We start from the raw sequence: 144,179 nt of genomic DNA, 5'->3' as shown, positions 1-144,179 counted from the left end.
ATGCTCGGGGCCAGCCAGGGTGTGAGGACATGACACCCTTGCCTGTGGTTGGTGGAGTGGAAACATGACACACTTTGTGGAAGGCCATTTTCTGGCATGAGTCAGCAACTCGGGTGTGTGTGGTGTGCCCCGGGCCTATTACTGCATGGCTCTTCTGTGAGTGTGTGGTCACATTGAGTGGCTGTATTGGCAGAATGAGTTTTCCCTTCTCTTCCATCAGAAGGGAAGCATCAGTAACTTGTGGCACTCCCGACACTGGGAGTCTGGGTGAGGACCCTGAGGGAGGATTGTGGGGATGCTGGACCCCACTATTGAGTGGGCTCTGGGAGGACTTGGACTAAATGAATACATACCATATTTCCTGACATCTCGGCATCAGGGAGACTGGGGATCTGGTATGGGGGAGCAGCCTCAGGTGGGCAGAGGGAAGAATTCCAGCACCAGCAGGTTGTCAAAGTTGAGGATCTTGAGGGAGGACTGAAAGGATGCTGGAACCCAATCAGAGGAGACCTCAGAGAAGCCTTTTGCTGCTGTCGGTCCTTGGTGGCCCTGGGGTAGGATGAACCCAACATGTGTGGTCTCACTTCCCTATATCTGGGTCTTAGTCTGGGGTCCTGAAACAGGGGGCAGGCTTCCTGATATCCAGGTCTCAGACTGGGAACTTTGCATGGGGCGGGGACTCAGGTGGGCTGATTCCCAGGTCCTGTGGTGTGTCAAGTTGAGGACCCTGAGGGAGGACTAGGGTACCGTGGACCGCAATCAGAGGAGGCCTCAGAGTAGCCCATCTCTGTTATCAGTCCAGGGCGACCGTGGGGTAGAATGAGCAAAACAGGCATGGTCTGACTTCCTGACACTTGGGTCTTGGAGAGACTGGGGCTCTGGTATAAGGGGCGGGGCTTCAGCTCAGGAGAGGCAAGAATCCCAGGTCCGGACTGGAGGCAAGTTGAGGTGACTGAAGGAAGACTGAGAGGTCCCTGCGGGAGGACCGACAGAACCCCACAGATCCCCGCCCCTGTAGTTGGCCCTGGAAGCCCTTGGGGTGAGAAGAGCACTCTAGGCCTGTCTGACTTCCTGACATGTGGGTCTCAGAGAGACCAGGGACCTGGTGTGAGGAGTCAGGTCTCAGGCAGAGAGAGGACAGAGCCCGGGTCCTACCAGGAGTCAAGGTGAGGACACTGAGGGAGGCGGGCAGCTTGACCCCAGAATAGAGGGGACTCTGGTAATCCCCGGGAAGGACAACCATGAGCAAGATTTCCTGACATCTAGATCTCAGAGACTCTGGGGACCTGGTGAAAGTGGCGGGATTTCAACATGGCGGACGGGACAATCGCGGGTCCTGCCTGGAATCTAGGCTCCATGAGAGGAAAGACTGAGGGTGTTAGACTCCAAGGCAGGGAGGGATCCTTGCTCTTGTGGGGGGTCATGGAGGCCCCAGAGCAGGGTGAGCAGTTTATTCACCTCTGTCTTAGGGGCCTTAGGATGAGGTGTTTGGGTGGAGGGCGGAGGCTTCAGTTCTGCAGAGGGTGGACTCCCTGGATCCCGAGGAAGGACTGAGCAGATGCTCGCCCCTGTGTTCAGTGCTTGGAGGCCAATTAGGACGTGAGGAGAGGTGAGGACCGAGCATCTCCCCAGCCTAGGACCTGCGGGATGCCCTAGGCAGGTGCGGCCACATGTGGGGCCCCTCAGCACTTTCTATCCAGATTTGGGTCTTGTTCTGAATTTCCCTGCAGGTCCCCAAAGGGGAAGGTCCAGGACATGCTGGTGGAAAAGTGAGCACTACACGTGAGCCCCAATGGGACTACCCACTCCAGATCTGTGGGGACCTCACAGAGTCAACCCCTCCTACCAGCACAGAAGGCCTAAGTCTGTGCCACAGTCTCCCCCTGAGGTGCCCCCTCCATTTTTCTCACAGGGGCTCCAGGAAATAGGAGGCAAATGCGGAGGTCTGAGGCCCATGTCCTGAGGTCAGGGAGCAGAGGACATCCATGCAGTGCTGGGAGACAAGGTGAGGTGGGTGCCCTGATGGTGCACAGGGGCTCCCCATCCCAGAACAGAGGGGACCTCAAAATGCCTTAAGCCCCCTACCTTGTCAGCCCCAGAAACTTGGGCTGTACTGGCTGCACCCTGGGCCAAAATTTCTCTTCCTCAGTTGACAGGGGACTGCCAACCAAGGGGAAGCACCCCTGTAATGCCCAAGAGCAGCCCTCAAGGAAGACCAGTAAAGTGGCCTCAGTCAGAGCCACCCATGACGTGTTTCACAACTAGGACCATTTACACTCTTTCTTTCCCAGGTCAGTGGTCTCCATTTCCCCCATGCCACACTCCCACTGGGCACAAGACCCCATCTGTTACACCTGTGGTCCCAATGAATGAGTTTTGCACTCCTGAGGAACACCTTCAGGGCCAAATCCAGGCCCAGGGCCCAGTGGAGGTGCAGCTCCTGGGGGTGGAGGCGGAGGATACCTCAACCCCTATGGCCACCTCCCCTCCAATCTCATCTTCCTCTGCTACCGTGGATGCAGAGATCTTTCTCAAGCAGACTCTGAATGTGATGGTGGCTGATCTAGTCGAGATCGTGTTCCTCAAGTATGGCAACAAGGAGCCGATTTTCCAGACTGAAATGCTGAATACAGTCCTCAGGGATAACCAGGCCCACTTCCCTGTGGTCTTTCATAAAGCCACACAGTGCCTGCAGTTGGTCTTTGGCCTGGATATGGAAGAGGTGGACCATAGAGAGCACATCTATGTCATGATCCCCACCCTGGGCCGCCTCACGCTCAATGACATGCAGAGGGATAGGCAGAGTATGCCAAAGGCTGGCTTACTGGTTTCCGCCCTGACCCTGATTCTCCTAGCAGGGGCCCGGGTCTGTGAGGAGAAAGTCTGGGGAGAACTCAGCAGAATGGGGGCATTTGCTGGGATGCAGCACTACGTCTATGGGGAGCCCAAGGAGCTGCTGACCCAAATATGGGTGCAGGCGGGGTACCTGCAGTACTGTCAGGTGCCTCACAGCCACCCTGCTCACTAGGAGTTCGTGTGGGGTACCAGGGCCTATGCAGAGGCCAGCAAGCAGCAAGTCAAGGACTATCTGCACAGGGTCAATGGAAGGGGTCCCGGGTTCTTCCCATCACAGTGTGCAGAGGTGTGAGGGAGGAGGAAGAGGGGCTCTGAGCCAGAGCAGCAGCCAGACCCACATCCAGCAGCTTGTCCTGGAGGAAGGAAGGGAGGCTGATCCTTCTGCCTTCTCTGTCGTGAGGGCCTGGGCCAGTTGGGGGAAATGCTGTGCTGCATCTTTGGGATCATGTTCTTTACAATGACATGGAGATTGACTTCTGTTTTCTTTAGGAATTTTTCAAATGTTATTTGTTTTAATAGAAGGCTTAATAAGCTTCAGTGTCTAACTATGTCAATAACATTGATCACAGTGTGTTTGTGCTCACCCAGTTCAAGAAAAAAAGTTTGCTGTTTTGTAAAAGTGATTGTGAACTCTTTGATTTTATTTTGTAACCTTGGTCAAGATTCCATGGAATGGGAATATAACTCTTTTGGAAATATGATATTACTTAGTAAGAATTGAGAAATTAAATATATTTGAGGTAAGTTCCTCTATGTTCCTTGTATGTCATTTCATACAGCTAAACTATCTCTGTTCAATTGGATTTTTTCAAGTTATTATTTAAGAAAATACAAAACACCTGATCTGACTTAATAAGTGCCCTGCTCTGGCTCATTTATTCCACAGACCTTCATGGATCCTGTGCTCTGTGGAAGGCCCTGTGTTAGCAGTTGGGACACTAGGAAAAGCAGGACTCCCCAACACCTAGAGCAATGATTTAAGAGCTGCAGTCACATGAAGAAGGTAGAGAAATGTCCCCTAGTTTCACAGAACAAGGCAACTGGGGAAGGGCGGTGAGGGTCCAGGAGGAGCACTCGAGTGTTGTGCCCGAGCCAGGGTGTTTTGGGACTTTGGGAAGCTGGGTTCATTCTGTGAGAGGTGATGGTAATGAACCTGGGCGGTGGCAGCAGCCAGAGCTATACACAGTATCTTATGGGTGAGAAGAAAATCTGAAATGGGACATACACATTAGAAGATCCTCTTCTGTCCTAGATAAATTTCTTGGGGCAGGAAGGGAAGTTACACTATGGTCAGGAACAGTTAGACACTTCTTTATGCTGCTTGATCTAAGTACCCCAAAAGTTTTCAAAATGGGGAGGGGTGAGTGGACTTTGATTTGCTGCACAATCTACTCAAATCTTGGAGAATACAGTTGAAGAAATATTGGTAAGCACCCCCAAACTCTTGGTAGGATTTTAATGGACTGTCTTTTTTGAAACTGGTGGCTGTGTACTTAAACTAATGGATTAGCTTTTCTAGGTGGGCAGACCCTAAAGCCATAGATGAGGAGGGGTTATGGAAACCACAGTGGCAAAATCTGTACTGAATTTGAATTCACACACCTCAGAATCCTCCTTGGAGGTGAAGGGTGGTGCATTGTGCATATCCTAACTGGATTTTATCAAGAAAACTCCCACTGTCCTTGTCCCCTCACTGTCGCTTTTCTGATGCCTGCCCCTCATGAAGGCCATGGCTGTCGGGGAGCCTACGGGCACCTGTGCAGGTGCTCAGGCAAGTTCCATTGTGTGGAGGCAGCCGGGACTCCCGGGGGAGACTGTAATGGCATCAGGAAGAAGGGGCACATCCTCAGCCCACTGAGACTGTGGGGCACTGGCATCACTGCAGAGGGAAGGGCAGAAAGAACACTGGAGGGAGTCGGGGGACCCATCCCTGACATTTACAAGAGCCTTGGAAACTAAATCAGATCTTGCATTTGAAAGTGCCAATACAGAGTAGTGACTAGAAACAGTTGGAGATTCAATGCTCATCTGGCTTTCTCAGAAACTCCTCAACATACGAAGGGAATTGTCTTCATCACAAGCTATTCCTACCTACTGCTGTCTCTTGAGCACCGAGTACGTTTCAGGGGAAGGGAGAGATACCAAGTCCTTGTTCACATCTCTTCTCCTTCTGCTTCCTGGAAGCTGCCTGCAGGGAACATGGGATCCTAGGTATACCTACAACAGTTTGGTAATAAATTACATGATCAATGCACCAATTTAAATAGAATGACAGAAAAAAAAAATGTTTCCTATAAATAACAGTAGCATGTTGTTTGGGAAAAAATCATTCCATTTGTCCTGATATCTGGGGTGGAGTGGAAAGATATTCTGGATGCAGGTGGTGCCACATCCATGGGACTGAGCTCCCAAGAAGCAGAAAAAGCTCCTGCCTGACTGACTGATGGAAGCTCTGTCCATGCCTGTCCATTCAGGGCCAAGGTGAGGACCTGGGCTCCTTCCAGTGGCACTGATGTCATGAGGCAACAGTGAGCGGTTGTGTGAAGTGAGATTTTAATCCCCTGCCCAGGAATTAAACCTGAGTAACCTGGATGAGAGCCAGGAATCCTAGCCACCATACTAGCAAAGGCTAGAGGCTGAAAGCTATTTTTTACATGGATCATTGCCTCCAGTGACAAATTCATTAATGACAGAGACAGAAATTGTAAATGTGGGTACAATATTATTAAAGACAGAGCCCAGCAAGTGGGAGAGCACACAAAGAAATGGTTTGTTAGTTGAGATAGAAGCAAGGCAGAGATCCAATCTTGGAGAGAAAGAGTGTGGATGTCACACCTGGTGAACAGGAGCACAGTCAAGAATCAGAAAAGTCATTTATATAAGGCAGTCCTTCTGGATTTTTGTCTTCCTTCAGGCCAATTATCTGGTTTCTTTTTCCACACCTGACCTACCTTGGGATACTCCCCTGCATTCATACACACACCCCTCAGCCAAGATGGATCTCGAAGTGAAGGTTTCTGGGAAGAGCAAGACTCATTATGGTCTGGCATTATCCCTTGACTTTTGACCCACAAGAAGCCTTTTTTCACATGTCGCATGTCTCCTTTGTCCCAAAAGATGGGGGAGTGGAGATCCCTTTATCCTTTACTCGAACAGAGTCTTGCCCCTCTTTGTCCTTGCCATGACTGTTACCTTTAGGTATTTATAAGAGACAAACACTGGCTATTTATGCTGTTTCTACTGTTTCATTCATTTCAGAGAGCAAATAGGAGGCTGACTGTAAGTGCCTTAACTGTAGCCAACCTATCCCTTGTCACAGGGAATACTAACATTTGTAGGTATCCAACCTGAAGCCTACTTCTTTGTGCCCCATGAAATGCAAACAGGAAGCCAGTCGAAAATGTCTAACTTGCAGCCCATCCATCCATACTCCTCTACTTTCACCATAATAGTAGTGGTAAATGCTTACTAGTTCTGTTCTGTTTATTCACTGGGCCAAGAAGATGATCTGACTTGACAAAATAACCATCAGGACACAGAAGCCTTGAGATATGGCTTTGTGGCAGTCCAACACAAATACTTGGGGGTCGTACTCCTGGAATTTCTGACAGGGCACAGGGATCACCCCTGCCCATGAGTTCAACTTCCAAAGGCTAAATCTCTGTGTCTACCTTGCATTTCATTCTGTTGTTCACTTCTGGTGCCATTTCAGAGCACGGAGGTCATAGTCATTTTCAGGAAGCAGACATCAAAAGGAGAGACCTTGCAGAGATCAACATAATCAAGGTGAGGGGGTCAGGCCACTGTATCCTCCTCAAATTGATCCCATGAGTAGTCTGTCACAACATGCTGCCCTCAGGGAGGCAGTTCCCTTCAGTGGAGGGCAATTCTGGAGAAGACTTTTGCTCTCAGTCCTCATCTACCAATACCGGTGGCCCTGGGCAAATGAGTGGGCTAGTCACAAGGAGGAGATCTGGGTGGTACCACGGCATCCACTGTAATCCACCCCTCCCAGCACTGACATACACTCCCTTCATCTGGAGAGTTCACCTCGTCTGAGGACAGTTCTTTGAAGATTCTGCTTGGTCTCCTGTCCTGAAGAAGCTCAGAGAGAAAGACTGAACAAATGCTGGGCCCTCACAGTTGCAGCAGCGGCTGCACCACAACTGATGGTCACTCTCTCTTGCCCGAGATCCGTTCTAAATCCCCTGTTCTCTCAGCCAGGACCTCAGCCATTTCCAGTGCCTTCCCTGGTGAGGTAATACAGACTTTGTCCTCTCAGGGTTCTGAAGCACTGGGCCCGATGCCCTTCTCAGACCCTTGCTCTTGGACTTGTCAATTCACCACTGAAATGGGGCAGGAACCCAAGACACATCACCTGGCTGTTAGAGATGTTTCCTCGCTGTTCCTCCTGTGCCAGGGTAGCCCGCACACTCCTTAGGATCAAGGTCATCTCTGTCTGCCAGGTTGGGGACAGTTCTCTGTGTGTGCTGGTCCCCTAGCAGGAGGAGCCCAAAGTGCCCAGGTTGGAACCATGGCTCATAGGTCAGTAGGACTGCTATCATGTCTCCTGGGGGACACTTCTTGCTTTGGGAACAGTCTGTCATGTGTCAGCATCGTCACTAGGACTTAACCAGTAGCCACATGAGCCTGGGAATTGTGAACTCAAATGTTCTTAGTTTGTCCCAGGACCTGGCCTTCTACCTTAACGTAATATGAAGTCAAAGGTAAATAGCTAGACGTGGCTAATGTAAGTATAGAACCTACTCTTGGGAGACCGGAAGTACAAGTTCCCTGAGGGTCCGTGGGTGATGGTAGGTAGGGTCATGGATCAGTGGGAGTGGTGATCAATGAGGTCACTCTACCCCCTAGTTCAAGGACCATGTATCTTACTTCGTGGGGGAACTAAACATGACAGATATGGAGCATGTCTGGTCCCTGGAGGGTGACACCCCAGTTCCACTGGCTCTCATATCCCAGTGTGTATATCACATGTGGTTTGTAGAGGTCATCCCACTGCTTCAAGAAGACCAGAAGCTTCTGGAAGGTGGGTGCTGGGATAGCGACTTTGGATCTCATGGCCACTTGCCCTCTAAGCCTCTGGCATGCTATTAGAGGGCTTCTTGGTCCTGGATGGTTTCGTGAAATATTCTGTGTCACTCAGTCCTGCATTCTGTGAACCCTCAAATAGTGGCACCAGAAAAGGCATTGCAAGCAGGAAAGTGAAACCCACATCTAGAATGTGTACGTATCTATTTCAACAAAGATAGACCTCTCCTCCTTCAAGAATGGAAGTGTGATAGTGTGATCAACCCACCATTAGGAGTTCAATGGTCTTCTTGAGGAACAGTATGACACTGAAGATTCAGTAGTAGTCTGTGATGAAAACAATATAATTTTATATATAAAAATATAGAGAGAATTTAATATGTATAGAATTATATATTCATAGACACACACACACTTACATATATATATATATATATATATATATATATATATATATATATATATATATATATATATATATATATAGTATGGAAAGACAACCACACCAGGATGGGTAAGCTGGGCAGACTCATGGTATAATCAAGAGCTGTACCCTGGGTGGGCAATGCACAAACGTTAGGATAATCACCACTGCAGATGTTCTTCTCAGGAAGTGAGGGGTCTGAGCCCCACACTGGGCACCTAGCCTGTAGGTCCTGCACCGCAACAACATGCCCACAAAACATTTGGCTTGAAGGAAAGTGGGGCTTACTCTCAGGAGAGCCAGACTGTTTTAGCAGCTAAAGACTCCGCTTCAAGTACATACAGACAATCTCACCCACTCCAAGATTCTGTGTGGATGCAATAATTTGAAAGACCCTACATGAGACCCACCTGTTCATCTCAGAGAGCTCCTGGAAAGGCAGTACGTAAATGGAGCTCACCCTGGAGCAGAGCTACTGGTGACAGCCACTTGAGGGTGCTCATTCTACCAAAGGACATGGGTGCTGGCAAGTGCCAGTTTGAAATCCTCCCTCTCACTTATTAGCAAGACATCTCACCTCCACCAGACAGATTGTTGGCATTAGTACTGGGAAGACTCAGACCAAACAGATAGGTGAGCATGGCCACAGCCCCACCCACCAGCAGGCCATTTGCATTAGGACCCTCAGAGTCCCCCACCTGTGCAGGACCCGGCCCTGACACCAGGGTGCCCAGGATGGTGCTCCACCCACCAGTGTGCCCGCACAAGCCCGGGGACCCTCAGCTCTGCAGCCAGAGGTCCAAGCCCTGCCCCATCCACCAGTGGGCTGACACCAACTTAAGCAAACCCAAGGCTGGCAGTCAGAAACCCTGGGACCAGCTCTGCTTACCAGATGACTGGCGTCCATTCCAGGAACACACGCTCTGTAGCTAGGGTTGGCAGGATTGGGCTGCACCCAACAGTGAGAAGGAAGCAGCTCCAGGTCCACTGTAGCCCTACAGCCTGCTATGTCAGGTCCTAGCCCAACCACTAGCAGGCCACCAGCAGACCTGTAACCCCATAGGAGCTGGATTTCCAGACAAGAAGTAGGAGTCTTGATTCAGGACACCCTGGACCCTGAAACCAGCCATGTCAGGAGTGAGCCCCACACAGCAGCAGGCTAGCACTAGATCTGAGAACTCTTGACTGTGTAACCATCCACCCCAGAACACTGCTCCACACACCAGTGGGCCGGGACTAGACCTGGGACCACCCAGGTCTCAGTAGCCAGACACCTCCTGACCCAACCACACCCACTGATGATCATCAGCCTCTGCACAAGACAAGGCCTGGCAACCAAGCAGACCAGGGGTCAGCCATGCCTACCAGGCTGCCCACACCAGTCAGCCTGCCTCAAGAGAGAGGACCACGCAGTTTCCACAGTGGCAACACTAGAGCATATATCTCTGGTGACAAGAGAGCAGGGGACTGCTGGGATACATAGATTGTCTCCTTCCAAAGACCACTACTCCAAGATCAAGTAATAAAACCAATCTGCCAAAGATATAGAAATAAAAATAGCTAATTAGGAAAAATGAGGGGACAGAAGAATATGTTCCTAATGAATGAATGAGATAAAACCCCAGGACAAAAACTAACTGAATGGAGAAAACAAATTACCAAATAAAGAGTTCAAGGTAATGACCACAAAGATGATGAAAGAATTTGAGAGAGAAATAGATGTACATAGTGAGAAGTTACATAGTGAAAGCAGGGAAAACCACCAGACCATTCAGGTATGACCTAAACCAAACCCCTTACGATTATACAGTGGAAGTGACAAATAGATTCAAGGGATTAGATCTGACAGACAAAGTGCCTGAAGAACTATGGACAGAGATTTGTGACATTGCAAAGGAGGCAGTAATCAAGACCATCCCCAAGAAAAAGAAATGCAAAAAGACCAAATGGTTGTCTGAGGAGGCCTCACAAATAGCTGAGAAAAGAAGCAAAAGGCAAAGGAGAAAAGAAAAGATATACCCATTTGAATGCAAAGTTCCAAAGAATAACAAGGAGAGACAGGAAAGCCTTCCTCAGGGATCAATGCCAAGAAATAGAGGAAAACAATAGAATGGGAAAGACTAGAGATCTCTTCAAGTTAAGTAGAGATACCAGGGGAACATTTCATGCAAAGATGGGCACAACAAAGGACAGAAACAGTATGGACCTAACAGAAGTAGAAGAGATTAAGAAGAGGTGGCAAGAATACACAGAAGAACTATACAAAAAAGATCTTAATGACCCAGATAACTACGATGGTGTGATCACGCACCTAGAGCCAGACATTCTGGAATGCAAAATGAAGTGGGCCTTAAGAAGCATCACTATGAACAAAGGTAGTGAAGGAGATGGAATTCCAGTTGAGCTATTTCAAATCCTAAAAGATGATGCTGTGAAAGTGCTGCACTCCATATGCCAGCAAATTTGGAAATCTCAGCAGTGGCCACAGGACTTGAAAATGTCAGTTTTCATTCCAACCCCAAAGAAAGGCAATGCCAAAGAATGTTCAAACAATTGCAGTCATCTCACACACTAGCAAAGTAATGCTCAAAATTCTCCAAACCAGCCTCCAACAGTACGTGAACCATGAACTTCCGGATGTTGAATCTGGATTTAGAAAAGGCAGAGAACCAAAGATCAAATTGCCAGCATCTGGTGGAGCATCAGAAAAGCAGGAGAATTCCAGAAGAACATCTATTTCTGCTTTATTGACTATACTAAAGCATTTGACTGTGTGGATCACAACAAACTGTGGAAAATTCTTCAAGAGATGGGATTACCAGACCGCCTTACTGCCTCCTGAGAAATCTGTATGCATGCCAAGAAGCAACAGTTAGAGCTGGACATGGAACAACAAACTGGTTGCAAATAGGAAAAGGAGTACATCAAGGCTGTGTATTGTAACCCTGCTTATTTAAATTCTATGCAGAGCACATCATCGGAAATTCCGGGCTGAATGAAGCACAATCTAAAATCAAGATTGCTGGGACAACCACAGATATACAGTTGACACAGACCTTATGGCAGAAAGCAAAGAAGAAATAAAGAGCCTCTTGATGAAAGTGAAAGAGGAGAATGACAAATTCGACTTAAAACTCAACATTCAGAAAACTAAGATCATGGCTGTCGGTCCAAGCACTTCATGGTAAATAGATGAGGAAACAATGGAAACTGTGACAGACGTGTTTTTCTGGGCTCCAAAATGACTGCACATGGTGACTGCAGCCATGAAATTAAAAGAGGCTTGCCCCTTGAAAGGAAAGCTGTGATCAACCTAGAGAGCATATTAAAAAGCAGAGACATTACTTTGCCAACAAAGATCTAGTCAAAGCTAAGGTTTCTCCTATAGTCATGTATGGATGTGAGAATTGGACTATAAAGAAAGCTGAGCGCTGAAGAATTGATGCTTTTGTACTGTGGTGTTGGAGAAGACACTTGAGAGTCCCTTGAACTGCAAGGAGATCCAACCAGTCTATCCTAAAGGAAATCTGTCCTGAATATTCATTGGAAGGACTGATGATAAGCTGAAATTCCAAACCTTTGGCCACCTGATGCAAAGGACTGACTCACTTGAAAAGACCTTGATGCTGGGAAAGATTGAAGGTGGGAGGAGAAGGGTACAAGATGGTTGGATGGTATCACTGAATCAATAGACATGAGTTTGAGAAAGCTCCAGAAGTTGGTGATGGACAGAGAAGCCTGGCGTGCTGCAGTGCCCCGGGTCGCAACGAGTCAGACACAACTGAACGACTGACCTGAACTGAAGTGAGAAGTCTAACGAAACTGAGAAAACAAAGCAAAGAACCAAACAGAGCTGAAGAATGCCACAGCTGAAATGAAAGGTACACTAATAATATCAAGAGTATATCAGGTGATACGGAGGAACAGGTCAGAAATCTTGAAGAGTGAGTAGGGGAAATCACTGAAGTTGAACAGATAAAAGAAGTTTTCAAGATGAGGACAGTTTAAGAGACCTCTGAGACAGCAACATTAAACACTCTCACCTTTGCATTATATGGGTCCTAGAAAGAGAAGAGAGAGAGAGAAATGATTAGATAATATAGTGGAAGATACAATACCTTAAAAGTTACATATCCTGGGAAAAGAAACAGAACTCCAGTTTCAGGAACCATCTAGAAAGCCAAGCAGGACCAACCCCCATAGACCACATCAGCACACATTGTAATTAAAATGCCCAAAATAAAAGATAAAGAGGGAATAGTTCAGCAGCAAGAGAAATGCAGTAAGTTACCTACAAGAGAAATTCAATTAGGCTATCAGCTGACTTCTCAGAAGACATGCTGCAGGCCACAGGGAGAGCACCTTGCTTTTAAAATGCTGAAAGGAAAAAAACAGTTTTACAAGAAATTTTAACAGGATTTCTCAAAGTTGAAAAGAACAGGCGACAACTATGATTATGAAAATTGAAGGGAAATCTTATTGGAAAAAGCAAATAAACAGTGAAAGCAATAGTCAACCACATATAAGCATGGAGGAAAGACAAATGATAAATGGAAAATCATCTATCTCCACAAAAAGTAGATGAGGGATAGACAAAGCAAAAGGAAATGTCCAAACCCTTAAACATGGGGCAAAGAGTACAAGGCAGTATTGGTAAAATACATTTGATTTTAATAAACTAGCATCTTAAAATAACTATAAATTCATAGCCGTATATATACATATATGTGTGTGCACACACATATACAAACATACAGCATACATAAATCATGTATATGTGTATATATATATATATATATATATATATATATACACACACACACATGTATAAACATACAACAATGTGAAATGTTAGAAGCGTTCTGGCTAGGGACAAGTCCTAGAAGTATGTTATCTATCCCTTTTAAATTTTGAAGCTGCCCTGAAACAGAAAGGCAGAGCTATATAAATATAATATCTTTATATTATACAATATAAATGCATACTGAAAAATTAATATTCCATATTACAAAATGATCATCTATCTAGCAAATTCAAAGAAATGAGCCCTTGGAATAGTCAAATGAATGAGAGTTCAGAAAAACAGGGGGTGGAATATTACCATAGCCAAAGCAAGTGCTTTGCCCTGCCACAGCAATAGATATGTAGAACAGGAAATAGAAAATGCCTAATTTTAAAACCAATAAATTGCAAAAGTTATCTTAAAAAAATCCTAACAAATATGTAGACAAGATCTTTATGGAGGCATTACACAAGCTTACTGGTAGACTCAGGTTCAAGAGTTCCCAAATAAATAGATCAGTAGAACATATCCAACGATGGGAAACAGAATTCTGTGACAATATTAATTCTCTTTTTTTATAGACTTACAGGATTAGTGCTATAAATTTATCTACCAAAAGGACAATCGCACTTCTGTCTTCTGTTCTCAAAAGAAATCCTGAGAAACTAAGAAGGGAGAGTGAAAGAAATAAATTATATTTATATCTATACAGCTGTAGCCTGCATAGAAGCAGGTGACAGGATGGGTAACAGGAAAGTTGAAGCTTCTGCCCATATTTCATTGTGTAAATTGAGAGACTGTGTCTCAGGCCACAGATGCCAGAAACTACAGGGTAAGATCAGGACAGCACGAAGAATGGAATGATTGAGCCAGTAGGGCTGCAGTGTCTGTGCTAATAACCACTTGAAATCACCTCACCTTAGGGTGAGAACTGGTCTTTTCAAAATTTATGCTTTAAATAGCAGATAAAGTTCGGACTAGAAATAAGAGAATAGCATTGAGCATCAGAGTGAATCAGGCAGCATAAGAGTGAATGGTTTTTCCTGAAGTTTGGCAAGATATAAATACATATTTCTGACTCTCACTATGGCTTGAGAGAATGAAAATCAGTGCTCTGAACTATAAAAAGTTAGAAAAGTTGATTCAAAAGATCTCCGCAGACCCCACTGCTCAACCTCTTCCCTGCAGAGAAGGAATCTTAGAACAAACTAAGTCTGGTTGCCGGCAGAGAGGCAACACTGTGCTTCCTCTGGGACCCTCCTCCGCAGTCAGGGGTGCTGAGCCCCCCACCCAGCTTCCAGTCTGGGATGCAGAGTCACTCTGTGCTCAGGGTGTAGCTGAACAGAGGCGCAGACCTGACCCAGAGGGAGCCCATTGCAGCAGCATTTCCTCAAGGACTCCCAAGTGAGGACCCTCAGGAGTGGGATCCGGGGAGGGGGCATCTTCCCAGGGGGTCCAGAGAATCCAGCTGCACTCCCAGCTCAGCCCTGGGAGTCCCTAAGCCACGGGTACCCATGTGATGTCACCCGACTTCTATCTGCCTCAGAGGTCTGAGAATGTGCAGGCCTGGGTCTGGGAGGAGGGTCCAGTCCAGCAGAGAGGAAGCAGGTCCTATGGGGGGTCAGGGGAGGAGCCTGAGGGAGGATTAAGAACCCACAGGACCTGTGTCCTTCCTGGGAGATCCCGAGTGGGCTCCTTGGAATGAGGACCGGAGGGGAAGGGCCTGGGTCTCAGGGCAGAAAATTCAAGTGGGCAGAGGGAGGAGCCCAGGTCCTGAAGGGAGCCAACATGAGGAGCAGAGGGAGGAGTGTAGGGCTCTTGGGGCCCAAAAAAGTGGGGCAGTAGGAAAGTGGGGCATCCCAGAGGAAGCTCACCCCTGCCGTCAGGCCTGGGAGCCCCCAGGAAGAGGAGCACGTGGCAGGGTGTCCTGACTTTCTCATTAGGTCTCAGCCAGACTGGGACTTGGTGCAATGGGGGTGGGAGTGGGGGCTCAGGTGGGCAGATGAGAAGCCTAGGGACTACTGGGACTGAAAGTGAGGACCCTGAGGGTGCACTGAGGGGACCTTGGGCTCCAGAATGTGGGTGAGGGTGGAGTGTCCCAGTGAAACTGGCCCTGCCCTCACCCGTGGGAGTTCATGGGGCGAGATAAGCACATGGCAGGCTGTGCTGTCTTCCTCATCTGTATCCCAGAGAGACTGGGAGCCTGGGATAGGGGTGGACACTCATGTGGGCAGAGGGGAGGGTTACATGGGACCAAAGTGAAAGTGAGGATGCTGAGGGAGGACTTGGGGGACCCGGACCTCAGGACAGAAGTGACTCCAGAGAAACCCGCCCCTGCCTCCAGGTCTGGGACACCTCCAAGTGAGAGGAGCAAATGTGCTGTGTCCCAACTTAGAGAGGCTGGGGTCCTGGTGTGTGGGGTGGCCTATCTGAATGAAGACAGGCCACCCAGGCTCTGCAGGGACATTAGGTGGAGACCCTGAGGGAGAGTCGGCCCCCGCACCCCAGAATCCATTGGCAACTTCTCTGCCCCTGCTGTTACCCTGGAGCCTGATTTTGTGGCTCCAGGTGCCGCCCCCCTGAGGGCAGCCTCTCCATTTGGACCAGCTAAAGGTCTGGATTGAGGGGTCAGGAGGCTTTAGGTGGGCAGAGGGAGAGGCCCAGACTCCATCAGACAGTGAAGGAGGACCAGGAAAAGCCTGAGCCTGCCCTTGTGGAGGACTGCTAGGTCCTTTGCTCAGAGAGAAGGGAACCCACCTTCAGGGCTGTGAGAGCTGAGCACGGAGGCCGGGGTGATGCACTCTTCCCGCCAAGAAGCTTGGGGGGTCTCTGGGGGGCTCTGGAGGGTTCGGGCTTTGGGGATAATCAGTCAGGATTGGGTAAGGACAGGCTGCATGGCTGTCAAAGTGAAGGTCCTGAGGATGGACTGAGGAGGCAGCCTCCCACAGGACAGTTGGGACCCTGCATAGTGGGGGTGGGGGAGCACCTGCTGCAGAGGTGACCTGGAGGGGGAGGATGGCTCCAGGGCAGCCATCTGGGGAGCATGTCTGCTCAGCAGCAGGAGGAGCCCTGGAGTTGCCAGGAGTCAAGATGAAGACCCTGTGGAGGAGTGTGGAACCACAATCCCCACCACAAACAGGGGGCCACAGAAATCTCTCCTGCCAGCCCTAGAAACCATCAGAGCCTTGAGGTCCACCTCCTCAGCCAGATGGTTGGTCAAGGTCAGGGGGCCTTCCTCTGAGGGTCTGGCCTCAGGCCCTCTCAGAGGTCAGGGTGACTAATTCCAAAACCAGACAAAGATGCCACAAAAAGAGAAAACTACAGGCCAATATCACTGATGAACATAGATGCAAAAATCCTTAACAAAATTCTAGCAAACAGAATCCAAAAACATATTAAAAAAATAATACACCATGACCAAGTGGGCTTTATCCCAGGAATGCAAGGATTCTTTAATATCCTCAAATCAATCAACGTAATACACCACATTAACAAATTGGAAGATAAAAACCATATGATTATCTGAATAGATGCAGAGAAAGCCTTTGACAAAATTCAACACTCATTTATGATTAAAACTCTCCAGAAAGTAGGAATAGAAGGAAAATACCTCAACATAATAAAAGCTATATATGACAAACCCACAGCAAGCATCACCCTCAATAGTGAAAAATTGAAAGCATTTCCTCTGAAATCAGGAACAAGACAAGGATGCCGACTCTCACCACTACTACTCATCATATTGTTGGAAGTTTTGGCCACAGCAATCAGAGCAGAAAAAGACGTAAAAGGAATCCAGGTAGGAAAAGAAGAAGTGAAACTCTCGCTGTTTGCAGATGACATGATCCTCTACATAGAAAACCCTAAAGACTCTTCCAGAAAATTACTAGAGTTAATCAAAGAATATAGTAAAGTTGCAGGATATAAAATTAACACACAGAAATCCCTTGCATTCCTGTATACTAACAATGAAAAAACAGAAAGAGAAATTAAGGAAAAAATACCATTCACCATTGCAACAAAAAGTATAAAATATATAGGAGTGTATCTACCTAAAGAAACAAAAGAACTATACATAGAAAACTATAAAACACCGACGAAAGAAATCAAAGAGGACACAAACAGATGGAGAAATATACCGTGTTCATGGATTGGAAGAATCAATATTGTCAAAATGGCTATTCTACCCAAAGAAATCTATAGATTCAATGCAATCCCTATCAAGTTACCAACGGTATTTTTCACAGAACTAAAACAAATACTTTCACAATTTGTATGGAAATACAAAAAACCTCGAATAGCCAAAGTAATCTTGAGAAAGAAGAATGAAACTGGAGGGATCAACCTGCCTGACTTCAGACTCTACTACAAAGCCACAGTCATCAAGACAGTATGGTACTGGCACAAAGACAGAAATATAGATCAATGGAACAGAATAGAAAGCCCAGAGATAAATCCACGAATCTATGGACACCTTATCTTTGACAAAGGAGGCAAGGATATACAATGGAAAAAAGACAACCTCTTTAACAAGTGGTGCTGGGAAAACTGGTCAACCACTTGTAAAAGAATGAAACTAGAACACTTTCTAACACCATACACAAAAATAAACCCAAAATGGATTAAAGATCTAAATGTAAGACCAGAAACTATAAAACTCCTAGAGGAGAACATAGGCAAAACACTCTCCGACATAAATCACAGCAAGATCCTCTATGACCCACCTCCCAGAATATTGGAAATAAAAGCAAAATTAAAAAAATGGGACCTAATGAAACTTAAAAGCTTTTGCACAACAAAGGAAACTATAAGTAAGGTGAAAAGACAGCCCTCAGATTGGGAGAAAATAATAGCAAATGAGGAAACAGACAAAGGATTAATCTCAAAAATATACAAGCAACTCCTGAAGCTCAATTCCAGAAAAATAAATGACCCAATCAAAAAATGGCCCAAAGAACTAAACAGACATTTCTCCAAAGAAGACATACAGATGGCTAACAAACACATGAAAAGATGCTCAACATCACTGATTATTAGAGAAATGCAAGTCAAAACCACAATGAGGTACCATCTCACACTGGTCAAAAGGCTGCTATCTAAAAGTCTACAATCTTAAATGCTGGTGAGGGTGTGGAGAAAAGGGAACCCTCTTACACTGTTGGTGGGAATTCAATCTAGTACAGCCGCTATGGAGAACAGTGTGGAGATTCCTTAATATCTGGAACTAGAACTGCCATATGACCCAGCAATACCACTGCTGGGCATACACGCTGAGGAATCCATATCTGAAAGAGACACGTGCACCCCAATGTTCATCGCAGCACTGTTTATAATAGCCAGGACATGGAAGCAACCTAGATGCCCATCAGCAGATGAATGGATAAGGAAGCTGTGGTACATATACACCATGGAATATTACTCAGCCGTTAAAAAGAATTCATTTGAATCAGTTCTAATGAGATGGATGAAACTGGAACCCATTATACAGAGTGAAGTAAGCCAGAAAGATAAAGAACATTGCAGTATACTAACACATATATACGGAAATTAGGAAGATGGTTACGATGGCCCTATATGAAGGGCAGAAGAAGAGACGCAGAAGTACAGAACAGACTTTTGAACTTTGTGGGAGAAGGTGAGGGTGGGATATTTCGAAAGAACTGCATGTATATTATCTGTGGTGAAACAGACCACAAGCCCAGGTGGGAGGCAGGAGTCAAGTGCTCGGGCCTGGTGGGCTGGGAAGACCCAGAGGAATCGGGTGGAGAGGGAGGTGGGATGGGGGACCGGGATGGGGAATACGTGTAACACTATGGCTGATTCATATCAATGTATGACAAAACCCACTGAAAAAAAAAAAAAATGGGTCAAAGATCTAAACAGACATTTCTCCAAAGAAGGCATACAGATGGCTAACAAACACATGAAAAGATGCTCAACATCACTCATTATCAGAGAAATGCAAATCCAAATCACAATGAGGTACCATTACACGGCAGTCAGAATGACTGCTATCCAAAAGTCTACAAGCAATAAATGCTGGAGAAGGTGTGGAGAAAAGGGAGCCCACGTAAACCGTTGGTGGGAATGCAAACTAGTACAGCCACTATGGAGAACAATGTGAAGATTCCTTTAAAAACTGGAAATACAACTGCCATGTGACCCAGCAATCCCACTGCTGGGCATACACACTGAGGAAACCAGATCTGAAAGAGACATGTGCACCCCAATGTTCATCACAGCACTGTTTATAATAGCCAGGGCATGGAAGCAACCTAGATGCCCATCAGCAGATGAGTGGATAAGGAAGCTGTGGTACAAATACACCATGGAATATTACTCATCCATTAAAAAGAATTCATTTGAATCAGTTCTAATGAGATGGATGAAACTGGAACCCATTATACAGAGTGAAGTAAGACAGAAAGATAAAGACCAATGCAGTATACTAATGCATATATATGGAATTTAGAAAGATGGTAACGATAACCCTATATGCAATACAGCCCTGTGGGTCTCAGGACAGTAAGGGCTCTTTTGGGGCCCCCAAGAAAGGGAGGCCTAATTTCTCCTCATCTGTCAAGTGAGTAGCCTGCTGAACACTGTCCCTGTGCCCATGAAGTCACTCTGCCAGGCTCTTGTCAAACTCTTAATGTGTCTTGTAAATGAGTGGGTCCAGAACATCTGAAGGGCTTGCCCAGCTGTATATGAGGTGCTCACATTGTCCCATGGGTGGGTGGCCATCTATCTTGCTTTCATGAGCAAGGAGCTGCCTGAGGGGACTCAAATGCTCAGCCAGTCCTAGGATGGAGGCACTGAAGACGTGGGCTGGATGGGAAACCCCTCGTGTTTTCAGGTTCTTTATTGCTGCATCAGTATTCTGATCACAGGGCTGCCTCTACCTGTCTGAATAGGATGCATATTTGGGTTCCTCTAGGAATGCACCTGAAGGAGGTGGGGATGATGGGAAAGAATGGATGGAGATTATGAGAAAGAGGGGCTACCTGAGCAGTAGTAGAAAGCATTCTGGGGATGAGGCACAATATGCATTGAGGTAGTGCACAGAAGCACCAGCGTGGCCACTGGGAGCTGCTAGGGGACAGGCTGAAGATCTGGGTGGGAACAGTGGTGGGGCCCACCACCATCACAGAAGGAGCCATCTGGAAAGGAGGCCAGGTGAAGCAGAGCCACAGGCTCTCGATGGACAAGGCCACCTCCTCAGGACAGGGACTAGTGAGACTGGAGTCTGCGTCCCCTAGGGCTGCCAGGTATCAGGACCCATCAAGAGGTGTGTGACTGCTGTCCCCAGACCAGCAGCAGGGACGGCATAGGTCCTGGCCATGGCGGTGGTGGGGGCAAGTTTCAGGTGGCTTGCAGTCCCCTGGGCAGCCTCAGGCCAAGGGGACAGGCTGCCCTGTGTCTGTGTGGTGTTTGGTGCAGGAACGATGCCCAGGGCGGCCCTCCTGCCCTCCACCTGCCGAGATGCAGACTTATGCCCCCTCTCCTCTTCATCTGCCCCAGGAGGTGTGAGCTGTCTCTCTTAATCAGAAAATTGCAGCAGAACTGTAACTGGGGTTTACTGAGAGAGAGAGAGAGAGAGAAAATAGCAAAGTCCGAGTCTCACAAGACTTACTGAATCCAGCACCCTCCCAGCTAGGCCCCTGGATACTCCCACCCAGCCATCCCCAGGCCTCATGGAGAAAGTGGGACCCTGTCCCACAGGAGGCAGTGTCCCAGCTTGCACATCCTCAACACTCACTAACTCACCATTGCCTCTTGCACTTGGAAAATGACTCAGAGTGGCCCGAGAGTATTGATACAAGACCCAGAGAGGGGACTCAACATTTGCAACGGGCAGACTGCAGAAGCTTCTCTGCTTTCTCTGCAGGTGTTGATCCCTGGCCTGCACTTCCTCGGCTGACCAGGATACTTCCCAGGAAAGGACCTGTGTTCCCTGCACTAGACTTCTGTTCCACAGCTATGTGCGTCATGTGCTTAGTCTCTCCGTCATGTGTGAATCTTTGTGACCCCGTGGACAAGAGATCGCCAGGCTCCTCTGTCCATGGGGATTCTCCCAGCAAGAATATTAGAGTGGGCTGCTGTGCCCTGCTCCAGGAGATCTTCTCAACCCAGTGATAGATCTCAGATCTTCCTCCTTACAGGTGGCTTATTTCAGTTCTGAGACATGAGGGAGTCATAGAGGCACACAAACCCCTCTCCCCACCTGCTTCCACCCAGGGACCATACGCTGGTCCCCAGTCCTATCTTTACACACAGCTTTCCCGGCAGACTTGCCACCGTCCCTGGCGGCTCTGAGGTTGACACCCACCCTGCCCCCAGGGCCCAGCAGGTACTTCCCTGCCTTTACCTTGCTCAGGAGATAGACAGGCGGGCTCCTCTGTGAGCAGGTTGGTCAGACAGAGCGAGGTGAGCAATCCCTGGCACGCTTTGCTGAATCCATACAGGCTAAACTGGTGGATGAAGCTCTTCATACAGTCTGTCTCAAACACCTTGTTTGAGCCCACCCTTTCCAAAAGGTTCTCTAAGAGCCCCTCACTGATGCCTATGCAAGTGCTGTCCTCCCAGAAGATGGACACAAAGCAGTGACTGTTGACGATGGTCCACCTCTTCCTGGGAAAGGGGAGGGAGGGGAGGCTGCCCTCTCCCCCCAGGCAGGGCACCACACTCTGTGTGTGGTCTCTTCAACAAAGGCTCTCTAATCAAAGCCAGGAAAGCGCTCTCTTCCAGCAGCAGCTTGACGCTGCGGTGGCCCGTGGGCACGGGCTAGGCCAGGGCAACTGAAAGGTCCACAGCGAGGAGTGCAGCTCCCTAAGCTGAGGGCTGGAGGCCCTGTGTTTGGAAGAAAGCGAAGCCTCCTGAATTTGGGCACCCTGTGCATCACGCGGCCCTCCTTGTTCACAGCCATGTGGACTGTGGTGCATCCCTCTTTCCTGGAAAAGGGACAGTACAGTGGCCAGGAGGAGTCCAGGCTCACAAGTGTGTTCGGCTCCTCACCAAAGGCCTCTGCTTGCTCGGGGCTGATATCACAAGACAGTCATTAAGTGACCTAATAAAGGGCCGACTGCACCCAGGCTAGTCAGCGTGCCAGCCAGCTGGTCCACGGTCATCATGGCAGTGGGCACCATGACACTAGTGCACAGGTGGGACGTTTCAGGGCCAGCCCTTGTGTAAACCATGCACGGCATTCTGGTCCTGGAGCCCTGGGGCCAGGCAGACACATACAGACAGATGTGTGACCCTCAATGTCAGCCCCTCCTCTGTGTTCACGGTTGACTTGAGGGTTGTGCATAGCAAACTTGGGCTCAAACACAGCCACGTCCAGGGTGGGGGGTCCATGGTCAAGGGTACAGCCACCTGGCCCTCTGTGCACTGTTGCTGGCCAAGCAGCCAGCCCCCACACAGACCCTCTCTGGGTCCTGCTATTGGTCTGCAGGAGCCCCAGGGTGGGGGCTGTAGAGAAACTGGCTAAAGTCCCAGGGACACAGGAGGAGGACAAGCCATCATTTTCTGGGCTCCACAGCCTGCCCATGTCCACCCCTGGCCGCCCTTGCTCTGCACACCGCGGTCCCAGGCATGTGGGAGGGGGCAGTCACCTGAGCCTTCACACACAGTGTGGCTCCCTTTCTTGAGACCGCCATCCATGGGACCTCCATCCAGCTCTGCGTCCAGGCTGTGACAGTTGCTGTCCTGCTCTGGGGCCTGGCGCTCTAGCATCAAAGAGCAGGCATGCAGGCAACTCCGCTCCTGGGGTTGAGGATTTTCCTGAGATTTCCAGAATCAGAAATGCCTCTGACTTTGAAGCATCAGCCAGCTGGGGCCCAGGAGCCCAGCCCAGTGGATGAGAGAGAGGGCTCAGGTGAGGAGATGCCAAGGCAGGCACCTCGGTGCTGTGGATCCCCAGATGCCTGGCTCACCCACTGTGACCTCTGCTTCCCCACATGGGTAATCCTAGTGGCACTTGTCTCACGGGGTCCTGAGGACTCAGGGGAGGTACAGGAGGTGGCGAGGTTCCTGACACTTAAGCCTGCCATGTGATTATGGGGAAGCGGGCTGTATCTCACAGCAAGTCTGCGTCTCAGGTGCATAAGGACTGATCTCCCAGTGGACCTTGGCTCCATGCTGGAAGCCTCCCACCATCAGCGACGGGTTGGCTTCCTTGTCGATTCTTGCAAACTTGGGGCTGAAACACCTCCTGAATTAAATGTCTCTAGAGACTGCTCAGGCGAGCTAGATAGAATTGCCCAGTGCTTCCCATAGACAGAAGTCCTACTCAGTGCCTCCTATGTTGTGACCCAGGGATGCCTCAGATCCCTGAAAAGCCGAGTTCCATTTGAGATTGTCTGGGACCCTGCAAACACTCACGGCTGCCTCCTCAGCTATAGGGATTGTGGCAGGGCACGCCCTGCCAATGGCTGATTCCCCAGGCCCTGCTTCCCTCTCTGTATGTTCTGGCTGTCCCTGCATACTCCTAAGAGATGCTCAACCACCCCTGTGTCCCTTGGCTGCCCATGGCAGCTTCAGATTCCCTTTTGTTCTGGCCGAGAGACCTCCCATCTTCTTCATCCAGAAACTACTAGAGCTGACCAATGAATTCAGTGAAGTGACAGTATATAAAATCAATATGTAGTGGTTGATTCATATTTCAGTACACTAACAGTGACAAGCAGAAAGATAACTTCAGGATATTATCCCATTTACCATTAAATAATCCCATTTAACTGCATCCAAAAGAATAAACTACTCAGAAATAAACCTACCTAAGGAAGTAAAGCTTCCCTGGTGGGTCAGATGGTAAAGCATCTGCCTGCAATGAGGGAGACCTGGGTTCAATCCCTGGGTTGGGACGATCCCCTGGAGAAGGAAATGACAATCCACTCCAGTACTCTTGCCTGGAAAATTCCATGGACCGAGGAGTCTGGTAGGCTTCAGTCCATGGGGTTGCAAAGAGTCAGACACGAGTGATCAGGTTCACTTCAAGGAGGTAAAAGACCTGTACTTGGAAAACTGTAAGATATTGAGAGAAATATATCAGCACAAGATGGAAAATTATACCCTGTTCTTGGATTGGAAGAATCAGTTTTGTAAGATAACTATACTACCCAAGGCAACCTACAGATCCAATGTAATCCCTACCTAATTACCAATGGCATTTTTCACATAACTACAAATTTATATGGACACAAAAGACCCCAAAGAGCCAAAACCATCTCTAGAAAAAAGAACAGACTTGGAGGGATTTCCCTGGTGGTCCAGTGGATCAGGCTCCATTCTCTCAAAGAAGGGGGCCCAGGTTTGATCCCTGATCAGAGAACTAGATTCCACATGCAGCAACTAAGAGTTAGCATGCTTCAACTGAGATTCACAGGCCACAACTTAAAGTTCACATGCTGCAGGTAAAGACCCTGCATGCCACATCTAGAAAGATCCCAAGTGCTGAAACTGAGGGTTCTGAATGCTACACCTGAGGATCCCACATGCCTGCCTCAATGAATATCAAAGATCCCATGTGCCGTACCAAAGACCAGGCTCTGTCAAACAAAGTAAAAAGAAAAAAAGAACACAGCTGGAGGAATCAAGCGTCTTGACCTTAGTCTATACTACAAAGCTATAGGAATCATAACAGTATGGTACTGGCATAAAAACAGACAGACAAATCAATGAAATAGGATAGAAATAATAGAAACAAGCTTATGCACCTATGGTCAATTAATCTACAACAAAGGAGGCAAGAATACAGTATACAGTGGGGAAAAGATAGTCTCTCATAGTAAGTGGTGCTGGGAAAACTGGACAGCTGCATGTAAAAGAAAGAAATCAGAATATTGTCTAACACTATATACAAAAACAAACTCAAAATGGATTTAAGACCGATGTGTAAGGTTGAACATGTAAAACTTCTGGATGAAATCATGGGCAGAACACTCTTTGACATAAAACACAACAGCCTTGTTTTGGGATCCATCTCCTATAGTAACTGAAATAACAGCAAAAATAAACAAATGGGCTTCCCAGGTGGCACTACTGGTAAAGAACTTGCCCGCCGAGGCAGAAGACATAAGAGAAGGAGGTTCAACCCCTGAGTTGGGAAGATCCCCTGGAGAAGGGCATGGCAACCCACTCCAGTATTCTTGCCTGGAGAATTCCATGGACAGAGGAGCCTGGCGGGTTACAGTCCATAGGGTGCCAAAGAGTCAGACACGACTGAAGCTACTTAACATAGCACAGGGACCTAATTAAACCTAAGAGCTCTTGCACAGCAAAAGAAACCTTTGAAAAATGAAAAGAACCTACCGAATGAGAGAAAATATTGCAAATGACTGATCTGGGGTTAATATCCTACATATATAAATAGCTCAGAAACACAGTGTCAGGAAAAAAAAAAAAAAACTTTAAAAATGGGCAGTAAAACTGAATAGAAACTTTTCCAAAATAGATATACAAATGGCTCACAGGCACATGAAAAGGTTCTCAACATCACAAACCCATCAGGAAAATGCAAGTCAAAATCAAAATGAAATGTCACCTCATACCTATGAGAATGGCTATCATCAAAAAAAAAAAAAAAACACAAATAACAAATGGTACCAATGAAGTGGCAAAAAGGGAATCTTTGTGCACAGTTGGTGGGAATGTAAATTGGTTCAGTCACTGTGGAAAATAGTAGGGATGTTTCTCTTAAAAATAAATTGAGCTAGGTGACCCAGCAATTCCAGTCCTGGGTATATATCTGAAAAACACACACACACACACACACACACATACACTAATTTGAAAAGATACATGCACCCGTGTGTTCACAATAGAATTATTTGCAATTGTCCAGATATAGAAGCAATCTAAGCGCCCATCAATGGATGAATGGATAAATAAGGCATGGCGCGCACACACACATAAACTTAATGCAATAGTACACAGTCATAATAATGAATGGCATTTTGCTATTTGCAGCAACATGGATGAACTTGCAGGGAAATATACTAAGTGAAATGAGTCAGACAGAGAATGACAAATACTGTATGATCTCACTTAGGTGTTGACTTTTAAAAAATAACACAGACTAATAACCTCAGAGAGGCAGATGACATTATCCTTATGCCAGAAAGCGAAGAGGAACTCTTGATGAAGGTGAAAGAGGACAGTGAAAAAGCTGGTTTAAAACTCAACATTCAGAAAACAAAGATCATAGCATCCAGTCCCATCACTTCATGGCAAATAGATGGGGAAACAATGGAAACTGTGACAGACTTTATTTTCTTGGGCTGCAAAACCACTGAAGATGGTGACTGCAGCAATGAAATTAAAATATGCTTGCTCCTCAGAAGAAAAGCTATGACAAAATTAGTCAGTGTATTAAAAATCAGAGGCATCGCTTTTCTGACAAATGTCCATCTAGTTAAAGCTGTGGTTTTTCCAGTAGTCATGCATGGATGTGTGATTTGGACCATATAGAAAGCTGAGCACTGAAAAATTAATGCTTTTGAACTGTGGTATTGGAGAAGACTCTTGAGAGTCCCTTGGATTGCAAGGAGATCCAACCAGTCCATCCTAAAGGAAATCAGCCCTGAATTTTCATTGAAAAGACTGATGCGGAAGCTGAAACTCCAATATTTTGGCCACGTGGTGCAAAGAACTAACTCATTAGAAAAGACCCTGATGATGGGAAATAATGAATGCAGGAGAGGAAGGACAGGACAGAGGGTGAGATGGTTGGATGGCATCACCAACTCAATGGACATGAGTTTGAGCAAGTTCTGGGAGATTGTGAATACTGGGAAGCCTATAGTGCTGCAGTCCATGGGTTCTCAAAGAGTCAGACATGACTGAGCAACTGAATAACAACTGAATATTAAAATAAAAGAAGCTGACTCAGAGACACAGAGAACAAACTAGTGCTTACCAGTTGGGAGAGGTAAGGAGGAAGGGGTAAGATAGGAATAGGGGAGTAAGAGGTACAAACTGTTATGTATAAAATAAGCTACAAGGGTATATTGCAAAACATGGGGAATATAGACAATATTTTGAAATAGCTATAAATGGAGTATAACTTTTAAAATTGTAAATCAGTATAGTGTACATCTGTAACAAATACTTCTCCATAGCCACTGTACTACAATTTAAAAAGTGAGTTTTCTCAAATGGTTCTGGGTTTTATAGAATTAGCTATCTAATTTAATTAGGTTTAAAGCTGCTAATGACTCTGTGCTAAAGACAGCATCGATAGTCTATGGCAACAGATATATGGAAAATATCTCCTTTGGATATGCCTGATGAACTACTTAAAGCAAGTGCTGGGTGCAAGGTGTTCTGTGACTGTGTATATGATACTTTTGAACATTTTGGGAACATTTATAGATATGATGAGCTTTCTGGTTGCCTCCAACATAGTTGGAAAGAGTGGTGAAAGAAAAGGATTAGCTCAGTTTACAGTAAAAGACCCAAATGTGTACCCTTATGGGTACCCATAAGGAGACATGAATCGCCTGTAGATACAGTGTTGAGATTGCTAATGATCACAGGCAAACACTGATCATTCAAGTCGTTGAATTAGACTTGAAGTTGAATTCTGCCACTAGAGTTTCCCGTTAAAATGAGGGCACTGACTTGGATAGAATGGGATTCTGTACATTGTGATAGAACTGTGTGGGGAGACCCTGATGAAGTTGGGGACACTGGGCCCATCAAGTATGGTGAGTCACCCTTTCCAGTAGAAGAATCCTCCCCACCCTCAGTGGGAAGCAGCCTCCTGACACCCAGTGGGATCAGACACCCCATATAAAGCTAGATCAGGTCAAAATGATTCACTAAGCATAAATTCTGTATTTAATATTGCAACTCCAGGAGTTAGAAAGGACTCTTATCAGTTTGTCTGGTTGGTTGAACTATGCACCCAAAGTTGGTCCACGGTGAGTGGAAATGTCAGACCTGCCTTGGTTTAATACAGAAGAAGGCATTCAGAGGTTTACAGAGATTTGACTGTTGGTGTGGATTTGTCATTTAACAACTACTTATCCATACTGGCAGAATTCCAAAGACATACCTTTCACCAAGACTGTGAGGGGAGCCCCAGAACCCTTGAAGAACTATGTGATTGTTCTTCTCTGCGGGCCAGAACTCACAGTAGGAACTTCAGTCACTGAACTCAGAAACCTAAATGCAGTGGGAGTATTTAGATCCCCAGATGGCCAGAGCAAAGTGGCAGCATACAACCACCAAAGACATGGCCGGCCTGTTTACAGTAATGGAGAGCAGTCAAAGCACCAATCAGAACAGGCTGACTTGGGCAGCTCTATGGTTTTATCTAGTTGCTCATGATCTTCCTAGAAGTAAAAGAGTTAGGAAGCCCAGTAAGTTCTTACTTGATATGTACAAGCAGAGATGTCACCAGTCAAATGAACAAAAGTCTATTCTGAATCACAAAAACAGAAAGTCACAGTCCTTTGATCAATCCCCAGACTTGAGCCATTAAAACTCTCAGAAGACAATGCAGAGGTACATTTTTATGACGTTGGATTTCAGAAGTAGATTCTTAAATGTGACACCAAATGCATTAAAAACAAAATGAAAAAAGACAATGTGGGTGAACCTTGAAAACATCATGCTAGGTGAAGGAAGCCAGCCACCAAAGACCACACATTATGATTCCACTTATATGAAATATCCAGAATAGGGAAATCTACAGATAAGGAAAGAAGATTAATGGTTACATCAGGCTGCGGGCTTCCCAGGTGTTGTAGAGGTATAGAATCCACCTGCCAATACAGGAGACACAGGTTCAATACCTGGCTTGAGAAGATCCCCTGGTAAGGAAATGGCTACCCACTCCAGTATTCTTGCCTTGGAAATCCTATGCACAGAAGGGCCTAGCAGACTGCAGCCCATGGGGTTGCAGAGTCAGACATGACTGAGCTACTGAACAGATAAACACACATGGATGGGGAGGGGGTGGCTGGAGGAGGTGGTGTTGGATACAGTGTCTGTAAATTTTCATCCACTTTGGTTCTTACTGGTGTGCTGAACATTTTCTAAAATTGATTGTGGTTATGCTTGTCTGACTCTTCAAACACACTAAAAATAATTGTATTTTACACTTTAAATTGGTGAATTGTGTGCTATATGAATTTGTATCAATAGACGTATTTCAAGCAATATTTAAAAAGAAGAAATAGAATATTTAAATGAATCTATTAAAAGTCAGGATTTTGGAGACTTCTCTGGCCATCCAATGTTTAGGAATCTGCCTGCCACAGCAGGGAACACGTGTTTGATCTCTGATATGGGAAGATTCTGTGTGCCATGGAGCAACTGGTCCCATGTGCCACAAGTACAGAAGCCCGTGGACCCTAGAGCCCATGCTCCACAACAAGAGAGTGGTCACCATTAGCTGCAACTAAAGCAAGTCTGCATGCAGCAAAAAAAGTCCCAGCACAGCCAAAAATAAAAGAAATAATTTTTTTAAATAGTAAGAATTTTGAATTAGTATGTAAAAATTCTTTCCACAAAGCAAAGCCTTTGTTCAGATGGCTTTACTGGTGAATTCTAACAAGGATTAAAAGAATGAAGACTGATTCTCTTTGACTGTACCAAAGTGTTAAAGAGAGGGAAAAAACTTCCCAACTCATTCTACACAGCCAGTGTTATATACCAAACCAAATAAAGTCAGCACAAGGAAAGACAATGGTACACCATGACAAATGTAAAAAATGTTCATCGATACGCTGACCAACTGGATCCAGCACCACATAAGAGGGATGATAGAGCATAGTCAAGTTGGGTTTATCCCAGATATGCAGTTGTTTTAACATGTGCAAATCAATTAATGTCATGTATTTGTTAATGGAAGAAAGGACAAAAACCTCAGGATTACCTCAATATATATAGGAAAAACATTTGGCAAAATCCAACAGCCTTTTATAATAAAAACTATTCAATGAGTTAAGAATAGAAGAATAACTCCTCAACCTGATAAGGGTATCTATAAAGAAAAACTTACAGCAAACCGTACTCAATACTGAGATGCATTGAATGATACACTGAAAATGAGGGAAGAGTAAATTTCCTGGTATGTAAAATGTATGTCAATAAAACTGGTAGAACAGTTGTTCGTCTTGGTCTCCTGGGTGCTATTTCTGACTGGTAGGGAGAATGAGCACCTACCAGGAACTTGTTCCTTGCCTCTCTGGAGAGTAACTGAGCTTGGTAGTTTCAATCACCATGGCACTTTCTCTACACTTCACCCTTTCCCACCCACCACCTCTTACCCACAGGTACCACCTTGGCTGGGCGCTGTGGTACCCTGGGAAAGGAGAGAAGAGAAAAGCAGAGGGAGTCATATGTGGGGGAACAGTACTGGGAGACAAGTCAGTATGAGAGAAAGGATGCTTTTAGCATTTGCACAACGGTTGTGGTGCCCACTCTCACCACTACTATTCAACGTAGTGTTGGAAGTTTTGGCCACAGCAATCAGAGCAGAAAAAGACATAAAAGGAATCCAGATAGGAAAAGAAGAAGTGAAACTCTCGCTGTTTGCAGATGACATGATCCTCTACATAGAAAACCCTAGAGACTCTTCCAGAAAATTACTGGAGCTAATCAGTGAATATAGTAAAGTTGCAGGATATAAAATTAACACACAGAAATCCCTTGCATTCCTGTATACTAACAATGAAAAAACAGAAAGAGAAATTAAGGAAAAAATACCATTCACAATTGCAACAAAAAGAATAAAATGCTTAGGAGTATATCTACCTAAAGAAACAAAAGACCTATACATAGAAAACTATAAAACATCGATGAAAGAAATCAAATAGGACACAAACAGATGGAGAAACATACCGTGTTCATGGATTGGAAGAATCAATATTGTCAAAATGGCTATTCTACCCAAAGAAATCTATAGATTCAATGCAATGGTATTTATCACAGAACTAGAACAAATACTTTCACAATTTGTATGGAAATACAAAAAACCTCGAATAGCCAAAGTAATCTTGAGAAAGAAGAATGGAACTGGCTGAATCAACCTGCCTGACTTCAGACTCTACTACAAAGCCACAGTCATCAAGACAGTATGGTACTGGCACAAAGATAGAAATATAGATCAATGGAACAGAATAGAAAGCCCAGAGATAAATCCACGAACCTATGGACACCTTATCTTTGACAAAGGAGGCAAGGATATACAATGGAAAAAAGACAACCTCTTTAACAAGTGGTGCTGGGAAAACTGGTCAACCACTTGTAAAAGAATGAAATTAGAACACTTTCTAACACCATACACAAAAATAAACCCCAAATGGATTAAAGATCTAAATGTAAGACCAGAAACTATAAAACTCCTAGAGGAGAACATAGGCAAAACACTCTCCGACATAAATCACAGCAAGATCCTCTATGACCCACCTCCCAGAATATTGGAAATAAAAGCAAAATTAAAAAAATGGGACCTAATGAAACTTAAAAGCTTTTGCACAACAAAGCAAACTATAAGTAAGGTGAAAAGACAGCCCTCAGATTGGGAGAAAATAATAGCAAATGAGGAAACAGACAAAGGATTAATCTCAAAAATATACAAGCAACCCTTGAAGCTCAATTCCAGAAAAATAAATGACCCAATCAAAAAATGAACCAAAGAACTAAACAGACTTTTCTCCAAAGAAGACATACAGATGGCTAACAAGCACATAAAAAGATGCTCAACATCACTCATTATCAGAGAAATGCAAATCAAAACCACAATGAGGTACCATTACACGCCAGTCAGGATGGCTGCTATCCAAAAGTCTACAAGCAATAAATGCTGGAGACGGTGTGGAGAAAAGGGAACCCTCTTACACTGTTGGTGGGAATGCAAACTAATACAGCCACTATGGAGAACAGTGTGGAGATTTCTTAAAAAACTGGAACTAGAACTGCCATATGACCCAGCAATACCACTGCTGGGCATACACACTGAGGAATCCATATCTGAAAGAGGCACGTGCGCCCCAATGTTCATCACAGCACTGTTTATAATAGCCAGGACATGGAAGCAACCTAGATGCCCATCAGCAGATGAATGGATAAGGAAGCTGTGGTACATATACACCATGGAATATTACTCAGCCATTAAAAAGAATTCATTTGAATCAGTTTTAATGAGATGGATGAAACTGGAACCCATTATACAGAGTGAAGTAAGCCAGAAAGATAAAGAACATTGCAGTATACTAACACATATATATGGAATTTAGAAAGATGGTAACGATAACCCTATATGGAAAACAGAAGAAGAGACGCAGAAGTACAGAACAGACTTTTGAACTCTGTGGGAGAAGGTGAGGATGGGATGTTTTGAAAGAACAGCCTGTATATTATCTATGGTGAAACAGATCACCAGCCTAGGTGGGATGCATGAGTCAAGTGCTCGGGCCTGGTGCACTGGGAAGACCCAGAGGAATCGGGTGGAGAGGGAGGTGGGAGGGGGGATTGGGATGGGGAATACGTGTAACTCTATGGCTGATTCATATCAATGTATGACAAAACCCACTGAAAAAATAAATAAATAAAATTCGGAGAGGCCACATCAAAATCCGGATTTACAGCTCAATTAAAAACAAATGGTGGGGGTGGAGCACTGACAGCACTTGGCCTCTGTGCTGGGCCAGTGTTTCTCCTGCACTGGGCAGCTTCATGCATTTTTATCAGCCATCGAGCCCCCACCAGCACCTGCATTTCTGTGTTCTATTTGTCTTGCCCTGCACCACAGCCTTCTGTTCTAGCCACAGAATGACCCTATTGGGACTTCTCACATAGGATTGCACTTCACCCTTCTGGGTTAGCGGTACATGCAGTGACCTTCGCCTCTCTCTCCTATAAGTAGCTCTCCCTCAAAGCCTCCTCCCATTCCGCCACATCTGACCTCACTCTTCAGTCTCTCTTCTAAACTTTGCTCAGATCTGAGTAGGCAAACCCCACAACTGCCTCTTCCCTAGGTATTTGCCTGCCTCCACTAGACTCCCATCCTGGTTTCTCTCTTACTGATTGCCACCTTGACTGCCATATCCCCTAGACACCCTTCACATAATCAATTCAGTTCAGTCCCTCAATCGTTTCCAAATCCTTACAACCCATAGGACTGAAGCATGCCAGGCCTACCTGTCCATTGCCAACTCCCAGAATTTACTCAAACTTGTATTCATTGAGTCAGTGATGCCATCCAACCATCTCATCAGTTCAGTTCATTTCAGTCATTCAGTCATGTCCAACTCTTTGTGACCCCATGAATCACAGCACGCCAGGCCTTCCTGTCCATCACCAACTCCTGGAGTTTATTCAAGCTCATGTCCATCGAATCTGTGATGCCATCCAGCCATCTCATCCTCTCTCATCCCCTTCTCCTCCTGCCCCCAATCCCTCCCAGCATCAGGGTCATTTCCAATGAGTCAGCTCTTTGCATGAGATGGCCAAAGTATTGGAGTTTCAGCTTCAGCATCAGTCCTTCCAATGAACACCCAAGACTTATCTCATTTAGGATGGACTGATTGGATCTGCTTGCAGTCCAAGGGACTCTCAAGAGTCTTCTCCAATACCACAGTTCAAAAGCAACAATTCATCAGTAGGTACCTAATATTTGACACACTGGATGGTCCTGCTCGCCTGGCCTGATGCTGAGGAAGGTAAGTTGCTATCACAATAGGAAAACATTCAGCAGAGAAACTCATGGTGCACTAACTCAGAGGAGCAGTGACAAGTGAAGGAATTTAGCAGCAAAGACAATGGGAAAACACTCCTTGCTTGAACTGAGCTAAGTTTGTTCAGCAATATGCCAATTCAGAGATATTTCACAATGTGGCTCAGCAGTAAATAGTTTGCCTGCAATGCAGGAGATTAGTGTTCGATCCCTGGGTTGGGAAGAGCCCCTGGAGGAGGAAATAAAAGAGACACAGATGTACAGAACAGCCTTTTGGACTCTGTGGAAGAAAGCGAGGGTGGGATGTTTCGAGAGAACAGCAACTATATTATCTATGGTGAAACAGATCACCAGCCCAAGTGCGATGCATGAGACAGGTCCACGCGCCAGGTGCACTGGGAGGACCCAGGGGAATCGGGTATGGGGAGAGGTGGGAAGGGGGATCGGGATGGGGAATACATGTAACTCCATGGCTGATTCATGTCAATGTATGATAAAAACCCACTGCAATATTGCGAAGTAATTAGCCTCCAACTCATAAAAATAATTGAGAAAAAAAAAAGAGAGACTATCTGACAATGTACTGAAACCATAAAGCACAAAACAACTACTTAGAAATTCTAAGATCTATTTCTATAATTATGATTTCTTTAACTATTAAAACTTTTAGTTCTTTATTATTCCCTGAACTTTTATTTCTATTGGTTATTATTACCTTTCTAAAAAATAAACATAAATCTATTTTTCAAACATTTATATATATATGAGAATGATTTTGGCCTTTTTTTTTTTTTACACTACTTAAATGAGTCTAAATTTTATTCTTGGTTGTTTATTTCTGCTTTTTTAAAATGGTTATCAACTTTGTAATTTAGGAACAAAATCTTTAGGATCTGCTTTCACTTAGGGATTTGTTTCCTGAGTTGATTGCTCTCTCCCCTTTTGACTCTCCCTTTTCTCCCCTTGGCACCTCTATCTTCCTCCTCCTTTTTCTCTGCTCTATGTAACTCTGTGAATCCCTTTGACTGTTTCTGGATGAGGTGAGTTGTGTCACCATTAACCTAGGGATTTTAACTCCTGTATTGTGTGGATGTGGATTTCTGATGCTACTCTAACCTGGGGACAGAAACCAGAGGCCAGGACGTTGATTCCAGAACTTTAGATCACCATAGAACACTTGACCTCAGGGAACATTAAAGGACAGGCACACACCCCAGAGTTTCCATGCCTACATGGAAAGCAAGATCCAGGCTTGAGGCAGCAAGTCCAGTACAAGAAACCCCACACCTATTCTTCAGCAAAACAGAAACACGACAGTGAATATGATAAAAAGGGCTGCCTGAAACCATGCCAAACCCACAAACACCCCAAAGCACAATCCTGGAAAATTCATTGCACTCCAGCGAGAAGAGATCCAGATCCACCTGGCAGTGCACACACACAAATTCCCCAAAGCCTTAAACCTTGACAAGTCACTGGTCCAATCCCACTCACAAAGGTCAGGTTCCACAATGAAGTGGAACCATAACCCTTTATAAGCCTTCAGAAAGGGGACCCAAACCACGCAATCTAAAGAAAATGAAAAGGGAGAGAGACATTCAGCTGGTGAAGGTACATGATAAAAACTCACCAAAACAAACAAAACAAGAGGAGATAGGAAGTCTTCCTGAAAAAAATTCAGAATAATGAAAATAAAGATGACCAAAATCTTCAAAGCTAAGGGAGTCACCAGTAAATACACTAGAGGCCCGGATTGAGAAGAAATAAACATGTTTACCATGGATCTAGAAGAAATAAAGAAGAGTCAAGCAGTAATAATCAATACAGTAACTGAGATTAACAACACTCTGGAAGGAACCAACCATAGAGTAAATGAGACAGAGAAAGAATTAATTAGCTGGAGGTAGAAATGAGGAAATAGATGAAACACAGTGGAGTGTGCAAAAAGAAAGAAAGAAAGAAAGAAAGACACACATAAAGCTCTGAGACATCCGGGGCAATGATCAATGCCCCACGATGAGAAACCAGATGGAGAAAACCAAATGGAGAAACCAGATGGAGAAACCAGACGTCCAGAAGGAGAAAACTGAAAAAAAAGGGGGGTATATGGAAAATTCTTAAGGAGGTAAAAGTTGAAACCACTCTTACATGAGGCAAGATACAAGAAATGGAACCAGACATGGAACAATTAACCATTTCCTAACTGGGAAAGGAGAGTGACAAACCAGTTCATAACTCTGCTTATGTGAATCATATGTGGAGAATACTATGAAAATACCAGGTGAATGAATCACAAGCTGACATCAAGGTTGTTGGGAGAAACAACAACAACCTCAGATATACAGATGTTAAGACAGAAAAAAAAATAGAAAGTGGAGAGGAAATAAAGAGCCTCATGATGAGGGTGAAAGAGAAGAGTGAAAAATCTTGCTGAAAATTCAACATTCATAAAAAGAGAGATCAGGGCATCTGGTAACATCATCACTCAGGAAATAGAAGTGGTAAATGTGTGGAAACAGTGACAAGCTTAATTTTCTTTGGCTCCAAAATCACTAAGAATGATGACTGCAGTCATCAAATTAAATGACACTTGCTTCTTGATGTGTGTGATCTATGACACACATAGACATTGCATTAACAAGAAGAGACATCACCTTACTAAATTCTCAGTAAATAAGAAAGCTCAATTATGGTAATAGTGGAGGCTATGTGATGTTGTTGAGTAATGCATATAGCTTTTGATTGGTTATTACATCTCTTTATTGCTAATTCAGTAAGTATGTAAAATATACCATTTGGCAGGCACTAAGTCTTAACTGATGTGCAAGATACATAAGGAAACTTGGGTAGACACGAAACATAGAAGAATCTGATACATGTGAATAACTTGGTAGGTAGGCAAACAGGTTCTTTCCAATTCCATACGAGAGTTTAGGAAACATTGTGAAATGTGGCTTAGCATGACTGAAAATATTTAGCCTGATTGTAGCTCTAGAAGTTCAGTGAAACATAGATAATGAAGCTACTAAGGGAAATAGATGTCATGTCTTCCAAGAACTGGTTAACCATGATGAGATGCAGCATTCACCAAAAGGATTTAAGTCTTTCTTTTAGGAACAGGAAAGCAACATCAAAATATACATTAGGAAATATAGGGTGGTGCCTTGGTGGGATGAAATGAAGACATTATATAAGGAGAGCAGTACAAAAATGACACTTTATAATCTCGCTTGTAAATTACCTTTCTTCTGCTGACTGTGGTGCAATCTTTGACTATGTCATGTTATTGTTGGTATTCCAGTGATGGTATGATGGTGATCATGGTTATTGAGTGCATCTCAGTATTTTCAAGTACGAAACAAATTTTTGTTTAATGAAGATAACCTGCTGTCTAACTTCTTAGCTTTCTTCCTGATAACTGACATGATATAATAAAACTGAGGAAGCAGCAAGGTACATACTCTTCATTTGCCTTTTCTAAATTTGATTTGTGTCTGTTCCTTCTCCCTTATCATCCTAACTTAGACACCCAGTCAATTCAGCCTGGATGATTTCAAAATCATTTTATTTACATTTCATCTTTTCACTTTGTTCTAATTTTATATTTTTTAAACAATTCATTAGGTGTAATTTACATAGGATGCATACTGAATGATTCCTTGAATAGATGAGCTTATATTAAACCACATTAAAATAGCCAGGTGCTGAAATAATACTCTCATTTTACTCTCTATTATTTCAAAATAGAAATTGACACTATGAAGATGAACATGTAACTTTATTCTTCAAATAAGAGAATTGTAGGAATTTGTTGATCTCTCCCAACATTAATTCTAATCACCATTATCCTGCATAATCTGACATCTGTTTTGTAGATCAGTTGTATTAGGATGATTTTCAAATAATGAAGATGGTTGTTGAGTTGACCTTGAAAGAGAGGCAGCAGATGTATCAGAGATCTTTGGCCCCGGGAAACATGAATTGCCTGCGTGTTATAGTTTGGGAAAAGCACTGTCATGGGCTGCCATATTACCGTACAAATCTGGAAAGTGAGAAGTCTCCACCCTCAGTCCAAAATAACAGTTCTGTAATGGAGATAAGATGTGGTACTGAGAAATAGATGTAGACATAGCTGCAAAATTCTCATTCGGGCCACTTGATTTCGTGTAGCTGCTATGTGAAGTCCCATGAAAAATGCTCAACCTAGAGTGTGGGATAGGGAGGGAGAAGGGAGGGAGTTTCAAAAGGGAAGAAATATATGTATATCTATGGTTGATTCATTTTGAGGTCTGACAGAATAGAGCAAAATTCTGTAAAGCAATCATCCTTCAATTAAAAGCAACAACGACAACAGTTGCAGGTTGATGTATCACAATATGCTTCTGTGGTCTAACTGATTTTGATGATGGAGAAGAGAAAACATTTTGAGTTGGAGCAATTGTATCAGCAACTATCTGAATGGTAGAAGGCTTTTGTAGGAATGGCATACTTAAACTTGTGCAGGCTGAATACACGTCCTCTCCTCTAGTTTCAAGATGAAATCAGAGTTATGATCATCCACATTACCTCTTGCTTAAAATGCTTCTTATAATCTCAGACTAATGAAGATAGTGTAGAGACATTTTTATTCCCAACTCTTCTTTCATTTTTACCAAATTTGGGGATAACCGCATTCAAAATTTGGATTATCATAGGGCTGCAACTGAAACCAAAGGAGAAAATTATTTAGTAACTTTTAAAACCCAGATAAATCAGAAAAACAAAGCTCAACTATAAACAAATTGGTTCCTTTAATCATACAATGGTAATAGCATCAAATAAGCCCCTTCCATTCATAGTTTTGAAAACTTACATATTAGTAGAAATTATGCTCCTCAAATAAAATATTTTAAATATCTACAGTAAATACCACTTTTCATGGCTTCAGGACTTGCATCTTGTTCCAAATTTTTGTTTTTGTTTTGTCAAAATAATATTTACAGCATCTTCATTAAAATGGCCAAACAATGGGCACTCCCAAGAGAGTAAATGAACTATTTGGGTAAACCAAGATTTGATAATCACTTTCTGGCTGAACAATTACGTCCTCTTGCTGAAAGTTTATGCCATAATCTGGCTCATCTTATGCTATTCTTTCTGTAATAAGAGATGGGCTTCATACAACTGATGAGACCTTGAAACTATAAAATTGCAACTCTCAGGTGCTTAAAGATATTGTTCTAAGAAAGCAACTGCTATTCTTACATTGAAAAAAATTTTAAAGATTCAAGTTCCAGTAACACCGGAGCATATCTGAACAATATTCCCAGTGGTCAACTAGTTGCATTTGGGACAAGAGATATCCCAATTTTTAAAAATGTATTTCCCTTTAATGGGTAAAACAGATGTAGACTGCACAGTTCATAGGTCATAATCAGGCTATTCTGGGTAGCCTAACATTGAAATTAAATGGTGTATAAATCAGAATTTCTTTTCCATATCTCAGTAGGTAAAAGTTCCATTCACCACTAACTTTTTGTTCCAAATATTACAATAGAAAGCACTGATGAACCAAACTTCTGTCCCTTCATGCCACGGTGGTTCAGCTGCCTGCCCCCTCTCCATATCATATCTTCTTGGTACTGGCATCCTTTGTATTTGCCTAGTTTCCATATTAGGGAAAAACTAACTAGTTACCTTTAACAGGTTCAAGACATTATGTTAATGTGGAAATGTTTTATAGGCTGGGTATTTCATCAACATTTCACCCAGTTGTCACAGAGGCATAGCACACATGCTTTCAGCAAGAAAATTAAAGCCATCAGTATTATATAAAATGAGTAGCTATAGTCTTAGAAAACACTTCGAGAAGAGTTTCTTATCCTAAAAGCTGAGGTAAAACAAAGTTACAAGAAAACAATAATTGTCACTGTTTATAGGGAAACATTTGCTAAACAGTACATTTGAATACTCAATATTACAAAAGGTAAGATCATGGCATCTGTTCCCACCAGTTCAAGGCAAATACAAGGGGGAAAGGCAGAAAGAGTGACAGATTTCATGTTTTGTGACTCTAAAATCATTCATTAGAAAAGACCATGATCTTTAGGAAATGTTGAAAGCAGAAGGAGCAGTGAGTGAGAGAGGATGAAACATTTGGATAGCATCAGCAATCCAAAGGATATGATCTCAGGGAAAATATGGGAGATGGTGAGGGTCAGAGAGGCCTGATGTGCTACAGTCCAAGGGGGCACAAACAGCCAAATATAGCTTAGTGACTGAAGAACAACAACATTTCAGTTGATAAAATGTGTCTTGTAGGTTGATGGTTGGTCCCAAGATGTCAGAGGAATAGGAGGCAAAGACCACTCTCTCCCACACAAATTCATCTAACGATCGGCTGCACATGGAAGAACAACCAGAAAACAAATTGTGAACACTGTTGACTGGCCCTATTTACCCGGAAAGTCAAACAAGTCCCTTCAAATGGAGTTAGGACAAAATAAAAGAGACATAAAGAGAGGTAAAGTATTTAGGGGTTGAGACCTGTCTTGAAGAAGAAGTTGTAAAGGAGGAGAAGATTGCAAACAATAGTAAACCCTCTCAGATCGGTGACAGTAGGGAAACCTGGGACTGCATAGAGCAACATACGCAGGGGGAAGAAAAACAAAAACACATGTCCCTAACTGCCATTACAAGCAGAGAATAAGCTCAGATGATCCCATGCACCATCATTGAGGTAGCCCAGGGAGGGTTGCCTGGACTGTATCATCTGCCCTGTGGTAAGGATCCCAGTTTTAATGCTCTGAGGACAATCTGACAGAGCTATGGTTATGTACCATCCTAAATTTTGGGAATACCAAAGACAAAAATGCAAAAAAGGACCTTTCTTGAGAGAAATCTCTAAGACCACATCGTGAAAACTGGCACACTCACAGAACAAAAGAATGCACATTACAAAATATCAAAGCTGTGCAAGCGAGCTGCCACTTCTGGTCCTTTCCTCCATGAAGGCAGAAAGGAATGTTTGCATCATCCAGAGGCAGAAGGCAAGAAGCTGCCGTTGTATCAGCCCCAGAGAGGACATCGTCCACCAAACTCTGAGCAGGCTGCCAGTTGCTAATCATATCTTCCTGGGTTCATGGACAGTTCGCATAGGCCATGAAGGTCAAAGCCTGAGTTCAGCACCCCTCCAGACACAGCACTCTTGCAAATTGCCCTTCTAGCAAAGCCAACAAACCGAGTGGCTGGGACCTGCCTGGTACATAAGATCCACAGCCTACCTGGGACAGTGCCTTGCCTGCCACCCAGTCGCCTGAGCAGCTTGGACCTGGGAATGGACCAAAGCAGCCTGGGTGGTTTAGACTTGGGAAGTGCGTGAAACACAGGGCCCATTTTGGACAGTTCCCTCGTGGATCAGCCGGGAACCTGAGCCAGGTGGATTGAGAAAGTACATGTCACCTACGGCAGTGGCAAGTCCACTGTGGTCCATCCACCTCAAACACCCCCACATATCCCAGTGGTATTGGTTTTCAGTGTTCCCCCCCTCACCACTGCACCACTCAGGAAGTGAGGTCGAATAAGGTACCGCTGCCCCCTCTTGTTATGGTGCGAACTAGTCAGGTGTGAACTAGTCACGGAAGAAAATTGCAACCTGAGGAAGTAAAAATAAGCAAAGAAGGGCGAACTGACCCAGAAGTGACAGGTGCAACAAAGTGAAACTGAAGTTAATGCAGAAACTGTGCAATTCAGGGACAAAAATAGCCTTGGACAAAAGAGACTATCTGACACTGATCTGACACCACTAAGCTCACAGCAACTCTAGAGAAATTGTTAGATTATTCTTTATTATTTTCATGTTTAAAAAAAATCAAACGTTTTCTTGCTTATCATTCCGTTTACTTTCATATCTATATCTACATTATAAGTTTGAGAGTTATTTTGGCTTCTGTCTTCTTTCCAGTATTTATAGTAGTTTAAATTCTATTCTAGCTTCTTAATCTTTGCTTTTGGAAACTCATTTTACCAATGTATCTTTCTTTAAGGATTCAATGTTTAGGAACTATTGTCACTTACGGATTTATTTCCTGAGTTAACTGTGCTCTCCCCTTTTGACTCTCCCTTTTTTCCTCCTAGAAACCTCTATCTCCCTCCTCACTTTTCTCTTCTCTGTATAACTCTGTGAGCCCTTTGGCTGTTTCTGGCCATGGAGAATTGCTTCACCATTAACCTTGGGTTTTATCTTCTGTTCTGTGGGTGCAGAATTCTTGATGCTACTGTCACTCGGGGACCGAAACCCAGAGGCCACGAGGTCAATTCCAGATCTTTAGATCATTGTTGAACTCCTGGCACCAGTGAACATTAAAAGAGAAACACAAAAGTTTCCATGCCTACATGGAAATCAAGCCACAAGCTGAAGCCAGCAATTTCAGTGCAAGACAACCAACACTTATTCTCCAGCAAAGAAGGAACTCAAAAATGAATACTACAAAAGGCGCTGCCCAAAGCCATACCAAACCCACAGAAACCACAAAGTGCATTACAGGACAATTCATTACACTTCATAAAGAAGTGATCCAGCTCCACCCCACAGAGTACAAACACAAGATACCCCAAGAATTAAACATTGACAGCTTACCTGTCCAGTGCCACACACAAAGATCAGGTTCCACAGCTGATGGATCCACAACCCTCCAGCCTACAGAAAGCAGACCCAGACCACAGCAATCTAAACAAAATGAAAAGGGAGAGAAATATGCATCTGGTGAAGGTACATGAAAAAAACAATCCACCAAAACAAACAATAGAAGAGGAGATGGGAAGTCTTCCTGAAAATGAATTCAGAATAATTAGAGTAAAGATGACCACAATCTTGAAAGCTAGGAGGAGTCACCAGTAAATACACTGGAGCCCCAGACTGAGAAGAAATAAACATGTTTACCATGGATCTAGAAGAAATAAAGAAGAGTCAAGCAGTAATAATCAATTCAATAACTGAGATTAACAACACTCTGGAAGGAACCAACAGTAGAATTACTGAGACAGAGAAAGAACTACTTAAGTGGAGGTGGAAAGGAGGAAATAAATGAAACACAGAGGGGTACGCAAAAAAAAAAAAAAAAAAAAAAGGAAAACAGTTAAGAAAATCTCTGAGAATTCTGGGATAATATTAAATTCCTTGCCATAAGAATCATAGGTGTCCAAATGGAGAAGTCTAAAAATGAAAAAAAAAAAAAAAAATAGGACGGGTCATGAGTAAATTCTTGAAGAAATAAAAGTTGAGAAACTCCATTAAATGGAGAAGGAAATAGCTCCCTGAATCCCAACACATTAGAGAGTCCCAAACAGGATGAACCCAAAATGAAATGCCCCTAAAACACATATTAATCAAACACTGAAAATTTAAGCACCAAAATCAAACATTAAATGCAGCAAGAGGAAAGACATAAGTAACATACATTTGGATCCCCATAAGGATAGCAGCTGGTTTTTCAATAGAAACTCTTCAGGCCAGTAGAGATGGTAAAACATTCACAAAATGATGAATGAGCCAGACCTAAAACCAAAAAGGATCTCATTCAGATATGAAAGAGAAAGTAAGTTGTTTAAGCAAAAACTGTGAGTATTCATTAAGATGAAACTGCTAAACTGTTAATGATGCTGTTAAACTGGGGCACTGACTTCATATGTCATCAGATTTGGAAAACTCATCAGCAGCTATGAGATTGGAAAAGGTCAGTTTTCATTCCAACACCAAAGGTGGGTAATGCCAAAGAATGTACAAACAAGCATGCACTTTGACTCCTTTCACATGCTAGCTAGGAAATACTCAAAATTCTTCAGGAGTACATAAACCAAGAATTTCCAGATGTGAAAGCTAGACTTGGAAACAACAGAGGAACCAGAGAACAATTTGGAAATATTCATTGGATCGTAGAGGAAGCAAGGGAATTCCAGAAAAGAATTTACTTCTGCTTCAGTGACTCCACTAAAGACATTGGCTATTTGTATCACAGTAAACCATGGACAGCTTGATAGAGACAAGAGTAACAGAACTTCTTACCTGTCACCTGAGAAATGCGTATGCAGGTCAAGATGCAAGAGTTTAAAAGAAGGACACTACATAATGATCAAAGGATCAATCCAAGAAGAAGATATAACAATTATAAACATATATGCACCCAACATAGGAGCACCGCAATATGTACGGCAAACGCTAATGAGTATGAAAGAGGAAATTAATAGCAACACAATAATAGTGGGAGACTTTAATACCCCACTCACAACTATGGATAGATCAACTAAACAGAAAATCAACAAGGAAACACAAACCTTAAATGATACAATGGACCAGCTAGACCTAATTGATATCTATAGGACATTTCACCCCAAAACAATCAATTTCACCTTTTTCTCAAGTGCACACGGAACCTTCTCCAGAATAGATCACATCCTGGGCCATAAATCTGGTCTTGGAAAATTCAGAAAAATTGAAATCATTCCAGTCATCTTTTCTGATCACAGTGCAGTAAGATTAGATCTCAATTCCAGGAAAAAAATTGTTAAAAATTCAAACATATGGAGGCTAAATAACACGCTTCTGAATAACCAACAAATCATAGAAGAAATCAAAAAAGAAATCAAAATATGTATAGAAATGAATGAAAATGAAAACACAACAACCCAAAACCTATGGGACACAGTAAAAGCAGTGCTAAGGGGAAGGTTCATAGCATTACAGGCTTACATCAAGAAACAAGAAAAAAGCCAAATAAATAACCTAACTCTACACCTAAAGCAGTTAGAGAAGGAAGAAATGAAGAACCCCAGGGTCAGCAGAAGGAAAGAAATCTTAAAAATTAGGGCAGAAATAAATGCAAAAGAAACTAAAGAGACCATAGCAAAAATCAACAAAGCTAAAAGCTGGTTTTTTGAAAAAATAAACAAAATTGACAAACCATTAGCAAGACTCATTAAGAAACAAAGAGAGAAGAACCAAATTAACAAAATAAGAAATGAAAAGGGTGAGATCACAACAGACAACACTGAAATACAAAGGATCATAAGAGACTACTACCAGCAGCTCTATGCCAATAAAATGGACAACTTGGATGAAATGGACAAATTCTTAGAAAAGTATAACTTTCCAAAACTGAACCAGGAAGAAATAGAAGATCTTAACAGAACCATCACAAGCAAGGAAATCGAAACTGTAATCAAAAATCTTCCAGGAAACAAAAGCCCAGGACCAGACGGCTTCACAGCTGAATTCTACCAAAAATTTAGAGAAGAGCTAACACCTATCTTACTCAAACTCTTCCAGAAAATTGCAGATGAAGGTAAACTTCCAAACTCATTCTATGAGGCCACCATCACCCTAATTCCAAAACCAGACAAAGATGCCACAAAAAAAGAAAACTACAGGCCAATATCACTGATGAACATAGATGCAAAAATCCTTAACAAAATTCTAGCAAACAGAATCCAACAACATATTAAAAAAATCATACACCATGACCAAGTGGGCTTTATCCCAGGAATGCAAGGATTCTTTAATATCCGCAAGTCAATCAATGTAATACACCACATTAACAAATTGAAAGATAAAAACCATATGATTATCTCAATAGATGCAGAGAAAGCCTTTGACAAAATTCAATACCCATTTATGATAAAAACTCTCCAGAAAGCAGGAATAGAGGGAACATACCTCAACATAATAAAAGCTATATATGACAAACCCACAGCAAGCATCACCCTCAATGGTGAAAAATTGAAAGCATTTCCCCTGAAATCAGGAACAAGACAGGGGTGCCCACTCTCACCACTACTATTCAACATAGTCTTGGAAGTTTTGGCCACAGCAATCAGAGCAGAAAAAGAAGTAAAAGGAATCCAGATAGGAAAAGAAGAAGTGAAACTCTCGCTGTTTGCAGATGACATGATCCTCTACATAGCAAACCCTAAAGATTCTACCAGAAAATTACTAGAGCTAATCAACGAATATAGTAAAGTTGCAGGATATAAAATTAATACACAGAAATCCCTTGCATTTCTATACACTAACAATGAGAAAACAGAAAGAGAAATTAAGGAAACAATACCATTCACCATTGCAACAAAAAGAATAAAATACTTAGGAGTATATCTACCTAAAGAAACAAAAGACCTGTACATAGAAAACTATAAAACACTGATAAAAGAAATCAAAGAGGACACAAACAGATGGAGAAACATACCGTGTTCATGGATTGGAAGAATCAATATTGTCAAAATGGCTATTCTACCCAAAGCAATCTATAGATTCAATGCAATCCCTATCAAGCTACCAACGGTATTTTTCACAGAACTAGAACAAATAATTTCACAATTTGTATGGAAATACAGAAAACCACGAATAGCCAAAGTAATCTTGAGAAAGAAGAATGGAACTGGAGGAATCACCCTCCCTGACTTCAGACTCTACTACAAAGCCACAGTCATCAAGACAGTATGGTACTGGCACAAAGATAGAAATATAGATCAATGGAACAGAATAGAAAGCCCAGAGATAAATCCACGAACCTATGGACACCTTATCTTTGACAAAGGAGGCAAGGATATACAATGGAAAAAAGACAACCTCTTTAACAAGTGGTGCTGGGAAAACTGGTTAACCACTTGTAAAAGAATGAAACTAGAACACTTTCTAACACCATACACAAAAATAAACCCCAAATGGATTAAAGATCTAAATGTAAGACCAGAAACTATAAAACTCCTAGAGGAGAACATAGGCAAAACACTCTCTGACATAAATCTCAGCAGGATCCATGGAAGCAGCCTAGATGCCCATCCGCAGATGAATGGATAAGGAAGCTGTGGTACATATACACCATGGAATATTACTCAGCCGTTAAAAAGAATTCATTTGAATCAGTTCTAATGAGATGGACGAAACTGGAGCCCATTATACAGAGTGAAGTAAGCCAGAAAGATAAAGAACATTACAGCATACTAACACATATATACGGAATTTAGAAAGATGGTAACGATAACCCTATATGCAAAACAGAAAAAGAAACACAGAAGTACTGAACAGACTTTTGAACTCCGTGGGAGAAGGTGAGGGTGGGATGTTTCAAAAGAACAGCATGTATATTATCTATGGTGAATCAGATCACTAGTCCAGGTGGGATGCATGAGACGAGTGCTCGGGCCTGGTGCACTGGGAGGACCCAGAGGAGTCGGGTGGAGAGGGAGGTGGGAGGGGGGATTGGGATGGGGAATACGTGTAACTCAATGGCTGATTCGTGTCAATGTATGACAAAACCCACTGAAATGTTGTGAAGTAATTGGCCTCCAACTAATAAAATAAAATTAAAAAAAAAAAAAAAAAAAAAAGATGCAAGAGTTTGAACAAGACATGGAACAATTTACCAGATCAAAACTGGGAAAGGAGAGTGACAAGATTGCATATTATCACTCTGCTTATATGAAATATATGTAGAATATACTATTCAAAATGCCACATTGGCTGTAATGAGCTGGAATCAAGGTTTCTGGGAGAAACTTCAACAACCTTAGATATGCAGCTGGTAACACTGTAAAAAGAGAAAGTGAAGAGGAACTAAAGAGTGTCTGGATGAGGATGAATGAGGAGAGTGAAAAGCCTTGCTGAGAACTCAACATTAATAAAAAAAAAAAAAAAAAACCCACAAGACCAGGTCATCTGGTCCCATAAATACTTGTCAAATAGAAGGGGAAAGTGTGGAATCAGTGACAGACTTAATTTTCTTGAGCTCAAAAATTACTAGGAATGGTGACTGCAGTCATCATATTAAAAGACACTTTCTTCTTGGAGGAAAAACTATGACAAACCTAGACCTTGTATTAAAAAGAAGAGACATCAGCTTCTTAACAAAGGTTCCCTCAGTCACAAACCCCTATGGTTTATCCAGTAGTCATGTATAGATGTGAAAATTGGAACACAAATAATGCTGAGAGCTTAAGAACTGATGCCTTCAAAATGTGATGCTGGAGAAAACTCTTAGGGGTCTCTTGGGCTGCAAGGAGATCAAGCCAATCAATCCTCAAGGAAATCAACTCTGAATATACTTTTGAAGCATTAATGCTGAAGCTGAAATTCCAGGATTTTGCCAACTTGATGCAAAGAGCCAACTCTTTGGAAAATACCAGGATGCTGGGAAAGATTGAAGATAGGAGGGGAAGAGGGTGACAGAGGATGAGATGGTAGGATGGCATCACCAATTCAATGGACATGTGCTTGAGCAAACTGTGGGAGACAAGGAAAGAGAAGGACGCTTGGTGTGCTGCAGTCCAGGGAGTCACAAAAGAGTTGGACATGACTGAATGACCGAACAACAGCAATCAAAATATCTAGAGCTACTTCTTAAAATCACTCTAAAATCTATTTAGTAAAATAAATAACAACAACAAGAAAAAAATCCAACACATGAAGGTGGTATACTAGAAGATGGGACAATGGATTGTTTTTTACTATGGAAACTATAGACTGTCAAGGAGACAACTCTTCTAATTGAATAGATTTTTGACATTACGTTTCAAGAAAAATTTTATATAAGCAATAAAGAGCCATAGTTACTATACTAGTAGTAGAGAAAACAGACTTTAAATAAAAAATGATATGAAACAAGTAACATTAAATATATTCAGCTCACTCACACATTCATATCTGATTCTCTGCCATCCCATGGACTGCAGCATGCCAGGCCTCCCTGTCCATCACCAACTCCCAGAGTTTACTCAAACTCCTGTCCATTCAGTCGGTGATGCCATCAAACCATCCATCCTCTGTTGTCCCCTTCTCCTCTTGCCTTCAAACTTTCCCAGCAACAGAGTCATCCCAGATGAGTGAGTTCTTCAGATCAGGTGGCCAAAATATTGGAGTTGCAGCTTCAGCATCAGTCATTCCAATGATTATATTAATTATATATTTTGTCATAGCATCTTTATATTAATGATATATGGGTATATCACACACACAAAATTTCACATCATCAAAGCGTTAGCGTTACCTAATATTTGAATATATTACCTATTATTTGAATGCACAACCGTAAACTTATAGTGTTCAAGCTGGTATAAGGAAAGGCAGAGGAACCAGAAGTCAAATTGCCAACATCCGCTGGATCATTGAAAAAGCAAGAGCGTTCCAGAAAAACATCTATTTCTGCTTTATTGACTATGCCAAAGTCTTTGACTGTGTATATCACAATGAGCTGTGGAAAATTCTGAAAGAGATGGGCATACCAGACCACCTGACCTGCCTCTTAAGAAACCCGTATGAAATCAGGAAGCAACAGTTAGAACTGGACATGAAACAACAGCCTGGTTCCAAATAGGAAAAGGAGTACATCAAGGCTGTAAACTGTCAGCCTGCTTTTTTAACTTATACGCAGAGTACATCATGAGAAATGCTGGGCTGAAGAAAGCACAAGCTGGAATGAACATTGCTGGGAGAAATATCAATCACCTCATATATGCAAATGACACCACACTTATGGCAGAAATTGAAGAACTAAAGAGCGTCTTGATGAAAGTGAAAGAGGAGAGTGAAAAAGTTTCCTTAAAGTTCAACATTCAGAAAACTGAAATCATGGCATCTGGTCCCATCAGTTCATGGGAAATAGATGGAGAAACAGTGGAAACAATGACAGACTTTATTTTTGTGGGCTCCAAAATCACTGCAGATGGTGACTGCAGTCATGAAATTAAAAAACTCTTACTCCTTGGGAGGAAAGTTATGACCAACCTAGATAGCATATTAAAAAGCAGAGACATTACTTTGCCAACAAAGGTCCGTCTAGTCAAGGCTATGGTTTGACCAGTGGTCATATATGGATGTAAGAGTTGGACTGTGAAGAGAGCCGAAAAATTGATGCTTTTGAACTGTGGTGTTGGAGAAGACTCTTGAGAATCCCTTGGACTGCAAGGAGATCCAACCAGTCCATCCTAAAGGAGATCAGCCCTGGGTGTTCATTGGAAGGACTGACGTTGAAGCTGAAACTCCAATACTTACGACACCTCAAGCGAAGAGTTGACTCATTGGAAAAGACCCTGATGCTGGGAGGGATTGAGGGCAAGAGGAGAAGGGGACGGCAGAGGATGAGATGGCTGGATGGCATCACCGACTCGATGGACATGAGTTTGAGTAAACTCTGGGAGTTGGTGATGGACAGGGAGTCCTGGCGTCCTGCAATTCATGGGGTCGCAAAGAGTCAGACACGACTGATCAACTGAACTGAACTGAATATTTGAATTTTTTTCTCTGCCTTTAGACTAACATGATGTGTAAAAACTGCAAAACATGAGCAAGAACTATAGTCCAACAATAAATATCCAAATAATTCAAGAAGAAGATAAGGCCACTGAGAGAAGAGAAAACCTACATGACAATACAAACCAGTAGACCAAACACAGGTGTGCAGTACATTCCACCCAAAAAGAACAGGAGAATACATATCTGTCTCAACTGCACAGAGAATATTCTCCAGAATATTCTTGAGAATTGGGTTTATATTAAGCCATGAGACAACCATTAATAATTTCAATCATACCAGAAAAATAAAATTTCAATCATAATAAATATGGTCTCTGACATGCAAAATATATAAATTGAAATCAACAGTGGGAGGACAATTTGAAAAATGTAATGTGTGGAAATTTAAACAACATATTCCGAAGGGTCCAATGAGCCAAAGAGTAACTCACAGGGGAAATGAGAACATTTTCTGAGGTGAACCAAAATGAAAACACAATGTAGTAGGTCATTAGATACAGCAAAGAGAAGAACTTATACATATATAAGCTTACAAAAAGAGAAAGCTCTCCAATCCCACAAAGAAGCTAATTGAGATTGAGTCCAAGTACTGTGTTTCGGTCTCTTTGGTTGACTTGATGGCTACTCCAATTCTTCTAAGGGATTCCTGCCCACAGTAGTAGATATAATGGTCATCTGAGTTAAATTCATCCATTCCAGTCCATTTTAGTTCGCTGATTCTTAGAATGTCAACGTTCACTCTTGACATCTCCTGTTTGATCGCTTCCATTTTGCCTTGATTCATGGACCTAACATTCCAGGTTCCTATGCACTCTTACAGCATTGGACCTTGCTTCTGTCACCGGTCACATCCACAATTGGATGTTGTTTTTGCTTTGGCGCCATCCCTTCATTCTTTCTGGAGTTATTTCTCCTCTGATGTCCAGTAGCACATTGGGCTCCTACCGACCTGGTGAGTTCACTTTTCAGTGTCCTATCTTTTTGCCTTTTCATACTGTTCATGGGGTTCTCAAGGTAAGAATACTGAAGTGGTCTGCCATTCCTTTCTCCAGTGGACCACATTCTGTCAGACCTGTCCACCATGATCCATCTGTCTTGGGTGACACCACATGGCATAGCTTAGTTTCACTGAGTTAGACAAGCTGTGGTCCATGTGATCATATTGGCTAGTTATCTGTGATTGTGGTTTCAGTCTGTCTGCCCTCTGATGCCCTCTCTCAGTGCTTACCATCTTACTTGGGTTTCTATTATCTTGGATGTGGGGTATCTCTGCTCCAGCAAAGCTCAGCCACTGCTTTTTAGAAAAGGCAGAGGAAACAGAGATCAAATTGCCAACATTCACTGGATCATCAAAAAGGCAAAAGAGTTCCAGAACAGGATCTATTTAAGCTTAATTGACTATGCCAAATCATTTAACTGTGTGGATCACAATAAACTGGAAAATTCAGAAAATGATGGGAATACCAGACCACCTGACCTGCCTCTTGAGAAACCTGTATGCAGGTCAGGAAGCAACAGTTACAACTGGACATAGAACAACAGACTGTTTCCAAATAGTAAAGGAGCATGTCAAGGCTGTATATTGTCACCCTGCTTATTTAAATTATATGCAGAGTACATCATGAGAAATGTTGGGCTGGAGGAAACACAAGCTGGAATCAAAATTGCCAGGACAACTATCAACAATCTCAGATATTCAGATGACACCACCCTTATGGCAGAAAGTGAAGAAGAACTAAAGAGCCTCTTGATGAAAGTGCAAGAGGAGAGTGAAAATTTGGCTTAAAGCTCAACATTCAGAAAATTAAGATCATGGCATCTGGTCCCATCACTGTATGACAAGTAGATGGGGAAACATTGGGAGCAGTGTCTGACTTTATTTTGGGGGGCTCTAAAATCACTGCGGATGATGATTGCAGCCATGAAATTAAAAGATGCTTACTCCTTGGATGGAGAGTTATGACCAACCGAGACAGCATATTAAAAAGCAGAGACATTACTTTGTCAACAAAGATCCATCTAGTCAAGGCTATGGTTTTTCCAGTGGTCATGTATGGATGTGAGAGTTGGACTATAAACAGGGCTGAGCACCAAAGAATTGATGCTTTTGAACTGTGGTGTGGGAGAAGACTCTTGAGAGTCCCTTGGTCTGCAAGGAGATCCAAACCGTCCATCCTAAGAGAAATCAGTCCTGAGTGTTCATTGGAAGGATTGATGTTAAAGCTGAAACTCCAATGTTTTGGTCACCTGATGCGAAGAGCTGACTCATCTGAAAAGACCTTGATGTTGGGGAAGATTGAAGGCAGGAGGAGAAGGGGATGACAGATGAGATGAGATGGTTAGGTGGCATTACCGACTCAGTGGACATGAGTTTGCGTAAACTCTGGGAGTTGGTGTTGGACAGCGAGGACTGGCATATTGCAGTTCATGGGGTTGCAAAGAGTCAGACACGATTGACTGACTGAACTGAACTGAACTGAAAAATGGCGGAAGTTAGCGGAACAAAGCGATGAATATATTGTTCAGTAAAGTTTTAGGGGCAGATAAAATATATCTCTTTTAGTTAAAAAATCAAAGGAACTCTTTGGCCAACCCAGAAAAGTTCTTGCCCTTTTGGTAACAGTGTCCCCCTCAGTGTCACACAACTGTGGATCCACTGCAGTTGGGATACAGGATAGTATCAAAAAATTCAGAATATCAGAAACTGAATTTAACTTCATCTTGCTTCACTTTCTTTTTTCTTTTTATATTAAAGTTTCTTAAAGGCAATGCTTTCTGGTCCCAAGGACCAGTTGGCGATGTCTGAAACCTTTCTCACTGTCCCAGCGGAGGAAGTGCCCTTCGCCATAGCTGGGGTGGGGGTCAGGGTGCATCCGGCCCCCCGAGATGTGGGATGTCCCACAGCATAGAACAGCTGGTTTATATAAAATGTCCACATTGCCCTGTCTTAGAAACAGAGCATCCCATTCTTCTTCCAGATGTTCAGATGAAACAGGGCTTAGAGTTCATTTTTGCTGTGTAGTGCTGGGTGGGAAAGCCCGTAGATATAACATACTTTGTTCACACTTTGGGAAATACACTGTGTACATATGTGGTGGATCTCGTGAATTATTGTCCGATTGGAGGTCACAAGTCTCTCTTCCCCAGGCATGGGAGCTGACTGACAGTGGGTGTCGTGTATGTGCAGATCATCTAGGTGCATGGAGGAGCTGTGGACCCCATGTTCTTGAGCCGCTGCACCCACCTGCTCTGCAGGAATCAGGTCAGTGGGCTGTTTGCACAGCTGAGGGCTCAGTTCTGCTGTGACCAGGAGAGCTCTGAGCGATGCTGGGATGGTCATGCTTGGAAAGGACTTTCCCCCACCTCACTGATTTCCATCCACCTTTGGCATGTGGACACTTCTGTGGCTCCTTGCTTCTCTGTCTGTGAGGACAAGGAAAGAAAGGCAGGTTCCCTGTGAGGGGGAGGTGGACACCGTCTGCCCTGGCAGGGCCACCTCAGCATAGAACAGTGGGAGCAGGGTCGCTCGGAGCTGCTGACTGGCACCTCCCCCTCAGTGCTGCTTGTGCTCATCCCCTCAGGTTTCATTTCTCCTCTTCTCTGATGGGTTTTTGTTCATATGCTGACTGCTGTTAGTGTGTATGTGGTACGTGGCCTCTGACAAACGCCTGGTGAAGAGCACATAGGGGTCGTCCCATGGTTAATTCCAGAGGCAGTTACATTTTCGTAACTCGCTGTGTTCTCATGCGCAATTCGAAATCTGATGATTGGAAGTGTTATCTCTTTCCATGACTAAAATCATTTCCTAGGCTGTCAGCTTTCCTCCCCATGGTCAGCTCTTGTTCCTGTGTTTTGGGTTATGTTCTAGTTGACCTGTGACACTGCTGTAGTTTATTAGTTTAGTACATTGAGTCATAAGCTCCTGGAATTCCTCTATTTATAGGACTTCCAATAAAAGTGACCTTGTAGATACACAGCCTTACAGTTCTGTATGTCACCTGTAGTAAAGCCTCCAATGACTGGCCTGTACTGTTGTGTTCACAGGCCATAATGGAGAGGAAGAGGTGCATCATGGCACACTGACTGAACATGATCCTGAAGAAAAAGAAGCTGGTGCCACCCCATCAGTCCCTGCGTTTAACAATGGCCTTTCCCCCCGGGGGACAAGCTGTGCTCCAAGCACATAAGGCTCCCCCTGTGCTCCTGAATGAAATAAGCAACTTGTTTCCTTCTCTGTTCCCCTGTAACCGTCACAGCTTAATGACATTTAATGGATTCTCCCAAGTCTTTGACACTGTTTAATAAATGCCTATTCCCTGGTGGCTCAGACAATAAAGCGTCTGTCTGCAATGCAGGAGACCTGGGTTTGATTCCTGAGTTGGGAAGATCCACTGGCAAAGTAAATGGCAACCCACTCCAGTATTCTTTTCTGGAAGATCCCATGGACAGAGGAGCCTGGAGGGCTACAGTTCATGGGGTGGCAAAGAGTCAGACATGACTCTCAGACATCATCTCCTGTTGGTTCTCCCTATCAGAGGAGCCCAAATCCAGGATCAGTAAGAAGAACTGACCAATGTTCATAGGCTTAATAAAGTAACTTCGTTAACATGACCTGAAACCTGTCGTGCTAACACAGGAAAGCGTTTCCCATTTGGTATGTTTTGTTTCAGTCTCCGCTTGCTGGCTCATGTGCAGCACTGTCACCAGTAACAGCATTCTCAGAGGTGCCCCTCAAAGCCAGAGGAGGAATGGAAATACGTGGGTCTGTATCACAACTAACAGGGAGAAGAGAGAGTTGTATTAACTGGGTTAAACTGTCATTACCTCTTGAACTTACTGTACCTTCTCTCCCCCAGATTCTGTCTGTGACTGGGTTTGTTGACAGCGACAGGGGCGACCTGAAGCTGTCAGGTCGCCAGGTGTACCTGGCAGGTGCCAAGTACCCGGGCTACCTGTGCTGCAGCAACACCCTCCCCAACTGCAGAGAGTAAATGCGGCCAACTCCCTCAGTCAGCCGGCATTCTGCTCTCAGCCCACACAGGACATCTCAGGTCCCCTCTGTCAGCCAGGGTTTCATCTCAGCCCACACAGCGCAGCTCCGGGTCCCTCAGTTGACCAGGGTTCTGTCTCAACCCGCATGGGGCTGCTGTGGGTCTCTCAGTCTGTTAGAGTTCCATGGTGGATGTCAGAGTCTACTTAAAGAATGGCAGTGATAATAGTAGCAGAAGAATGAAATTAGATGATTAAGGAGGGTGCAGTCAAATTAGGTGACAGTGGTGAGGTGAAAGCACACTGGCCAATGACCTCGCGATCATGTGGACACCTTCTTACAGCCCGATCAGCTCTGTAGAACAGTCCCTGCCACCTCCATTGCGAGCAAGTGTGGGCTGGGTTGTGTTAACAGAAGTACAAATTTGAACTCCGGTAACTCTAATAAATGTGTTTTCTCTCCCCCCCCCCACCCCCACCAAAAAGACTGACCTGTTTAAAGTACAAGAAAGCCAAAGAGCAGCAGATCCCGTGCCTGAATGCCCAGTGGCTGGGGGACATCCTGCTGGGGAACTTCGAGGCCCTGTGGCAGATGCAGTATGGCTGCTACACCGCCTTCAGCATGCAGGACGCCCTTTACCCCAACCCCGCACCTGGTGTTGAACCTTCTGGGTAAGCACGCTGGCTCCCCGTGGCCATGGGCTGGTGCTTCAGATGCTGCTCTTGGCTTCAGGGTTGCTTCGCTTTTTATCTCATCTCTTGTTTCCTCTCCATGCTGTCTCCCTCTATACTGGACCCAGGAGTTTTATTGGCTTGTATTTTTGTTTGCTTTTTTAAATGGACTCTCAGAAGTGGAAGGAACATTCGAAAGCCTTTTGATCTTGTCTTTCAAGCCAGCTCTCGTTTAACTTGCTCTGTAAGACGTGGCATCCCCCACGCCCACCACTTTCTGCTGCACAGATCCCGAGGAAGGCCCACTGCCCTGACTGTACACCAGATGGTGCTTAACCCCATTTACCCACCTGAGCATCACTCCAGGAAGTGGTTACTCAAATGCTGCTTTAACATGCGCTCCCTTGAAGGAGCCTGTCCAGTTCTTGTCCTAACAGCCTCAGTGGCAAGAAAGCCCTTTCTGGTTTTCAGCCACAGCCTGCCTGCTTCCCTGGGACAGACCTGGGTGTAACGTCTGCTCTGAAGCCATGGTGCAGACGCCAGGCCCTTCCTTGGTTAACACGTGTCCTCAAGGGCCCAGCCTGGCTGCCACCCCCCATGTGCTGTGCTCATCACAGACGGTTCCTCGGACGCCAGACCACGGAGCTCCCAGAACTCTCCAGGGATCAGCACACGCAGGCATGTGGTGCCTACATTGGGCCACAGGCTGCTGGTTTGCTCAGCTTTGTCTCATACAGAACACTCAGCCCCTGCCAGGCTTCCCTGTAAACTTAGGAAAAGTCCTCATGGTTCCCTTACTGGAGGCCATCACCTGGGCTACTGCATGTTCAAGATGACCTGCACCTGGAGAGGTGTCTCATTTCTGTTATTACTGATACACTTCCATTATAATTGATTTTTTCTTGGAAGTTGGTTGATTTAAAATGTTGTGCTAGTTTCAGGTGTGCAAAAATGTGAATAAGTCATACTTGTACATACATCTACTTTTGTTAAAGATTGTTTTCCCATGTAGCTATTAAAAAGTATTGAGTAGAGTTCCCTGTGCTATATAGCGCGTCCTTAGTGTTAACCTGCTTTATATATAATAGTGTGTATGTGTCCTAAGAAGGCTTTTATATTGATAACGAGTCCTTAATTTACATAGTGTTTCTGAAAAGTAACCAGTTTCTCTCTTCAGATGCTTGGAGATTTCCGTTGAAAGTGTCAGCAGAGTTGCTGATGGTATGTCACATTCGTCACCTTACTGTGGCTGTTACTGTGTTACAAAGAAGTAGGGATATGTTTGTATCTGTAACTAATTCTTTTAATAATTAGCCGTCATGACCAATGAGGGCTGAATCTTCTCGCCTGTCATAAGCTGTTCAGTGCACCCTGTGTCTTTATCCTCTTCATTGGTGATATTGGGAGTTACACATTCACATGACACACATTAGTTCCATGACTTCTTCAGAGAGCTACATGACTGCTTACAGAGGTGCAGAGCAGAGTACAGGGAGACCGTGTGTTTCCGTGGGGTTCAGGAGGTGGAAACTGGGGCGCCAGAGTGTCAGCCCTGACCTCAGCACTTCACTGTGGCAGTGGACTTCCAGGCCACTGGCTGGGGTCTCTGATGGGATGCCTTCAGGGTGGGTTGTTCTGCACTGGAGTGCCAGGGTTTGGTTGGTAGGAAATGAGTAAGGACTGCCTTTCCCTTGGTGGGGAGGGTCATCTCCACCATCATCCCAGATGGAGAGGTGGTTGCTTCCAACAGTATAACATAAATGAGTGTGCTTGTGGAAGAAAGTCTGGGTTAGAGGCAAGGAATGGGTAAGGGGGCAGCAGCCACAGTGTGAGGCTGGCTGCAGGGGCCTCCAGGGGCACCGGCTCCCCAGTGGGCTCCACATCTCTCCACGTAAGGGCCTCCAGCTGGTTTTAGGAGCATGGGTGCTGTGCCCGGAACACAGAGTGGCCATCAGAGGCCTGCCTTCCCCTCCAGTGTCCTGTGACCCAACCGTCCTGCACCCTCATAGGGGAATCTCCGTCTTTCTGGAGGGATGTAATTGCAATCATTATGTTTTCCAAATTCCATTGGGACACAAAATGTTTGAAGTAAAAAGTGTTTTGAAACGTTCAAGGTTGAGGAATAAATCTATCACAAGAGCTGAGGTAGGGGTGAAGACATCTTAAGGAACTACTGGGTCTGGTGAATAGAGAGGGTGACCAGCACCAGGGCCTCCCGGGACAGTTCGCAGGTGCCCATGGTCTCTGCCAGTTGTGCCTTGGGGAGTGTTTCTTGTGTGTGGTGAGAGGGGTAGAAAGCACTCAGAAGCTGCTGTGTTCCTGGGGTGGTTGACTAAGGTAAATCATACTTTAATTATAGGATATAAGACTACCTCCCAAACCAAAGCATAATGAGGTAACTATATTCAGCCTTCTTCCAAAAGTGCCAGGTAGGAAGAATCACCTTGTGGTTTTTTTTTGTTTGTTTGTTTGTTTGTTTTTAATGGTTGATGATCTTTTACAGTCTGTTCTAGGAAATGGTGGCAGTTGGGGAAATTCCTAAGATTTTCACTTGGAAGGGCTTTCCAGGTGACACTAGTGGTAAGGAACCCGCCTGCTAATTCAGGTGACATGAGACATGGGTTCAGTCCCTGGGTCAGAAAGATCCCCTGGAAGAAGGCATGGCTACTCACTCCAGTATTCTCGCCTGGAGAATCCCCATGGACAGAGGAGTCCAGCGGGCTACAGTCCATGGGGTCACAAAGAGTTGGGAACGACTGAGCGACCAAACCACCAGGACTTGGAAGGATACACTGCTTGGATTGCAGCTGTATCATGACATGTCTCGTTTCATCACTGGAGATAGGCGGGGATTAGCCAGTGTCTTCTCCTTTCTTATTAAAAAAATAAAGTCCAATCTTCTGTTTTATCTTTTTTCTATCTTGCCAGAACCCCCATCGTGTGAAACGAGCTGCTGTGGTGGGACAGGGGCAGGGGGACTGGAACCCGGCTCTAGGCATCCTCAGTGTGTGCCCGAGAGCCCACGTCCAACCACTGACCCAGGTCAGGGTGGGGGATGGAGCCCCCTCTGTGGGGCTGGGGCGGGGGTGTTGTCAGACTTGTTCTGGTCTCACCTGGTGGAGGTACGCCGGTGGTTTAAATGGAACCAAGAGACCCTTTGAACTGCATGGAGTGAGGGTCTTTGCCTCTTCCCTACTCCTCAGTCCCCTCCTTCCAGTCCCCACAGCCACCCAATCTGGGGATTGTTGGATTCTTTAGCAAAAGCATAATTATGTGATTATATACGTCATTAAAACACTACAGATTTTGTTAACTTAATACACTGTCTCAAATATAAGCTAAAAATTAGGTTTGAAAAAATTTAAGCAAAGAATTTTAATATAAAATGTGTACTTGAGTCAACCAGCTTTATTCTGTGTCAGAGCTTCTGGGGTGAGATGGGTCCTGTGGGATATGGTGGGGGACTGGGGGCCACAGAGGGCCCTGGGAGCCCTCGCTTCCACCCTCACAGACCCCCAGGGACAGTGCAGGCTGGGGGTCGGGAGTGGTGCCTGATCAGCCCTTCCCCTGGGGGTTCCAGGTAAGAGTCCTTTGGGGTGACTTTGTGTAAATGGTGGGAAAGAAAGAGCAGGTGAATCACTGCACTTTCCCTTTAAGAACAGAAAACCACACACAGGTAAAGCTCTCAGAGCTTCTTAACACTTTTAAAATTAAACTCTCATGTTTAGTAAAGAACATATTAGGGAAGTAATAGCCGTTCTCTTTTATGTGTGTTTCATAGAATCAAATATATTCTGCCTCCCACCAAGAAGATACCACCAGAACTGACCCCTTTTGTGATTTTCATTGGATTTGAGTCTGTTCAAGTTCAAGAGTACATAAAGGTGAAATTTCCTTCTGTTTCTCATAAGGACTTTTAGGAATGTTCCTTTCTGTTTATATTTGCTTTAGGTGAGCAGTTTTATTAAGTTAACATGTAGTCAGGAATACCGTGTTGTAACGGTGTTCATCATGTGTATTCATAAACTCTGTCATCATTACATCATTGCCTTCCCGCCTTATTCTTGCTGCTACTACCTCCTTTGACACTTGCTTTCTTAGGATGACTCAGGTGAGGAGACCAAGAGCAGTCTTGTAATCACACATTAGCAAAGCTGTGCAAATACCATTTTCGTAAGGACATTAGCTTACGAGAGTAGCTGTGCCCCATCAAGTTTCCTAAATGAATCCATCATCTTCTCAAGACTTGTTCTCTCTGGTGGAGCGGGCCCAGGGGTCACAGGTGTATTTGTATTTATTTACATAAATGCACTTCTGGAAGTAACATTAGGAGGGACTGTGGGCTTGTGTCTGGGCATGGGATGGTTAAAGTATAGTTGACCTGTGTCACAGGGATTCAAATATTTCCCTTTATTTTTTAAGGAAAAGAAATAATTACAAATACTACTATAAAATTCTTTTTTTTAACTTTTAAAACTGGGTATAAAGAGATCATCTTTTACATATCTATGTCTTAGGTCGATTTTTATGTCATCATTTCTTAGAGACTGTGTCTCAACGTACCTTATTCAATACTCACTTCGGTGTAGACAGCCTGGGAGGTTCACTCCTTATGTAGCGAGTTGCCTTGTTCTCAGAGCTTTCTACTTCTTCAAAGGGGTGTCCTCCTGGTGTCCAGTGGAGGTCCTGCTTTAGTCTTGACTTGTGTGGCACGGATTAGGGAAATTTACATTGTCACTTCCAGTTTCCACTTTGCTTGTATGGTGGCGTAAGTCTGGCTTCACTGCTTTCACCATTTTGTGCTGTCGAGAGTCCCATTCACGGTCTAGACGAGTCCTGGGCTGAGGACGGGCGGGCGGCTCTGCAGACCAGATGGTCTCACCTCTGCTCTGTGTTCCCGGCCCTCAGAAACTCCACATCCTGGGTGGGGAGGTTGCCGAGTCTGCACAGAAGTGCACCCACCTCATCGCCAGCAAGGTGAAGCGCACCGTCAAGTTCCTGATGGCCGTTTCCATGGTGAAGCACATCGTCACCCCAGAGTGACTGGAGGAGTGCTTCAAGGGCCAGAAGTTCATCGGTAAATGGCCGAGTCACACCCTGTGCACTGGATGCCCATTTAGGAGGGTTTTTGCCTTCAAATTTATCTCCATTTTCATCCCAGCACACATCAAGTTCATTTTTTAACTCTGTGAATTTAAATGGATAAATAACAAATTATTTCATGTCCCAGTGAGTCATTTCATATTTTTGCATTTTACTGTGAAATAGGAAGGTTGTGGTAATTGGGGAAGTACTGGGGAAGAGCTCTGTAGCTTTGCCTTCTTCTCCTGATGATACGTCCTGTATGTCATGCTGGCTGTCCAACGGGGTTCCAGGTGTGGCACAGTGAATGCAGCAGGGCCAGGGAGCCCAGGAGTGTCCTGGGAACATGGGGCAAGTGGCCTGGGGGGACAGCGTGGGTCACCAACCCCCAGGACAGGCACGGGCATCTCTGGTGGGACATTTATTCCGTTGCTCTGTGCCCCCCTCCCACACGCCTCCTGCAGGGGGCTGCATAGGTGGTCCTTGGGTGGTGTCCACGGTGGTCCCTTCTCCACTCTGCCTGCTCTCACCTGGTGCTGCTCTCGAGTCATCTATGGGACGCACTCTGAAGTCTGTAGTTGCTGTTGCTCCTCAACCGACTCTCATTTATCCCCTATTTCCTTATGTCTCCTTCCTTTCTCGACCATGGGGCTGTCACTCTTCCCATGTCGCCCCGCTGTGACCAGTGACTGCTGGTCTCCTCTCCATTCTTCCCATCAGTCGTGACCACCTGGTAGTTTTTGGCAAAATAAGAGCGTCCTAGACTTGTCTTAGGCTTTTCTGCCCTGGTACTGGCACCATCATGTCCCAGGGACTCCCCACTCCACCCCCAGTTCCAATCTCAGGACAGATCTGGGGAGCTGATGGTGCTGAGGCCCATGGGATCTGCCTATGCCAAGCTGACTCACACAGTGCTTCTCGTGTCTATCTGTCCGGTTCCAGTCCCACACCACAGGGCTCATGCTCATCTCTCCCTTCCTGTGTCCATACTCCAGCAGTGAGATGCCTGCTCCCAATGTCCTAAATACATTAGCTTCCTGGACGAGTCCCATATAGTCAGCCCCCATTGGCCATCCCCGCGCCCCCACCCTTGCAGCACACCGCCCCCGCCTGGGCTCTGACAGCTTTAAGACTAGACACTTCCTATCATGGGGGAGGGGTATTTTGACATTTTGTATTTATATCTATATAGTTTGGGACACTAATTATGTAGGCTATGTCTTTCTGGAATACACATGCCCTTTACACTGCTGTGGAAAATTTGACTCTTGCCACAACTCCGACCAAGTTAATATAACTCGTCTTCTTCTCTTAGAAACCCAGGGTTGTTGTAGCTACTGTGTTCATTTCAGTGTCATCTGTCACCTTGAACATGGACTGCTTCCTGTCCTCCCTCACGGCTCTTCAGCAGGCACACAACCTTCATCATGCTATAGAAACTAGCATTTCAAATACATCACTTCATTCAACTATATCACTTCATGCATGAAAGTACTTCTTTGTTCATTTTTTAACTTCATTTTTTAGACATTATTGTCTTCTTTCACCTAGTGTGGTGCTTTCTTTTTCTGCGGGTGGCTGATGGACTTGCATTTTTAGCAGTCACATCAGTGTCTCCTGAGTGACGTGATGGAGGCAGCAACTATGTTGTCTAAGCTGAGAATGGTTTTCTCATTTTTAACGTGTTGTTTTAAAAAGAGAAGGGCAAGTGACAGACCCACCATGTGGCCCGTCAGCCCTACAGCGTGTCATCTGACTCAGCCTGACCCTGGACTGTTAGTTTGGTTACAATGATGAAATGAAAAGCTTTTCTGAACGAGATGTATTTGTAAGAAGATTAAAACATTTTGTGATCTTTACTTTTTGACAAATTAGGTATTATTTACATATTCTTAGATCGTCAAAATCTGGTAAAATCATTCTTTATAAATTGATGTACATACTCGTGTATAAAAGGAACTTGTTTTCGGTACATCTGTAAAATGTGGCTAATCGACTCTCAGTTGGAGTCCAGTGGCTCTGAAGTCACTGGTCCCTGTGATCACAAGCTGGCCGTGAACCTGGTTCCCGGCCTGTCCCTCCACATGGGCACTCTTCACCTGGGTTTGGGTTGGGGTGCTGTGGCCCCCCAACAGTGTGAAGCTACAGCTGAGAGGCAGGTGGGGAGCTGCCCAGGGATGAGAGGAGGGTTCACGGCTTTCAGCACATTTGTTTCTGAAAGCTGAGAAACCCTGATCTATGAGGAAGAGTGTCTTTGGCCTGGCTGTTTTCAGGAGGAAGGTAAATGAAATATAATCGGGGAGACTTACTCATTCACAGGTGGATGCCAGCACCTGGCTCACTGGGGCACCTGGAGCCAGTCACACGCGGTGCACCCCAGTGCCAGGCACTTTCTGAGGCTGTGCCGTCTTCCTTTTCAGACAGCAGAACTATCTTTTCCAAGATGCGGAGGCCGAAGTGCTTTTCTCCTTTAGTTTGGAGGAGTCCTTGAGGAGGGCACATGTTTCTCTGCTCTTCAAGGTACACCTGGACTGGAGCTCAGATCAGCTGCTCAAGCTGGGCAACTGTGATGGGCCAGGCAGCTTGCACCCAGAGAGCCAGGCTCTCCCCACTCCCCCTGCACAATCAGGCCTCCTCTAGGGTCTGTTCGGGTTGAAGAAAATCGATATGGAAAGAGATGCATTATAAATAACCTGGGTTCAGAGAGTATGTTATGAATAATTTATAAGATTTTTTTTTTTTTGCTTTAACAACTTATATTAATTCTATTCCCATAAAATGTATATTCAGCTGGAAAATGGAGAACATTCTTGAGAAAATATTAACTGAAATTGTGTCTAATAATTCTAGAGTACAGTGTTTAAATGTTTCTAAGATAGAACAGTTTGGAAAATGTTTGTATTGAACAGTGGCTTAGTAGATTAATAGAGATAATCAGTTTTTTGGGTTTTCTTTTTTTAACTCTTAAGGAGCCAATTTAGGAATCAAAAGAGATTTGCAGTACTGAGTTAAGAGTACATTACCTAAAACAGTCTGTTTTGCTAAATGTTTTAGGAGTTTAAACAAAATGGTACTTCTGGTACATTTAAGAGTAAGGAAATTAGAAAAGTTTAATCATCAAAATCATTTTGTACTCCATTTGAGCTTTAGGAATTGTGAAAAATGTTCTTATTCTTACTCTTATCACAGAATACTTCATGTCTTACAGGAATTAAAGTTCTAGTCACTTTTTAATAATTATAGGTCACACCTAGCATATGAGAGTGTTATTTCTGAAATTTCATGTCTGTGTCTGCCAGGCCCACTTTGGGTTGGGGACCAGGGCAATCTAGTACCATGTAGCTCCATGAAATTGGGCATTTTGTCAAATTTCTTGGGTAGGATGAGAAATTACACACACTGAAAATTCAGTTTGAAACCAGTACACATATTTTCATTTTTAGGTGAAATACTTTTACATCACTCCTGGGATCTGCCCATGTCTGTCAACCATGAAAGCGATTATGGAATGTGCAGGAGGCAAAGTGTTGTCTAAACAGCCATCTTCCCAGAAATTCATGGAATATAAGCAGGGTAATGTGCACAGAAGTGACACATTGTTGAATGCATCAATGTCATATATGAGGCTCAGTAACCAAGAAGCTGCTTTTCTTTTCCTTAGAGTATGTCAGAAATGATTTCAATATCCTGTAAAAATAACCTTCACTTGTGTCAAAAATATTTTGCCAGAGGATTAGTTATGTTCATTGCTCTGCTGCATGTTGGTGTGCCTGGGTGCGGGCAGGTGTGTCTGTTTGACAGGTTTTGTCTTTGTTCCTTGCAGATGTTCACAAGGCAGAGTTTGTTCTCACTGGAGTGCTCACTCAGACACTGGATTATGAGTCATATCCTTTGGGAAGGCGGTGGGTGGGCCCCTCTCATCCTTAGTGTCAGAGCTGCATGCACTCCGTGACCCCACAGGTTAGGGCACTACTGCCAGGGTTAGTGATAGAACCGCTGAGAGGTCCATTGAATTTCGTAGACTGTTCTTCTAGAGTAGACGCTCTTACATCTTTCCAGGCTCTTTCCCGCCCTCCGTGTTGAGATCTGAATGCCTGTTCTGCACTGCCTTTCCGTGTGGAAGGAAGACTTGGTATAAAGCTTACCTGAGCCATCTGTGGGTGACCTCTCGGGGCTCTCCTCACGTCTGCAACCTGAGAGCAGCCACGTCGTCCAGCCACAGGCAGTTGCCTGGGCTGCAGGGCCTGGCACATGCCCTGTAGGAGAAGGGAGTGACTGGTTTTCTGTGGCGTGGCTTTGGGCACCTGGGGCTCTTTTTCTTAGTGTGGGGCCCTTGTTGGGTGTCGGCACTGGACCGCAGTGCTGTGGGAAGCTGTTTTCCTCAACACACCTACATATAAATTTAACTGACGCACCTGCGCTGGTGCCAGGAGCCGCGCGGACCTGGCCTCGGCCCTGTTCCCTTAGACTCCCTTGTTTTAGAGCTGCTTTCTTGGGACAAGTGTTTTTAAGCAGGAAGACAAATACATTAAATATGTTGCATCTTATTAGGGTGTGTAATTTTATTCTGAGGAAACAAATTATATTTTATATTATATGACATTTAAGAGCCCACATTAAATTTTATGGTTCATTTGCCAGGTTTTTAAATGTTTTCATAACACTGTTACTGGAACTTTAGCTGCAAATAAAATGATGCAAATAAAGACCTTGCTATCTCTAAATTATGGATGTTAAATATTTGAAAAGTTTTGTAAATTTATTTTTATTTCTTATACTCTTTTCTTTTATATTGAAATCTTGCCCACATTCTAAATAAATCTACTTTTGAACTTTAGTTAGAATTGAATGGTCCTTTATTGTGACACATTTTTTTGGTATGGTTTATAGGGTTTGCATTATTCTTGAACACATTTTAAGTAATTGCAAGGCAAAATATTTTCTAGAAGAATTTTCTCCTGTGGAAGTGATTTCTGGAAGGTAGCCACTTTCTATCAAGGTGAGACATAAACTCCTGAGCAGAGCCATGTTCAGAATATTAGCAGTTATTACAGCACAGGCACCAACTGGCCACATTCATTAATACCACAGAAACACACATCTCTCCTGCTTCTGTTCCAGATACGGTTCTAATACACTTCCTGTCGGGTTGTAGGTACAAAAATGTAAGTGGAGACCATCGTCTTAGCAGTGACTACTGACATACGAGTGTGTTTAATATACTACAGGTATTAGTGTACTCAAGACCAGTGGTGTCACAGAGATTCAGCCCTGCCCCGACATTACCACCCATCAGTGTGCCCCTCAGACACTGAATTTGCCTCCACAGCAGTTGCTGAGGTGTTTTCATAGAAGGAGCTGTAACTGGCTCCAGTCTGTTCTCCAGTTGTACAATCTGTGCAGGTTAATTCCCGAACAGAGTTTAGGTGGAACACGTGCATTAAACACGTCAGGACTTCCCCGTCACAGGAGTTGTTAGCATTGCCATAAGGGTCGGGCGTCACTTAGTTACGTGGGACGTCCTCCTGTCTTTGACGTGGAGGCACATGGAGTTAGTCCTGCAAATCTCCACTCGGTGTCACAGTTGTGAAATGAGGCTCCACACCTGCGACCTCACCTGTGCCCTAGGCCCTGACCTGTGTCGACTTTCCCGTGACATGTCTCTTACCATGTGGTCCTTGTTAACTCTCTCAGCATGTGTGGATGACAAGATGATGGTCTCCTGCACACATTAATCTATCATGCTCTTTAAAACACACCCAGTTGGCACTTATTTGCATCTTTAACAGACTATCTCTCGATGTATGGCCTTTTTAGTTCCTACTTTTGTACCTAATCAAGCAAACTTACCTATAAAACTGACTGTCTTCTCATGAACCACAGGTGGAATGAATGTTGACGTCAGAGAATTTAGAATCTGTAAGGTCCTGGAAGTACAGAGGACTTTCATGAGTTGGCACAAAATGTTGATTGCACAGTATTCAGAGTATGGGCCTACTTCTTATACCCTTGAAGAAAATCGAACATGATAACGGCATAAAAGTCTCTGGGTAGAGTCAATGCATCTGTTCAGTCTTCAACCTTTCAGTGAATGTTTTTCCAAAAGCTACCAAGAAATACATAAAAACACCAGGAACAGTCTACAGCCAACTGGTCTGCATAGTTGCTGAGCACTGACTTGAAGGCTCAAAGGAAATTACATATGAAGATTTAATTAAATGATAAAGTAAATCAACTTGTCAGGTTGATCAGGTTATAAAATTATTTCTCATAAGAAAGGAAGTCTCAGTCCTGTTGTTTGGTCTGACTCAAGATTTAGTATAAGTATAATGTAGACCACATATGTAATTTTATGTTTCTAGTAGCCACAATAAGAAAGCTCTTAGATTTTAGTTTCTACAGTTTAATATCTCTGAAGTGTTATTTCATTTATAAGTAATATTTTTAAAAATTAAAAATACTTTAGATTTCACACCAATTACAGTTCAAAAAGTACATTTGCATACCCAAGTTATTTTAAGTGTAGGTTTTTTTTTTTTTAAGTTAATGTTAACTATGATTGACAGTTGAGCCCTTCTTCCACACCAGGCATATTTCCACTGCATGGTGAGCTGCTGTGGCTTGTCTCCACTCTCTCACTTTGCAAACGGGTGGGAGAAACATGGATGCCACTAAAGATGGCACACTTGGTATCAGAACAAGAGCAGGATCATATCATACCTCTGTGTAGACAAGTACAAGATTTTGAATCCATATGGCAGAACAGAAGGACATGGAACTCACCTCCTCCCACAAATATATCTACACATGGACCAGTTCTCACAATACCTCCTGGTGGGAAAGCTCAGGCACCAAGGAGCACAAGAAAGATGACATAACACAGTAGGATTAAAGGGGGGATATAAAGGGGAGAAGGACGGGCCTGGTGCCACTGTGAAGAAACTCTGATTGAGGACAGGTTCCAGCCACCTGGAAAGGCCCTCTCCCAAGAGGAGACCACCCAGGATAGAGAGGGGGTCTTCAGAGACTCAGAGGACCATGTAGCAGGCAGAACAGAGAGCCCAGGAGAGAGGCTCTGTACTACCTGTACATGGTCTCCAGCCTGAGATGCATGCCTGCTGGTTCATGCAGGACAGGCCCCGGGGAGAGGACTGTGGTTGGCTGTGTGAAGAGCCTGAAAGGCTGGAGTGGGGCATGGCCACAACTTGGGTGGCATGTAAGACAATTTGGCCATCGTAGAAGCAATGTTAAAGGGTATGTGAAGGGCAGAGCAGGACCCCCATCAGCCTCTTCCTCACTCACCCAGCACAGCACCAGCTCCACGAGACTTGGAGCACTCTGGCACCAGCAGGGCCCTCACCCACTGAGGCAAAGCTGGAATCATCCTCCCCATGGCTGTGCCATGAACCGATCCCTACCACTGCCTCTAGCTCTGTCCACTTGGTGCCTGCAGGACACACGAGCAGACAGCGGGGGCTCCTTGGCTGGGACAGGTTGGGCCCGGGCAGCTGTGCGCTTTGTGGGTGTACACAGGGACGGGCCAGGCCTGAGCTACTCCCTGCTTCCATGGCAGGTCCAGGTGCACAACTACTGATTTCAGAGGATCTGCGCTGGTGGCTCTGTGAGCACAGCACCTGACGGTCGCCAAGGCTGCCTACCTGCACCCCCACAAAGGATGGGGTCCCAAGCAGACCTACACCAAGACAGAGGGTCATAAAAATGTCAGAAGTGAAAGAGATGTCTAAAGGAAGTAAGAGGAAAACAAAGGATTCATTACAAGAGAACCTGCACAAGGCTGCCAGCAGACTCCTCTCCAAAATCACTGCAAGTTAGAAGGGAGTGGCAAGATAAATTTGAAGTCCTGAAAGGGAAAACTCTGCAGCCTACTATACCCTACTGAGGAGGACTACCTTTAGGAGAAAAGGAGAGGAAATTTCTCAGATATGATGCCAGAAGATGAGCCCCCCAGGTCGGAATGGTGTCCAATATGCCACTGGGGAAGAATAAAGGGCAATTACAAATAACTCCAGAAAAATGAAGACTGGGCCAAAGCAGAAATGACACTCCATTGACGATGTGTCTGGTGGTGAAAGTAAAGTCTTGTACTGTAGAGAAAAATACTTCATACGATTCTTAGATGTTAGATTTTAGATCCATGAATCAAGGAAAATTGGAAGTGGTCAAGCAGGAGATGGAAATAGTGAACATTAATATCTTAGGAATCAGTGAACTAAAATAGACTGAAATGGGTGAAGTTTAATTCAGATGGCCATTATATCTACTACTGTGGGCAAGAATCCCTTAGAAAAAGTAGAGTAGCCCTCATAGTCAACAAAAGAATCTGAAATGTACTACGTGGATGCAATCTCAAAAACGAAAGAATGATCTCTGTTTGTTTCCAAGTCAAACCATTCAGTACCACAGTAATCCAAGTCTGTGCCCCAATCACTAATACTGAAGAAGCTGAAGTTTCTATGAAGACCTACAAGACCTTCTAGAACTAACACCCAAAAGAGATGTCATTTTCATCTTAGGGGACTGAAATGCAAAAGTAGGAAGTCAAAAGGTACCTGGAGCAACAGGCAAGTTTGGCCTTGGAGTACACAATGAAGCAGGGCAACGGCTAGCAGAGTTTTGCCAAGAGAGCACACCTATCATAGCAAGCATGCTCTTCCAACAACACAAGAGACGATTTACATGGACATCACCAGATGGTCAATATCAAAATCATATTGATTATATATATTCTTTAGCCAAATATGGAGAAGCTTGATACATTCAGCAAAAAACAATGGTGGCTCTTTTATTGAACTCCTCATTGCCATATTCAGACTTCACTTGAATATGGTAGCAAAAAACAATTAGACCATTCATGTATGATCTTAATCAAATCCCTTACGATTATACAGTGGAAGTGACAAATAGATTCAAGGGACTAGATCTGATAGACAGAGTGCCTGAAGATCTGTGGACAGAGGTTCATGACACTGTAGAGGAGGTGTTTATCAAAGTGATCCCCAAGGAAAAGGAACATAAAAAGGCAAAATGGTTGTCTGAAGAGGCCTTACAAATAACAGAGAAAAGAGAAACGAAAGGCAAAGGAGAAAAGGAAAGATATACCCATCTGAATGCAGAGTTTGAAAGAAAAGCAAGGAGAGATAAGAAAGCCTTCCTCGGTGATCAATGCTAAGAAATAGAGGGGAACAGTAAAATAGGACAGATTAGAGAGCTCTTCAAGAAAATTAGATATACCAAGGGAATATTTCATGCAAAGATGGCACAGTAAAAATCAGAAACATTATGGACCTTAAAGAAGCAGAAGATATTAAGAAGAGGTGGCAAGAATACTCTGAAGAACTATCCAAAAAAGATCTTCATGACCCAGATAACCATGATGGTGTGATCACTCACCTAGAGCCAGACATCCTGGAATGGGAAGTCAAGTGGGCCTTAGGAAGCATCACTACAAACAAAGTTAGTAGAGGTGATGGAATTCCAGCTGAGCTATTTCCAGTCTTAAAAGATGATGTTGTGAAAGTGCATCATTCAATAAGCCAACAAATTTGGTAAACTCAACAGTGCCCATAGGACTGGAAAAGGTCAGTTTTCATTCCAACCCCAAATAAAGGCAATGACAAAAAATGCCCAAACTACTGCACAATTGCACTCATATCAAACACTAGTAAATTAAGGCTCAAATATCCCCAGGCCAGCCTTCAACACTCCGTAAACCATGAACTTCCAGATGTTCAGTCTGAATTTAGAAATGGCAGAGGAACCAGAGATCAAATTGCCAACATCCACTGAATTGAAGAAAATGCAAAGAGTTCCAGAAGAACATGTGCTTCTGCTTTACTGACTACACCAAACCCTTTGACTCTGTGGGTCACAACAAACTGTGGAAAATTCTTAAGGTGATGGGAATAGCACACCACATTACCTGCCTCCTGAGAAGTTTTGATGCAGGTCAAGAGGCAATAGTTAGAACCCAACATGGAACAATTGACATGTGCCAAATTGGGAAAGTAGTACACCAAGGCTGTATATCGTCACCCTCTTCATTTAGCTTCTATGAAGATTACGTCATCCAAAATGCTGATCTGGATGAAGCACAAGCTAGAATCAAGATTACTGGGAGAAATTTCAATACTTCAGATATTCAGATGGCACCACCTTTATGGCAGAAAGTGAAAAGGAACTAAAGACCCTCTCTCTTGATGAAAGTGAAAGAGGAGAGTGAAAAAGCTATCTTAAAACTCAACATTAAAGAACTGAGATCACGGCATCTGGTCCAAGCACTTCATGGCAAATAGATGGGGAAACAATGGAAACAGGGAGAGACTTTGTTTTTTAGGCTCCAAAATCACTGCAGATGGTGACTGCAGCCATGAAATTAAAAGACGCTTGCTCCTTGGAAGAAAAGCTATGAGCAACCTAGACAGCATACTAAAAAGCAGACATTGCCTTGCCAACAAAGGTCCATCTAGTCAAGTAGTCATGTATGGATGTGAGAGTTGGACCATAAAGAAAGGTGAACGGCAACATATTGATGCTTTTTATCTGGGGTGTTGGGGAAGACTCTTGAGTCCCTTGTACAGCAAGGAGATCCAACCAGTCTGTCTTAAAGGAAATCAGTCCTGAACATTCATTGGAAGGGCTGATGCTGAAGCTCTAATACTTAGGCCACCTGATGGGAAGAACTGACTCATTGGAAAAGACCCTGATGCTGGGAAAGATAAAAGGCAGGAGGAGAAGGGGATGACAGAGAATGAAATGGTTGGATGGCATCACCAACTTGATGGACATGAATGTGAGCAAGCTCTGGGAGTAGTTGATGAACAAGGAAGCCTGATGTGCTGCAGTCCATGGAGTCGCAAAGAGTCAGACTTGACTGAGCAGCTGAACTGATCTGACAAGTGAACTGTGTGTGTGCTCAGTTGCTCAGTCTTGTCCAACTCTCTGCGGACCCATGGACTGCAGCCCACCAGGCTCCTCTGTTCATGGAATTTCCCAGGCAAGAATACTGGAGTGAGGTGCCATTTCCTACTCCAGGGCATCTTTCCGAACCAGGGATGATACCCACGTTTCTTGTCTCTCTTGTGTTTGCAGGCAGATTCTTTACCACTGAACAGCCTCGGAAGCCCAAAAGTGAAACAGAAGCTGCAAATTAAAAAAACAAAAGACTCCCTACAAACCAAAGCCCAGGACCTGATGGCTTCACATGGGAATTATACCAAGCATACAAAGAACTTATACCAATTCTACTCAAACTCTTCCAAAAGACTGAAGTGGAGAGAACACTCCTAAAGACACTCTATGAAGCCACCATCACCCTGATGCCAAAATCAAAGACACTACAAAGAAAATTATAGGCCAATATCTTTGATGAATATGTTCTTGTTGTTTGATTCATCTTTGACAAAAATAAATGCAAAAATTCTCAACAAATTAGCAAACCAAATCCAACAAGACATAAAAGGCATCCTACACAATGACCAATTCAGATAAATCCCAGGATTGCAAGGATGGTTCAACATATGCAAAATTAATGTCATATACCATATCAACAAAAGAAAAGACAAAAATCAAGATCATGTGATCTCTCAAAAAAATGCCTTTGCAAAAAGTCAGCAGCCATTCATGATTAAAAAATAAAAAAAAAAACCTTACAAATGTGGGTATAGAGGGACTGTATCTAAACATAATAAAAGCTTTTTATGAAAAAAAAAAAAAGCTTTTTATGGCAAATCCACAACTAGTATAATACTCAACAGGGAAAAGTTTAAATTCTTCCCCCTAAAATCTGTAACAGAGATAGAACTCCCACCACTTATATTCAACATAGTATTGCAAGTCCTAACCACAGTGATAAGGCAAGAAATAAGGGTATCTAAATTGGAGGGAAGTGGTGAAACTGTCATGATATGCAGAAGACATGATACTATACATAGAAAACCCTAAAGACTCCACACAAAAACTACTAGAATGGAGAAATGAATTCAGTAAGGTAGCAGGATACAAGGTTAACATACAGGAATTGGTTGCATTTCTTACACTGAAAATGAAATATGCGAAAGGGAATGTTTAAAATTGCATCCCTCAAACAAAATTAAAGACTTACAAATAAAGCTGATAAAAGAAGTGAAAGAATTATACACTGAGAACTATAAAATATTAATAAAGGGTCCCTTTGTTGTTCAGTTCAAATTATCACCAACATTGTTAATTGGCTATATCCCAAAACAAAATAAAAGATTTACAAAAATAAAAGGACTAAAAAAATATTAATAAAGGAAACTGAAGATGGCTAAAAGAAAGTGGAAAAATATTCCATGCTCTCGGACTGAAAGAACACGTGTTAAAATGGCCATACAACTCAAAGCAAGCGATAGATTTAATGCAATCCATAGCAAATTATGCATGACATTTTTCACAGCTAGAATAATCCTAAAATCTACATAGAGACATAAAAACCCAGAAGTGCTAAAACAATCTTGAAGAAAAATTACAAAGTAGGAGACTTAACCCTCCCAGACTTCAGATAATACTACAAAGCTACAGTAAGCAAAACAACTTGGCATTGGCACAAAAACAGACATACAGATCAATGGAATAGAACAGAGAGCCCAGAAGTAAACCCACACACCTACAATCTACAAAAAAAAAAAAAAATACAATGAGAAGAATTCAGTTTCTTCATCAAATGGTTCTGGGAAATCTGGACAGCTGCATATAAATCAATCAAATTAAAACAAACCCTCTCACTGAACACAATGTCAGTCTCAAAATGCCTTAAAGACTTAACATGTGACACCATGAAACTCTTGAAAGAGAACACTGGCCAAACAGTCTCTGACATCAATCATACCAGTGTTTTCAGGTCAGTCTCCCAGGACAGTAGAAATAAAAACAAAACTAAGCAAATGGGACCCATTCAAACTTGTGCACTGTTAGTGGAAATGTAAGGGAGGTTTAAGAGGGAGGGAGCATGTGTATACTTATGGCTGATTTGTGTTGATGTGTGGCAGAAACCAACACAATATTGCAAAGTAATTATCCTACAATTTAAAAAATAAAAGAAAACATGGTGCAACCACTGTAGAAAACATTATAACACTTCCTAAAAATTTTTAAACTAGAATTATCATGTGACCCAGCAATTCTATTGCATATATACCCCAAAGATCTGGAAGCAAGGTCTCCATGAGACATGTATGCACCCCTGTCTGTAGAGTCATTATTCACAGTAAAAAAAATTGGAAGCAAAGCAAGTGTACACCCACTGATAGACAAACAAATGTGGTCCATACTTACAGCAGAATATGATTCAGCCTTAAAAAGGAAGGAAATTCTGACACCTGCTATGTTGTGGGTGAACCTCCAGAATGTAAGGCTAAGTGAAATACACCAGTCACAGGAGGGAAAATGCTGTAAGACTCTGCTAATGTAAGAGGCCTGGAGTGGTCAGTTCCACAGAGGCAGAAAGTGTATGATGAGGCTAGGGGCTGGGGAGGATGAAGGGGAACCAGTGTTTAATGGGGGCAGACTTTGGAAAAATCGAAAGTCCTGGAGATGGGTGATGGGTAAGACCACACAACAACCTGAAAGGACCTAATGCCACTTAATCACACACTTAAAAGTGGTTAATGTGGGAAGCTGTATGTGTGTTTCATGACTTTTAACAAAAGAGATGAAGGAGACAATGCTAGTTAAGCCAGCAAGTGGGGAAGAGATTGGGAAGGAAGATGCTATCGTGAGTTTCTTCTTCCTCAAGATGGTCATTGAGTGCTCTTAAACCAAGTTTTCAAAACCTCAAATTCACACATAATTAAATTATAGTCAAGTCTGTCTAATCAAAGTTACAGTTTCTCCAGTAGTCATGTATGGATGTGAGAGTTGGACCGTAAAGAAAGCTAAGCACTAAAGAATTGATGCTTTTGAACTTGGGTGTCGGAGAAGACTCTTGAGAGTCCCTTTGGCTGCAAGGAGATCCAACCAGATCCTACCAGTCTAATGGAAATCAGTCCCAAATATTCATTGCAAGGACTTATGTTGAAGCTGAAACTCCAATAATTTGGCCACCTGATGTGAAGAACTGACACGTTGGAAAATACCCTGATGCTGGGAAAGATTGAAGGAGGGAGGAGAAGGGGATGGCAGAGGATGAGATGATTGGATGGCATCACCGACTCAATGGACATGAGTTTAAGTAAACTCCGGGAGTTGGTCAAGGACAGGGAAGCCTGGTGTGTTGTGGTTCATGGGAGGACAACTCAGTCACAGTTGTGAAACCTGACGATGCCTGGTCCACGACCAGAGGGTCCCACCACTGTGCCCTGTCTCAGAATGGACCCTGTGCATGAACACATAGAGGCATGGAGACTGCTCTTTACCACCACTTCATCTCAGCAACAGCTGCTAGGCTAGCCGTGGGCAGGGGAGGGACGCCATGAACAAAATCTGTCCACCCAGTGGAAGACCGCAGTGTTCATGAGATGTGTAGGGGACACCTGTGCACACAGGCAAGTATGGAAAATGCTGTAAGCCCCTGCATATGAACAAGTTACACTCTGAGAGCATGTCCATAAGTTCAGTTTGTTTGTAGGTCCAACAAATTTAGCCGACACAGTTGGCTACATAATACTGTGCTGTAATAGGTATATAATTCTTTTCACACAAACAATACATAAAAAAAATAAAGAAAACACCTTTATTCTCACAGGACAGTACCATGAAGAGTACAATAGTCCAGCACAACATTGGCACACAGGGGCTGGCATCCGTGAACAGGCAAGAATGACTGACTGGAGGAGGGAGGGGAGCAGTGGGAGAAGGTGGAGCTGAAGGATGGTGAGCAATGGGAGACGGAGGATGAGCTGCAGGGTCACTCGTGCCTGTTGCTAATGGAACACACATGTGCATCTTTGAAAGCTTGCAACTTGAAAGTTCATATGTAGGGGACTTACTGTACCGTGTTACATGAAAACATCAAGCTGCAGAATGGTAGATGCTGCAATACCACGATGATGGAAATAATTTCCCCAAGTGGTAAACCTTCATTTTAAAAAGATGTATAGTGTTCTGTTATGTGGACACATCAAATGCCTTTGATCCACTCCCTACTGATAGATATTCACACTGATTCCTTCTGTTTTTGTTGTTGTTGTTGCTAAAAACGCTGTCACAGAAATTCTCTAACATGTACCTTCACACACAGGTAAGGCTGTGCTGATTAAGCTCATTAATGGCATTGCAATGGCTGTGTTAAAAAGGTTGTATAGCCAGTTTTTCACTAAATAAGCTCGTGGTTTCGAACACAAAATCCCCAAAGCTCGGTGCTTTAATAAAACAGGAGTTCATTCCTTGTGGCTGTTACATGCTGGGTAACTGGTCAGCTATAGCCACACTGGTCCTCCTCTGGGATGCAGGCTGAGAGGGCAACCTTCATCTGGAAGGTACACACTCATGGCCACGAGAAACCAGAAGGGCATTGCAGAAAAAGGTCCAGAGCAATAGTTCACATGCACTCTGGTGCCCTCGACAATGGAATTGGAAAACCTCTCCAGAGAAGGGGCCATGAATCACATGTGATGGGAGGGTGGTCCGGGGAGGGCAGACACTGGGACCAGGGCATTACCACACTGAGTGTACACTGGGATGCCAGTGCATATTGTCTCATCAGCCTAAGACTAAAGGAAGATTGAGGTATATGCTATAACTTTAAAAAGGCATATGTGGGGTTTTTTGTTTGTTTGTTTGTTTTGTTTGCTTTTACCATCTTTACAGGCATGTATTTCTCTTGGTGTTGCTTTGATCTACCTTCTTCAAATCTTGAATGGGTTGATGCTAGGCAACTGCCTGTGCAATTCATGTGTGTGGACTGCAAACTGCGTGTCTCGTGTATGGTCCACTTCAATCACATTGTTGCTTGGGTTCACATTATTTATTAATTAGCTCTATTTTATAGGAATATCCGTAGCAGCTTTATTTATTACAGATATACACTAAAAACAATACAGGTGAATGTAACTGAATGAATGTAACAGGTGAATGAACCGGTACGACGTTACCGAGCAGTGACACGCAGATGCAAACAAAGGAGCTCACTTTTCACTGAGCGGCTGCAGATTCTCCTGTGTCCCTTCCGATTTGTGCCTCAAAAGGTGCCCTCAGTACCAACAGCAGCAACTGTCACGATGAATTCCATTTTCAAAAACGTAACTGCTCCGATCAAGTTTCCAATTCTATACAAGCGCACACACACATGCACACACACACACACAAATACATACACAGACACAAATCTTCGGGCCGGGTATCTGAGTCATCCCAGAGCCTGTTCTGAATCTGGGAGTCAGTGTCATGAACAAAACATTTGCTGAGTGGATTAGTAGCTTGTAAAGGATGACTTCCTAAGCCTATACTTGGCTTAATGTGTCAAGGTAGCAAATTTAAAGTCAGCTAATGAAGGATTCCCTAAGACCACCCTCTGGGTCCTGTGTTTTATTCAGGTCATGGTTTTCTTCCTGATACTCAGCAACCCCTCTGAACCCAACCCTTTTCTCTAAGCACTGAGGGTAGCTATCCTTACTTACAGGTTCTGAATTTTATTCTCTTTTTTCTGAGAGCCACAACACAACCATGTCTTTTTTCCTGTCATTTTATTATAGATTTTTTTTTACAATGGGCTTCACATGTAGCACAGTCATAAAGAATCTGCCTGCCAATGCAGGAGATGCAAGAGACCTGGGTTTAACCCCTGGATTGGAAGATCTCCTAGAGGAGGAAATGGCAACCCACTCCAGTATTCTTGCCTGGAGAATCTCATGGAAAGGGGAACCTGCTACAGTCAAAAGTTGGACATGACCAAGTGCATGTCCGGTCACATTCGTTAGAATAGCCAAACAGAAACAATACAAATAAAAACTACATCTAAACTGAAAGTTGCTCAGTCACATCCAACTCTTTGAGGCCCCTTGAAACTGCAGAGTCCACGAAATTCTCCAGGCTAGAACACTGGAGTGGGTAGCTTTCCTTTCTCAAGGGGATCTTCCCAACCCAGGGATCGAACCCAGGTCTCCAGCATTGCAGGCGGGTTCTTTACCAACTGAGCCACAGGGGAAGCCCAGGAGTATTGGAGTGTGTAGCCTATCCCTTCTTCAGCAGATCTTCCTAACCCAGAAATCAAACTTGGGTCTTCTGCATTGTGAGTGGACACCAAAGTTAAAAAGCAGTCTGTATGTATAATTTTAATGGATAGATTATAGCCTAATCCTATCCAACTACCCAGACCTCCTCTGGGAGGCCCTGCCCTCTGGATCCATGTGTGTCCTGGTCAAAGTGCTGGGTCCTCCTCTTCTCATGCCATCACGCACCCTCCTCTGGCTCAGGTGGCCTCAACCCACTGCTGTGCGTGAATTTTAAGATCACTCATTGCTTAGAGATTTCTATGATGAAATCTCTAAAATTTCTCCTGAAAACTGGCATATAATTTAGGAAAACATGTAACTCAAAACAAACTCACAAGAAATGGAGAAAAAGCAGGAGATTCCCAATTCAGAGTAAGATATTTGGGCTTTGTGATCCTTTGTCCAGACCTGGGTTAGTGTTGCCAAGGATTTCTGTAAGAAGAAAAGAAACACCCTAACCCCAGGAGGCCCACACAAATGACTTTAGGGATCTTGTAACACCTAAAGTGGAGCCCGCTAGACTCATTTTAAACAATTAAGGACACTTTTACTAAACAGCCTTCAGAGGTCTTCACCAGTGAAGCTTTAAGTTGGTTTTCCTTAATTTTCTTCTTCTTCTTCCAAACGATCTCACTTGTATCCAGCCTAGAGCTACCTGATTAAGTGCATTGTTTTGAAGAAGACATACGGATGGCTAACAAACAGATGAAAAGATGCTAAACATCACTCATCATCAGAGAAACGCAAAGCAAAACCACAATGAGGTACCATCACATGCCAGTCAGGATGGCTGCTATCCAAAAGTCTACAAGAAATTAATGCTAGAGAGTATGTGGAGAAAAGGGAACCCTCTTACACTGTTGCTGGGAATGCAAACTAGTACAGCCACTATGGAGAACAGTGTGGAGATTTCTTAAAAACCTGGAAATAGAACTACCATATGACCCAGCAATCCCACTCCTGGGCATACACACCGAGGAAACCAGATCTGAAAGAGACAGGTGCACCCCGATGTTCATCGCAGCACTGTTTATATTAGCCAGGACATGGAAAAAACCAAGATGCCCATCAGCAGACGAATGGATAAGGAAGCTGTGGTACATATACACCATGGAATATTACTCAGCCATTAAAAAGAATTCATTTGAATCAGTTCTAATTAGATCAATGAAAATGGAGCCCATTATACAGAGTGAAGCAAGCCAGAAAGATAAAGGCCAATTCAGTATACTAACTCATATATATGGAATTTAGAAAGATGGTAATTGTAACCCTATATGCAAAACAGAAAAAGAGACACAGATGTACAGAACAGATTTTTGGACTCTGTGGGAGAAGTCGAGGGTGGGATGTTTCAGGAGAACAGCATCGAGACATGTATATTATCTATAGTGAAACAGATCACCAGCCAAGTTTGGATGCATGAGACAAGTGCTCAGGCCTGGTGCACTGGGAAGTCACAGAGGGTTGTGATGGGGAGGGAGGTGGGAGGGGGAATCAGGATTGGGAACACATGTAAATCCATGGTGATTCATGTCAATGTATGACAAAAATCACTACAATATTATAAAGTAATTAACCTCCAACTAATAAAAATAAATGGAAAAAAATTTTAAAAAAATGAAGAGTAGGAAGCTTTCTTGTGTTCCTCACTGCTGCCTGCAATCCTTCCCTTCTGCCTGTTTCTGCACAGACTACTGTGGCACAAATCTCTCTAGATGGTCAGAATCTGACACCACTCTATTTAACTGCTATCCTTCCAACAGCTCCTATTTTCAGTTTCTTCTTACTTTGCATGTGATTGAACCTGACAAACATATATTGAGACTCTACCATGTTCAGGGAGCAGGGCCAGGTTCTGGGGGCACGGTCAGAAGAAGACAGAAGTATTTGCCACAAGGGAGCTCAGAGGCTAGTGGAGGAAGGTACAGAAACAGTCCCTGGAAGAAGGCGAACCATTCCGAGGTCTGCACACGGATCCAGGAGTTAGGATGTGGTCCCCAGTCCTGTCGGGGTCAGCTCAGCCACCAGCTTCTTGTGGTTCCAACCAAGTGGTCTTTCTCACCTGGGTCCCAACTGTGGAATACAGGGTGGCTAAGGTCTATTCTTAATAAGAGGAACAGCAAAAATGATGTCACCACCACTCTGGGTGCCTGTCAGGTGCAGGGCTGGGTGCTGCATAGATGCTGCCTCACCTCAATGGCTCGGGGAGTCTGAGGAAGCCTGTCTGCACAAACGTTAGGATGCTGTGATCGACTGCAGACTCCCCATGAGATACAAACATGGACCCTGGGGAAGGGAGTTGCTCCACACCTCTGCCTAGAAGGTGAAGATGTTCTCAGCCTGTTCTCACAAGGGAAGGCAGGGAAGGGCAGGAAGGGGACGATGGAGAGGAAGGACCACCTGTCTGCTCCCTCTTAGCATCCCTTCCCTGTCATCTTTCTCGGCTACTCCTAGGACACAGGACATGTTCCACTGTAAATGGCTCTGTTAATCAGGTCATTCATTAAACACTTGATGCTCCATGTGTTCACCTATGGACACACTCAGGTACACATTCCTAGGCTCAAGTGAGCAGCAGCTTGTGAACACACACATGCAGTCACAAAAGTATTTATTAATATTTTGAGTCTCTTTGCTCCTCCCTGAGATTTCTTACCTCCTTGGTAGGTTAAGTGTGTCTCAGTTGTTGCCCCTTTGTTCAATCTGAAATTTCACAAAACCGGTTCTGTTTTCTCAGCCTTTGTTCACAAAGACACAACTGCCATAAAAACATTTGGCCTTTTAAAAGTTCTGGGAAGCTGACAGAGATTATTTTGGCTCAAGTTAAAAAAAAAAAAAACAAACCTGTGTTCCAAGGTTGTTTCTGAGTATGAAAATAACCACACTGAAGCTAGCAAATTCACAGCCAACCAATAAGGTAGTTCTGGTCAATAAAGATCCTGCTGCCAGATGGGCAGAGATTCACATTATAAACAGAAAAGCTTTGAAGTACATCACAGACTTGCAAACAGAAAATACTTATTTTATTTTCTCTCTCTGGTTTCCAGGCCCATTCATTTCAGAATGTGAGTTTATACCTTCTCAACTGGATGGAGAGATGCGACGATTATAGATGAGTATAAAGTGATGAAAAATGACACAGACTGGAAAGGAAAAAGTCATCAGACTAAAAGGAAACCATGGATACACTGCTTGTTCTCAATGCTTTCATCTGTGTCCTCACAAGAATTTGTGTGACGTATATTTCCCACCAGAAGCTAAACTCGTGCTATATAAACAACAGAGATTCAGGCAGTCTGAGTATCACTGCCCAAATATCTCTTGATCACGGATGAATGGCCAAAGGTCAGAGACCAGCTGAGTGAAGGGTGGATGGCACTGGCCAGCACAGAAGATGGGCCATGGCCCTGCGGAGTGCTGCAGCCGGATCTCTTTATTTGCCAGTCCATGAATTAGGTATGCTTGATGCACAAGGTTCATACGTTGAGGTGATATTAAGCAGGGTCCTAGCCAAGCTTCACAGAACTACTGCAGAGAATGAAAATATGTGTTTTCAATAATGTGACTTCCTAGTCAGCACTGCAGATGGGTATTGTTATGTTTGGCTTTGAAACCTTGTTATAGCTGACATTGAGTGTGGGATTTGGGGGATCCCCCGCCATGCCTCAGAGCACTGAGTTTTGCTTCACTTCAGGTTCATGGGGCCACTTGAAAATGACCAAATGTCCCATGCAGCCAGGTAAGGAGCATCACTAAGAGGACTTCAGAGAACTCAGCGGTGGTTTCACCTGCTCACAAAGGTGGTGAAAAGTGTCACATTAATCTTTCACAGTCACATGTAACCTCTTGCTTGAAAAATTACATATCACACTTCAGGCACATGACAGGCATGTTTAGTAGGAGAAACCATTCCAATAATAAAGTGGGAGAGGCCTCTGTATGTTCCCCAAGTTAGCTGGGATCTTTGGGAAATTGATCCATAGAAGTGTTAGGTTTTAGGAACTATCTACTTTTTGCTGCTGTCCAGTTGCTCAGTCATGTCCAACTCTTTGCAACACCATGGAGTGCAGCACACCAGGTTTCCCTAACCTTCACCAACTCCCAGAGCTTACTCAAACTCATGTCCACTGAGTAGGGGATGCCATCCATCTGTCTCACCCTCTGTCGATCCCTTCTCCTCCTGCCTTCTACCTTTCCCAGCATCGGAGTCTTTTCCAATGAGTCAGCTCTTCACATCAGGTGGCCAAAGTTTAGGAGCTTCTGCATCGGTCCTTCCAATGAATATTCAAGACTTATTTCCTTTAGGATGAACTGGTTTGATCTCCATGAAGGCCAAGGGACTCTCAAGGGTCTTCTACAACAGCACAGGTGAAAAACCTCAATTCTTTGGCATGTAACCTTCTTTATGGTCCAAATTTCACATCCATATATGACTATTGGAAAAATCATAGCTTTGACTATGTGCAACTTTGTCGGCAAAGTAATGTCTCTGCTTTTTAATATGCTGTCTGGGTGGGATACAGCTTTTCTTCCAAGGAACAAGCGTCTTTTAATTTCATGTCTGCAATCAGTGTCCACAGTGATTTTGAAGCCCAGGAAATAAAGTCTGTCACTGCTTCCATTGTTTCCCCATTTATTTGCCATGAAATGATGGGACAAGTTGCCATGATCTTTGTTTTATGACAGTCGAGTTTTAAGCCAGCTTTTTCACCCTCCTCTTCCACGTTCATCAAGAGGCTCTTTGATTTCTCTCTGCTTTCTGCCAAAAGAGTGGTGTCATCTACATATCTCAGGTTATTGGTATCTCTCCCGGCAATCTTGATTCCAGCTTGTGCTTCATCCAGCTCAGCATTTCTCATGATGCACTCTACATATAAGTTAAATAAACAGGGTGACAATATACAGCCTTGACGTACTCCTTTCCCAATTTGGAACCAGTCCGTTGTTCCATGCCTGGTTCTAACTGTTGGTTTTTGACGTGCATTCAGATTTCACAGGAGGCAGGTAAGCTGGTCTGGTATTCCAAACTCTTTCAGAATTTTCCAGTTTGTTGTGATCCACACAGTAAAAGGCTTGGGCATAGTCAATAAAGCACAAGTAGATGATTTTCTGGAATTCTCTTGCTTTTTAGATGATCCAATGGATGTTGGCAATTTGATCTCTGATTCCTCTGCCTTTTCTAAATCCAGCTTGAACATCTGGATGTTCTCAGTTTGGGTACTGTTAAAGCCTAGCTTGGAGGATTTTGAGCATGACCTTGCTAGCATGTGAAATGCATGCAATTGTGTAGTAGTTTGAACATTCTTTGGCATTACCTTGTGATTGGAATGAAAACTGATCTTTTCCAGTCCTGTGACCACTGCTGAGTTTTCCAAATTTGCTGGCATATTGAGTGCAGCACTTTTACAGCATCATCTTTTAGGATTTGACATAGCTCACCTGGAATTCCATCACCTCCACCAGCTTAGTTCCTAGTGATGCTTCCTAAGGTCCACTGGACTTCACATTCCAGGATGTCTGGCCATCGGTGAGTGATCACACCATCGTGGTTATCCGGGTCATGAAGATCTTTTTTTGTATAGTTCGTCTATGTATTGTTGCCACCTCTTCTTAATATATTCTGCTTCTTTTATTCCATGCATTGTCTTTCTTTATTATGGCTATATTTGCATGAATTGTTCCCTTGGTATCTCTAATTTTCTTGAAAGATCTCTCGTCTTTCCCATTCTATTATTTTCCTCTATGTCTTTGCATTGTTCTCCTAGGAAGGTTTTCTTACCTCTCCTTGCTAGTCTTTGGAACTCTGCACTCAGATGGGTATATCTTTCCTTTTCTCCTTTGCCTTTCACTTCTCTTCTGCCTTTGAGATATAGCGAAATGTTTCTGCCCCATATGTATCACCCTGGGTGAAATTTTTAGATGTTTAACGTAATCACAGTATAAAAAGTATGAATGTGAAGGAAGGAGCTTAGTTTTATCAGTTTTGTGAGGTTAGGCAAACTACAAGGAAATAGTGAATCATACACTGACTGTTGCATTCATCACTGTGGGTGATCAAGACGGATCTGGATCAGGGTGGGGTCATGGCTCTTATGAGGACACCTCCCACAGTTCCTGTATTCTCCTGTCTCACACTTGTGATAATACTTCTTATTATCTGCTGGTATTGTGATCTGATAATTCTGTGATGAATTTTAACCAAACTCATTAAGTTCTGATTGGAGTTCTAATGATACATTCATCATGTCTTATCCTTCCAACTATATGTGGAGCTTAGGAACCCATTTGATACAGCTCTGTATTTCATAAAGAAATACAGAAAATGTACAGTGTCTTATTCACAGTAAGTGGTCAGTGGATATTTGCTGAATAAATGAAGGACAAAGTATTCATGGATAGGGTGTATGCCTTGGGAAATTGTGAGGTTCAGAGGCTGCAACCTGTTCTCTTGAATAACCTCAAAGTTGACAATTACCTTTTTTAGATGCTAGCTCTGATTTTTCAAAAGTGCAAAAGATCACTTAGAGCTAAATTTTGTAACAAAGTTATGGTAAGTTTGGTGACTACAATAGCTGTCAACAATCAAGTCTATTATTAAGGGAAAAATTACAGATTCCTTGGGAGCCTGGCCCAAGAAGGTCATACTGCAAGGAATATCCTAAATTCTTCTTAGCAATGTCCTCTCATCAGAACAAGCTGTGCAGCTTTCTGAGAAGGATATTTATTTGGATGTACACATTACAGAATGCAAAGAAATGAGACTTTTATTATAATCCCAATGAGGACAAGCTATACTTTAAGTCTTCTGTCTTTTTCAACTTGATCAAATCTTGACTCAGACTGGAGGACTCCGGCTGCTGGGACTCTAACGTGCCCTTCCATCTGCCTGCTTCTGCCCCCTGCTGTCCATCAGTCTGTGTCACTTCTCCTCGCCCCTCATGGTCAGTTCATTGAATGTAAGCAGGAGTGACTTGCCAAGTGTTGGGTGTGCATCCCGAGGACCTAGGCCTCAGTTCTTGGTGCAGGATCTTTGAGGTGGGGGTGCCACCTGACTGTGGGATACCGGGCTGACCAGGAGCTCATCCCCTATGGATCCTGACACTTGGGGAATACAGATCTCCCTGCTTTTCCTTTTGGACTCAAGGATGTAGCACAAGCAGACCACTTCTTTTAAAGGGAAGTAATTCCACACTCAACTCTCTCAAACTGCCGTATCTGATTCCTCAGCAGGTCTCCTCAATCGCACCTGCTGAAGCATCTCCTGCCACTTCTTATTGCCATGGTAACACTTTCAGCACTGCCCTCCTCACCTCCACCCAAGGATTCCCACATAGTTTTGACCCTGGCTCTCTTCTGGTTAATACCATCAAGTCACTCTCCATTTCCCGCATGACAAAGCTGAAACCCTTGGAACGAAATCAAAGACCTTTCCAGACAGTCTCCTATCACCCAACACACACCTCCCAAACGCCTTGTTCTTTAGAAGAGAAGCTGTGTTGTTTCACATCTTTGTGCCTGCTTACCCCTCCTCCCCCTTGATGCCCTGCACACCTAGTCTCCTTTAAACCTCTGTATTGCCTGCAAGGCTCAGTTCCAGCATCTTCTCTATGATGATTTCCCTGACTATTCCCTCTTTGGTAGTACCAGTGTGATAATAATAATAAGAAAAGCAAAAATGACATAATTACACCATGATCACCATGTCAGGCATTGTTCTACGTGTTTTACATGTGGTGACTCCTTTTGTCTTTAAAATAACCCTGTGAAGAAGGTACAATATACCCATTTCACAAATGAGTAACTGAGGTACAGAATTGCCTATGGTATTGCCAGGACTGACAGCACACACAGTCCATCCATGTGGCTGCTCACATACATATATTTCTTAGTTATAAAGGGCAGTGAACCTTAGCGTTCACCTTAGCAGCAACACTGTCTAACTGAGTGGAGTTCTGCAGGTTACCTTTATTAGCTGGTCATTGGCATCTTCCCCTTAAAGAGTTGTTCTGGAACCAAATGGTGATACGAACAAAAAGCCTAGAATATGCCACGTGCCTCATACATAGGGGCTTCCCAAGTGATGCTAGTGGTAAATAATTCACCTGCTATGCAGGAAACTTAAGAAACATGGGTTCAATCCCTGGGTTGGGAAGATCCCCTAGAGGAGAGCATGGCAACTCACTCCAGTATTCTTGCCTGGAGAATTCCGTGGACAGAGGAGTCTGGTGGGCTACAGTCCATAAGGTCACAAAGAGGCAGACACAACTGAGCAATTGACACTTGACTTCATCCAGGTTTGAGGCTCCACAAATGATGATCTTTTCTCCAGTTAACAGATCAGATTTTACCTCTCAGCCCTGGACACCATGATCCCATGTTCACAGCATAGACAAGAGTTTGTTAAGAGCATAGACTCAAGCCATGTCGGAGCTCTCCCACTTACAGACAGGCAAACTTGGCTTCTGAAGGTCAAGACCCCATCCCAGATCATCCACAGCCACTTTGGCCAGTCCTGACTGCCACCTAGACTCTTATTGCACCCATAAAGTAAAGAAATGTCCTTTTCCCACAGGTATGTTGAGTCATAACATTTGGTCATTTGAGCCTATTTGTTGCTTAGCTTGGAAACTTAACAGCCATCATTAACTGACTACCATGTACACCGATGTTTCCAGTCATCAGAACCAAGAGTGCAGGCAACCCACCTCTAGCAGAGGTGCTTGACAAGGGGTTCCCCTCCATGCTCCTTTACCCCCTTGGTCAACTGGTAGTTTGGAAGATGCTGGGCTACTTGAGGGCAGCCTTTGCCTTGCTCACATCTGCATGCCCAGTATTCAGCCCATGTCTGGCACTTAGCAGGCATCACAGAAAGGCTCCTTGTCCACAGTGGATGGGTCAGTCCCCAGGGTCCACTGGGTGGTCTGACATATTCAGATGAGGCAGTTTGGACACTGGTTTCAGAGGACACACCAGACTGCACACAGTGAATCACCAGAAATCTGATCCTGCAGGGCTTCTAGGAAGAGAAGCTAAATTACAGGACTGCAGTGTCCTCTTGTGTCTGGGGCTTCGCTGGGGCTTGGTGCACTCAGGTCTGCAAAGGAGATTTTCATGGGAAACGATGAGCAATGAGATCAGCTTCCCCAGCACACAAGAGGTGAGAAACACACTGTCATGGGCACCTGGACTTCGCAGGCGTGAATGAAAGACAGACTCTGGTCCTGGCTCTGCCCTAGGGGCCACACGCTTGTGGGTGAAGGGATTGGGTGTCTGGGTGCCTTAGTCTGTCACACGGCAGGGGGCTTTGCTGGTGGGAAGGGAGAAGGGGACCAACTGACTTTTAGAGTAGTTTGCAGGTTTTGAATCCATGTATTTTGGTCAGGGGGAGCCTCCAGAGTCTGTAGCTTCCCCGAGGTCAGGGGCAGCATCTCATTCCAGCGTTGGTTCCACTGACACCCCAGGCACAGAGTTGGGGAATTCCTCAGGTTTCTCCTGGCCCTGCACAGAGGAAGGTACAGCTCTGACTCCAGGAGGGACCTTTCCGTTCAAAGTGTCTTCCTGCAGACACAAGCTCTGTAGGGGGGAACTCTCTCATGCTCTTAGTGTCCCTCGTAGCTGCTCTTAACTGAGCTGTGTGGACCCATGAGGGGAAGGTCCAAACACATCTGCAGGGGCTCGGTGTGAGGTGTGAGGGTACTGTGACTCTCCTGGGAGGTAGCCCAGCCAGGTCTGGGTTTTCCAGTCAGATGGATTGCATTCTATCTTGCAAGCCCTCAATTATCCCACAAGAGTTTAATTTGTGATAAAGGACAGACAAAATGTGTTCATATTTTTTTGTATAGAAATGCCAAAATCTGCCAGCAACATATTTTGCATAGCTAATGCTATGGAGCTGGAAGGCAGAGGTCAGCTCCCTGAAGGCAGCTGCAGAGGGTGATGGAACCTAGCTGTGGGTTCAAACCTGCAGGGAAATGAGCTGCAGTGACAGCAGGCTCCCTGTCTCTACGAGCTTTCTTGTCATGAAAAGGAATACTGATAAAAAGTGCCCACTTGCATCAAGTGGGATAGTCTCAACTGAATCTGTGAGAAGCCTTATTTCAAGAGACTGTTTCGAAAGAGACGTGTTTTGCAACTTTCTAAGCAACCACAACCTGCTGAAATGAGGAAAGACATTCAGCAGATTAACACCGAAATGCAAAAACAACATTCAGAAGGAGTTTTCTTAAACAGAGTCAACAAACGTTCAGCAGACTTTTCTTGTTGCTTTGCTCCTTCAAGAGAGTTTTTTTTTTTTTTTTTCCTTTTACAACATGTACTCGACTCTGCCTGTGTTCTCAGTGACTAAATCCGGGGCATCTGGATTTCAGAGGTTTTATTCCAGACCAGCAAGGCCTGTATGTCAACCAGTGATTGAAGAATGCTTCAAAGTTGTCGACAGAAACCACTCTGAGTCTAAGGACACACTCTGGGCTGTGATGTGACAGTGTGTGATCTGGAATCTCAGGAACGTTCTCCTCAGTGCATGGCATGTCTTCCTCTGATTCTCGCTGTGTCCTTTTCTTTCTGGATGGAGAGTTCCATGGTCCCTGCTGTATGGTGAGAGTGAGGGGATCAGCAGCTTCTGAGCAGCCAGGGCAGTGCAGGAGCACTGAGAGTTGGGAGTCCCCAGCGGGTCCAGGGCGGGAGGCATGGAGGGAAAGTCCTCCCAACATCCACCCTCTTACAGCACCCAGAGCGAGTGCCAAAGGGCCAATGAGGCTGCTCACAAACGCGGGGCCTCCTGCCCAAGCCAGGAACCAGTGCCGTGTGGTTTGCACATGCGTTTGAAACGTGCATCGTGCAGACACACAAGGGCAGAGGCCTCGCCTGGGCACCAAGGAGAACAAAACGTGACTATGTGTGAGCACACAACAACATGAATGAGTGCTGGTGAGGGGGCAGAGAGAGGGGCCCTCCTGCCCTGTGGGCCGGAATGGAAATTGGTGCAGCCCCCATGGAGAACAGTCTGGAGGTTCCTCAGCAAACTGAAAACAGAGTTACCACATGGATCCAGCAAACCCCACTCCTGGTGTGTACACAGAAAACACTTTACTTTGAAAAGATACACCCCTGTGTACACAGTAGCACTATTTACAACAATCTAGACATGGAAACAACCTAAGTGTCCATCCACAGATGAATACTTAAGATGATATATATAGATATATATATATATATATATATATATATATATATATACACACACATATATATATATATACACACACACATACACACAGACACACACACATATATATAGTAGTGAAATATTGCTCACCCATAAAGATAATGAAATAATGCCATTTGCAGCAGCATGGATGGTCCCAGGAATTGTCCTACTAAGTGAACAAAGTCAGAAAGATAGAAGCAAACATCATATGATATCGCATGTGTGGAACCTAAAATACAATCCAAATGAACCTATGTACAAAACAGAGACAGACTCAGAGAACAGATTTGCAGTTGCCAAGGGAGAGAGGGTGGGGAAGGAAAGGGTTGGGAGGTCAAGATGAGCAAATGCAAACTATTATATACAGAATGGATGAACAACAAGGTCCCACTGTTATAGCACAGGGAACTATATGCAATATCCTATAATAAACCATAAAGAATATGAAAACTAATATATATGAGTGTAACTGAATCACTGTTCACTCAATAGCAGAAAGTAACACAACATTGTACATCAACTATATTTCAATGAAAAATCACATGACTGGCTTTCCAAACTGGCACAGAGAATTTTGGAGTTGATGAGAAATCAGAATCAATCTAGATCAAGAGTTTCTCTCTCTGTCTCTCTATTTTTGTCTGAGAAGTGACTGGCTTGAGGTGAAATAAAAGATTACTTTTAACTTGTTGGAGCACCTCAAAGATTCTGCTGGGACTGTGAAGCTGGATATTGGCTTAATTAATGGGCTATACAAGCATGAAGGTGCTCCCTGAGGGTTTTGGATGTTGGCATGGCTGTGGTCACTTGTGCAAGAACTAATGGTGGTGAAACTGCACTTCACGGGATACAGGAGATGCTGCTTAAATATAAATACAACCCAGAAAACAAGCCGTTTCACAGATGTGGAGACAGAGGCTCAGAAATGCTGGATGCCTGAGTTGTGGGGCATGGTGTTGGAGCTGTCCTCACGCATGTGGTCCTGTTCTTGAGCTGTGACCACAAGAACAGCCCAGGGGAAAGGGGGCATGTCCAGGTCCACCCTCACACATTCACCCCTAGCTGTTCTGTCCCTGAGTCATGCACTTGCAGAGGCCACCTCATAACTGGCCCCCTGCTACACTAAGAGTGGGCTTTCAATTTCTCAGCAAGGGAGCCCTATTTAAAATAGAAAGCAACATTGAACACCCATGAGTCAAATAGACAATAGCTGTATTTTGTTAGTATAAGCTCACATTCTAAATTTAAAGTGTAGTTTATAACTTCTCAATATAAAGTCAGTCTATAAAAAACTAGACTCTTAATGAATGAGAGAGTAGAGTTAAAGGAGTTTTATTTCAGTCTTAACACCATTTTTCTATTTTCATTTGCACAGTTGGAGACTCTGTAAATACCACACACAGTCACATCCCTGCAACTGGATCAAGGTTTCGCAGTGGCTTGGCCACCTCAGACCTCGCTCCATTCACATGAGGCTTTCTCACTAGATACACGTGGTTACACACCAGAAACCTGCTTGATATCTATCTTAAAATGTTTATGACACCATTACACGTTCTGTTAAGTGTTATGTGTGCATGCATGCTAACTCGCTTCAGTTGTGTCCAACTCTTTGTGATCCCATAGATTGCAATCTGCCAGGCTCCTCAGCCCATGGGATTTTACAGGCAAGAGTACTGGAGTGGGTTTCCATTTCTTCTTCCTGGGGATCTTTCTGAACCAGGGATCAATACGGGTCTCCTGTGGCTCCTGCGCACAGGTGATTTTTTACTACTGAACCACCAGGGAAGCCCATTAAGTGATTTATATGAGAAATGAAGGTCAGTGCAAGCATTAACCTACAGGGTGAAATCTAAATACCTGACTAGGGCATGTGAGGTTCCAGAAACCTGGCCCTTCCCTGTCCTGCCTGGTTGCACCCCCACCTTATATGCTGTTTCCCCACCTTGTATTTGCATGAAACTGTGAGTCTCTTTCATGCTTCTGACTCTTGGTTAGACTCTTTCCTTTGTTCAGAATGCTCTGCTTTTTCTCACGGCAAACTTCTTCCTCAAGAAGTCAGCCAAAAAATGTTCATCTAGTCAAGGCTATGGTTTTTCCAGTAGTCATGTATGGACATGAGAGTTGGACTACAAAGAAATCTGAGTGCTGAAGAATTGATGCTTTTGAACCGTGGTGTTGGAGAAGACTCTTGAGCGTCCCTTGGACTGCAAGGAGATCCAACCAGTCCATCATAAAGGAAATCAGTCCTGAATATTCATTGGAAGGACTGATGTAGGAGCTGAAACTCCAATACTTTGGCCACCTGATGCAAAGAACTGACTCATATGAAAAGATCCTGATGCTGGGAAAGATTCAAGGTTGGAGGACAAGGAGATGACAGAGGATGAGATCATTTTATGACATCACTGACTCAGTGGGCATGAGTTTGAATAAATTCTGTGAGTTGGTGAAGGGCAGGGTGGCCTGGCGTGTTGCTGTCCATGGGGTTGCAAAGAATCGGACATGACTGAGTGACTGAACTGAACTGAACTGTCCTCTTTGGTTTCCTTCTCCTCCTGCACTAAATCTTTCCCAGCTTCAGGGTCTTTCCCAGTGATTTGGCTCTTGGCTTCAGATGGCCAAACTATTGGCTCTTCAAGTTCAGCATCAGTCCCTCCGCAAAGAGTCCCAGTTGATTTCTTTCTTGATTGAGTTGTTTGATACCTCTGCTGTCCACAAGACTCTCAGGAGTCTTCTCAAGCCTCACAGTTGCAATACCTCAATGATTTGGCACTCAGTTCTTGTGGTCCATCCTTCAGCTCCATACATGACTTCTCGAAAAACCATAGCTTTGACTATTTGGATCTTTATCAGTAATGAATCTGCTTTTTAACCTGTGTCCACATCGGTCATAGCTTTTCATCCACGTGGCAAGTATCTTTCACGTTTATGGCTTCAATCATTGCCCACAGTGATGTTGGAAGTCAAGAAAATTAAAGCTGTCCTGGATTCCATTGTATCTCCATTGATATGACTTGAAATGTGGGACAAAATGCCATGACTTTATTTGATGAATATTGAGTTTTTATACAGCTTTTTCACTCTTCTTTCACCTTCATCACGAAACTCTTTAGTTCCTATTGCCTTTCTGCCATTTGGGTTGTGTCATCTGTAGAACTAAGGTTACGTCAAATTTCTTACAGAAATTTGTTTCCAGCTTGAGACTCATCCAGCATGTTAGTTTCCATGATGTAATCTGCACAGAAGTTAAACAAGCTGAGTGACAGTATATAGCATTGATGCATGTATTCTTTAATTTTGAACAAGTTCATTTTTCTGTATTCGAATGTAATTCTTATGTCTTGACCTGAATACTCGTTTCACAGGAGACAGGTATGGTGGACTGGTATTCCTGTGTCTTTTAGAATTTTCCACAATTTGTAGTGAACCACACTTTCCAAACCATTAGCAGTGACAATGAAGCAAAGAGAGATGATTTTATTGATTTCCCATGCTTTTTCTACAGTTGAAATACCAACTAAGTTTTACCAAGTACACAAGCCTTTTTTTTCTTTCTGTTTTGCTTTGTTTTGGTTGGTTATTTGTTTCTCTATCTTTTTCAAGTAATCAACTACTAAATGGGGGTTTCCTGAACAATTGCCATCTATCTCTACAACAATTAAATTATGCCCATGTTAGTCTTTGATATTTGATTTCCCAGTGAAAACAGTTAAGTTTTGTGAGCAGAAATGAGGGAGCTGAACTGTCAGGACTGTTCTACAAATAGCTAGATACTTTCAGGAACTGTCCTTTGGCACCAGATGCTTATATGATCTCTAAACTGGGAAAAAAACTATATTTTTTCATGTTGAGGACAATTCCTCATTAGCAGAAATTTCGGGGGAAAAATGTGCTTGATTGTATGTTGGAAGTCAAAGAATTACCAGTTATGTGTGTATGCATGTAACCTACCATCAAACATATTAATTCAAGTCAACTTAAGTTTGCTGTTTTACTGCCATTCAATAAGGGATTACAGAACTTGCCTGGAAAAAAATCAGAAGTTCCAAATTAGCAGAATGGTAGGAGGACGTTGAGTGCATCTCTTTCCATGAATGAATCACAAATAATACTTCTACAGAGGCAACAGTTCAGCAAAAGCATCAGCTGAATACAAGAGAAAATCTTGGTCAACAGAGAGGCCTGTGTGGCTATTAGACATAACTGGGAAGAACTGAGTTAAGATGGGAAAATGAGGACAAGAGGAAACAGGACCAAACATGTGCCATGGGGTGGGAGATGGAGAAGCAGGAAAGAGATTTAGGATCCAGGCAGGACAACTCACTAAAGGTGAATTACTTTGGACTTAAAGGAAACCAGGTGAAGAGGCAGATGAAACATAGTTAGTATACAGTGAGAATAACACTGAGAATGTGTGGTGTGGCCCTACATGTCCCTAACTGCAATGCAGGTCAACCAGTGTGCATGGGGCCTGGAAGCTGGAATATGGGATTTAGAGAATCATCCTGGGAGAGAACTGCAGTTGACTATGTGGAGATGTCCTGATGGAGTAGGGAGGAGGACATGTTTTGCAGGGAATGCCTTTCAAGGAATCCAAAACTACCAAAGAAGCAGGACCTTAGTGCTGAGTCAGACACAGCACGTGGAGACACCATTGTATCTCCCTTGTTCCCACATTCTCAGACTTACCAGCAGGGATAGAGAAAGACTAGTCAGAACTACCACTCACACTCATGCCTCCAGATGCTAGAAAACGATCCCATTATGCCCATGGCTGCTGGCTCCTCTGCACAACTGGCACCACCAGGAATCCTGCTGTCCAAGTAGATGTACCACCTCCGCCTGTGCTCACCAATGCAGATACAAGTGTTCCATAAGAGTCTTGGTAAGACTCCTTTAGTGACCACATATAGAGGTAGTGATAAAATTACATCTGAGACCCAGGGGCAGGGTCACTAAGGAAGAGGATTGAAACTTTTCCCACCAGCTGAACAAGCTACAGATTAAATCCACACGATCAACTACACAGGCTATTCATCTATGGAATACATATAAGGACAGTTGGAGTTCCCACAACAGAAAATGCCCAGGCTCTGGCTGCTCTAAAGACACATAGTGCTTAAACCAGATTAGAGTCTGAGCTATCCCTATAACGTATTCAGTGTCCAGATCTTCCCAACATAGGAGAGCCTCCTGGAGACGTGAAGCTTCACTGTGGTTTATCTTGAGGACACTGAGAGCTGAGGACCTAGGTAGCATTTATTATAATTAAAATCTTTTGATATATTCTGTCGTCGAACCACTCTGTTTCTCAGTTGTAGTATTTCTTGTTATTATTCTTATTTATTTGGTCTTTTAAGACTGTTTAAATCATATTTTTACTTTTGTATATATACATTTTGAGTTTACCTTGTTTTCCTACTTTCTGTCCCTTTTTTGTTGATGCTTTTCTCTTTCTTTAATAGATATATATTCCTATATTAACTGTGATTTGATGTTGTTCTATGAGGAGGCTCTTATAATTTTTGTCAGGTTGGTCTTCTTTATCTTTCAGGTGGTGCTCTGTTCTGTTGATGTTATTTGGAGTTTTGACTTATTTGGTTAGTTCTCTTGTTGATTCTGTCTTCTTCACTATTGTAAATATTGTTTGTCTTATTTTTCCTGATTTTGTTTTCTTACCAACTGTGTTTTCCTTTTTTCCCTTGTCTCTCTAATTGCTTACTCTGGGATCTTGTTTCATCGACCAGAAGTTGGGCCTGATCTTCTAGGGTGTCAGCACTGAGTCCAGGATGATGGACCACCAGAGAATACCTAGCTCTACTGAATATTATATGATGAGAGTCCCCATAAAGGTCTGAACCTGAATCTAAGATCCAATTTTTCCCAGTTGTCTGCACTACCCAGAGTGGATGCCTCACGCCACACAACAAGCAAGATAGAAACATAAGCTGAATCATTAGCAGACAGGCTGCCTAATGTCAGACTAATCCCATACACACCTGCAAAAGAAACCAACTGACATGGTTCTGCAATTATAGAAAGAAGCCTCAGCTGTGGCCACAATAACATAGCTTCCATTCCCTCTCCCTTCAAAGCCACGCAAGCCACTGAACCACAACTTATTCACTTGGCGTACAGACTGGAAGTAAGAACTACACCCTTGCACCCTGGGGAGAAAGGACAATTACATAGTAAGATAAAGAAATGTGAAACCAGAGAAATACTTTGCAGGCAAAGGAAAAAGATAAGAACCCACAGTTCAGTTCAGTTCAGTCACTCAGTCGTGTGACTGAACCGGACTCTTTGTGACCCCATACAATGCAGCACATCAGGCCTCCCTGTCCATGAGCAACTCCCGTAGCTTACTTAAACTCACGTCCATTGAGTCGCTGATGTCATTCAACCATCTTACCCTCTATCGTCCCATTCTCCTCTCAGTCATCGTGGAGAGTTCTGACAAAATGTGGTCCACTGGAGAAGGGAATGACAAACCAGTTCAGTATTCCTGCCTTGAGAAGCCCATGAATAATATTAAAAGAAAAAAAAATATAGGACACTGAAAGATGTACTCCCCAGGTCGGTAGGTGTCCAAAATGCTACTGGAGATCAGTGTTGAAATAACTCCAGAAAGAATGAAGAGAAGGAGCCAAAGCAAAAACAACACCCAGCTGTGGATGTGAGTGATGATGGAAGCAAGTTCCAATACTATAAAGAGCAATATTGCATAGGAACCTGAAATGTTAGGCCCATGTATCAAGGCAAATTGGAAGTGGTCAAACAGGAGATAGCAAAACTGACCATTGACATTCTAGGAATCAGCAAACTAAGATGGACTGGAATGGGTGAATTTAAATCAGATGACCATTATATCTACTACTGTGAGCAGGAATGCCTTAGAAGAAATGGAGTTTCCATCATAGTCAACAAAAGAGTCTGAAATGCAGTACTTGGATACTATCTCATAAACGACAGAATGATCTCCATTCATTACCAAGGCCAACCGTTCAATATCATGTTATTCCAAGTCTATACCCAGACCAGTAATGCTGAAGAAGCTGAAGTTGAATGGTTCTATGCAGACATACAAGACCTAGTAGAATTAACACCCAGAAAAGATGTCATTTTCATTACAGGGGACGTGAATACAAAAGTAGAAAGTCAAGAAACACCTAGAGTAACAGGGAAATTTGTCCTTGGAGTACAGAATGAAGCAGGGCAAAGGCCAATAGAGTTCTGCCAAGAGAATTCACTGGTTATAGCAAACACTCTCTTCCAACAACACAAGAGAAGACTCTACAGGTGGACATCACCAGACGGTCCACAGCAAAAATACATTGATTATATTTTATGCAGCCAAAGATGGAAAAACTCTATACAGTCAGCAAAACCAAGATGGGGCCATACTGTGGCTCAGATCATAAACTCCTTACTGCCAAATTCAGACTTAAATTGAAGAAAGTAGGGAAAACCACAAGACAATTCAGTTATCAGTTCAATTCAGTCCCTCAGTCGTGTCCAATTCTTTTTGACTCCATGAACTCAAGAACGCCAGGCCACCCTGTCCATCATCAACTCCCTGAGCCTATCCAAACTCATGTCCATTGAGTAGGTGATGCCATCCAACCATTTCATCTTCTGTTATCCACTTCTCCCCCTTACCTCAATTTTTCCCAGGATCAGGATCTTTTCAAATGAGTCAGACCTTCAAATCAGGTAGCCAAATTTTTGAAGTTTCAGCTACAACATCAGTCCTTCCAATGAACACCGAGAAGTGATCACCTTTAGGATGAACTAGTTGGATCTCCTTGCCATCCAAGGGGCTCTCAAGAGTCTTCTCCAACACCACAGTTTAAAAGAATCAATTGTTCAGTGCTAAGGTTATAGGGCAACTCACATCCATACATGACTACTGGAAAAACCATAGCCTTGACTAGACGGAAATTGATTGGCAAAGTAATGTCTCTGCTTTTTACATTTTTTCCATTTATTTGTATTAGTTGGAGGCTAATTACTTTAAAATATTGTAGTGGTTTTTGTTATACATTGACTTGAATCAGCCATGGATTTACATGTATTCCCCATCCTGATCCCCCCCTCCCACTTCCCTCTCCAACCCCTCTCTCTGGGTATTCCTGGTTCACCAGCCCGGAGCACTTGTCTCATGCATCCAACCTGGGCTGGTAATCTGTTTCACCCTTGATGTATACCTGTTTCAATGCTACTCTCTCAGAACATCCCACCCTCGCCTTCTCCCACAGAGTCCAAAAGTCTGTTCTGTACTTCTGTGTCTCTTTTTCTGTTTGCATATAGGGTTATCGTTACCATCTTTCTAAATTCCATATATATGCGTTAGTATACTGTATTGGTCTTTATCTTTCTGGCTTACTTCACTCTGTGTAATGGGCTCCAGTTTCATCCATCTCATTAGAACTGATTCAAATGAATTCTTTTTCATGACTGAGTAATATTCCATGATGTATATATTCCACAGCTTCCTTATCCATTCATCTGCTGATGGGCATCTTGGTTGCTTCCACGTCCTGGCTATTATAAACAGTGCTGCGATGAACATTGGGGTGCACATGTCTCTTTCAGATTTGATTTCCTTGGTGTGTATGCCCAGGAGTGGAATTGCTGGGTGATATGGAAGTTCTATTTTCAGTGTTTTAAGGAATCTCCACACTGTTCTTCATAGTGACTGTACTAGTTTGCATTCCCACCAACAGTGTAAGAGGGTTCCCTTTTCTCCACACCGTCTCCAGCATTTATTGCTTGTAGACTTTTGGATAGCAGCCATTCTGACTGGCATGTAATGGTACCTCATTGTGGTTTTGATTTACATTTCTCTTACAATGAGTGATGTTGAACATCTTTTCATGTGTTTGTTAGACATCTGTATGTCTTCTTTGGAGAAATGTCTCTTTAGATCTTTGGCCCATTTTTTGATTGGGTCATTTATTTTTTTGGAATTGAGCTGCAGGAGTTGCTTGTGTATTTTTGAGATTAATCATTTGACTGTTTCTTCATTTGCTGTTATTTTCTCCCATTCTGAAAGCTGTCTTTTCACCTTGATTATAGTTTCCTTTGTTGTGCAAAAGCTTTTAAGTTATTTAAGTCCCATTTGTTTATATTTGCTTTTATTTCCAATATTCTGGGAGGTGGGTCATAGAGGATCTTGTTGTGATTTATGTCAGAAAGTGTTTTGCCTATGTTCTCCTTTAGGAGTTTTATAGTTTCTTGTCTTACATTTGTATCTTTAAACCAGTTTGAGTATATACCATGTTCATGGATTGGAGGATTCAATATTGTGAAAATGAGTATACTACCCAAAGCAATCTATAGATTCAATGCAATCCCTATCAAGCTACCAATGGTATTCTTCACGGAACTAGAACAAATAATTTCTCAGTTTGTATGGAAATACAAAAAACCTCAAATAGCCAAAGTAATCTTGAGAAAGAAGAATGGAACTGGAGGAATCAACCTGCCTGACTGCAGGCTCTACTACAAAGCCACAGTCCTCAAGACACTATGGTACTGGCACAAAGACAGAAATATAGATCAACGGGACAAAATAGAAAGCCCAGAAATAAATCCACGTACATACAGACACCTTATCTTTGAGAAAGGAGGCAAGAATATACAATAGAAAAAAGGCAACCTCTTTAACAAGTGGTGCTGGTAAAACTGGTCAACCACGTGTAAAAGAATGAAACTAGAACACTTTCTAACACCAAACACAAAAAATATTCTTTGTTTTTTAATATGCTGTCTAGGTTGGTCATAACTTTCCTTCCAAGGTGTAACGGTCTTTTAATTTCATGGCTGCAACCATCATCTGTAGTTATTTTCGAGCCCCAACGAATAAAGCCAGCTCTTGTTTCCACTCTTTCCCCATCTATTGGCCATGAAGTGATGGCCAGATGCCATGATGTTAGTTTTCTGAATGTCCAGCTTTAAGCCAATTTTTTCACTCTCCTCGTTCACTTTCATCAAGAGGTTCTTTAGTTCTTCTTCACTTTCTGCCATAAGGTTGGTGTCATCTGCCTATCTGAGGTTATTGATATTTCTCCAGGCAATCTTGATTCCAGCTTGTGCTTCTTCCAACCGATCCTTTCTCATGATGTATTCTGCAATAAAGTTCAATAAGCAGGGTGAAAATATACTGCCTTGACGAACTGCTTTTCCTATTTGGAACCATCCTGTTGTTCCATGTCCAGTTCTAACTGTTGCTTCCTGACCTACATTCTGGTATCTCAAGAGGCAGGTCAGGTGGTCTGGTATTCCCACCTCTTTCAGAATTTTCCACAGTTTTTATGATCCACATAATCAAAGGCTTTGGCATAGTCAATAAAGCAGAAATTGATGTTTTCTGGAACTCTCTTGCTTTTCCGATGATCCAGCAGATGTCGGCAGTTTGATCTCTGGTTCCTCTGCCTTTTCTATAACCAGCAAGAACATCTGGAAGTTCACGGTTCACATATTGCTGAAGCCTGGCTTGGAGAAATTTGAGCTTTACTTTACTATTGTGTTCGACTGCAATTTGCAGTATTTTCAGCATTCTTTGGTGTTACCTTTCTTTGGGATTGGACGGAAAAGTGACATTTTCCAGTCTTGTGGCCACTGGTGAGTTTTCCAAATGTGCTGGCATAATGAATGCATCACTTTCACAGCATCATCTTTTAGGATTTGAAATAGCTCAACTGGAATTCCATCACCTCCACTAGCTTTGTTCAAAGTTATGCTTTCTAAGGCCCACTTGACTTCACATTCCAGGATGTCTGGCACTAGGTGAGTGATCACACAATTGTAATTATCTGGGTCATGAAGATCTTTTTTGTACAGTTCTTCTGTGTATTCTTGCCATCTCTTCTTAATATCTTCTGCTTCTGTCGGGTCCATACAACATCTGTCCTTTATTGAGCCCATCTTTGCATGAAATATTCCCTTGGTATCTCTAATTTTCATGAAGAGATCTCTAGTCTTTCCCATTCTATTCTTTTCCTCTATTTGTTTGCATTGATCGCTGGGGAAGGCTTTCTTATCTCTCCTTGCTATTCTCTGGAACTCTGCATTCAAATAAGTATATCTTTACTTTTTTCCTTTGCTTCTCATTTCTCTTCTTTTCACAGTTATTTGTAAAGCCTCCTCAGGCAGCCATTTTGCTTTTTCTCATTTCTTTTTCTTGGGTATGGTCTTGATCCCTGTCTCCTGTAAGATGTCATGATCCTCATCCATAGTTCATCAGGCACTCTCTCCCTTAAATCTATTTCTCATTTCCACTGCATAATCAAAAGGTATTTGATTTAGGTCATACCTGAATGGTCTAGTGGTTTTCCCCATTTTCTCCAATTTCCTTCCCAATTTGGCAATGAGGAGTTCATGATCTAAGCCACAGTCAGCTCCCAGTTTATTTTGCTGACTGTATAGAGCTTCTCCATCTTGGATGCAAAGAATATAATAAGTCTGATTCTGGTATTGACCATCTTCTGATGTCCATGTGTAGAGTCTTCTCTTGTGTTGTTGGAAGAGGGTGTTTGCTATGACCAGTGCATTCTCTTGTCAAAACTCTATTAGCTTTTGCCCTGCTTCAGTCTGAACTCCAAGGCCAAATGTGCCTGTTATTCCAGGTGTTTCTTGACTTCCTACTTTTGCATTCCAGTCCCCTATAATGAAAAGGACATCTTTTTTGGGTGTTAGTTGTAGAAGGCTACTCCATTTCTTCTAAGGGATTTCTGCCCACAGTAGTAGATATAATGGTCATCTGAGTTAAATTCACCCATTCCAGTCCATTTTAGTTTGATGATTCCTAGAATGTCAGCATTCATTCTTGCCATCTCCTGTTTGAACACTTCCAATTTGCCTTGATTCATGGACGTAACTTTCCAGGTTCCTATGCAATATTGCTCTTTACAGCATCAGATCTTGTTTCCATCACAAGCCATATCCACAGCTGGGTGTTGATTTTGCTTACATTCCGTCCCTTCATTCTTTCTGGAGTTATTTCTCCACACACCTACCAACCTGGGGAGTTCATCTTTCAGTGTCCTATCTTTTTGCTTTTTCATACTGTTCATGTGCTTCTCGAGGTAAGAATACTGAAGTGGTTTGCCGTTCCCTTCTCCATTGGACCACATTCTTTCAGACCTCTCCACCATGACCCATCTGTCTTGGGTGTCCCCACACATCATGGTTTCACTGAGGTAGACAAGGCTGTGGCCTTGTTATCAGATCGGCTAGTTTTCTGTGATTGTGGTTTCAGTCTGTCTGCCCTCTGATGCCCTCTCTCAGTGCCTACCATCTTACTTGGGTTTCTCTTGCCTTGGATGTGGGGTATCTCTTCCTGGCTACTTCTCCTGTCCTTGTACGTAGAGTATCTCCTCTCAACCACCTTTTCTGACTTTGGACATGGGGTAGCACCTCTCACCCACCGATCTTCACCTTGGATATGGGGTAAGCCACAGCTCCTCACCTTGGACTTTGGGTCTCTCCTATTGGCTGTTAGGGCGTGTGTGCCACTCCTGCGACATGCAGTCACTGCTCTTGCATGCACAGATATTGGTCTATAATTTTCCTTTTCTCTGTTTTCTTTAACTTTGATATCAGGTTGATGCTGTGCTCATAGGATGAGTTTGCGGGTTTGCCTACTACTGTAGTATTTTGAAAGATTTTCAGAAGTGTGTGTGTTAACATTTCTCTTAATGGTCCATAAAACTTACCTGTGAGGCCATCCTGATCTTGAATTTTGTTAAAGGGAAAATATTTCATTAAACTTTCAATATTAGTGCTCGTAAAGCTATGTTCATATTTTCTCTTTCCTCTAGCTGACTTTCCAAGAATTTGTCTGTGGCTCCCAGATTCTACATTTATTGGCTTAAAGATGTTTGTTGTAGTCTCTTATGATCCTGTGATATTCCTGTGGTGTCACTTATGACGTCTCCTTTCTCATGTCTAACATTACTGATTTGAGTGTTCTCCCTTTTTTGTTGATGAGTCTGGCTCATGATTTATGTATTTTCTTTATGCTCTCCTAGCGCCCTCTTTTAGTATTTTTGATCTTTGCTATTGTTTTCTTTCTTTTTTTTTTTTTCTGTTCTATTCTCTATGATTTTTTTTTTTAAACTGATTTTAGGTTTGTATGTTTTCTGTCGTTGTCTAATTGCTCTATCTAGTTGTAAGGTTAGGTTGATTATTTAAGACATTCCTTTTTTATAATCTTTACTTTTAATGTTTCTTCCTGTTTCATAAGTTTTATGCAATCACATATTGTCATTTGTTTGTATGAATATAAACACACAAACACACACACATAAATTTTTCTTCTCTCTGATTTCTTCATTGATTTTTTAGCCAAGTAGAGGTGTATACATGAGCCTCAATGTATTGGTGTTTTTGGTTTTTTGCTTGATATTTTTGTTTGTTTTTATTTTGCACCCCACATAACTGACATGGAAATCATAACATTGTGGTAAAGAAAAAGATGCTTGATACAATTTTGACTATCTTAAATTTACTGAGGATTGATTTATGATCCAGTTTGTGATTTATCCTGGACATATTTCATTGCCCTTGAGAAGAAACTGCATTCTGCTAGTTTTGCATGAAATCTTCTTAAGTATCAATTAAAATGTCAGGTCTGTTATGGTATTTAAAGCTTGTGTTTCTTTTAATACTTCATTTTTAAATTGGAAGATAATTATTTTCCAATGTTATTCTGGCTTCTTCTGTACAAAAACATGGATCAGCCCACAGTATGCCTAAGCCAGTTATTGTGCAGTTAATCATTTGTTGTTGCTGTTTCATTGCTCCACGCCTTTCTTAAATGTTCCATGCATGATCTCCATTTATTTTCTGAGATGTTTGATCATCTTTACTATTGTTACTCTCACTTCTTTTTCAGTGACACTTTCTATTTCCTATTTAATCATGTCTTGTGTTATTTTACCTTGTTTCTTTGCCTGCAACATATTTTTTAACGTCTTCACATTTGTTTACCTAACTGTGTTAACGGTCTTTTCTTCCCAGGGTACAGGATGGTAGTTCTTGCTTCCAGTCTGTGCTCTGAGTGGATAAGTGTGGTCCAGTGGTTGTGTGTCCTTGGAGGTTTAGGACCTGGCAACTATATTCTTGTGACCACAGCTGAGGCTTCTCTCTCTCATGGCGGGACCATGTCAGTGGTGTCTTTTGCAGGTATGCACGGGTTTAGTCTGGCTTCAGGCAGCCTGTCTGAGGATGATTTGGCTTGTGTTTCTGTCTTGCTTTTTGAGTGGTGTGAGGCATCAGCTCTGGATAGTATAGGCTTTTGGGTGGAATTGTTAGTTTCAGATGGAGGCCTTCATAGGGACTCTCAGCAATTAATATTCACTGGAGCCAGGAATTCTCTGGTGGTCTATGATCCTCGATACAGTGCTGAAACCCTAGATGATCAGGCCCAACTTCTGGTCAGAGAACCATGATCACAAACGAAGAGATTAGACAGATGATTAAAAGAAACAGAATAATGGTAAGAAATCAAAATCAAACAACAAGTAAAATAACACAAGCAATAATCACAATAGGAAAGAACACAGAATCAACAATAGAACTAAGCAAATAACTTGCAATACATAAAACAACATCAGAGCAGAGTGCCACCTGAAGAATAAAGAAAACAAATCTAACAAAAATGACAAGATCTTTCCCACAGAACAACAGAAAATCACAGTTAATACAGAAACATATAGCTATTAAGACAAAAATGACAAGAAACATAAACAAAAGGCACAGATAGCAGGGAAACAAATACAAAATACATACATACAAAAAATACATATATGATTTAGACAATCTTGGAACACCACATAAGCAAGAATAGTAACAAGAAAGCCCACAACTGACAAAAAGACTGAACCAACCTCACAGCATAGCGAAACATCATAAATATAATGAATGTTACCTTGGGTCCCTGCTGTCAGTGTTCTAGTCTCAACATGAGTCATAGTACAGTTTCAAATCTCCAGAAAGCTCTCCCAAATGTGGGGAGAACTGAACTCTGGATCTGAAGTAGGGACAGGTCAGACTCTAATCTGGGATAACCCCTGTTTGTTCTTACAGTTGCCAGAGCCTGGACATTTTCATTCATTGTAAATCTATTGTCCTTTTATGTATCCCATAGACCAAAAGTCAGCACAATTGATCGTGTGGATTTAATCTGCAGTTTGCTCAGCTGGTGGGAAAGTTTTCAATCCTTTTCGTTAGTTTCCCTGACCCTGGGTCTCAGATGTAGTTTTATGAAAACCTCTCCATATGGTCACCAGAGGAGCCTACCCCAAGACTCTTGTGGAACACTTGGGTCTGCCTTGTTGAACACTGGAGGAAGTGGTACAATTTCTTGGACTGTAGGAGCCCTAGTGGTGTCAGTTTTTCAGAGGAGCCATCAGCCATGGGCAGAAAAGTTATGGCCCTAACGAGATCATTTTCTAGCCTGTGGTGGCAGCAGCATGAGTGGTAGTCTGGCTAGTCTTTCTCTATTGCCTGATAGTAGGTCTTAGCATGTGGGAAGAGGGGGGATTCAAAGGTGTCACCACCTCCTCTGTGTGACTGAACCCTAAGTTCCTGCTTCTAGGTCAGTTTGGGCTTTCTCAAAAGGCATTCCTTTCTACACACTTTGTTGTCCCAGATCCATCATGTCATCTCCACATAGTTATAAGCAGTTCCCTCCCAGGTTGGCTTTCTAACACCATGTTTCATCTCTAGGCCCTATGCACACTGGTTGACCTGCATTGCAGATTCGGGCATGTAGGACCACACCACGCATCCTCTGTTTAATACTCACTCTATACAATCTATATTTCATCAGCTTCATCTCTTTGTTTCTTTTTAATAGAAAGAAATTTAAAGTTTAGTGAGATGACTTCCCTGAGTCCTCAAACTATTCCATGCACCTCAACCTCCCACAGCAAGACACAAGTTTGGTCCTATTCCTCTTGTCCTCCTTCTACCATCTTCCCTCAGTTGTTCCCAGTAATGTCTAGATTCCATGTAGTCCTCTCTGAGCAAGGTCTTCTGCTAATATTCATCCGGTGCTCTGGAGAAACATTTGCCTTTATAGAAGTATTATTGTGATGCCTCCATGAAGAGAGCTGCACTCAACATCCTCTTTTTTTTTTTTTTTTTAAATATTATTTTATTAGTTGGAGGCCAATCACTTCACAACATTTCAGTGGGTTTTGTCATACATTGACATGAATCAGCCATATAGTTACACGTATTCCCCATCCCGATCCCCCCTCCCACCTCCCTCTCCACCCGACTCCTCAGGGTCCTCCCAGTGCACCAGGTCCGAGCACTTGACTCATGCATCCCACATGGGCTGGTGGTCTGTTTCACCATAGATAATATACATGCTGTTCTTTCAAAACATCCCACCCTCACGTTCTCCTCCAGAGTTCAAAAGTCTGTTCTGTACTACTTTTCTGCCAACTTGTACCTTCTGATTTTCTTTCTAGGTAAGCTCTGTAATTCCTTGCTGCATGCCAGTAAAACAATAAACTTTAGTTGACATGAATTAATCTGTTTGACTGGAGCTTACACACATACACACATAACTGGTGCATCTTTGACTTTGAACATGCAGACAAGCACATTTATTTTTCCTGAAATTTCTGCTAATGAGGAATTTTCATCAGCTTGAAGAAGCGTATTTCTTTTCCAGATAAGAGATGATACAGGAATTGGACTCAAAAGTCAGTTCCTGAACATATCTAGCTATTTTTCAAATGGTCCTGACATTTTCCCAGAGCACGGATTCCTTATTTTTACTCTGTAAACTTACCTGTTTTAAGTGGGTGTCAAATGTCAGAAACTGGCATGGGCATAATTTAATTCTTGTATAAGAAGATGGCAAGTGCCCAGGAATGTAACAGTTGGTAGATGATAGCTTGAAAAAGAGAGAAAGAAAAATAATACAAAAAAAGGAATGTGTATTTAGTCATTTAGTTTTAATAGGTAAACATTAATTGGTGTTTGGATCACAGAAAAAGCAAGTGGATTCCATGAGGTCGTCTACATCTTCTTTATTGTCTCGGCTAACACCTTAGACTGTGTGTGAAAGAGACGTCATTCATTCATGTCTGACTCTTTTTGACCCCATGGACTGCAGCCTACCATTTCTTTCTCCATGGGATGTTCCATTCCCTGGGAAGCTGGATCTTCCTCATTGCAGGCAGATGCTTTACCATCTGAGTTACAAGGGAAGCCTTTAGACTGTGCATATCACAACAAATTGTGGGAAATTCTTAAAGAGACAAGAATACCAAACCAAATACCTATTTCCTGGGAAATGTGCGTACAGGTCAAGACACCTCGAATAGCCAAAATAATCTTAAGAAAGAAGAATGGAACTGGAGGAATCAACCTGCCTGTCTTCAGGCTCTACTACAAAGCCACAGTCATCAAGACAGTATGGTACTGGCACAAAGACAGAAATATAGATCAATGGAACAAAATCGAAAGCCCAGAGATAAATCCACGAACCTATGGACACCTTATCTTTGACAAAGAAGGCAAGGACATACAATGGAAAAAAGACAACCTCTTTAACAAGTGGTGCTGGGAAAACTGGTCAACCACTTGTAAAAGAATGAAACTAGAACACTTTCTAACACCATACACAAAAATAAACTCAAAATGGATTAAAGATCTAAATGTAAGACCAGAAACTATGAAACTCCTAAAGGAGAACATAGGCAAAACACTCTCTGACATGAATCACAGCAGGATCTTCTATGACCCACCTCCCAGAATATTGGAAATAAAAGCAAATATAAACAAATGGGACCTAATTAAACTTAAAAGCTTTTGCACAACAAAGGAAATTAAAAGTAAGGTGAAAAGACAGCCCTCAGATCGGGAGGAAATAATAGCAAATGAAGCAACAGACAAAGGATTAATCTCAAAAATATACAAGTAACTGCTGAAGCTCAATTCCAGAAAAATAAATGACCCAATCAAAAAATGGGTCAAAGAACTAAACAGACATTTCTCCAAAGAAGACATACAGATAGCTAACAAACACATGAAAAGATGAGCAACATCACTCATTATTAGAGAAATGCAAATCAAAACCACAATGAGGTAAAATTACACGCCAGTCAGAATGGCTGCTATCCAAAAGTCTACAAGCAATAAATGCTGGAGACGGTGTGGAGAAAAGGAAACCCTCTTACACTGTTGATGGGAATGCAAACTAGTACAGCCACTATGGAAAACAGTGTGGAGATTTCTTAAAGAACTGGAAATAGAACTGCCATATGACCCAGCAATACCATTTCTCGGCATACACACTGAGGAAATCAGATCTGAAAGAGACACGTGCACCCCAATGTTCATCACAGCACTGTTTATAATAGCCAGGACATGGAAGCAACCGAGATGCCCATCAGCAGATGAATGGATAAGGAAGCTGTGGTACATATACACCATGGAATATTACTCAGCCATTAAAAAGAATTCATTTGAATCAGTTCTAATGAGATGGATGAAACTGGAGCCCATTATACAGAGTGAAGTAACGAAGCAGGAGCCAAGATGGCGGAGGAGTAGGACGGGGAGACCACTTTCTCCCCTAGAAATTCATCAAAAGAATAATTGAACACAGAGCAACCTTCACAAAACAACTTCTGATCGCTAGCTGAGGTCACCAGGCACCCAGAAAAGCAGCCCATTGTCTTCAAAAGGAGGTAGGACAAAATATAAAAGATAAAAAGTGAGACAAAAGAGCTAAGGATGGATCCGTCCCGGGAAGGGTCTTAATAGAGGACGTTCCCAGACACCGGGAAACCTTCGCACTGGCGGGCCTGGGGGAAGTGTTTGAATCTCAGAGGGCATTCTGACTGGGAGAGAAACAATAAATAAAACCCACAGATTACGAGCCTAAAAGCAACTCCCAGCAGAAAAGTACCCCAGACAACCGCATCCGCCACCAGCAAGTGGGGGCGGAACGGAGAGGAGCGGGTGGCATTACTTGGGGTAGGGTCTGGACCTGAGTGCCCTGAGGACAATCGGAGGGAGCTTTTGTGAGTTCCCAGCTTGAACTGTGGGAGAGCAAAGAGAGAGAAAATTAACCGGCCCGAACACACTTCCGGCTGTTCCCAGAACAAAGGGACCGAGATTCTGGATGGTCGACATCCGCCGGGAGGGTCGCGGCGAGACACAGGGCGCAGGCACCGGACCAGCGCGGGCGGGGACTGGGGCTGGGGTCGCGGAGGGCAGAAGGCGCACGCACCAGACTGGCACCGGCGGAATCTGAGACTGGGACCACGGAAGGGAGTGGGCGCGCGCACCCCGGGAGAGTGCGACCACCAAGCCCCTGGCTGCCTGGACCGCTCGGACGGGGAAGGCACAAAGAGCAGGTACAGCTTTCTGTTCCGACCTTTGACAGAACACCCGAGGGCTGGAACCGCGCGCAGCGCCGGGTGCACTCCATAAAGAGCAGCCGGAACCTGAGCAGCGCCGGCCACGCCCTGCAACTCCAGCCCCGCCCTGCAGCGCGACGGAACTAGCTACCTGAATAAGAGTCCACCTCCGCCCGCCTATGTCAGGGCGGAAATGAGGCCCTGAAGAGACTGGCAAACAGAAGCCAATTAAACAAAGGGAACCGCTTCAGAAGGAACTGGTGCAACAGATTAAAATCCCTGTAGGAAACACTGACCACACCGCAAGGGGCCTGTAGATATCGAGAAGTGTAAGCTGGAACGAGGAGCTATCTGAAACTGAGCCGAACCCACACTGACCGCAACAGCTCCAGAGAAATTCCTAGATATATTTTTACTTTTTTTTTTTTTAAGCAAGAAAAAAAAATTTTTTTTATTTTATTTTTTTTCTCTTTTATTTTCCTTTAAAATTCCCTATTACTCCCCCATTACTCCTTAACTTTCATTTTCATAAATTCTTACGATTTTTTTAGTTAGGGAAAATTTTTTTTTTCTCTTCTTTTTTCCCCTTCTTCTCTTCTATTTTCTAGTTTTCTTTTTCTCTTATTTCTTTTAAAGTCCTCTAGTACTCCTCTACTACTCCTTAATTATTCATTTTCAATACACTATAACCTTACAAAGAGGAAAGGAAAAAAAAGAAGAGAAGCCCTATTTTTAAACCAAACCTCATATATATTTCTAAACTTTTTTGGAGGGTGTTTTTGTTTTTGTTTTTAATATAGTATTTTTAAGAGTCTAACCTCTACTCTAGATTTTTAATTTTTGTTCTTCAGTATATGATATAAACTGTGAACATTTAAGAATCCAATATTCAGTTTCCATTTTTATTCAGGAGTGTGTTGATTATTCTCCCCCAATCTTGACTCTCTGTTTTCTACCTCAGAACACCTCTATTTCCTCCTTTCCCCTTCTCTTCCCAATCCAATTCTGTGAATCTTTGTGGTTGGCTGGGCTACGGAGAACACTCTAGGAACAGATGACTGCGTAGATCTGTCTCTCTCCTCTTCAGTCCCCCTTTTTCTTCTCCTGCTCATCTCTATTTCCCTCCTCCATGTCCTCTTCTTCATGTAACTCTGTGAACATCTCTGGGAGTCCCTAACGGGGGAGAATCTTTTCGCCATTAACCTAAAAGTTTTATTGTCAGTGCTGTATAGTTGGAGAAGTCCTGAGACTACAGGAAGAATAAAACTGAAATCCAGAGGCAGGAGATTTAAGCCCAAAACCTGAGAACACCAGAAAACTCCTGACTACATGGAACTTTAAGTAATAAGAGACCGTCCAAAAGCCTCCATACCTACACTGAAACCAACCACCACCCAAGAGCCAACAAGTTTTAGAGCAAGACATACCACGCAAATTCCCCAGCAACGCAGGAACATAGCCCTGAAAGTCAACATACAGACTGCCCAAAGTCACACCTAACACATAGACCCATCTCAAGACACATTACAGGGCACTCCATTGCTCTCCAAAGAGAAGAAATCAAGTTCCACGCTCCAGAACACTGACACAAGATTCCCTAACCAGGAAACCTTGACAAGCCAACCGTCCAACCCCACCCACCGGGTAAAAACTCCACAATAAAAAGGAACCACAGACCTCCAGAATACAGAAAGCCCATTCGAAACACAGCAATCTAAACAAGATGAAAAGGCAGAGAAATACCCAACAGGTAAAGGAACATGACAAGTGCCCACCAAGTCAAACAAAAGAGGAGGAGATAGGGAATCTATCTGAAAAAGAATTTAGAATAATGATAATAAAAATGATCCAAAATCTTGAAAACAAAATGGAGTTACAGATAAATAGCCTGGAGACAAAGATTAAAAAGATGAAAGAAATGTTTAATAAAGATCTAGAAGAAATAAAAGAGAGTCAATTAAAAATGAATAATGCAATGAATGAGATCAAAAACACTTTGGAGGGAACCAAGAGTAGAATAACGGAGACATAAGATAGGATAAGTGAGGTAGAAGATAGAATGGTGGAAATAAATGAAGCAGACAGGGAAAAAGAAAAAAGGATCAAAAGAAATGAGGACAACCTCAGGGACCTCTGGGACAATGTGAAACGCCCCAACATTCGAATCATAGGAGTCCCAGAAGAAGAAGACAAAAAGAAAGGCCATGAGAAAATACTCGAGGAGATAATAGCTGAAAACTTCCCTAAAATGGGGAAGGAAATAGCCACCCAAGTCCAAGAAACCCAGAGAGTCCCAAACAGGATAAACCCAAGGCGAAACACTCCAAGACACATATTAATCAAATTAACAAAGATCAAACACAAAGAACAAATATTAAAAACTGCAAGGGAGAAACAACAAATAACACACAAAGGGATTCCCATAAGGATAACAGCTGATCTATCCATAGAAACCCTCCAGGCCAGAAGGGAATGGCAGGACACAATGAAAGTAATGAAAGAGAATAATCTACAACCTAGATTACTGTACCCAGCAAGGATCTCATTCAGATATGAAGGAGAATTGAAAAGCTTTACAGACAAGCAAAAGCTGAGAGAATTCAGCACCATCAAACCAGCTCTTCAACAAATGCTAAAGGATCTTCTCTAGACAGGAAATGCAGAAAGGTTGTATAAACGTGAACCCAAAACAACAAAGTAAATGGCAACGGGACCACACCTATCAATAATTACCTTAAATGTAAATGGGTTGAATGCCCCAACGAAAAGACAAAGATTGGCTGAATGGATACAAAAACAAGACCCCTATATATGCTGTCTACAAGAGACCCACCTCAAAGCCAGAGACACATAGAGACTAAAAGTGAAGGGCTGGAAAAAAATATTTCACGCAAATGGAGACCAAAAGAAAGCAGGAGTCGCAATACTCATATCAGATAAAATAGACTTTCAAATAAAGGATGTGAAAAGAGACAAAGAAGTACACTACATAATGATCAAAGGATCAATCCAAGAAGAAGATATAACAATTATAAATATATATGCACCCAACATATATAAATATATATGCACCACAATATGTATGGCAAATGCTAATGAGTATGAAAGAGGAAATTAATAGTAACACAATAATAGTGGGAGACTTTAATACCCCACTCACAACTATGGATAGATCAACTAAACAGAAAATCAACAAGGAAACACAAACCTTAAATGATATAATGGACCAGCTAGACCTAATTGATATCTATAGGACATTTCACCCCAAAACAATCAATTTCACCTTTTTCTCAAGTGCACATGGAACCTTCTCCAGAATAGATCACATCTTGGGCTATAAATCTGGTCTGGGAAAATTCAGAAAAATTGAAATCATTCCAGTCATCTTTTCTGACCACAGTGCAGTAAGATTAGATCTCAATTACAGGAAAAAAATTGTAAAAATTCAAACATATGGAGGCTAAATGACACGTTTCTGAATAACCAACAAATCATAGAAGAAATCAAAAAAGAAATCAAAATATGTATAGAAATGAATGAAAATGAAAACACAACAACCCAAAACCTATGGGACACTGTAAAAGCAGTGCTAAGGGGAAGGTTCATAGCATTACAGGCTTACATCAAGAAACAAGAAAAAAGCCAAATAAATAACCTAACTCTACACCTAAAGCAATTAGAGAAGGAAGAAATGAAGAACCCCAGGGTTAGCAGAAGAAACGAAATCCTAAAAATTAGGGCAGAAATAAATGCAAAAGAAACTAAAGAGACCATAGCAAAAATCAACAAAGCTAAAAGCTGGTTTTTTGAAAAAATAAACAAAATTGACAAACCACTAGCAAGACTCATTAAGAAACAAAGAGAGAAGAACCAAATTAACAAAATAAGAAATGAAAAGGGTGAGATCACAACAGACAACACTGAAATACAAAGGATCATTAGAGACTACTACCAGCAGCTCTATGCCAATAAAATGGAAAACTTGGATGAAATGGACAAATTCTTAGAAAAGTATAACTCTCCAAAACTGAATCAGGAAGAAATAGAAGATCTTAACAGAACCATCACAAGCAAGGAAATCGAAACTGTAATAAAAAATCTTCCAGGAAACAAAAGCCCAGGACCAGATGGCTTCACAGCTGAATTCTACCAAAAATTTAGAGAAGAGCTAACACCTATCTTACTCAAACTCTTCCAGAAAATTGCAGAAGAAGGTAAACTTCCAAACTCATTCTATGAGGCCACCATCACCCTAATTCCAAAACCAGACAAAGATGCCACAAAAAAAGAAAACTACAGGCCAATATCACTGATGAACATAGATGCAAAAATCCTTAACAAAATTCTAGCAAACAGAATCCAACAACATATTAAAAAAAATCATACACCATGACCAAGTGGGCTTTATTCCAGGAATGCAAGGATTCTTCAATATCCACAAGTCAATCAATGTAATACACCACATTAACAAATTGAAAGATAAAAACCATATGATTATCTCAATAGATGCAGACAAAGCCTTTGACAAAATTCAGCACTCATTTATGATTAAAACTCTCCAGAAAGCAGGAATAGAGGGAACATACCTCAACATAATAAAAGCTATATATGACAAACTCACAGCAAGCATCACCTTCAATGGTGAAAAAGTGAAAGCATTTCCCCTGAAATCAGGAACAAGACAAGGATGCCCACCCTCACCACTACTATTCAACATAGTCTTGGAAGTTTTGGCCACAGCATTCAGAGCAGAAAAAGAAGTAAAAGGAATCCAGATAGGAAAAGAATAAGTGAAACTCTTGCTGTTTGCAGATGACATGACCCTCTATATAGAAAACCCTAAAGACTCTTCCAGAAAATAATGAGAGCTAACCAATGAATATAGTAAAGTTGCAGGATATAAAATTAACACACAGAAATCCCTTGCATTCCTATACACTAACAATGAAAAAACAGAAAGAGAAATTAAGGAAACAATAGCATTCACCATTGCAACAAAAAGAATAAAATATTTAGGAGTATATCTACCTAAAGAAACAAAAGACCTGTACATAGAAAACTATAAAACACTGATGAAAGAACCCTCTTACACTGTTGGTGGGAATGCAAACTAGTACAGCCACTATGGAAAACAGTGTGGAGATTTCTTAAAAAACTGGAAATAGAACTGCCATATGACCCAGCAATACCACTTCTAGGCATACACACTGAGGAATCCAGATCTGAAAGAGACACGTGCACCCCAATGTTCATCGCAGCACTGTTTATAATAGCCAAGACATGGAAGCAACCCAGATGCCCATCAACAGATGAATGGATAAGGAAGCTGTGGTACATATACACCATGGAATATTACTCAGCCGTTAAAAAGAATTCATTTGAATCAGTTCTAATGAGATGGATGAAACTGGAGCCCATTATACAGAGTGAAGTAAGCCAGAAAGATAAAGAACATTACAGTATACTAACACATATATACGGAATTTAGATAGATGGTGGCGATAACCCTATATGCAAAACAGAAAAAGAGACACAGAAGTACAGAACAGACTTTTGAACTCTGGGGGAGAACGTGAGGGTGGGATGTTTTGAAAGAACAGCATGTATACTATCTATGGTGAAACGGACCACCAGCCCAGGTGGGATACATGAGTCAGGTGCTCGGGCCTGGTGCACTGGGAGGACCCTGAGGAGTCGGGTGGGGAGGGAGGTGGGAGGGGGGATCGGGATGGGGAATACGTGTAACTATATGGCTGATTCATGCCAATGTATGACAAAACCCACTGAAATGTTGTAAAGTGATTGGCCTCCAACTAATAAAATAATATTAAAAAAAAAAAAAAAAAAAGAAATCAAAGAGGACACAAACAGATGGAGAAACATACCGTGTTCATGGATTGGAAGAATCAATATTGTCAAAATGGCTATTCTAACCAAAGAAATCTAAAGATTCAATGCAATCCCTATCAAGGTACCAATGGTATTTTTCACAGAACTAGACCAAATAATTTCACAATTTGTATGGAAATACAAAAAACCTTGAATAGCCAAAGTAATCGTGAGAAAGAAGAATGGAACTGGAGGAATCAACCTGCTTGACTTCAGACTCTACTACAAAGCCACAGTCATCAAGACAGTATGGTACTGGCACAAAGACAGAAATATAGATCAATGGAACAGAATAGAAAGCCCAGAGATAAATCCACGAACCTATGGACACCTTATCTTTGACAAATGAGGCAAGGATATACAATGGAAAAAAGACAACCTCTTTAACAAGTGGTGCTGGGAAAACTGGTCAACCACTTGTAAAAGAATGAAACTAGAACACTTTCTAACACCATACACAAAAATAAACTCAAAATGGATTAAAGATTTAAAGGTAAGACCAGAAACTATAAAACTCCTAGAGGAGAACATAGGCAAAACACTCTCCGACATAAATCTCAGCAGGGTCCTCTATGACCCACCTCCCAGAATATTGGAAATAAAAGCAAAACTAAACAAATGGGACCTAATGAAACTTAAAAGCTTCTGCACTACAAAGGAAACTATAAGTAAGGTGAAAAGACAGCCCTCAGATCGGGAGAAAATAATAGCAAATGAAGAAACAGACAAAGGATTAATCTCAAAAATATACAAGCAACTCCTGAAGCTCAATTCCAGAAAAATAAATGACCCAATCAAAAAATGGGCCAAAGAACTAAACAGACAATTTTCCAAAGAAGACATACAGATGGCTAACAAACACATGAAAAGATGAGCAACATCACTCATTATTAGAGAAATGCAAATCAAAACCGCAATGAGGTACCATTACACGCCAGTCAGAATGGCTGCTATCCAAAAGTCTACAAGCAATAAATGCTGGAGAGGCTGTGGAGAAAAGGGAACCCTCTTACACTGTTGGTGGGAATGCAAACTAGTACAGTCACTATGGAAAACAGTGTGGAGATTTCTTAAAGAACTGGAAATAGAACTGCCATATGACCCAGCAATACCACTTCTGGGCATACACACCGAGGAATCCAGATCTGAAAGAGACACGTGCACCCCAATGTTCATCGCAACACTGTTTATAATAGCCAGGACATGGAAGCAGCCTAGATGCCCATCAGCAGATGCATGGATAAGGAAGCTGTGGTACATATACACCATGGAATATTACTCAACCATTAAAAAGAATGCATTTGAATCCGTTCTAATGAGATGGACGAAACTGGAGCCCATTATACAGAGTGAAGTAAGCCAGAACGATAAAGAACATTACAGCATACTATCACATAAATATGGAATTTAGAAAGATGTTAATGATAACCCTATATGCAAAACATAAAAAGAGACACAGAAGTACAGAACAGACTTTTGAACTCTGTGGGAGAAGGTGAGGGTGGGATGTTTCAAAAGAACAGCATGTATATTATCTATGGTGAAACAGATCACTAGCCCAGGTGAGATGCATGAGACGAGTGCTCTGGCCTGGTGCACTGGGAGGACCCAGAGGAGTCGGGTGGAGAGGGAGGTGGGAGGGGGGATCGGGATGGGGAATACGTGTAACTCTATGGCTGATTCGTGTCAATGTATGACAAAACCCACTGAAATGTTGTGAAGTAATTGGCCTCCAACTAATAAAATAAAATTAAAAAAAATAAAAAATAAAAAAAATATTTTTTAATTAAAAAAAAAAAGATTGAAGTAAGCCAGAAAGATAAAGATCATGACAGCATACTAACACATATATAGGGAATTTAGAAAGATGGTAAAGATAACCCTATACGCAAAACAGAAAAAGAGACACAGATGTACAGAACAGACTTTTGGGCTCTGTGGGAGAAGGCGAGGGTGGGATGTTTCGAGAGAACAGTATGTATATTATCTATAGGGAAATAAATCACCAGCCCAGGTGGGATGCATGAGACAAGTGCTCGGGCCTGGTACACTGGGTAGACCCAGAGGAATCGGGTGGAGAGTGAGGTGGAGGGGGGGATCGGAATGGGGAACACATGTAACTCCATGGCTGATTCATGTCAATGTATGACAAAACCCACTGCACTGTTGTGAAGTAATTAGCCTCCAACTAATAAAAATAAATATAAAATAAAATAAAATAAAAAAGACACAACAGTTGCAATTGGACAAGAAAAAATGAACTGGTTCAAAATTGGGAAGGAAATACATTAAGGCTATGTACTGTCACCTAGTTTATTTGATTTCTGTGCAGAATACATCATGGAAAGTAACTTGCTGAAAGAATCTGAAGCTGGAAATAAAATTACTGTGTGAGAAATATGAATAACCTCAACCACTGCATCCTAACGGAGATCAGTCCTGGGTGTTCATTGGAAGGACTGATGCTGAAGCCGAAACTCCAATACTTTGGCTACCTCATGCAAAGAGTTGACTCATTGGAAAAGACCCTGATCCTGGGAGGGATTGGGGGCAGGAGGAGAAGGGGACGACAGAGGATGAGATGGCTGGATGGCATCACTGACTCGATGGATTTGAGTTTGAGTAAACTTCAGGAGTTGGTGATGGACAGGGAGGCCTGGCGTGCTGTGATTCATGGGATTGCAAAGAATCGGACATGTCTGAGCGACTGAAGTGAATTATAAGATGACACCACACAAATGGCTGAAAAACACTGGGAACTAAAGAGCCTTCTGATGAAAGTGAAAGGGGAGAGTGGAAAAGCTGCATTAAATCTCAGTATAAAAACAAAAAACAAACACAAAAAATAAGATCATTGAATTTGGTCCCACCATTTTGAGATATAACGATGGGATACAATGGAATAAATGACAGGTTTTACTTTCTTCACCTCTGATAACACTGCCGAAATGACTGCAAACATGAATCTAAAAGTCACTTGCCCCTTGGTCAAAAACCTATGACCAATCTAGACACCATATTGAAAGGCAGAGATGTTACTGAAAAAGATTCAAACAGTTAAAGTTAATTTTCAGGTGTAACGTATGGAGGAGAAAGCAGGACCACAAGAACTGAGCGCCAAAATACTGATGCTTTGCCACAGTGGGTCTGTAGAAGATGTGTAACAGTTCTGTGGTGAGCATGGAATTCAACTAGTAAAGCATGAAGGAAATCAACTTTGACTTTTCCTGGAAGGACTGATCCTGAACTTGAAGAGCCAGTATATTGGCCACCTGAGGCCAAGAACAAAATCACTGGAAAGAAACTGATGTTGGGAAAGATTGAGGGCAGGAAGAGAAGAGTAGGACAGAGCACAAGGTGGCAGCAAAGCATCACTGACTCAAAGGTCATGGGTTTGAGGAAACTGTGGGCAATTTGAAGGGCAGCAAAACCCAGGGTTCTTGCTGTACATGGAGTCACAAAGAGTCAGACAAGACTGAGTGACTGAACAACATCAAAAAATTGGTATTGGCAGTGCTTGGGAGATGGTATAGATAGCATGTTAACTCTGTTGTTGTACCTAGGATGATAAGTGAGATTGAGGACAATTAGAAAGAACACAGCTCAGGTCAGATTCCTTCTGTTTTGCCCTCAAAATGTACTTCTCACAATGCCTTTTGAGAAGTTTCCAGAGAAGAACTCCTGTGGAGTCATGTGGTATCCTGAGATGGAAACCTTAGCCCACATGCCCCATGGACCAACAACCTTGGTCTTCGAACGAAGCAGGCACTGTCTCTGAATATCTCCTAGAGCTGCCCATCATCTGATGTATTAACATGCATGGTATGTGATTTTAGAAATGGGGGGAGAGGTAAACAAACTTATAGCTTCTCAGTCAAACTCTGTAATCCAGTGAGCAGCATCTTTGACTTGTGCATCCTAGTCGCCCTTAGGAATGTTTACAAAGGGTTACAAAACGGGGCATGGAAGCCAGTAGGCGACTGGATCCATTTTGACTTTGCCACTCACCTTCTCTATGAACAGACCATTTCTCTTCTCTTAATGTCTCAGCTTGTGTCTTCAGATGAAGGTTGAGGATTGTGGAAGTGAGTGAATGCATGTGAAAGCCCCATAAAACTGATGAAAGGGAGTACAGTTTTCCTCTTTGAATTAGATCTCAAGACTTTTGGCTTTATAGATTTGCACTATCAATACATCTCAAATGTTCATAAAACTTTATTTGATGGTTGCCACACAGAGTTGAAGCCCAGAAGTCCTGTATAGTCAGCATCTTAGCAGTGTGGCGGGGCTTGGACATTTAAGGTATTACGTAAGGATATGGGCCATGTTATATGTTATTCCTTCTATTTTAACTGTCTGTCTGATACACTTGGGAAGGGGGAAGGCAACTTCCACCATGTGGGAACAGAATTCCAGATTTCATCCTTAGTGTCATTTGATTCCTAAGAGTGTTCTTCATTATTGGTGAGTGAGCAGCCTCCATGCTCCCCATTAATTCTTCACAGTGCATTCCTGGCTAAGAAGGAACGTATTATCCTCTTACAGGAAGGACTTGGTTGAAACCCCAGGCATCTACTAAGCCATCTCTGGTACTGCCATATTAGAAGGTGGGTGTTTTGTTATTGCCAGACATAATAGACATCTAAGGTCCCACTTAACTTTTGCTGGGCTGATTGGGAGAGTACCATAGATTTCAACTATGTTTGGATGGAGTAGCTTGGTTATTATCGAAATGCTTTCAGCCTTTGAAACTCACCCATTTGTCTTGCACTTTGAAAATAGAAAGTAGACTTTTGAATGGGTATTTTGATTTGTGCCTCTTGTATTTTTGAAGTAACCATGTCTTCAGCCAAAATCTCTAACATAAAAGTCAAAAAGAAAACCCAGACATACACTCACAAACACGTACTTACTCTGATGGACACACACAAGCACAGTCACCATCTTATATGCTCAAAACACAATTAATAAAAGGAAAAGAAAACACAAGGACTCACTGAAGGACACCTATGAACTGCACAGAAGTTCTCTAACTTGCTTGTAGACTTAATGTTGGAAGTGATTTTGTAGTTGAATGATTTCACTCTAGTGACATTTTAAATCAGAATGTTTTAAAAGATATACTTTTGTTCTGTACTCCAGGGGATCTTAGAATATTTTGTCTGTAAGACTATTCTGTGATTTGGTAAAAAGAAAATAATGTTTTAGGGTAACAATATTGAAGACATATTGACCTCTTCAGGCCCTGCAGTTACACATGTACTTGTTAAACTTTAAGCATCTGATTCCATCCTCTGACCTTCTCCTATCAATTTTTCTACTTTTGCCCCAACCTTCTGCATTTGCCTCACTTAAATTTTCAATTTCAATTTTACTATTTTAGGCACCAATTATAAGAAAAAATAAAAAATTAAAGGAACTTAAACTGAATTCATGTACAATGTTTACCTAATGTACTGAGCTATATTCTTTATAAGCTTTTGAGAATTAAAGGTACTGATATGCTAAAGCCATATGGAGATTGATCACCAAGGTAATGTATCATGCAACCAGACTTCCTTTGGTAGGGAAATGGAGGTACAATTTAATAAGGTTTTCACGAGGGAACAAAAAGAGTAGTTTTTAAACACGATATATTGGATGTCCTTATCCATGCCTTTTCCAAGTTATCACAGAGGACTAAGTGGATTAATCCTGTTCTTTTTGAGAAGGACCTGCCCCTCAAACCAGAACATGAAAAGAAGTTAAAAGGGAGTGAGAAGGAATAATCAGTATATGGTAATGAAAAAGAAGATATAATCACGTTTAAGGTGATACTTCTCAAAGCAAGCAAATTAGACTACATACTAAGATGCCTGAAATCTAAAACAAGGCCATTGGACTTTGTGCTTGAAGTGATAACTAAGGACACCAATTTCAATAGCTCTTACAGTTGCTGTAAAATGCTTGCCTCTCTAAAGCATGGTATTCTCACCTACATTTAATGAAAGTTTTCAGTGAAAGAAAAAGAGTGTGCTGTGTGGACAACTCCCTTATCAACGCAAATATTCCACAGATTTCACTGTCTGTTGACTGCAAGAATGAAATCGGTGAACTTGATTTTGTGTTGTCCTATGTGTATTACCATAATAATACAGGGACATGACTTGATGTTGCCACCGCTGCCTAAGGAATGGCCACAAATTTGAGATTGCCAAGATTTCTAGGTAGTGTTCATGACAGTCTGGATAGTCCAACAAGCACAGTCTGCTCAGAGTATTTCATTGTGAAATATATTAAGGATACCACTTATTTTGATTCCTGTTTATTCCATGACTTTTCTAGATGATTAAATTGAATGATTCCTTTTTTAAAAAATATATATCTCTATAACTACTACTGAATTTTAGGGAACTGGGGCCTGAAGCAACATGCTTAAAATGGATTCTTATAGACTGTAAACTTCATGAGAGCAGTAATCATTTTATAATTTGAATTACCACATGTGATATTCATGTAAATATAATAAATATTTATCAACTTGGAAAAAATGTTCAGTAAATAGGAAAGGTCAATTATGATGCTAGTGCAGGTTATGCGATGTTGTTGAGTAATGTGTATAACATTTGATTGATTATTACATTTCTTTATTAATAATTCAGTAAGTACCTAAGATGTGTTATTTTCAGGCTCTATGTTTTAGCTGATGTGAAAGATACATAAAGAAAAGAGGGTAAAACACGTCGAAGACCTGTTATCTGTGCTCACCTTGATAGGAGGGCAAACAGAAGTTCCTTCCAACGCTAAGAAAGTGTTGAGGCAAAGTTGTGAGTTGAGGCTTAGCATGACTGAAAGTAATTTGTGTGATTGTAACTCCAGAAGCCTAGTGTAACAGAAAGAAAATGAAACAATAAAGGAAACAGATATCATGTCTTCATAGAATTTGTTAACCATACTGAGGTGCTGCAATCACCACAAGGAATTTATTCCGTCTCTGTGGGAACAGATAAGCAACATCTAAATATGTACTAGGAAATATAGGGTGGAATCTTGGTGGGAGGAAATAAAGGCATGCCTTAAGGAGAGCAGAGCAAAAGTGACCCTATATAATGCCTTGTATTATAAGGTAAAATACCTATCTTGTAAAGTGCCAATCTTGTGCTGACCATGGGCCAATCATTGACTATGTCATGTTATCTTTGGTATCTCATTGATGGTATGATGGCGATCATGATTTTGGATATGCTACAACATCTATATTTTCATAGGTGAAATGAATTTCTATAATGAGGACAATCTGTCTAACCTCTTAAGACTCTATCCAGTAATTCATAGAGTATGATGTAACTCAGAATACCCTAAGGTATGTACTGTCTATTTGCATTTTTTAATTTTATTTGTATCCCTTCCTTCTCCCATACCATCATAATTTAGACACCCATTCACTTCAGCAGGGATGATTTCAGAAATCACTTTTACAGTCTTTACCTCTTTTCCCCTTGTTCACATTTTCTTGCTTAGAAACAATTGATTAGCTGTCATTTACCTAGGATGCATAAAGAATGCTTCCTTGAACTAAAGAGTGTATAAAACAACACATTAATATAGCCAGACAATGGAATAAGGCCCCGTGTACTCGTTTCAAAATAGAAAATCAAACTATGAAGATGAACATGTAATTTTATTGTTCAAATATGATAATTGTAGGAATTTGTTGACGTCTCCCACCATAAATTTTAATCTTCATTATGCTGCATAATCTGACATGTATTTTATAGATCAGTTTTAATTAGGATAGTTTTCATATAATGAAGATTTTTGATGAATTGACTTTGAAAGAGAGGAGGCAGATATATCACAGATCCTTGGCACTGGGGGCCATGAGTTGCCACTCTGTTGCAGGTTAGGAAAAGGACTGTCACAGGCTGACATATCGCTGTACCTAACTGGTAATTTAGACGGCTCCACCATCAGTCCAAAATAACTGCTCTGTAATGGAGATACGATGTGGTTCTGAGAAATAGAAGTAATTGTAGTAGTAAAGTTCTCAATGAGGCCATTTGCTTGAGTGTAGCTGGTATGTGAGTGCCAATTTAACATGCTCAACTGATTTAAAACAGCAGGTTGATCTATCACAATCTGTTTTGTTTGTCTAACTGATATTGATGATGGGGAAGGAAAATCACACGGAGATAGGGCATTTCTATTAGCGACTGCCTGCCTGGTATAAGGCTTTCGTATGAAAGGCACACTTAAACTTGTCGAGGCTGAAAATGCACTCTCCCCGCTAGTTTCAGGCAGAAAATTAGAGTTACGATCATGTTTGTTGCCCCGTGCTTTAGCATGCTTCTTCTTGTAATCTTGAACTAATGAAGATATTGGAGAGACATTTTTAATCCCAACTCTTCTTTTCATACTTACTAAAAGTTGTGGATAGCCTCTTTTGAAATTTGGATTATGATAGATCTGTAACTATAATCAAAGGAGAAAATTACTTAGTATCTTTATAAACCAAGGTAAAACTGACAAGCAAAACTAAACTATAAGCATTTATTCTTTTAATGATACAAATGAAATAGCATCAAATAAAATACCTCCATTAGTAGTTTTAACATCTTACATGTTAGAGAGAGGCGTTCTGAGGATGGCAGAAGAATAAGATGGGGAGACCACTTTCTTCCCCACAAATTCTTTGAAAGAACATTTGAAAGCTGAGCAAATTCCACAAAACAACTTCTGAATGCGGGCAGAAGACATCAAGCCCTCAGAATGGCAGCCCATTGTCTTTGAAAGGAGATAGGACAAAATATAAAAGATAAAAAGAGACACAAAAGACGTGGGGATGGAGATCTGTCCCAGGAAGGGAGTCTTAAAAGAGGAGAAGTTTCCAAACATTAGGAAACACTCTCACCAGTGGGTCTATGGAGAGTGTCAGAATCTCAGAGGGCTACATAACTAGGAGAAAAATAAATAAATAAATAAATAAATAAATAAATAAATAAATAAATCCCACAGATTATGTGCCTAATGGCAACTCCCAGTGCTCGCATCTGTCACCAGCAAGTGTGGGCAGAACAGGGAGATGCAGGCTGCATTGCTTAGGGTAAGGACAGGGCCTGAACTACCTGAGGCAATCTGAGGGAACTAAGAGCAGATAGCAACCAGAACTGTGGGATAGCCAGAGAGAGAGAGAGAGAGTCAGAGAGAACTATCCCATGAAAAGCCCTAACCTAAGGCACGGCGGGGCCTGCTCACAGAACAAAGGACTGAGCAAATACCAGAGGAGAGCTAGCCGGCTGCAGACCATCCCATCACCCCTAGAGATGGGGAAGAAAGCAGGGGCAGCTAGAGCCGGAAAGGGGCAATATCGGGCCCAGGGAGGCATCCTCTACCAAACTGCAAGCAGGCACCCAGTTGCTAACCAAGACTTCTTGGGATTCTGAATGGTTGACATCAGACGGGAGGGTCACAGCCAGAGATCAGCTCCCAAGAAGAGACACACGGCACACCTGAGACAGGCATGCCCGATGCAACCCAAGAAACCAAGCGGCTGGGACTGGGGAGGTGATAAGATACACTCCCCACCTGGGAAGACTACTACAAGCACCTGTTCGCCTGAGCTGCTGGGACCTGGGAAGGGCAAAACACACAGGTCCAACCGAGTCCACGCCTTTGTGGAGTACCCGAGAACCTGACCTGAGAGGCTTAGACCTGGGAAGTTCACACAACCCAGGGCCCGCCTTAGGCAGTGCACTAGCAGAAGCAACATAGATCCTGAGAAGTATAAACTGGGAAAGTGCACGCACCCTGAGCTGGGGCAAATCCAGTGCAGCCGAGTCTTTGAGCATTTCCCATGCCAGTGATATTTCTTTACAGTGTTCCTCCCTCCCCACAGCACGACTGAACAAGTGAGCCTAAATAGTGACCACTTTTGCCTCCTTGTGTCAGGGTGTAAATTAGACACTGAAGAGACCAGCAAATAGAAGAAACTAAAATAAACAGAGGAAACCACTCTGGAAGTGACAGGTGCAACAGATTAAAACCCTGTAGTTAGCACCAACTACATTGGAAGGGGCCTATAGGTCTTGAGAAGCATAAACAAGATCAAGGAACTATCTGAAACTGAACTGACCCCACACTGCCTGCAACAGCTCCAGAGAAATTCCTAGATATATTTTTACTATTACCATTGTTTAAGTTATTAGAGTCCTCTATTACTCCCTGATGTTCATTTCTATAACCTACTATTACCTTACCAAAAAAGACCCTATTTTTAAACCAAACTTTATATATATATTTTATGATTTTTGTGACTTTTTTTAAATACTGCATTATTGAGAGTCTAACCTCTACTCTAGATTTTTAATCTTTGCTTTTTGGTATTTATTATCAATTTTGAACCTTTAAGAACCCAATCTTCAGTACCCATTTTAACTTGGGAGTGTTATTACAGCCTTGATTGCTCTCTGCCCCTTTTAACTCTCCTTTTTCTCCACCAGGTCGCCTCTATCTCCTGCCTCCACCTTTTCATCTCTACCGAACTATGTGAATCATTTTGTGTGTTCCAGGCTGTGGAGAACACTTAGGTAACTGATTACTGGCCGGATCTGTCTCTCTGCTTTTGACACCCCCTTTTCTCTTCCTGGTCACCTCTGTCTCCTTCCTCCCTCTTCTCATTGCTGTGTAACTGTAAACCCCTCTGAGATGCCCAGACTGTGGAGAGTACATAGAGAATTAATTACTGGATAGCTTTCTCTCTCCCCTTTTGAGTCCTTTATCTCTATTTCTATCTCCTCTTCCTCTATCTCTATCTCCCTATCTACCTCTATCTCCCTCTTCCCTCTTCTCATCTCCATGTTACTCTGTGAACCTCTCCGGGTGTCCCTCACTGTGGAGAAGCTTGTCATCATTAACCTAGATGTTTTATCATTGGTGGTGTATAGTTGGAGAAGTCTTGAGGCTACTGTAAGAATAAGACTGAAAATCAGAGGGAGGAGGCTTAAGTCCAAAACCTGAGAACACCAAATAACTCCTGACTCCAGGGAGCATTAATTGATAAAAGCTCATCCAAAAGACTCCATACCTACACTGAAACCAAGCACCACTGAAGGGCCAGCAAGTTCCAGAATGAGACATACCAGCAACACAGGAACGTAGCCCTGAGCTTCAATATACAGACTGCCGAAAGTCACACCAAACCCATAGACATCTCAATATTCACTGCTGGACACTTCATTGCACTGCAGAGAGAAGAAATCCAGCTCCACCCATTAGAACACCGACGCAAGCCTCCCTAGCCAGGAAACCTTGACAAGCCACCCGACCAACCCCATCCACAGCGAGAAAGAGCCACAATAAAGAGGAAACACAAAGTGCCAGAATACAGAAAGGCCACCCCAAACACAGCAATCTAAACAAGATGGAAAGGCAGAGAAATAATCAGCAGGTAAAGGAACATGATAAATGCCCAACAAACCAAACAAAAGAAGAGGAGATAGGGAATCTACCTGAAAGAATTCAGAATACTGATAGTAAAAATGATCCAAAATCTTGAAAACATAACGGAGTTACAGATAAACAGCCTGGAGAAAAAGATTGAGAAGATGCAAGAAATGTTTAACAAGGGTCTAGAAGACATAAAAAAAAAGTGTCAATAAATAAGGAATAATGCAATAAATGATATCAAAACCACTCTGGAGGGAATCAACAGTAGAATAACAGGGGCAGAAAATAGGATAAGTGTGGTAGAAGATAGAATGGTAGAAATAAATGAAGCAGAGTGGAAAAAATAAAAAAAAAAAATTAAAAGAAATAAAATCACCCTCAGAGACATCTGGGACAATGTTAAACACCCCAACATTTGAATCATAAGACTACCAGAAGAAGACAAAAATAAAGGCCATGAGAAAATACTTGAGGAGATAATAGTTGAAAACTTCCCTAAAATGGGGAAGGAAATAGCCAGCCAAGTCTAAGAAACACAGAGAGCCCCAAACAGGATAAACCCAAGGCAAAATACCCCAAGACACATATTAAGCAAATTAACATAATCAAACAGAGAGAGCAAGTATTAAAAACAGCAAGAGAGAGGAGAAGAACTAAGATGGCAGAGAAATAGGTTGGGGAGACCAATTTCTCCCCTACAAATTCATCAAAAGAACTTTAGAACCCTGACCAAACTGCACAAAACAACTTCTGATTGCTAGCAGAGGACATCAGGTGCCCAGAAAAGCAGCCCATTGTCTTCGAAAGGAGGTAGGACAAAGTATAAAAGATAAAAAGTGAGACAAAATAGCTATGGACAGAGAACCATCCCGGAAAGGGAGTCGTAATAGAGGAAGTTTCCAAACACCAGGAGACCCTCCCACTGGTGGGTCTGGGGGAAGCTTTCGAATCTCAGAGGGCAACCTAACTGGGAGGAAAAATAAATAAAAACCACAGATTACATGCCTAAAAGCAACTCCCAGCAGAAAAGTACCCCAGACACTCTCATCCACCACCAGCAAGTGGAGGCTGAATGGAGAGAAGCGGGCGGTATTGCTTAGGGTAAGGACCGGGCCTGAGTGCCCTGAGGGCAATTGGAGGGAGCTAATGTGAGATAGCAACTTAAACTGTGGGATAGCAAGAGAGAGAGAGAAAATTAACCAGCAAAAAGCACGCTAACTGAACACACTGACAGCCACTCGCAGAACAAAAGAAAGACTGAACAATTCCAGAGAAGAGCTAGCCAGCTGTGGACTAGCCAATCCCCCGCCAGAGGCAGGAGCCAGGAGGGAGGGGAAAGGGGCAAAGTCGGCCCCAGAGACCGCATCCCCTACCAAACTGCAAACAGGCTTCCAGTTTCTAACCAAAGACTTCCTGAGATTCTGGATGGTTGACATCCACCAGGAGGGTCGCGGCTAGAAACCAGGTCTCCAGAACAGATACAAGGTGCACCGGACCAGCGTGCGTGGAAACTGAGGCTGGGACCACTGAGGAGATAAGGTGCACTGCACCCAGGGAGAGTGTGCTCGTCAAGCTCCTGGCCTCCTGAGCTGCTCACGCCGGGGAAGGCATAAAACGCAGGCCCAACCGAGTCTGTGCTTTTTGGAGTACCCAAAAACTGTAACTGCACGCAACTCAGGGCCCACTCCCTATAGAGCAGCCTGGAGCCTGAGCAGTGTAGACGGGGAAAGCACACGAGCCGAGAGTCGGGGAAAACCCAGTGTGGCTGAAATATTGTGACTGCTCCCCACACAGGCCAGTGACATTTCTCTGCAGTGCCCCCTCTCCCCACAGCACGACTGAACAAGCGAACCTAAACAAGAGACAACCTCCGCCCGCTTGTGCCAGGGCAGAAGTTAGACACAGAAGAGACCTGCAAACAGAAGCCAAAGAAACAAAGGGAACCACTTCAGAAGTGACTGGTGCAACAGATTAAAAGTCCTGTGGTCAACACCAACTAAACTGGAAGGCGCCTATAGATATCGAGAAATGTAAGCTGGAACAAGGAGCTGTCTGTAACTGAACCAAACCCACTCTGCACGCAACAGCTCCAGAGAAATTCCTAGATATATTTTTACTTTTTTTTAAAAGAAATTTTTTTAACTTTTCTTTTTTTTTAATTTTTCTTTTATTTTCTTTTAAAATTCACTATTACTCCTCTATTACTGTGTAATTTTCATTTTCTGTTATTTTTTCAAAGTCCTCTATTACTCCCCAATTACTCCTTAATTTTCAGTTACATATATTTTTAATATTTTTTAATTAAATTTTTTTTCCTTTTTTCTTTTCTTCTTTTATTTTCCTTTGGAGTCCTCTATTACTCCTTAACTTTCATTTTCACTTCACTCTAGCCTTGCAAAAAAAGGAAGACTCTATTTTTAAAGCGACCTTCATATATATTTCTTAAATTTTTGTGTTTTTGTTTTTAATATTGTATTTTTAAGAGTCTAACCTCTACTCTAGATTTTTAATCTTTGTTTTTCAGTATTTGATATCAATTTTGGACATTAAGAATCCAATATTCAGTACCCATTTTTACTCAGGATTGTGATGATTACTCTCTTCCCCTTTTGACTCTTCTTTTTCTCCCCCAGATCACCTCTATTTCCTCCCTCCCCCTTCTCTTCTCAATCCAATTCTGTGAATCTCTGTGGGTGTTCTGGGCTATGGAGAACACTTAGGGAAGAGAGTACTGTGTAGATTTCTCTCTCTCTCCTCTTGAGTCCCCACTTTTCTCCTCCTGCTCATCTCTATCTCCTTCCTCCCTCTCCTCTTCATGTAACTCTGTGAACCTCTCTGGGTGTCCTTCAATGTGGAGAATCTTTTCACAATTAACTGAGAAGTTTTATTATCAGTGCTGTATAGTTGGAGAAGCCTTGAGGCTACTGGAAGTGTAAGACTGAAATCCAGAGGCAGGAGAATTAAGCACCAAACCTAAGAACAGCAAAGAACTCCTGACTACAGGGAACATTAAGTAATAAGAGATCACCCAAAAGCCTCCATATGTACACTGAAACCAACCACCACCCAAGAGCCAATAAGTTCCAGAGCAAGACATATCATGCAAATTCTCCAGCAATGCAGGAACATAGCCCTAAGCATCAACATACAGGCTAACCAAAGTCACACCAAACACATAGACACATCTCAAAACTCACTACTGGACACTCCATTGCATTCCAGAGAGAAGAAATCCAGCTCCATGCATAAGAACACCGGCACATGATTCCCTAACCAAGAAACCTTGACAAGCCAATCAACCAACCCTACCCACCGGGAGAAACCTCCACAATAACAAGGAACCACAGACCACCAGAACACAGAAAGGTCACTACAAACACAGCAATCTAAACTGATAAAAAGGCAGAGAAATACCCAACAAGTAAAGGAACATGAAAAATGCCCACCAAGCCAAACAATAGAGGGGAGATAGGGAATCTACTTGCAAAAGAATTTAGAATAATGATAATAGCAATGATCCAAAATCTTGAAAACAAAATGGAGTTACAGATAAATAGCCTGGAGGCTAGTATTGAGAAGATACAAGAAATGCTTAACAAGGACCTGGAAGAAATAAAAAAGAGTCCATATATAAGAATAATACAATAAATGAGATCAAAAACACTCTGGAGGGAACCAAGAGTAGAAAAACGGAGGCAGAAGATAGGATAAGTGAGGTAGAAGATAAAGTTGTGGAAATAAATGAAGCAGAGAGCAAAAAAGAAAAAAAGAATCAAAAGAAATGAGGACAACCTCAGGGAACTCTGGGACAATGTGAAACGCCCCAACATAGGAATCATAGGAGTCCCAGAAGAAAAAGACAAAAGAAAGGCCATGACAAAATACTTGAGGAGATAATAGCTGAAAACTTCCCTAAAATGGGGAAGGAAATAGTTACACAAGTCCTAGAAACCCAGAGAGCCCCAAACAGGATAAACCCAAGGTGAAACACCTCAAGACACTTATTAATCAAATTAACAAAGATCAAGCACAAAGAACAAATATTAAAAGCAGCAAGGGAGAAACAACAAATAACACAAAGGGATTCCCATAAGGATAACAGTTGACCTATCAATAAAACTCTTCAGGCCAGAAGGGAATGGCAGGACATACTTAAAGTAATGAAAGAGAATAAACTACAAACCAGATTGCTGTACCCAGCAAGGACCTCATTCAGATATGTAGGAGAATTCAAAAGCTTTACAGATAAGCAAAAACTGAGAGAAATCAGAACCACCAAACCATCTCTTCAACAAATGCTAAAGGATCTTCTCTAGAGAGGAAGCACAGAAAGGTTGTATAAAAGCAAACCCAAAACACCAAAGTAAATGGCAACGGGACCATACCTATCAATAAGTACCTTCAATGTAAATGGGCTGATTGCCCCAACCAAAAGACAAAGACTGGCTGAATGGATACAAAAACAAGACCCCTATATATGCTGTCTACAAGAGACACACCTCAAAACAAGGGACACATACAGACTGAAAGTGAAGGGATAGAAAAAATTATTTCATGCAAATGGAGACCAAAAGAAAGCAGGAGACACAATACTCATATCAGATAAAATACACTTTAAAATAAAGACTGTGAGCCACTATGGAGAACAGTGTGGAGATTTCTTAAAAAACTGGAAATAGAACTTCCATATGACCCAGCAATCCCACTCCTGGACATACACACTGAGGAAACCTGATCTGAAAGAGACACGTGTACCCCTATGTTCATCCTAACATAGTTTATAATAGCAAGGACATGGAAGCAACCTAGATGCCCATCAGCAGACGAATGGTTAAGGTAGCAGTGGTACATATACACCATGAAATATTACTCAGGCATTAAAAAGGATTCATTTGAATCAGTTCTAATGAGATGGATGAAACTGGAGCCCATTATACAGAGTGAAGTAAGCCAGAAAGATAAAGACCAATACAGTATTCTCATGCATATATATGGAATTTAGAAAGATGGTAATGATAACCCTATATGCAAAACAGAAAAAGAGACACAGATGTACAGAACAAAATTTTAGACTCTGTGGGAGAAGGCGAGGGTGGGATGTTCTGAGAGAATAGCATTGAAACAAGTATACCATCAAGGGTGAAACAGGTCACCAGCCCAGGTTGTATGCATGAGACAAGTGCTCAGAGCTGGTGCACTTTGAAGACCCAGAGGGATGGGATGGAGAGGGAGGCAGGAGAGGGGATTGAAATGGGGAACACATGCAAATCTGTGGCTGATTCATGTTAATGTATGGCAAAAACCACTTCAGAACTGTAAAGTAATTAGCCTTTAGCTAATGAAAATAAGTGGAAAAAAAAAAAAGCAGCAAGGGAGAAACAACAAATAAGAGACATTTGGATTCCCATAAGGATAGCAGCTGATCTTTCAATAGAAACTCTTCAGGCCAGAATGGAATGGCAAGACACACTTAAAGTATTGAAAGAAAAACCTACAACCCAGATTATTATACCCAGCAAGAATCTCACTCAAATATGAAGGAGAAATCAAAAGGTTTACAGACAAGAAAAGGCTGATAGAATTTAGCACCATCAAACTAGCTCTCCAACAAATGCTAAAGGATCTTCTCTAGACAGGAAACACAGAAAGGATATATAAACTCAAACCCAAAATAACAAAGTAAATGGTAATGGGATCTTACTTATCAATAATTACCTTAAATGTCAATGAGTTGAATGCCCCAACCAAAAGACAAAGACTGGCTGAATTGATACAAAAACAAGACCCTTATATATCTTGTCTACAAGAGATCCACCTCAAAAGAAGGGACACATACAGACTGAAAATGAAGGGTTGGAGAAAGATATTCCATGAAAATAGAGACATAAAGAAAGTAGGAGTAGCAATACTCACATCAAATAAAATAGACTTTAAAATAAAGGCTGTGAAAAGAGACAAAGAAGGACACTACATAATGATCAAAGGATCAATCCAAGAAGAAGACATAAAAATTATAAATATATATGCACCCAACAAAGGGGCACCACAATATGTAAGGCAAATGCTAACAAGTATGAAAGGGGAAATTAACAATAAAACAATAATAGTGGGAGACCTTGACATCCCACTCACACCTATGGATATATCAGCTAAACAGAAAATTAACAAGGAAACACAAACTTTAAATGATACAATGGACCAGTTACACTTAATTGATATCTGTAAGACTTTTCACCACAAAACAATGAATTTCACCTTTTTTCTCAAGTGCACATGGATCCTTCTCCAGGATAGAGCACATCCTGGGCCACAAATCTAGCCTTGGTAAATTCAAAAATATTGAGATCATTCCAAGCATCTCCAGACCACAATGCAGTAAGATTAAATGTCAATGGCAGGAGAAAAAAATATTAAAAATTCCAACATATGGAGGCTGAACATCACGCTTCTGATTAACAAACAAATCAGAGAAGAAATAAAAAAGAAATCAAAGTATGCATAGAAACGAATGAAAATGAAAACACAACAACCCCAAACCTATGGGACACTGTAAAAGCAGTGCATAGGGGAATGTTCATATCAATACAGGCTTACCTCAAGAAAGAAGAAAAAAGTCAGATAAATAACCTGACTCTACACCTAAAGTAACTAGAAAAGGAGGGTAAGTAGAAGGAAAGAAATAATAAAATAGAGCAGAAATAAATGCAAAAGGAACAAAAGAGACTATAGCAAAAATCAACAAAACTAAAAGTTGGATCTTTGAGGAGATAAATAAAATTGACAAACCACTGGCCAGACTCATCAAGTAAAAAAGGGAGAAGAATCAAATTTTAAAAAATTAAAAATGAAAATGGAGAAACAACAAGAGACTATACAGTAATGAAGGACCATAAGAAAATACTGTCAGCAACTATATGCCAATAAAATGGACAACTTGAAGAAATGGACAAATCCTTAGAAATGTAGAACTTTCCAAAACTGAACAAGGAAGAAATGGAAAATGTAACAGACCCATCACAAGCACAGAAATCAAAAATGTAGACAGAAATCTTTCAGTAAACAAGAGCCCAGGACCAGATGGCTTCACAGCTGAAAAAATTTAGAGAAGAGCTAATGCCTATCCTACTCAAACTCTTCCAGAAAATTTCAGAGGAATGTAAACTTCCAAACTCATTCTATTAGGCCACCATCACCCTAATACCAATACCAGACAAAGATGCCACAAAAAAAGAAAACTACAGACCAATATGACTGAGGAACATAGATGCAAAAATGTTTAACAAAATCCTATCAAACAGAATCCAGCAACATGTTAAAAAATAATACATCATGACTAACTGGGCTTTATACCAGGGATGAAATTATTCTTTAATACTCGCAAATTAATCAATGCAATACACCACATTAACAATTTGAATAATAAAAACCATATGATTATCTCAATAGATGCAGAGAAATCCTTTGACAAAATTCAACATCCATTTATGATTAAAAAAAACCCTCCAGAAAGCAGGAACAGGAGGAACGTAACTCAACATAATAAAAGCTATATATGACAAACCCACAGCAAACATTATCCTCAATGGTGAAAAATTTAAAGCATTTCCCCTAAAGGAAATGTTCCTAAAGGAAGAAGACATGGGTGCGCACTCTGGCCACTACTATACAACATAGTTTTGTAAGTTTTGGCTACAGCATTCAGAGCAGAAAAAGAAATAAAATGATTCCAGATTGGAAAAGAAGAAGTAAAACTCTGTGTGCAGAGGACATGATCCTCTGCATAGAAAACCCTAAAGACTCCACCAGAAAAGTACTAGATCTAATCAATGAATATAATAAAGTTGCAGGATATATAATTAACACACAGAAATCCCTTGCATTCCTATACACTAACAATGAGAAAACAAAGAGAATTTAAGGAAACAATTCTATCCACCATTACAACGAAAAGAACAAAATACTTAGGAATACATCTACCTAGGGAAACAAAAGACAAATATATATAGAAACTATTAACCACTGATGAAAGAAATCATAGAGGACACAAATAGATGGCAAAATATACCATGTTCATGGATTCGAAGAACCAATATAGTGAAAATGAGTTTACTACCCAAAGATATCTATAGATTCAATGCAATCCCTATCAAGCTACCAATGGTATTTTTCACAGAACTGGAACAAATAATTTCACAATTTGTATGGAAATACAAAAAACCTCGAATAGTCAAAGCAATCTTGAGAAAGAAATGGAATTGGAGGAATCAACCTGCCTGACTTCAGGTTACACTACAAAGCTGCAGTCATCAAGACAGTAAGGTACTTGCACAAAGAAACAAATATAGAACAATGAAACATAATGGAAAACCCAGAGATAAATTCATGCACCTATGGACACCTTATCTTTGACAAAGGAGGTAAGGATATACAATGGAGAAAACACAATCTCTTTAACAAGTAATCCTGGTAAAACTGATCAACCACTTGTAAAAGAATGAAACTAAAACACTTTCTAACACCATACACAAAAAATAAACTCAAAATGTATGAAACATTTAAACATAAAACCAGAAACTATAAAACTGCTAGAAAATCATTCTCTGACATAAATCACAGCAGGACCCTCTATGACCCACCTCCAATAGTAACGGATATAAAAGCAAAAATAAACAAGTAGGACCTAAATAAACTGAACATCTTTTGCACAACGAAGGAAACTATAAGCAAGGTGAAAAGACAGCCTTCAGAATGGGAGGAAAATAATAGCAAATGAAGCAACTGACAAAGAATTAATCTCAAAAATATGCAAGCAACACTTGCAGCTCAATTCCAGATACATAACTGACCCAATCAAAAAACAGGATAAAGAATTAAACAGACATTTCTCCAAAGAAGACATACAGATGGCTAACAAACACATGAAAAGATGCTCAACATCACACTTTATCAGAGAAATGCAAACCAAAACCACAATGAGGTACCATCTTACGTCAATCAGAATGACTGCTATCCAAAAGTCTACAAACAATAAATGCTGGAGAGGCTGTGGAGAAAAGGAACCCTCTCACACTGTTGGTGGGAATGCAAACTAGTACAGTCACTCTGGAGAACAGTGTGGAGATTCCTTTTTTTTTTTTTTTTTTTTTTTTTGAGATTCCTTTAAAAACTGGAAATAGAACTGCCATATGACCCAGCAATCCCACTGCTGGGCATACACACTGAGGAAACCAGACCCGAAAGAGACACTTGTACCCAAAAGTTCATCACAGGACTGTTTATAATAGGCAGTACATGGAAGCAACCTAGATTTCCATCAGCAGACGAATGGATAAGAAAACGGTGGTACATGTACAAAATGGAATACTACTCAGCCATTATAAAAAAATACATTTGAATCAGTTCTAATGAGGTGGATGAAACTGGAGCCTTAGACTGAATTAAGCGAAAAAGAAAAACACCAATACAGTATACCAAAGCATATATGTGCAATTTAGAAAGATGGAAAAAAATTTTAGAAAGATGGTAACGATAACCTTATATGTGAGACAGCAAGTGACACACATGTAAAGAACAGTCTTTTGGACTCTGTGGGAAAAGGCAAGCATGGAATGAATTGAGAGAATAGCATCGAAACATGTATATTAACATATGTGAAAAAGATTGCCAGTCTAGGTTCAATGCACGAGCACGGTGCTCATTGCTGGTGCACTGGGATGACCCAGAGAGATGGGATGGGGAGGGAGGTGGGAGAGGGGTTCAGGATGGGGAACACATGTACATCCATGGTTGATTCGTGTCATATATGGCAAAACCACTACAATATTGTAATGTAATTAGCCTCCAATTAAAATTTACAATATAATTTAAAAAACAATGAGAGCATAAGTAGTATTAAAAAAACATTACATGTTAGAAGCAATTATGATCCTCAAGTAAAAATATGTTATAAACATATACAGTAAATACAGAAAATACCAAGTAAAAATATGTTGTAAACATATATAGTAAATCCCACTTTAATTAGCTTCAAGACTTGTATCCAGTTTCAAGTTGCTAGGAATGTTTGTTAAATATCAAATATTTTAACCTCTAGATGTTCTCAACTTCAAGAAATAAAGCTTTTCAACAGTTTGTTATCTCAATTTTAAATTCAGTTTTAGCTACATATGTGAACACGCTTTCTAGGTTACATGATTTAATCTTACATATTGCCAATAATAAGTGAAAAGTTTGGAATACCTTGCTCAAAACAGAGACATTGTTTTCTTCATCCAGAAAGTCAGCTAGTGAAGCAGATCTTTGAACAGTTTGTTGCTTTTTTCTAAACCCATAAAGGTTAAGCTGTCGAACTATACTTTTCAAACTATGAGTTTCAAATATTCTGAAAGGGGCCTTTCTTTCTAAGACTTCTTTCTTGAAGACTTCTTCATTGATCACTATAGAAGTGCCACTCTCATCCCACCAAATAGATTTAAACTGATCACTTTCAACTATCTTCCAAAGTTTTTGAGGAAAATTGAGTGAAAGAAAATCGTTCAATTCATCTGTTTCAGAGACAGAAAATGTGTAACGTGGCATTTTTACCACAACTTCCTCAAACAAAGCCTGAAAAGCTGCTTCTTCAATGATAGATCTCAAAACTGAGTCCTCAGTAAGTGTGTAATCACACAAAGGGGATCTAATGGTGGTTTCTGCACCAGTTGATTTATCTCTAGGAGGCACATCTTGAATTTCTGAAGAAAAATGTGCCATCTCAAAGAAATATTTCCTCAGATACTTTTCTTATTTGTCTGATTTTACACTCTGAAACTTCAAATGCTGCCTGGCTGGCCTACAGAAATAAACTTTCTAGACCATCACAGTGGTTCTCAAAGTCAAAAAGCTGTGACATCACAAAGTCACTGATCTCCTAGCAATTGAAGGGTAGCTGTGACATCACAAAGTCACTGGTTTCCTAGCAATTGAAGGGTAATGTTCAACCAGTGTCTACTTCTATATCAACTTAAATACAGGCTGCTTACATAAAAAGTAACCAAAAATATGAAACCTGCAAATTCTCATTCCTAAAGAATATTTACACAGAAAAATCACATCAATAAAGAGGATATTGGGAGACAACATCATTGACCGGCTAGTTCCATCTACTATGTGGTCTATGCACTTAAACTTCAGCCTGGTTGGGGCTTTAGCATCTCTAAAACTGTGCACAGGATATTGCTCAGAATATTATCTATAGCCCTTGAGGAGGAACTAAAGATCCTTGACTTTGCTTAATGGCTAAATCCTTATTATTTTATATTGCTTGATTATTTTCCTTTGTTTCTGCCTTTTCTAACTTCTCTGATTAAAATTACTCTTGGAACATGAGGAGGTCTACGATCCCCTATGTCTCTCTCTTTCTTTCATACTTTTCGATCTAAAGAAGAGACTGCTTAGAACAAGAAAAGAAATAGAGTGTTGGACTTAGAGGTTGATCTTAAATGTGACAGAAAATCTCAGTTGCAGGTTCAATTTCTGTTTTCAGTGTCCTGCCCCTCACCACCAAATCACTGAGCAAGTGAAAATGAATAAGAGGCTTCCACACCCTTGTTCATGTTGAAAACCAGACATGGGAGAGGCTTTCAAATGGAAGAAGAAAATATTAGCAAAGAAGTGTAAACCAACCCAGAGGTGACAGGTTCAATGGAATAACAGTCTGTAGTTAATGCCGAGACAGTTCACTTGAGGGGTAACAGTAGCCTTTCACATGTACAAGTTTAAAGAGACTATCTGACACTGTACTGACTCCATAAAGCACAAAACAACTTCTTAGAAATTCTGAGGTCTATTTCTATAATTATGATTTCTTTAACTTTTAAAATTTTAGTTCTTTATTATTCCCTAAACTTTTATTTCTATTGACTATTATTACCTTTCTAAAAAATAAACATAAATCTAATTTTTAAACATTTGTTACATATATGAGAATGATTTTGGCCTCTTTTTTTTACACTACTTAAATGAGTCTAAATTTTATTCTTGGTTGTTTTATTCTGCTTTTTTAAAATGGTTATCAACTTTGTAACTTTAGGAACATAATCTTTAGGATCTGTTTTCACTTAGGGATTTGCTTCCTGAGTTGATTGCTCTCTCCTCTTTTGACTCTCCCTTTTCTCAACCTAGGCACCTCTATCTTCCTCCTCCTTTGTCTCTGCTCTATGTAACGCTGTGAATCCCTTTGACTGTTTCAGGATGAGGAGAGTTGTGTCACCATTAACCTAGGGATTTTAACTTCCGTATTGTGTGGATGTGGATTTTTGATGCTACTGTAACTTGGGGACAGAAACCAGAGGCCAGGACGTTGATTCCAAAACTTTAGATCACCATAGAACACTTGACCTCAGGGAACATTAAAGGACAGGCACACACCCCAGAGTTTCCATGCCTACATGGAAAGCAAGCTCCAGGATTGAGGCAGCAAGTCCAGTACAAGAGACCCCACACCTATTCTTCAGCAAAACAGAAACACGACAGTGAATATGATAAAAGGGGCTGCCTGAAACCATGCCAAACCCACAAACACCCCAAAGGACAATGCTGGAAAATTCATTGCACTCCAGAGAGAAGAGATCCAGATCCGCCTGGCAGTGCACACACACAAATTCCCCAAAGCCTTCAACTTGGACAAGTCACTGGTCCAATCCCACCCACAAAGGTCAGGTTCCACAATGAAGTGGAACCATAACCCTTTATAAGCCTTTAGAAAAGGGACCCAAACCACGCAATCTAAAGAAAATGAAAAGGGAGAGAGACATTCAGCTGGTGAAGGTACATGATAAAAACCCACCAAAACAAACAAAAGAAGAAGAGATCGGAAGTCTTCCTGAAAAGAATTCAGAAAAATGAGAATAAAGATGGCCAAAGTCTTCAAAGCTAAGAGGAGTCACCAGTAAATACACTGGAGGCCCGGACTGAGAAGAAGTAAATATGTTTACCATGGATCTAGAAGAAATAAATAAGAGTCAAGCAGTAATAATCAATTCAATAACTGAGATTAACAACACTCTGGAAGGAACCAACCGTAGAGTAAATGAGACAGAAAAAGAATTAATTAGCTGGAGGTAGAAACGAGGAAATAGATGAAACACAGTGGAGTGTGCAAAAATAATGAAAGAAAGACACACATAAAGCTCTGAGACATCCGGGGCAATGATCAATGCCCCACAATGAGAAACCAGATGGAGAAAACCAAATGGAGAAACTAGATGGAGAAACCAGATGCCCAGAAGGAGAAAACTGGAAAAAAAAAAGGGGGGGGGTTCATGGAAAATTCTTGAGGAGGTAAAATTTGAAACCACTCTTACATGAGTCAAGACACAAGAAATGGAACCAGACATGGAACAATTAACCATTTCATAACTGGGAAAGGAGAGTGACAAACCAGTTCATAACTCGGCTTATGTGAAACATATGTGGAGAATACTATGAAAATACCAGGTGAATGAATCACAAGCTGACATCAAATTTGTTGGGAGAAACATCAACAACCTCTGATATACAGATGGTAAAACAGAAAAAAAGAAAAGAAAGTTGAGAGGAAATAAAGAGCCTCATGATGAGGGTGAAAGAGAAGAGTGAAAAATCTTGCTGAAAACTCAACATTCATAAAAACAGAGATCAGGGCATCTGGTAACATCATTACTCAGCAAACAGAAGAGGTATATGTGTGGAAACTGTGACAAGCTTAATTTTCTTTGGCTCCAAAATTACTAAGAATTGTGACTGCAGTCATCAAGTTAAATGTCACTTGCTTCTTGATGTGTGTGATCTATGACACACCTAGACATTGCATTAACAAGAAGAGACATCACCTTACTAAATTCTCAGTAAATAAGAAAGCTCAATTATGGTAATAGTGGAGGCTATGGGATGTTGTTGAGTAATGCATATAGCTTTTGATTGGTTATTACATCTCTTTATTGCTAATTCAGTATGTATGTAAAATATATCATTTGGCAGGCACTAAGTCTTAACTGATGTGCAAGATACATAAGGAAACTTGGGTAGACACGAAACATAGAAGAATCTGATACATGTGAATAACTTGGTAGGTAGGCAAACAGGTTCTTTCCAATTCCATACGAGAGTTTAGGAAACATTGTGAAATGTGGCTTAGTATGACTGAAAATATTTAGCCTGATTGTTGCTCTAGAAACTCAGTGAAACAGATAGATAATGAAGCTACTGAGGGAAACAGATGTCATGTCTTCCAAGAACTGGTTAACCATGATGAGATGCTGCATTCAGCACAAGGATTTAAGTCTTTCTTTTAGGAACAGGAAAGCAACATCAAAATATACATTAGGAAATATAGGGTGATGTCTTGGTGGGATGAAATGAAGACATTATATAAGGAGAGCAGTACAAAAATGACCCTTTATAATCTCGCTTGTAAAATACCTATCTTTTGCTGACTGTGGTGCAATCTTTGACTATGTCATGGTATTGTTGGTATTCCAGTGATGGTATGGTGGTGATCATGGTTACTGAGTACATCTCAGTATTTTCAAGTACGAAACAAATTTTTGTTTAATGAAGACAACATGCTGTCTAACCTCTTAGCTTTCCTCCTACTGACATGATATAATAAAATTGAGGAAGCAGCAAGGTACATACTCTTCATTTGCTTTTTCTAAATTTGATTTCTGTCTCTTCCTTCTCCCATACCATCCTAACTTAGACACCCAGTCAATTCAGCCTGGATGATTTCAAAATCATTTTATTTACATTTCATCTTTTCACTTTGTTCTAATTTTATATTTTTTAAACAATTCATTAGGTGTAATTTACATAGGATGCATACTGAATGATTCCTTGAATAGATGAGCTTATATTAAACCACATTAAAATAGCCAGGTGCTGAAATAACACTCTTATTTTACTCTCAATTATTTCAAAATAGAAATTGACACTATGAAGATGAACATGTAACTTTATTCTTCAAATAAGAGAATTGTAGGAATTTGTTGATCTCTCCCAACATTAATTCTAATCACCATTATCCTGCATAATCTGACACCTGTTTTGTAGATCAGTTGTATTAGGATGATTTTCAAATAATGAAGATGGTTGATGAGTTGACCTTGAAAGAGAGGCAGCAGATGTATCAGGGATCTTTGGCCCCGGGAAACATGAATTGCCTGCGTGTTATAGTTTGGGAAAAGCACTGTCATGGGCTGCCATATAACCGTAAAAAGCTGGAAAGTGAGAAGTCTCCACCCTCAGTCCAAAATAACTGTTCTGTAATGGAGATAAGATGTGGTACTGAGAAATAGATGTAGACATAGCTGCAAAATTCTCATTCGGGCCATTTGATTTCGTGTAGCTGCTATGTGAAGTCCCATGAAAAATGCTCAACCTAGAGTGTGGGATAGGGAGGGAGATGGGAGGGAGTTTCCAAAGGGAGGAAATATATGTATATCTATGGTTGATTCATTTTGAGGTCTGACAGAATACAGCAAAATTCTGTAAAGCAATCATCCTTCAATTAAAAGCAACAATGACAACAGTTGCAGGTTGATGTATCACAATATGCTTCTGTGGTCTAACTGATTTTGATGATGGAGAAGAGAAAACATTTTGAGTTGGAGCAATTGTATCAGCAACTATCTGAATGGTAGAAGGCTTTTGTAGGAATGGCATACTTAAACTTGTGCAGGCTGAAAACACGTCCTCTCCTCTAGTTTCAAGATGAAAGTCAGAGTTATGATCATCCACATTACCTCTTGCTTACAATGCTTCCTATAATCTCAGACTAATGAAGATAGTGTAGAGACATTTTTATTCCCAACTCTTCTTTCATTTTTACCAAATTTGGGGATAACCGCATTCAAAATTTGGATTATCATAGGGCTGCAACTGAAACCAAAGGAGAAAATTATTTAGTAACTTTTAAAACCCAGATAAATCAGAAAAACAAAGCTCAACTATAAACAAATTGGTTCCTTTAATCATACAATTGTAATAGCATCAAATAAGCCCCCTCCATTCATAGTTTTAAGAACTTACATATTAGTAGAAATTATGCTCCTCAAATAAAATATTTTATAAATCTACAGTAAATACCACTTTACATGGCTTTAGGACTTGCATCTTGTTCCAAATTTTTTGTTTTTGTTTTGTCAGAATAATATTTACAGCATCTTCATTAAAATGGCCAAACAATGGGAAATCCCAAGAGAGTAAATGAACTATTTGGGCAACCCAAGATTTGTTAATCACTTTCTGGCTGAACAATTACGTCCTCTTGCTGAAAGGTTATGCCATAATCTGGCTCATCTTATGCTATTCTTTCTGTAATAAGAGATGGGTTTCATACAACTGATGAAACCTTGAACCTATAAAATTGCAACTCTCAGGTGCTTAAAGATATTGTTCTAAGAAAGCAACTGCTATTCTTACATTGAAAAAAATGTTAAAGATTCAAGTTCCAGTAACACCGGAGCATATCTGAACAGTATTCCCAGTGGTCAACTAGTTGCATTTGGGACAAGAGACATCTCACTTTTTAAAAATGTATTTCCCTTTAATGAGTAAAACAGATGTAGACTGCACAGTTCATAGGTCATAATCAGGCTATTCTGGGTAGCCTAACATTGAAATTAAATGATGTATAAATCAGAATCTCTTTTCCATATCTCAGTAGGTAAAATTTCCATTCACCACTAACTTTTTGTTCCAAATATTACAATAGAAAGCACTGATGAACCAAACTTCTGTCTCTTCATGCCACGGTGGTTCAGCTGCCTGCCCCCTCTCCATATCATATCTTCTTGGTACTGTCATCCTTTGTATTTGTCTAGTTTCCATACTAGGGAAAAACTAACTAGTTTCCTTTAACAGGTTCAAGACATTATGTTAATGTGGAAATACTTTATAGGCTGGGTATTTCATCAAAATTTCACCCAGTTGTCACAGAGGCATAGCACACATGCTTTCAGCAAGAAAATTAAAGCCATCAGTATTATATAAAATGAGTAGCTATAGTCTTAGAAAACGCTTCGAGAAGAGTTTCTTATCCTAAAAGCTGAGGTAAAACAAAGTTACAAGAAACAATAATTGTCACTGTTTATAGGGAAACATTTGCTAAACAGTACATTTGAATACTCAATATTACAAAAAGTAAGATCATGGCATCTGTTCCCACCAGTTCAAGGCAAATACAAGAGGGAAATGCAGAAAGAGTGACAGATTTCATGTTTTGTGGCTCTAAAATTATTCATTAGAAAAGACTATGATCTTTAGGAAATGTTGAAAGCAGAAGGAGCAGTGAGTGAGAGAGGATGAAAAATTTGGATAGCATCAGCAATTCAAAGGATATGATCTCAGGGAAAATATGGGAGATGGTGAGGGTCAGAGAGGCCTGACGTGCTACAGTCCAAGGGGGCACAAAGAGCCAAATATAGCTTAGTGACTGAAGAACAACAACATTTCAGTTGATAAAATGTGTCTTGTAGGTTGATGGTTGGTCCCAAGATGTCAGAGGAATAGGAGGCAAAGACCACTCTCTCCCACACAAATTCATCTAAGGATCGACTGCACATGGAAGAACATCCAGAAAACAAATTGTGAACACTGTTGACTGGCCCTATTTACCCAAAAAGTCAAACAAGTCTCTTCAAACAGAGTTAGAACAAAATAAAAGAGACATAAAGAGAGGTAAAGTATTTAGGGGTTGAGACCTGTCTTGAAGAAGAAGCTGTAAAGGAGGAGAAAATTGCAAACAATAGTAAACCCTCTCAGATCGGTAACAGTGGGGAAATCTGGGACTGCATAGAGCAACATACGCAGGCGGAAGAAAAAGAAAAACACATGTCCCTAACTGCAATTACCAGCAGAGAAGAAGCTCAGATGATCCCATGCACCATCACTGAGGTGGCCCTGGGAGGGTTGCCTGGACTGTATCATCTGCCCTGTGGTAAAGATCCCAGTTTAAATGCTCTGATACCTCTGAGGTGACAAAATGCAGGCCTGTGAAAGGAAGGGGACAAGGAGAATCAGAAGCACTGTGGGGCTGCTCTGTGCTTTGCTAAGAACTGGCTCTGCCAGGGGCCAGTGTCTCTGTCCAGTGCCAGCGCCTTCTGTGTGAGGGCGGTGCCCTGTCCATGCTGCTGCCATGGGCCTCCTGCCCAATGGAACCTGCCAGGCTGACCAGCTCCTCACTGAGCAGGAGGGAGGGAGAGCCTGACTGTATGGTCCCAGTG

At 42.2% G+C, this 144,179-nt stretch overlaps 2 protein-coding genes and 1 pseudogene across 2 annotated transcripts; 2 read left to right on the top strand and 1 right to left on the bottom strand.

The window, feature by feature from the left end:
• Positions 1–2,365: 2,365 nt before the first annotated feature.
• On the top strand, positions 2,366–3,028 carry LOC136154165 (melanoma-associated antigen 10-like). Its single transcript, XM_065916439.1, has one exon. It carries the CDS (start codon positions 2,366–2,368, stop codon positions 3,026–3,028), a length of 663 nt encoding a protein of 220 aa, XP_065772511.1.
• Positions 3,029–52,881: 49,853 nt separating this feature from the next.
• On the top strand, positions 52,882–108,771 carry LOC136154610 (PAX-interacting protein 1-like; annotated as a pseudogene).
• A 13,506-nt stretch (positions 108,772–122,277) lies between these two features.
• Positions 122,278–136,689, bottom strand: LOC136154231 (heat shock transcription factor, Y-linked-like). Its single transcript, XM_065916505.1, has 2 exons — positions 136,177–136,689; positions 122,278–122,964 (listed from the first exon to the last, which is right to left on the bottom strand). Exons 1-2 carry the CDS (start codon positions 136,687–136,689, stop codon positions 122,278–122,280), a joined length of 1,200 nt encoding a protein of 399 aa, XP_065772577.1.
• Positions 136,690–144,179: the final 7,490 nt, after the last annotated feature.

Source organism: Muntiacus reevesi, chromosome X, assembly GCF_963930625.1.
Source record: "Muntiacus reevesi chromosome X, mMunRee1.1, whole genome shotgun sequence".
NCBI lineage: Eukaryota > Metazoa > Chordata > Mammalia > Artiodactyla > Cervidae > Muntiacus > Muntiacus reevesi.
This window is presented reverse-complemented; position numbering and strand designations above follow the sequence as displayed.

Bases quoted from the DNA above. Each gene is read 5' to 3' on its own strand.
- LOC136154165 (XM_065916439.1), top strand. From the start codon at position 2,366: ATGAATGAGTTTTGCACTCCTGAGGAACACCTTCAGGGCCAAATCCAG.
- LOC136154231 (XM_065916505.1), bottom strand. From the start codon at position 136,689: ATGGCACATTTTTCTTCAGAAATTCAAGATGTGCCTCCTAGAGATAAA. The intron at 122,965-136,176 runs GTATTCCAAACT...CTTTGATTATAG, and splicing joins ATGTCTCTGTTTTGAGCAAG to TTACAGATCTATCATAATCC.